The sequence below is a fragment of the Lemur catta genome, chromosome 4 (assembly GCF_020740605.2).
Source record: "Lemur catta isolate mLemCat1 chromosome 4, mLemCat1.pri, whole genome shotgun sequence".
NCBI classification, from domain to species: domain Eukaryota; kingdom Metazoa; phylum Chordata; class Mammalia; order Primates; family Lemuridae; genus Lemur; species Lemur catta.
In genome coordinates this window covers 34,442,429-34,586,607 of record NC_059131.1, presented here as the reverse complement: position 1 = coordinate 34,586,607, position 144,179 = coordinate 34,442,429, and the positions used below count along the sequence as shown (strand labels likewise).

Here is a 144,179-nt window from a genome sequence, read left to right as displayed (position 1 = left end):
GCCCATCGTTGGTTTGGGGAATGCTCTGTTTTGCAACCCTGAGCAGGAGGCCTTGCTGTTTTTTGGATATAGTTGTATACACAGTAGCTGCCTACATCATTTTCTCTTTGGAGTGGTTGTAAAAAGGCAGCTTTAGTTCACACATCAGTTCCATGTTAGCCCTTAGCGACCTAGATCAGTAAAACTTATCAAACAAACCAAAACAAAACTCTAGCTTTAGCCAAAAACTAGTTGTGACTTGAATTGGATTAGCAACATTCTTTTCATAGCACTATGAGTGCCAGTGTTTTGCCTCCCCAGTTTTTAAGCAGCCCGTGCTGCTCTATGTCACCATCTTCACTTCTGCACCTAGGAAGAGTTTCAAAGCTGAGGATGAGGTTCTAGTAGTATGTGGGGTGGTTTCCCCAGAATCTTGAATGACTTGAATTTAGGACATCACAGTCTGTCCCAATTTAATTGGTAGAGAATAGGTTTAAGGCTCTCCTCAGCTCTAGACAGTCACTGGCTGGAAACCAGAGGGAAGCTGAACAAGTTCTTACCTCTCATTGCTCAGAAATGTGCAAACAGGAAAACAAGGCCATGATTGAAGGAAGACACGCAAAAGAAGACTCAAGGGGACACTGGCTGTTAGAGAAGCAGGACTGGTGACATTGGAGTGAGATGGGGAGACAGGAGAGTGGCCTTCAGGAACTCTGTGTCTTGGATTGGGTGGGCTCAGCCCACAGTAGGTGTTCTGGAGCTGTGGGTGCCCAGAAGGCAGGGAGGGCAGAGGCAGGGCCAACGATGCCTTCATGTTTTCTGAAACACATGATCCTTAAGAGTTCCTGTTACTTGAACTTTCAACGTTCCTCTGTGGTTAGAGGACTTGTACTGTGTTTCAGATATGTATGCATAGAAGATCTGGCCAAGGGAAATGTGCCTACCTCCACATTCCAGAAGCCAATACCTGGAAGACTCTATGTGACAAATCACTTGAATCAGCTATTATAGATGAGCTCATGGGTGACATTTGTATTGGATTATTAAGGGCTACTCAGGGTGTTTAGCAATGTCTTTGTTCCATGTAGTTCCACAAGTGCTTTGTGAGCACATGCTATGTACCCCCCAAGCAGTGGGGATTCTCTGGGTCTTAACTCAGGTCCCCCCAGAAGGGGAGCTTTCAGTTCAATGAAGGGGAGACAGGGCTAACTGGAGAAAAGTCAGAGACATGACTGCCCCTGAAGAAGCACTCTGACATGTACAGAGGCAGGGCCAGAGTGGGCTGGAGTTTGGGAAGGGACCAATCTTAGGGTAGAGCTAGGACAGATATCAGAGGGCAAGTATTAGTCTGGATGGTCTGTTGGGCCAACACAGGGTGACCTTTTCTGCATTATGAAATGTTCAACAACTCCATTAAAATTGATATGATTTATAAACCCAGTTGAATGAAAGTTGTTTAGGATTTAAGGGACTAGAAAGGCCAGTGCTGCTCCATCTGCAAAGAGCCTTTGGGATCACAGTGCAGAAGTGGCTTTGGACCCTGTGGGGAATGTGAGTAGCCTAGAGCCCCTGCACGTGTATTTCTAGCTCTGCTTTCTCCAGGGAGGTGGGGAGAGGCAGCGTGCTTGGCTTTCATCTGCAATATTGAGGTTATCGGTAAAAGTTCTTCAGCTTTCCTGAAAGGTGGGAAGGATCCCTCCAGCTGTCAGATTGTGGGACAAGTTAGGGTAACAACTCAGGAACATTGTGGGGGAGGGGCCCAATTTGAAGGCCACCTATGGCCATGTGCTTGTTTGTAGGAATCGTAAGCATGCCTGACACTCTAACCAGGAGGACTCAGCAGAGCATGTGGCAGTTATGAGTCCCATCCTGGAGGCTGAACTGGGGAACAGGGTCCGTTGGATGTCAAGCTTTGAATAAAGAAACACCAGTAGCGACTTCCTAAAGGAAGACTAGGCTCAGGGCACTGAAAGAGGCAGAGTACCAGCATTTTTTTTGGTGGATGTTGATATTAGCGTTAAGTACCCTGGCTGGCATGCCTCTTCCTGTTGTGAGGGGTTTAGAACCTTTCGGGCTAAGAAAAGGAGGCATTGGTGCTTATTGCCATTTTCTGTGGGGTTTCTCCCATGCATGTGACCTTCAGAGTGAACAGGCTATGGCAGCTTCAGAGAAACATCAGCTCAACCAAACCAGCTCCAGTTTACATGTCTTGGAGGAAAGGAACTGGCCTCAAAAATGTAATGCTGGAAAAAAACCCTATTCCTGAAATGATCAAATATTTGTTTAAATTATTATTTGCCATGCAAACAATTTTGTGAAATTAATGGAAATTTTAAATAGCAGTCTATGGGGAGAGAGGGAAGAGGGGGACCTTGTCTTTCAAATGTTTCCCTCAATATCATTTCAACTGTTTGTCTTTCAAAAAAATTTTTTTGCATCATTGTACATATGCATATATATTTTATAGGTAATGACCCTACAATATGTACAGTTGTTTTTCCACATTGTCTTGGCATTTTTATGTAGTTGCTTCATGGATTTAATTTTTCAAATCATAAATTGATGATTTATAATTGTATAAATTTCTGGGGTACAAAGTGATGTTATGATTTATAAATACAATGTGGGATAATCAAATCAAGCTAGTTAACATACCCATCACCTCAAATACTTAACATTTTTGTGGTGAGAACATTAGAAGCTTTACAGATTTTAAATGATTTTTGCTTATGGCTGCATAATAATGCAACATGTTCGAGCAGTTCTGAGTTTAATGAAATATTCTTCTTAGGTTGAAGAGCTAGGTTGTGTCTGTTCATTTCCTATTAGAAACAGTATTGCTGCATCAAATTTAATGATTTCTTGAAGAGGAATGTTTTGGGTACAAATTAAGGAACAATTTAAGGAATGAAAGCTAAGCCAAAGTCTCAAAGTAGTCAAAGCAACTTGAAACCACCACAACAGAAGGCCTTTGTCAGTTGTCCCCCGCCTCCCTGGATGTCACCTAAGGTTGTATGTACTACTGGATGCTTTGGAGTTTGTTCTGCATTCCCTCCACTGTCCTGTGTTAGGTCCACCCAGATGCTGTGTAAAAGTGACTGTATTTTATGCTCCTCTGTACAGCAAGAGAAGTGTGGGTTCCTCTTTTTAATACTCTGATCAGAAACATCCAAAGTTACAACATTTTCCACTTTGCAAAGGGGGTAGTTGGCTGTACAAAATCTTTATTTTTTAATTTTTAAATTTTTATTTCAGAATACTGCGGAGGTACAAATGTTTTGGTTACATGTATTGCTTTTGTGTAGTTTGAGTCCATGTTGTAAGTGTGCCCATCACCCAGATAGTGTGCATCGTGTCCATTAGGTGTGAATTTACCCATCCACTCCTCCCCCTTCCACCTACTTGATTTCCATTGAGTTTACTTCCATATGTGCCTATAAGTGTTGATTGATTAGTTCCCGTTTAATAGTGAGTACATGTGGTGTTTGTTTTTCCATTCTTGCAATACTTCACTTAGAAGAATGGTCTCCAGTTCTCCAGTTCCATCCAGGTTGTTACAAAAGGTATTAGTTCCCCATTTTTTTACGACTAAGTAATACTTCACGGTATACATATACCACATTTTATGAATCCACTCATGTATTAATGGGCACTTAGGTTGATTCCACATCTTTGTGATTATGAATTGTGCTGCAATAAACATTTGAGTGCAAATGACTTTTTGGTAAAATGACTTTTTTTCCTTTGGGTAAATGCCCAATAGTAGGATTGCTAGATCAAATGTTAGGTCTATGTTTAGTTCTTTGAGGTATTCCATACTGCTTTCCATAGAGGTTTTACTAGTTTGCAGTCCCACCAACAGTGTATAAGTGTTCCTTCCTCTCTGCATCCATACCAGCATCTGTTGTTTTGGGACTTTTTGATAAAGGCCATTCTCATTAGAGTTAGGTGATATCTCTTTGTGGTTTTGATTTGCATTTCCCTGATGATTAGATATGCTGAGCATTTTTTCATGTTTATTGGTCATTAGTCTTTCTTCTTTTGAAAAGCTTCTGTTCATGTCTTTTGCCCACTTTTTAATGGGGTTGTTTGATTTTTTTCTTGCTGTTTTGCTTGAGTTCTGTGTAGATTCTGGTTATTAGCCCCTTATCAGATGTATAACATACAAATATTTTCTTCCATTCTGTAGGTTATCTATTCACTCTGTTGATTATTTCCTTGGCTGTGCAGAAACTTTCTAATTTGATCAGGTCCTATTTATTTATTTTTGCTGTTGCTGTGATGGCCTTTGGGGTCTTCTTCATAAATTCTTTGCCTAGGCCAACATAACAATCCTAAATATTTATGCACCTAACACAGGTGTGCCCAGAGTCATAAGGCAAGCTTTACTTGATCTAGCCAAATTGATAAGCAGCAGCATTGTAATAGCCAGGGACTTCAACACCCCACTGACAGAATAGGACAGATACTCCAAGCAGAAAATAAGCATAGAAACAAAGGACTTAAATGGAACTCTAGAACAAATGGGCCTAACAGACATTTACAGAACATTTTACCCCAAAACTACTGAATATACATTCTTCTCATGAGCTCACATTCTCTAAGATTGATCACATCCTAGGATACAAAACCTGTCTCAACAAACTTTAAAAAATAGAAATTATACCACATTATCATCTCAGACCACAGTGGAATAAAATTAGAAATCAATTCCAACAGAAACACTCAACCATACACAAGGACATGGAAACTAAATAACCTAGTGCTGTATGATTCATGAGTCAAGGGGTAAATTAAGATGGATGTCAAAAGATTCTTTGAACTAAATGACAAAGCAGACACAAGTTATCAAAATCTGTGGGATTCAGCAAGAGCAGTCCAAGAGGAAAATTCATAGTTGTAAATGCCTACATCCAAAAGATACAAAGATCACAAATTAACAATCTAATGAATCATCTCAAGGAATTGGAAAAGGAAGAACAAACCAATCCCAAACCCAGCAGAAGAAAAGAAATAACTAAAGTCGGAGCAGAACTAAATGAAATTGACAATAAAAGAATTATACAGAAGATTAATGAAACAAGAAGTTGGTTCTTTGAAAAGATAAAATCAACAGGCCTCTCATTAGATTAACCAGAAGCAGAAAAGAAAGGACCTTAATGAGCTCAATCAGAAATGGAAAAGGAGACATTACAACTGATACCATGGAAATACAGAATATCATCTCTGTATACTATAAAAATTGCTATACACATAAACTTGAACACATGGAGGAAATGGACAAATTCTTGGAAACACACAACCTCCCTAGGCTCAATCAGGAGGAAATAGAGCTCCTAAACAGACCAATATCAAGTAATGAAATTGAGGCAGCAATAAAAAACCTTCCAGCAAAAGAAAGACCAGATGTTTTCACAGTCAAATTTTACCATACCTACAAAGAAGAACTGGTACCTATACTGTAGAATTTATTTCTTAACATCAAGAAGGAAGGAAGCCTCCCCAACTCATTCTATGAAGTCAATATCACCTTGATCCCAAAGCCAGGAAAGAACACAAGAAAAAAAAATTACAGACCAATATCCCTTATGAATATAAATGCAAAAATTCTCAATAAAATCCTAGCAAACCGAATTCATCTGCACATCAAAAAAATAAGCTACCATGACCAGGTGGGCTTCATTCCAGCGATGCAAGGATGGTTCAACATATGCAAATCTATAAATGTGATTCGCCACACAAATAGAAGCAAAACCAAAGACCATATAATCCACTCAATAGATGCAGAAAAAGCATTTGACAAAATATAAAACCCTTAAATAATGATCTCTGTTATATCTGGAATGTTTTATTCCTGATCATATGGGTGGGACTTCTGCTTGGGAGAAGAGACAGAAACCAGGGGAACTTTAAGCCAAAGACTTGGATGTCTCTGCCCCCTTGCAGATCTATGGAAAAGCCGCAACATACAGTCACACATCATGGGATTCAGTTTACCAAAATTCAGGCAGGTCAAACCAAAACAGCTAGAACATTTTTGCCAAGCTTCAGAGTCCACTCTGCAGTAGAATCATAGAATCTCAGTCTCAGAAAGAACTCTTTGGCCACTTGTCCTGCTGACTGAGGTCTCCTGGCAAATGGGCATGGAGCCTGTTGGACTAGAACCTTTCCTGGGACAGGGAGGTCACTACTCCCATGAGCTACCTGTGGATGCACTAATTGTGGGCAAGTTTTTCTAGTGGCGATGTCATCTGCCTTCCTGGACCTTCTTCTGGTAGCCTTTGGTTCTGCCCTGTGGGGTAACACCAAATAAACCCATCTTCTCTGTCCATCCTTTAGCTGCTTTTGGCCATCACTCGGCTTCTCTTGGGCCTGCTGCTGTCCAGCCTGAACACCCTCATTCCTGCTTGTTCTTCAGCAGACCCTTGCCATTCTGCTCAGTCTCCTCTGGGGAAAGTCCAGTTGGTCAATATCTGATGTAAAGTGTGGTACCCATCAAGATGTTTCTGGGATCAGAACTTGATGAGAAATCCCATATAAAGCCTCAATGGGTAGAGGAAACCCCCTCCAGTGACTTCTTCTTCTTTATGGGGTAGTGAAAGTAACAAACAGAAAAAGTAGACCTACTGATTCAACCCAACTTTAGTTATCTATTGGCTCTCTAATGATAGGTCCAGTTACTTCCCAGGATTATTAGGGAGTGGAAAAGGGAGAATGGATAAAGGAGAACCAGAGAAGAGGAGCTGGACTTGACTTGCCTCTTCCCAGCACAGAAAATGGGACCTCTTTTATTTGCAGTCCTAGAATGCAAGAGCTGCAACATTCTTAGAGGTCACTTCCATCAACTTCCTGATGTACGTATGACAATACTGATGACATGAGAGATTTACTAATAGGCCCTAAGCCAGAGCCCAAATATCTAGGGTTCTTTCCATCAATTTCTGCTGCCTCCCACCCTTCTCCTATGCCTGCTGTCATCCTCCACCTCTGCCTCTCCCCTGAGACCCCTAAGCCTTGGTCCCTCTGACCATTATTCTTACCTGAAAGCTTTATTTTGAAAACACAAGCATCAAAGTCATAAGATACCTTGGCACCCCTTTTTCCCATGAGAATCTTTTGTACTGTGGTTTGTGAAGGAAGCTGACTCTAGCAATCTAGGTGATAAGGTGGTTTTCAAGAGAGAACTGTGGCTGTTAAGATAACATATGTATCTAAATACGTCAGCAGGTGCAAGAGCTATTTTGTCCCATTGGGGCTACAGGAAATGTATTCACCCAAATGTTCAGGTCACAGATAGGTCAGAGAGATAGCACTGTACCAGGGGTCAAACAAGCCACAGTGTGGTTTCTATAGACATTTGCTCTCTTTGAAGCCAGGAGAACAGAAATGCCCATCTCTAGAAAATGCCTTAGTGTTCACATGGGCACTCATAGGGAGGAAACTAATTGAAACAAAATTTCTGCAGTGTCAAGGGCTATCTTTAATTTTAGACTCTGGTCTACTCGCTGGTTCTAGAGTATTTCTTGGACATTCCAATTTGTTTTATTTCTCTATGCTTTCACTCATTTATTCAATAACTATTTTTGAGTGCTTCCTTTATGTCAGTGAATTCTTCTCTGAATCCTTTAGGATTCAACTGGCATCCTATGTCTTTTGAGATGCCTTGGTTGCCCACTCCAGCCCACATATTTCCTCCACTGTTTTTATCTCCTGTACCTCTCATCTGCTTTGAGCACTTAATGCTCTTATGTGTAAGCTTTGATAATTGGCCTTAACAATTGAATAGACAACAAACTGAGCATTTGTTTAGCCATTTGCAGCCAACCAAGTTCATATGCATCATCTCATTATGTCCTCATAACATTCAGGTTGCCTTATTATCATTCTCATTGCAAAAGTGAGAAAGCTGAGGGCTCAGAGACATAAGAAACTTGCTTGTCACATGACTGTAAGTAACGATGCAGGACTCAAAACTCAGGTTGGTTCATCTGACTCTAAATCTTCTACCTTTTCTCTTTCACATCACTATACTTGTCTGAACTTCCTTTTATTCTCTGCTGGGTCTTAACACATTGTTGACACTCAACTATATTCTCATTGATTGAATTGTTCTGAAATTTTCTGCTCTAGTTTGGTAGCTATAGAAGGACATATTGACTTAGAAACCATCTGGAAATGTTGGATTGTATTATGGCCATTTTTGTTTCTAGTGTTATCCAAGTTGTTTGGTCTGAACCTGGCAGAAGACAAGGAAGAAGATGAAATAAATACATTGTCATTATAAAGTAGCTTATTAGTACACAGTTTCAGCTATCATATCATGTTCTGCCCCCAGAACAGAAATCAATATTTGAGGTGGGTAGAGTGAAGAGAGTGCAATTGAATTGGTCTAAACAGAACAGGTGGATTGATACTTGACATCTACTGAAATTCTGTACTTTCCATCTAAGTGCTTTAGCATCCATATCAACTCAGTTCAAGTTTGCTAATTAAATTGAGAGTGTGGCTTTGTTTGCTTGTTTGTTTTTTCTTTTTTGTGTGTGATCTCTGGAAGGTCTCTAGTATGAGTTTAAGAAATTAGTTCTGTTTTCTTGGTTCAAAATTATGTGACCAAATTAGTTAAGGGTGCCTCCTACACTGGGTGCCAGATTGATCTATTTACGTAGGTAATCATGTCATCTGTAAATAAGGACAATCTCATTTCTTCCTTTCATATTTGTATACCTCTTGTTTTATTTTCTCATGTTATTGCAGTAGCTAGGGCTTCCAATATGATGTTGAAGAGGAGTGATGAGATTGAGCATCTTTGCCTTGTTCCTGATGTTGGGGGAAAAACATCCAGTTTTTCACCATTAAAAATGATGTTAGCAATACGGTTTTTATAGATATTTTTTATCAAGTTGAAGTTTCCCTCTATTCCTAGTTTGCTGAGAGTTTTTGCCATGAATAGGTGCTAAATTTTGTAAATTGCCTTTTCTAAATCAATGTATATGATCGTATGGCTTTTTTCTTTAACTAATTGATATTGTAGATTATATTGATTGATTTTCAAATCTGAACCAACCTTACATACCTTGGATAAATTCCACTTGGTCATGGTATATAATTCTTTTTATACATTGTTGGATTCTATTTGTTAATATTTTTCTGAGGATTCAGATTGGTCTATTTAAGCCACAGCTACAAACAAATCACTTACTTACTAAAAAGCCTCAATAATTTCCAAGTGTAATCAACTAAAATCCAGATCTTTCAGTCATTCAAAGCCCTCTAAAACCTGGCCTCAATTTACCTTGCAGTACTTTTCTTCCACTGCTTTCTACGAAGTACTTCTATTCCCCTAAATTTTTTCTATACTTTCTCACCTTCCTAGGTTTGAATGCCCATTCTGTTCATTTGGTACGAGGCATAGCAGTCAACTCTTTTCTATCCTCATTCTCAGAAATCTTATTTTTCTTCAATATCTGGCTCAAATAATAACACTTCTTCTGTATTGGTAATTGTGTCTTTTTTTCCATCTTTGTATCTTCTGAAATACAGTCTTTCATATATATAAGGTGCTTAATGTGCACTTTCTGAAATGAAAGGAACCTGGAATTTAACTGTGGCCTCATTTCTCAGAATATGACTCTCAGTCTGTGCTGTTATGTTTCAGATATTGTGATCATCTAGTCCAGGGTTGCAACCAGAGTAGCAATCCCCTCTATATCATCTCACGCAGAAAGTTGTTTCTGTGATGAAATGTTCACTACCTCAGGATCTATATTATTGCTGGACTTTGTAACTGGGGGGTGGTTTACGTGATATAAATTGAGCCAAAGCTTGTTGCCTGTGATTTCCATCATTGGTACAACAGTCATTGGAGGAACTTGCAGCTGTCGTGAAGTGTAGGGAGATAGCCTGGTGGAGTAGAGTTTCGGCTTTACCATCGGGTAGTCTTAGGATCAAAGCTCACTCTGCTACTTACTATTCATAGCTGTGTTGTCTTAGATGAGTCGATGCATTTGCCAGAGCCTCTGTTTCCCCATCTTAAAAATGAGAGTTTTTAAGTGGACAATAATACCTTTCTAAGAGAGTTTTTAGAGCTAATGACAAAATATGTGCATAAAGTAATTTATTTAAAGCTTCAAGTACAGCTCCTGGAATAAAGTGTTTCCCAAAGAGCAGCAATTATTACTAATCTCCTGCAGTGCATGCTGTACTCTACTAGGTGTCATGGGGGAATCAGGAATGTATAAACTTCCTTTCTACTTAAGGCTAATTTGAATTGCGTGCCAAACTCATTGCTTCAGATGAATAAGAAGAGAAACTTTGTTCTTTCACTTGCCTAGAGGATGAGTCCAGCTTGTCAGGGGAAGGTTGTGACTTCCAGTGGGGACAATGTCATAGTTTCTTAGGATCAGAGCTGGCCTCCTCGAATTAACTGATAATTGATCAGTTCCACTGAGGTTGCCAGTGGTGGTTTGGGAAGTCCAGACTGTTAGTGTGATGTTTGTGTGGAAGGGAAAAAGTGAAACAGACCCTCAGGGTTTATTGGTGAGCTGTAGACAGTGGGGAAAACAAATGAGAGTTCCTTAGAACTTTCTTTTCACATCATCGGAAGACTTTGTGGGAACAAGTAACTATTTTCAGTGACAACAATTCATAGTGATATCTAAACCTTTTTAAAAAAAGATTGGTATACTCTTCCTTCTTTCTCATGCTAGCACTCTGATTTTATGACTTGTGAAGATAACTGTGTGTGGCCCATTTTGGCTAGGTAGGCCATGCAGTATTTTTCAGCTGTGAACTGGTAATAGGATTCTAATGTTCTGGGTGGTTTATTAAATGTTTTGTGGCCTTAGCAGGCGATTCGTAATAGCTGCTTTGAACACATCCTAGGCTAACGTGCTAGTGGCTGTTCTCTATGAGATACAGCTTTTGGAACTTCGCCACATGTAGACACAGAACTAATTCCTATGGGAAACTGTGCTGCTCTGGTTGGCCTGCTTCTGGGTGGAGGTTCAGTGGATTTTCTTGCTGTCTTCAGTCCCAGTTAGACTCCTTAACTTGGCAAAAGAGGACATTGGTCCCATCCTCCACTTGCCAAAGTATATCCAGTCTTCCTTTAATAGAAACAATAGACTATGTGAATCTCAAGCTTTTGCCTGATAGTATAACTTCCAACACTGCAGCTCTATTCTTATCCAGAAGCTCATTTTTAAGAAATAATATTCATGGGGGATTGCTTGAAAGATAAGCCATTCATCTCTTTCTCTATATTAGAAGTATTATCCTTGGATAAAAGGAAACCATCAGATGGCTGCAGACTTAGAATGAATTGTCTTGGTCTTTCAAAGAATTCATTTGATGAATTGAACTTTGATTCGTGTCGTTAGTCTACATTGAGGAATTGAAACTTGTTCTTGTATTCATTGTGTGTCGTTATTGAAGGTGAAATTCATTCCAAACCAGTACCTTCGGGTAGGGGAAAATTCTACCTGGTTTCAGTACTAGGACAACCTGTGTTTCATTTGGCACCTGTTGTTATCTTTTAGAAATGAGGAAACTTACAACCAATATTTCCCTCTGTGAATTTGCCAGGGGAAGCACAGTGTGACATTTGTGGTCCTCTCTTTACTTAGCATTGTGTCTTATCCCCTTGCTTTATCTTTTTTTTGCCTACTTTATTTTTCTTTCTGTCCAAATTTCTCATTGAGACAAAACTTAAATTGTACTGCATGAGTATCTCTAGCTGCCAAAAATCCCTTCATGAGCATGTTAGGGCAAGTCTAAATTTTTGAGAGCCTACTATCCCGTGGTGGAGGTCAGCACAGTATGTGGGAAATTCCAGAGGAGAAAGCAAGTGGGGGGAGTGTTTGTCTTAGAGAACAAAGGTCAGCAACTGTTTGCATCTCAGTTCTGCAAAACCCTCTTCTAGCCTTCGCTGGTTACATGCAATATGCTCAGACAGTGTGGTTCTTCTTTCTCAGGGAATCATGGAGGTGTTCCAGAAATGGAAAGTCCGGGCTTGTTCACCAGAAATCCCATCATACTTTGTGGGTGCTTGGGGTCATAATCGAAGCCAAACACACCCTTTGTCAAGACCCGGTACCCCCAGTCGGCCTCACATCTGGGAGAACCAGCAGCTGCTCTGAGTACCCCTCCCCCTGCATGGTAGAGCCTCACGCATCCCTGTGGGTCTCCTTACAATTGCAGGTTTTCTGACTGATTAATTTTATTTCACCCATCAAAGAGCCAGGTGGGCCTGGGAGCTGGATAGAATCCTGATGAAGAGGTAGAGTGTCCTGGGATGACTCTCAGGAGAAGTCATGCAGTCTTCAAGCTGACAATGTCTTCCTTGGCCATGGCCTCTCCCCTTGGGCTCCCCCAACCCCATGTTCTGTGCCCTTTGCTCAGCCTACAGTGGCCTCCCCTCTTCTTAAACACTCAAGTGCTGTGCAGGCTTTGACACGCAGCTGAAGTCCTTTGGGTTCTCTCTGTACCTCTGACAGTTTCCCTCCACAGCAGGAGCTCCTGCAGCATTTGGTCGGGAGTGTGCTTGGCCCTTAAATTCTGCCACCTCTGTGACTAGGCCAGGTTATTTGTCTATGGCTCCACTCCAACTAGATTTTAATCTTCTAGAGGACAATGTGTATATCCTAACCTTTTCATTTCTCACATGAACATGATTCTGAGCAAGAATAGGTACTAAAAATATTCCTCCTCCTCTTCCTCTTGGTGTCATCCTCTTCCTATTCCTCCTCCTTTTCCTTGTTACTTGTATATGGGACTCTGTATCAGTCAGCTTTGCTGTGGTGACAAGTAGCCCTGTACTTCAGTGGATTATAGGACTTAGATTTATTTTCATGAATACTGTGGGTTTGCTGTGGCCCTGCTCCCTGTGTCTTCTCATCTGAGCCCCAGCTGAAGGAGAAGCCCTGACTTGAGACATGGCCAAGGGAAAGTGCACGAGAGCTGGAAGAAACTTTCATTGTCCCTCATGCTTTTCACTGTCATTTCCCTTCACATCCCGTTGGCCCAACCAAGTCCTATACGGCTCAGCCTGCCTTGGGCAAGGAAGCACATCTACAGGAAAGCACTCAAGTCATGTGACAATGGGTGGGATGTGTGATCATTTTTCAAGGAAGGGAGTCAAGAGTTGGGAACAATGAAATATTTTACCACAGACTCTTAGATGACTGGCTCTGCTTGGTGCATTACATAAGACAATGTATGTTCAGCTCCAGGTACAGTAATTTATGACTATTTTATAACAAGGAAATAGAAGCTCAGATAATTTAAGCGGGTTTTGAATGAATGAATGAATGGATACATTTCTGTCAGTTTCTTTCGCCAACTGCTAATGCCCAGGTCCCACCCCCCAGTATTTTCCCTCTCAAGATAGTGACTCCAGTACCATATTACAGTTTTCCACTGTGATTCGATAGACAGTGCCTTCAGTAGGTCCAAATAGATTATTTGTTATCTCTCAGATTAAGATATTTACATATTAAAGAAACTTCTGGAGATACCTCAATCTCTGATGGTGAATCTGATGGTGGAAACTTCAAGCACCACAAACATGAAGGACTAAGAGAGCCTTGGACACTCTCTTCCTAAATGTTCCAAATCATTGGTCTCAAACCATTAGTGGGTCTTGACTTGAAATTCATTTAATGAGTCATATATTTTAAAAAATGAAATAGAGTACAAAGTATCAGACTGTATCACAAGTAAGGATAAGCATTGTTTCATCAAATTTATGTGTTAGTTATGTGTGTATGTGTGGTATGTATACAGAATTACAATGTACAATGTGTTTCTTGTTGAGTTGACATCAAAAAGGTTTTAAAAGCCATAACACCTCCTTCAGCTTGTTCTCTGGGTCCATCTTTTCTGAGGTCCGGTGCAATAAATAGTCTTGAAAGCCAAAGTTCATCTTTGTGTCCCATCCTGCCATGGAGAGCTGACCTGGAGGAGAAGGGCCCCCCTCTCTTCCAGGTAGCCAGTGCATAGCCTAGGACTAGACATGTTGTAGGCTTCCAAACAAGGTATGCTTGTTATGTTACTTTTTGTTTACAAAAACAAGATGGTTAATCAAGATACTCTTTAAGCCCACTTCCAGTTCTATGATTTAGTGATTCTATCTCTTTTGTTGCAGAAAAAAAGAAGTCTACCGAAATACCTTATTATTTGCTTGATAACATGAACCCTAAAACACATTTTGCATATTTTGGGTTCTGTCCTTCCTCACTCTTACGTCTGCATCACTAGATGTTTTTACATACTTGAATGTTTGCCAGTGAGTGAGTACAGTGGACATTTGTTGCTTTGGTCTGCCTCGCCCTCTGCCCTGCCAGTTCTGCTCCTATTTTCTATTAATAGTCTCAGCCATAGCGGTTGGACCAATGGATAAATGTGTGGCTCAAGCAGGGCCAATCAGAAGTTTTCCTTGACGATCTTCTGTAAGGAAGCTGAGATGGAGTTTTCTCTTCTTCTGGACTCATAGCTGGATACTTAAAATGATGTTAAGCCTGGAGTCATTTGTGTCCTTCTGCTCCCTCTCTGCATGAGGAGGCTGTATGCGATAGAGGATGAGGGCCATACTCAGAGAATGCATATGTGGTGGGTAGTTTGAGAGTGAAAGAGAGAAAGCACACAGCATGCTAAGGGACAGATAGCATTGTTTCCGCTCCTGGTCCATCTGACTTGATGCCAGATCCACACCTTTTTTCCGAGTCACGTGAACCAATGTATGTCTTTTCTTGTGTAAGATAGTTCCAGTTTGATTTGTGTCCCTTGCATCAGGAGTCTGATCAACACAATGGATATGACACTTGTATAGATTTTTAAAAACACCACTTTTGATCCAGATGTATTCACATAACTTCCATAAAAACAACAACAAACAGAAAAACAATTCCTTCTTTCCTTCCAGAAGTATTTACTGAGCACAAAAAATGTGCCATGCACAATGTTTGATCTGGACAATAACAACTCATATCTATAGCAAGTCGTGCTACAATTTTTTCTAATATTTGCTTAATGTAAAAAAGTAATATAACATTATTAAAGAAAACTTTTCAAAGACTAAGATTTAGCTCTATTTCCATCAATGTATTTTTTTTGTCATTTCTCCGTGTTTTCATCTAGTGTTTCTCCATCTGCAAGATACATTATAGTTTTTCATGGTTGTAATCATGGTGTTCCCCAGATTTGGAACTCTGCTTTTTCTCATAAAGTCTTCATATTAATCACATGTAACTTCTGTGTAACAGAGTTTCTCAACCTCAGCATGATTGACACTTTGGGAGACTGTCGTATGCATTGCAGGATGTTTAGCCGCATCCCTGGCCACTCCCCATTAGACGTCAATGGAACTCACCCTTCCCCAGTTGGAACAAATAAAAATATCTTTAGACATTGTCAATGTCTTTCGGGGGCAAAATCCTCACCAGCTGAGAACCATTACTGTATACTATTCCTTCGATTGGACACCATAATTTCTTAACCAGTCCCCTATTGTTGGACATTTAAGTTACTTCCAATTCATTGCTGTCATAAATAATTCAGAAATGAAAATTTTATGCATGTGCCTTTTTATATCATAAAATTGATTCCCTGAGAAATTCATTAAGGTCAAAGGGTAGGAACACATTTAGGGGTTTTTATACTCATTGTCAATTTGCTTTTCAAAAGAATTCAGTCTCAGTACTAGGAACCATGAATGAATGTATAGCTTCTAGTTTCCTTTCCATCTTGCCAGTGTATCATCTAATATGTTGCAATTTCAATGTAATTTAAGCATGGTGTGGTAAAAGAAATCTAGAATTTGGAGTCAGACTGGTTTGGACCAAAACCCCAAATAAGCACTGATAGCAGGTTGACCTCAGGTAGTTATTAATACCTTACCTCTCAGCCCCTATGTCCTCGTTTATAAAACTGGTATAACAAATTTCTACCTTGCAGGGTTGTTGTACTTAAAAATAGCTATTATTAACTGCCATTATCCGTTATTGCCCTGGATACTCAAAATACCCATGTCTGTGAGGTAGGCAGTAGAAAATATTACTTCTGTTTCATAAAGGCCAGAGAGAGGCAGCAATTTATCACGATCACACAGGAGACCTGAGTTTCCACAGAGTTGGAGGTTTTTTGCACCAGAGAGATTGCTGCATTCCAGCCATCTATATGTGCTTCTACCCGGTGCCTGTCCTGCTGGAGGCTGTGGGGGCTGCCAGAGAAAGGGGTGGCAGAGATGACTGTCTGGCACCATGCCTTGTACTGCTAAAGATTCCTGCACTGCAGGGATTCAGTTCTGTCCTTCATTCCCAACACCTCCCCCATCAGCAAACGGTAGGGGGTGGGGCAGCCCCATCCTGACATATGTCCCAGTTGCCTTTACTTTCTCCTAATTTGTGCCTTGTTTCTGCGCTTACCCCACCACAGTCCACTGTTCACAAGGTCTCAGCCATTAGAGGAAAATCAGATCTCATCATGCCTCTCTCTGGGTGCTAAGAACAGCCTCCCATTGCACTTCGAATAAATGCCAACTGGCTACCGGAGTCAGCCACTTACCTTCGTGTGGCTGTCAACCCTACCCTTTAGAATCACCTTTCTAAAAATACTGATACCTGGGCTGCCCACAGACCAATTAAACCAGAGTCCCAGGAAAGGGGGAAAGTTGGGCATGAGTACTTTCTAGAAGCTGTCCAGCTGATTCTATGTTGTGACAAGGGTTGAAAGTGACAGCCTGCATGTGGTAGCTGCCTGCCTCTCTGAACTCTCCTTGACCTCTGTCCTGTTCATTGCCCGCAGCCCTGCCCCACTGGCCTTCTCTCTGCTCCAGCCCAGACAAGCACAGCGGCCCCGCAGCCTGTGTGCAGCCTGGAATGCCTCATCTCGAGATCTTCACTTGCTTGCTTTTCACGTGGTGCTCAAAGCTCAACTTCTCAGAGAATCTCTCTGACCCTGATCATTTTATCTAAAATTGCTTCCACCCTCTCTCTCCAAGTTCTTTCTATCAAGTTACCCTGTTTTCCCTTCTTCATAGCCCTTGTCAACATCTGAAATAAACCTTAAAAATCTGCTTATGTCCTGTCTCATAGAAGGATGTCAATTCCATGAGAAAAGGGATCTTTTTAGCTTTAGTCACACTTTCTCCCCAGAATCTAGAACAGTGCCTGGCATTTAAATACAACTAAAGCCTTGCATCTCAATTCCACATCAAACTTTTACACCTTCTCAAAGATCTAAAGCATTAAAAAAAAGTACTCAAATGCAATAGACATGTTCAAAGACATGAAAGTTGAATATAGTTTCACTGAAAATTCCGGCTAATACAAAAAATTAAAAATTCTTTCATACAAGTGTTTCAAAAACATTTTTATTTCTTCTATGCAAAATTATTTACTAAAGTAAAAGGCTAAATACAAATTATAATTGAACTATTAAAATTCTGAAAAATTATTTAAATAAACCTGAAACATTTGAATATTTTTACTATGTATTTCAAACACATTAAATATTTTATAAAGATAAAATGATTCACCATTCTAGCATTCAGTGTTTATCAAGTTGCCAACATGAAGAATCAGAATTACATTTCATGCATATTACAACTAGATCCACATATATACAAATTTGAGAATAATATGAATGAATTAAGTTTACTAAATGCCTATCATGAACAAATATTGTGAAACTGACAGTAACTTGTGAGTACTCCAGAATCATTCATTGGAACATAAAAGGAGCAAGGAAATGGACACCGAACACTGCTGGGAAATAATTTTTTAATGAAAGGATCTCTTGAATTCATGCTGAAACTTAGGATTTGGCAAGTTAATTAATTTGTCTTTTACGAAAGTGCTTTGCTACTTAAATCCTCCCTACATTCTAAGAAAGTGTCCATCTCTGATGTTGGCAGTAGTAAAACCCATAAATCTTCCTGGCCTTCGAAGGGTAGAAGAGATTCTCGGGGATTCTGAATGGTGTTGGTCATCAGAATAGCTGTTTAGATTATGAATTGTGTCAGGGAAGAAGTAATGGACAGAAGTTACCATGTGTTCTTTAATTTAGTGTATGTATGTGTGCACATGTGTGTGTGGTGCAAGGTTTAGATGGAGATTCACTTTTTCTGCACATGGATATCCAATTGTTCCGGCACCATTTGTTGAAAAGACTATCTTTTTTTCCATTGAATTACCTTAGCATTTTTGTAAAAAATCAATTGACCGTATCTCTGTGTTCATTTATAGACTCTATTTTATTCCATTGGTCTATTTTTCTATTCTTACACTGTGTTTTTTATAATGTCGTTATTACTGTAGTTTAATTATGTCTTGAAATTGGATTGTGTAAGTCCTCCAACTTTGTTTCCAATTTTCAAGGTCATTTGTGTTATCATTTGAATTTAGAATCACCTTACCAATTTCTACCAAAAAAAAAACCCCAGCAAGCTGGAATATTAATTAGGATTGCATTGAATCTATGGATCAGTTTGGGAGAATTGACGTCTAACCAATATCAAATCTTCTGGTTTATGAACACAATATATCTCTTTATTTAAGTTTTATTTTTTTTTCAGAATGTCAACATGTTATTAGTTTTTAATGTATAGGTCATAAACATCTTTTGTCAGATTGCTCCCTATTTCATATTTTTGATGCTATTAAGAATGATATTTTTAAAACTTTATATTCATGGTTAGTATACAAAAATACATCAGACTCTTCTTTTGGTATATTGACCTTCTACAATCTTCCTAAATTTGCTTATTAGTACTAGTTTACTTTTTTGTAGATTCTGTAGAATTGTCTACAAAGGTTATCATGTCATCTGAGAATAAAGATAGTTTACTTCTTCCTTTCCCATCTGGATACCTTTTATTTCTCTTTGTTGACTTATTACAATGGCTAAAAACTCTAGTACCATGTTAACTAGAAGTGGTAGGAACAGTCATCCCTGCATTATTCATAATCTTGAGGGAAAAGAGCATTCAGTCTTTTGTCATTAAGTAAGATGTTAGCTGTAGGTTTCTTATAGATGCTCTTTATCCATTTAAAGAAGTTTTCTTCTACTATCAGTTTGTTGAGAGTTTTTTAAAATCAGGAATGGATGTTTAATTTTATCAAATGCTTTTTCTGTATCTATTGATATGATCATATGATTTTTCTTTTTTAGTTTGTTAAAATGAATCACATTGATTTTCAAATGTTAAACTAACCTTGCATTCTTAGGATAAACACCACTTGGTCATCATCTATTATCCTTTATATATAGTATTGGATTCAATTTGATGAAAGGTTTTAAAAAGGATTTTTGTACCTGTGTTTATGAGAAATATTGATTTTTTTTTTTTTTTTACTTAGATGTCTTTGTTTGGTTTTGGTATTAGGAAAATGCTAGATTCCAGTAATGAATTGGGAAGATTTCTCTTCTCCAATTTTTGAGAAGAGTTTGTGTAGAACTAATGTAATTTATTCTTGAAATGTTTGGTAGAATTCATCAATGAAGCCATTCAGGTTATTTCTTCTTGAACAAGCTCTGGTATTTTGTCTTTCAAGGAATTTGTCCATTTTATCTAAGTTTTTAAACTTATTGGCATAAAATTGTTCATAATGTTCACCAATTACCTTCTTAGTATCTGAAATATGTAATAATGTCACCTCTCTCATTCTGAATTTTGGCAACCTGTGTTTTCTCTCTTTTATTCTTGGTTAGTCTGGCTAAAGATTTATAAATGATATTGATCTCTAAGAGCTAGGTTTGGTTTCATTGATTTTTCTCTATTTTTCTTTTTTCATTGGTTTCTTATTTCTTTTATTGTACTTTAATTTTCTTTTTCATAATTTTTAAAAATTTTAAATTGACAGTTTGTGGGGTTCAGTGTGATATTTTGACATATGTGTATACCTTGTAGAGAGATTAAATCAAGTTAGTTATTTATCATGTTACCTACTCACCTTTCTTTAGTGGTAAGAATGTTTAAAACTTTTTTTTTAAGCAATTTTGAAATATATATTATTATTAACTATGGTCACCAGGCTGCACAATACATCATTAAAATTTATTCCTCCTGTCTGACTCAAATTTTGTACCCTTGGGCCAACATCTCCCCTTTCCCCATCCCTTTGCCCCCCACTCTCTGGTAACCACCATTCTACTCTCTACTTCTATGAATTTGACTTTTTTAGATTTCACATATAAGTGAGATCATACAGTATTTGTTTTTCTGGGCCTAGCTTATTTCACTTAGCATAACACTTTCCAGGTTCATTTATATTATCCCAAATGACAGAATTTCCTTCTTGTTTAAGGTTGTATAGTATTCCATTGTATACATATACCACATTTTCTTTATACATTCATCCATTGAGTAGACCCTTAGGTTGATTACATATCTTGGCTACTGTGAATAATGCTGAAATGAATATGGAAGTGCAGATATCTTCTTGACATACTGATTTCAATTACTTTGGATATATAGCCAGAAATGGGATTGCTGGATCTTATGGTAGATCTATTTTTCGTTTTTTGAGGAACCTTTATACTGTTTTCAAAATAGCCTTACTAATTTACATTCCCACCAACAGTGTACCAGGGTTCCTTTTTTCCCACATCTTCACCAACACTTTTTATCTTTTATATTTTTGATAATAACCATTCTAACAGTATGAGGCTCATTGTGGTTTTAATTTGTATTTCCCTGATGATTAGAGATGTTGAACATTTTTTATATATCTATTCATTTGCATATCTTTTGAGAAATGCCTATTCAGGTCTTTTGCCATTTATAAACTGGATTGTTTTGTTGCTATTGCATTGTTTGATTTCCTTATAATTTTGGATAGTAGTTTCTTATCAGATGTTTGGTTTGCAAATATTTTCTCCCAATCTGTGGTTTGTCTCTTTACTCTGTTAATTGTTTTTTTTTTTTTTTTTTTTGAGACAGAGTTTTGCTCTGTTGCCTGGGCTAGAGTGCCGTGGGATCAGCCTAGCTCACAGCAACCTCAAACTCCTGGGCTCAAGTGATCCTCCTGTCTCATCCTCCCGAGTAGCTGGGACTCCAGGCTCACCACTATGCTCAGCTAACTTGTTAATCGTTTCCTTTGCTGTATAGAAGCTATTTAGTTTGATACAATCTCATTTGTCTGTTTTTGCTTTTGTTGTCTGTGCTTTTGGAGACCTAGCCAGGAAATCATCGCCCAGACCAATGCCATGGAGCTTTTTCCCTATGGTTTCTTCTAGTAGTTTTATAGTTTCAGATCTTACAGTCTTTAATTCATCTTGAGCTGATTTTTGTATCTATCTGCTGTGAGATGAGGGTCCAATTTCATTCTTCTGCTTGTGGATATCCAGTTTGTTCAACATCACTTATTGGAGAGACTGACCTTTTCATCTTGTGTGTTCTTGGCACCATTGTAAAAAATCAATTGGCTGTAAAAGTGTAGGTTTATTTTTGGGCTTTCTATTCTGCTCCATTGGTTGAAGTGGTGTGTTTTTATGCTGGTACCATGCTGTTTTGATTATATAGTTTTATAATATACTTTGAAATCAGGGAGTGTGATGCCTCCAGCTTAGTTCTTTTTGCTCAAGATTGCTTTGGCTACTTGGGATCCTTTGTGGTTCCATAAAAATTTTAGGATTGTTTTTTCTATTTCTGTGAAAAATGACACTGAAATTTTGATAGGAATTGCATAGAATCTGTAAATTGCTTTGGGTAGTAACGGCATTTTAACAATATTCTTTCAATTCATGAGCGTGGAATATTTTTCCATTTGTGCCAGCATCAATTTCTTTCATCAGTGTTATATAGTTTTCAGTGTATAGATTTTTCACTTCCTTGGTCAAATTTACTCCCAATTATTTTATGTTATAAATAGGATTGTTTTCTTAATTTCTTTTTCAGATAGTTTGTTGTTAGTATACAGAAACACTACTGATTTTTATATGTTGATTTTGTATCCTGAAACTTTAATGAATTTGTTTATTTGTTCTAACAGATTTTTAGTGGAGTCTTTAGGCTTGTCTATGTATACAATCATGTCATCATGAAACAAACAATTTCACTTCTTCCTTTTTTATTTAGATGCCTTTTATTTCTTTTTCTTGCCTGATTGCTTTGGCTAGGACTTCCAGTACTATGTTGACTAGAAGTGGTGAGAGTGGGCATCCTTATCTCATTCCAGATCTTAGAGGAAAAGCTTTCAATTTTTCACCTTTGAGTATGATGTCACCTGTGGGCTTGTCAAAATGGCCTTTGTCATATTGAGGTACATTCCTTCTATACCTAGTTTCTTGAAAGTTTTCTTAATGATAAGATGTTGAATTTTTTCAAATGCTTTTTCTGCATCTTTTGAGATGATTATGTCATCTTTGTCCTTCATTTTATTAATGTGGTGTATCACATTTATTGATTTACATATGTCAAACTATCCTTTCATTCCAGGGATAAATTCCACTTGGTCATGGTGAATGATCTTTTTAATGTGCTATTGAATTCAGTTTGCTGGTATTTTGTTGAGGATTTTTGCATATATGTTCATCAGAGTTTTTATTTTTCTAATTTTTAATGTGGATGCTTAAATCACTGAATTGAGACATTTCCTCTTTTCTAATAAAAGAATTTCAGTACTGTGAATTTTCCTTAAAGCACTGCTTTCACTGCATCTCACAAATTTTGATATATTATATTTTCATTTCTCTTCAGTTAAAATTCCTTCCTAATTTTTAAATTTCTTCTTTGACTCATGGTTCTGAATATTTGGGGATTTTCTAAATATTTTTCTGTTACTGCTTTCTAATATAATTCCATTGTGGTCAGAGAACTTAAAGTCAGACTGGTTTTTAGCACAGAATGTAGTCAATCTTGGTAAATATTCTATGCATATATTATAATAATGCATATTCTGCTATTGGGTAAACTCTTCTATAAATATCAATTAGGTCAAGTTGGTTGAAATGTTTTTCAAGTATTCCATGTCCTTACTGATAATCTGTCCACTTGTTGTATCAATTATTGAGCAAAGAGTATTGACATTTCTTAGTATAATTTGAATTTTGCAATTTCTTTTTATGATTTCATAAATTTTCACTTTATGTATTTTGAGACTCTGTTATTAGGCTCATATAAATTTAGGATTATGTTCTCTTGATGAATTCACTGCTTTTTAATGTCCCTGTTTATCCCTGGGTTGCTTTGATTAGTGTTAAATGGGGTATATCTATCTATTTTAGTCTATAAAGTACATTTTTTACAGGCCACATGTAGTTAGGTCTTGCTTCGTTATCCAATCTGACATTCTCTTTCATTTAGATGGAAGTATTTAGACCATTTACATTAATATTATTAATAATATGGTTTGGTTTAATCTCTCATTATTTATTTTCTATTTGTCTCACTTGTTCTTTGTTCCCCTTTTCCTCTTTTTCTGCCTTCTTTAGAATTTATTATCTGTTGTTTTTCATTCTATCTTATTTCTTTTGTTAGATTATAGTTATAACTCTTCGTTTTGTTTATTTAGTGGCTGCTTTGAGGTTTACAATATACATATTTAACTTATCACAGTCTGTTATCTTCAAGTAATACTATATTTCTTTATGTAGAATATAAAAACTTACAAAAGTTAACTTGCATTTCTCTTCTTCTGGCCTTTGCAGTTGTTGTCATTCATTTCAGTGCTGTGTGTGTTATGAGCCTCACAATGCATTGCTATTACTTTTGCTTTCAACAGTCAATTATGTTTTCAAGACTCTAAAAATTAGAAAAAAAATTTTTTATATACTCACATATTAATCTTTTCCAGTACTCTTTATTTATGTATTAATAGCTGATATTTTCCTTCCACCTAAAAAGCTTCCTTTAACATTTTTTTGTAATACAGATCTGCTGCTCATGAATTCTTTCAGCTTTTATATTTCTAAAAAAGTCTTTATTTTGTCTTTGTTTTTGAAAGATATTTTCATTGAGTCTACGTTGCTAGGTTGACAGGTTTTTTTTTTTCTTCAATATTTTAGAGATTTTATACTACTGATTTCTAGTTGGCATTTTTTCCAATGAAAATTCTGATATAATTTCTATCTTTGTTACACTGTATGTAGTGTATATTTTTTCTCTGCCTGATTTTAAGATTTTTCTCTTTATTACTGGTTTTAAGTAATTTAATTATGTTCTGTGGTATATTGTCCTTCATGTTTCTTATGCTTGGGGTTTAAACTTTTTGTATCTGTAGATTTATAGTTTTCATCATTTTTGGAAACTTTTGGTCATTATTTTTTCAAATAGTATTTTTGGTATCCTTCTCTCTCCAATGACATGTATTTTGTTCACTTAGTTCACTGATGTTCTGTCCCCTCTCACCCTCCAAGTCTTTTTTTTGGTTTCATTTCAGATACTTTCTATGGCTGTGTTGTCAAATTCACAAATATTTTCTTTGGTACTGTCTAATTTCCTATTTATCCTATCCATTGTTTATGTTAGACATTGAGGTTTTTATTTTTTGAGTTTGATTTGGGTTTTTAAAATATATTCTATGCATCTATTTAATATTTAATTTTTCCTCTACCTTGTACATATGGAATATAGTTATACGAATTATTTTAATGGCCTTTTCTACTAATTTTATCATTTGTGTCATTTTCATATATGTTTCTACTGATTTTTGATTGATTTTTCCCCCCCTTGTATGGCTCATATTTTCCTGTTTCTTTTCATGTCTGGTATTCTTTTTTAATTGAATGCTAGACATTATGATTTTTACCTTTTTGGGTGCTGGATATCTTTGTATTCCTACAAATATTCTGGAATTTTGTTCTGGGGTGCAATGAAGTTTTTTGGAAGCAGTTTGATACTATTGAGCCTTCCTTTTAAGTTAGGTGGGAACATCACAACCTCTAGTCTAGGGCTAAATTTCTCTACACTACTGAGGCAATACCTTTCTGACTACTTTATCTGATATATCATGAATTATGAGGTTTTCTATTCTGGCTGATGGGAATGCAAACCACACCTGTCCCTGTGTGAGCTCCAGTGACTGATTTGTTTTCTCTGTCTTTTTCGGTGGTCCTTTCATAGCCTCAGGTAATTTCTTCAGATGAATGCATTGATTTCTCTCTAGCTGAAACTGACGGGAAGGCTCTGCAGATCTTTGAGTCTCTATTCTATGGATAAACCAGCTATATGGTAGGCACTATTGTTATGTCCATTTTACAAAGGAAAATTGAGGTAAATTACATGGCCAGGGTGGGGCGGGGCACAGTTAGTAGCAGACAGAGCTGAGGTTCAAATCCCCACTGTCTGTTCCAGCATCTAACCTAACCACTTTGTATTCTGCCTCTCTATATATGGTAATTCAGATGGTTTCCAGCACATTGACTGCCATGTTAGGAAAAAAACATTTTTCCTTGGGACCACAGTGTTTTATCATGAGAATAGAATAAAAACTTTGAAAACAAAATAATCCTTTCTAATTTAATGAAAAATTTGTTATTTTTTATTGTTTTCTATGTGTGAGTTATATGCACCTTGAAAAATAGTTCTCGCAGCTCCCAAGGTGAAGAGACATGAGTTAGATATGCTTCACGAGGCCCCGGGCTCAAATTAGCATGAGTTAAATACAGCTCACGTGGCAGTTAATGTGCTATAGTTGACTTACCTCAGGTATGCTTTTTGTGGCTGAGCTCCTAAAAGCTCCGATCCTCATTAACACACCACTTTGCAAATCAAGGTCAACCAACTGCTCCAAATTATGCTGAACCCAGACCATTCTCTAATTGGTCTCCATTTTCTTGCTAGTAAATGCAATTTCACCTTGAGAAAATGTCTTGCCCCCAAACCATTTAAGCTGCTCAGAATGTTGGGATCCACTTCTTCCTTTCCTTTATCACCCCTACAGGCAGGGTCCTACCTGGTGCCGCCTTGTCCTTTCTTGAAAAGGCAGCTCTATACCCCCTCAAATATCAACAAGTTAGCTGACCAAACATGGCTTCTAAAATGGATGTTGGCTTTTGCACAATGACTAGCAAGCTGGGGTTTCTCAGTCCAATCTTTTACAAGAGGTGCGGGCAGCCTCCAGCCCAGCGTCTCCCTTCAGACTGCATTGCTATACCTGCGGGGAAAGCCGGGGCAGGGGCTTTGGCATTTGATTCAAGACAGGAATCAGTTACGGCCTGAGCTGATAGAGCACCATGGCCGTGATTGAAGAAGGAGAACATTTGCATGACTTAGCTAAGGACTTTAAAACTGTGGGTCCTGTGCTGCAGTAGCTTGTATTTCTCTTGGTTTGCTGGGATTCAGACCACAAGCTTCCTGGGAGATGAATCTAACCAACCTTCAGGAGAATTCCAGGAAAAGGTGCCTTATGTATTATTTGCCAAATGCGTGATTAAAACCATTCCCTTCTTGTCTGTTTATACTGGCTGTTTAAAAATCCTAAATATAAATAAATATTTATTTATAGTAATTATAAAGCATATAATTAGAAATCAATAAAAATAAAATGATAAATAAATACTAAAAATAGTAAAACTATTTTGGACACTATTGTCAACATACTGTGGTGATGTGCTGATTGGATGATTTATTTTATGAAATGTCAAAATAACTTTTGGGCTCCGAAAGGCACTCCTAAATCCGGAACTTTTGTTTGAAAAATCATCATTTTAATGGCTGTATATGACTTAGAACCTGCTTTTGGCCAATAACCACAAGTCTCTCCTTACCCAAGTGTGGATATTTTAGTCCAAAATTTAAAGGAAATATCAATATTTGGCTGGGGAGTAAGGGTTGGTCTATTTGTTATTTGCACAGTGGGCCTATTTCTCTTATTTTTATGTTTTACACCAGGAGCATGAACACTCTTGGCTTTCTTTCTTTCTGCCCTCTTTGGGCTGTTCACATCTGTGCTTGACAGAGAAAAGTACTTGGAGAAATTGGCTGCCTGAATGTGTGACTTCCTGGTCTACCAGGGCAGCTGCTCCTGGGACATTCACGGGTTGTCAGGTGTTTATAAGGGGATAGGAAGGTGCCTGCCTTGTCTACACAGCACAGTAGCATCATTTCCCAGTGTCCCGCTGGCTCCAGCGACCTGGGCCAGTCTAGGTCTTTGCAGTTCCCAGAGACAGACGCTGGCAGCTGGTGATATGTGGGGCGGACAGTTACCCCTAAACCTTGGGGATGAGGTGAGTGAGGACACAGGCAGTGACATGCAGCCTGAAGAGCCCCGAGGAGGAGGCTGGGGTGTGTGCTCTGGGGTCTCTCCAGTAGCAGATGCGTAAGGAAAGGCCTGCACTCACTTCGATGCCCCAAGGTGAGACAGGAAATGTCATTTAGGTCCAATTGTTAGAGCTCAGGACTGTGCCATCTGTGTGGATGGGGGCACATGAGATAGAGGGAAGTGGGGGTCAGAGGAACAAATCTGGTGGGGGGGGGTACCCAACAGGTCTACCCAGATCTATCCAGGGTAAGGGGAGAAACAAGTCTGGGGAATGAGGGGAATCTGGTTTTCTTCCCCAAGAGCATTGTGAACATGTCTTTGGTTAACGGTCACCCACCCATAAGGACGTGTCCATTGTCTGGCTTCTCAGCTAAGACCGTACACTTGGTGAGGGCCCAGGCAGGTCTGGATCTCAGCTGGTTCTGCTCAGCGCCAGCTCTAGAGGGCCATGACCAGAGAGGTGAGCTGTGCCCTGAGGGGAGAGACTGCCTCTGCAGGAGGAGACCTGCCCTTCCTATGCCCGGCTCCTGCACCCCAATTTCATACCTGCCTTGTAGTCGCCAGAGCATCCTCCTGCCTCCCACTTCTGTGTTGGTGCCCCTGGGCAGGGGTGCACATTCTGGTCACTATTACACAGACACCCACCCAAAGTAAATGAATGCATTTATATGGGTTTTATAAATCTCTTGCATTTGGTCAGCATCAGTTGGCTACTAATAAGTATTTTCATCTCTGCATGAATGACAAGATCCTCTTGGTGGGCCATTAAGGCCAGACTCTGAACATTAGTAAATTTGCCAAGAAATGCCAAAGTAAATCATCCCACAAGACCCCCTGGTCTGACCACCCTGTTGTCACCCCTCGTGTGACCCCATTTGATTCAGTTCAAAGCCTTAATGCAGCTGGGAGCCTCTGGAGGGAACTGTGAAACCTGCAGGCCAAACATCTGGGCACCAGGGCCCTGCTGCCTGGTTCAAGTTCTCGCTTGCTGCTTCCCGGCTGTGTGACCTTGGCAAGTTAGGCAACCTTTCTGGGCTCAGTTTCCTCACAGGGATGACGACAGTTAATGAAGTCAGCATGGGTAAGGGATTAAGTGAGTAAAGACATGTAAGGACTCCACACAGGGCCTGGCACACAGGAAATGCTCAGCGTGTGTTTGTGGCGAATTTTCGAATATTCCTGAGCATTGCTGTCCCCTGAATTACTTCTCAGTAGTCATCTTTTTTCAGCAAGGTCCTGAACCTGCCCTCTTCACTAGTCCGTCCATCCATCCATCTCTCCGTCCATCTCTATCTAATAGGACCAACACGACTAGATCAGTACAACCATACCCACGTTTCTGGGACAGTGAGAAGGATTCTGAGCCCTGTATGGGCAGGACCAGACCTATGTTCCTTCATGTCTGTATCCTCAGGGCCTAGCTCACACCTGGTCCTGAAGAGGCGCTCAGGAATCTTTGGTAAAGAAACAATGCTCAGCATTTGTCACCCCAGCTGGCCAGGAAGGTGTCCCTTCTGGGCACAGCATGGACTGTTGGCCAACACCTGCTCAGCTGTGCCAAAGGCAGAGGGTGGCAGGACACATGCCCTCGTCAGCTTTGGTAGCTGCATTAAGAACCCTTCGTTTGCTGGGCGGGTGTTGGTCGGGGGCGCTGAGCATGGCATTCACACCACCAGGGCTAGCTGGGCAGCTCTGGTCCCTGCCACCCCTACGCCCTGCTTCCTGGGCACCAGCTGGGGGTCGGGGGGAGAGAGAGAAGTTCAGGTATGCCGCAAGGGGAACTTGGCCTAAATACATGGTTTGTCAAGAACTCTTAGCCAGAAAAATTTTAGTCAGGGTAGTGAAGCGACATATGAATTAAAAAAAATAGATCAAAGCTTGTTTTAAATTTCTCATGGCTTCCACAAAAGTGGGCACCATAAACCCATGTGGGAGACACTGGTGCTCCATTAGATTAACTCGTGCAACGTTTACTGAGAAGCCACCATGCCCCAGGCAGTGGAGACACCACAGTGAACCAGTCTGACCCATCGGGCCATGCTGCGCCACCAGACGACCCTGAGGAGGAGGCACGTGCTTTGCGGCACCTCCAGCAGGTGTAGGGTCGTGTGCGTGGTAGCCTCTTCCAGCCCTCCTTGTCCGGGTCTGTGTGATGTAGGATTAAAGCACCGTGTGGACATTGAAGGCCCCGGATTCTGTCCCTAGTGTGTCATTTACACACTGAGTAAATGAACAAATAGTTTCTTCATCTGTCAATGAGAGAGTCAGACTAATTAATGGTCTGCGAGGGCCCTTGAGGACACACATTCTCTGCTCTCTGATTCACACGCTCTGTATTTGCTCTTTCTTCTCTGTTATCACTTTGAGGCCCAACGTCGGGGCTGTATGTGACTGAACCCGGAGTGACGGAGGGGACAGGTGGAGCTTGGGGAGGTGCTCCCTCTGCCTCCTCCTTAGCCTCTCCTGTCCCCCAGGTGAAAGTGCTGCGGGAATGTCGGCACTGGGGACCCTGCTCAGGAATGCCTGCCGCTCCCTGTGTGGGTGACGAGCCAGCTAAGCCTCCTCCCGCTGGCGGCCCAGCGCCATGACCCGCCGGGTGTTGAGAGAAGGGCCAGGCGCTTCAGGTGGATTGGGCTGGATGGGGTGACTCAGGGAGCTGGCTCCTGAGTGTGTGTCTTCATGGGAGCTCACCCGAGCCAATGACACACCCGAGTGGGACCCGGGCCAGTGGGTCTGAGGTAAACACCTGAGTGGCTTTTGTCAACAGAGCCTAAGCCCTGTCCACATGTGGACTGGGGACATGGCTGGGCCTCGCCATAGCCCAGCGAGAGTTGGCCTGCTTCCACTTGCAGTGTGTTTTGCCTGCCAAAGCTGAGCCTAAGCCCTTCAGCCCTCCCCTCCGGACCCCTCTGGGGAGGAAGGTAATGCTATCCTTGCCTCACCGGCTGGAGCGGTTACGCAACTGGCTCCAGGCACCGGGAGAGGGCCCGCCCGTGTTCCCTCTGTGGGTGCGGGCAGGGCAGGCAGGCAAGAGGCCCAGTCCTGGGGCTGGACCCCTGCCCTGTGGGCAGGTTCCTGGCTGGCTGGACCTCTTGCCCTCCCCATCCCCACTATGACAGGGCCCCTCTTTCCACATTCAGGCCCTGCCTTCTCTTCCCCATTCTCATCCACTCTCCGCCACCGCCCACCCAGGCTCTGACTCCACCTGCTGCCAGCCCCGCCTCAGGTGTCTCCAGGTCAACTGCGGCAGGAGGGTCAGGAATGTGGGCTCTGAAAACTACATCCAGGCTCTCATGCTCACAGGGTTTTCAATCACTGTGTTTCAGTTTTCTCGTCTATAAATGGGGATAACAACTGTGCCCCTCTCAAAGGGGCAATGTGAGATTTATACGAAATAGTTCACGTTAAGCTCTGAGATCTGTGCCTAGCACCCCTTATTTTATCATCCTCTCCTCCCTGGCCCCAGACCCGTTGCTGTCCTGGGCTCCCCAGCCCTGATTGGTGGCTCCGTGGCTCCCCCAGGCCACCCTGCATTCTGCCTGTTCCCATCCCCACAGCCAGTGGTCTCCAGGCCGTGGGACTCACCCCCCACCTCCATTCCTGCAGCCGCGGGGTCAGTTTCGGGCTGCTTCGCCTCTCTCTTTCCTACCACAGCGAGCTCCTGGTTCCTCACCTCCAATCCCCTCCTCCTGCCCAGCGCCTTGGGGTGCGATCACTGCATCTGATCGCGGTGAAAACCACCAGGAGCTCCTTGTCCACTCCAGGATCAAGTCTCTGAGGTGGGAGCAGCCTGGCAAGATCTGGCCTTTGCCCACCTTTCTGGCTTCATTATTTTACCACCTGCTCCCTGTAGCGGCCTCGCCAAACCCCAGCCCGTGCCTCCACCTCCTGCCTTTGTTCACGATGTCCCTGCTTCCCGGAGCCCATTCCCTGTGTGCTTCTTCACCTGCCAAATGCCTGCTTTTTCCTCAAGACGATAATCTTAATAAATACATGTGCAGATACCACTCTAACAGTGCTTTCCATGTATTAATTCATGTGATCTTTTCAACAACCTCACGAAGTAGGTACCATTTACAGATGAGGAAACTGGGGCACAGAGGGGTTAGTAGGTTGACCAAGCTCATAGAACTAGTAACTCCAGTAACTGGCAGAACCTGAGTGCAAACCCGTGCAGCCAACTCTAGAACCCGCACTTGGCCACTACGCTACGCCTCAAGCCCCTCCCGGGCTCTGCCCTCCCACCGAAGCCCGCCTGGCCTCTCCGGGCACTGTTTGATGCTTCCCCTTTGGTGCTGGATGACTGTTCCTTTGTCACAGCGTTTGTTTGGCACATTGCTCCTTCCTGTGAGCCTCTGGAGGGCAAAGACCATGTTCTGGTCATTTTCACATTCCCACCTCCCCTGCTGCTTGGCACGTGGTAGGTGCCCCGTACTTAGTTACTAAAACACAAGAGCCGGTGAGGCAAGTGTCATCTGCAGGATTTGGCAGAACGTCATCTCATTGCCACCAACCTTTGGCCTTCCATTGCTGAGACACATCTGGGACTTGCCTCCCGCCGAAGCTTCTCCTGCCCTCACTCTCTTCTTTTGCTGGAAGCATTCCTCTCTCGCGCACAGGACTCGTGTACGGGCAGCTTGTGGGTAGGTCTGCTGGTGGCAGAGGAGCCACACGTTGCCAGCAGACAAGGCGACAGCTCTGGCTCTCTTTTGCTTGGGAGAAGGAGGCTTAGTGGACCTGGGTTAGACCATGCTGTGATGCTCTTGCCCGGCCGGGGGAGGGTGGCGTGCGGAAGGGTGTGGGTGAGGGCAGGAGACACAGCAGCAGTGGGGCCTGTGGGGGTGTCCCTCTGCCACAGCCCCTTTCTCCCCAGTTCAGATGCCAAAAAGAGTAACAAGGAATCCAAGTGCAGAGCTAGTGGCCATCCTGCCCCACCTGGCTGTAACGGAGGGATCCATACGCAGGACGAAGGCACTGGATCCAGGCAGGGCGTTTTGAGGCTGATACAAAGTTCCCACAGCACCCGGAGGACTCCTCTCACTCTAGCAGCCTGGCTGTCAGGGGTGTTGGCGCGAGTGGCAGTGGGGCAAGAGGGAGCCACCGCCAAGGTGCTCCTTCTAAGTGCCAGGTGCCAGGCTGGGCTAAGCACCCTGCACACCTGGTCCTGAAACTTTAGGAGCTGGGGTATCATGCCCATTGTGCAGAGGAGGAAACTGAGCCAGGAATCGCTTTGCCCACCAAGTGTTTATCCCCCAGGAAGTCTGGTAACTCTAACGCCCATCACTGAAGATTCAGGACACCTCTGTTCAGTTGTTTGTCCCACCAAGTGGTATGTGCCCCCAGCCTCTGTCTCTCCCTCAGCTCCCTGAAGGAACGAAGGCCTGGGATATATTTTGTTCCCAGATGCTTCCTGCATACTTCCTGTGGAAGCTGAAGCTCAGAGAGCGCTTTGGAACATTCTCTCAGCCATCTACGGGGAGCCATTTTGGTGTGGATGTGCCAGTATGACCTTGTCCAGATGTAAAACCACTGGCTGTCCTTTTCTTTTTACATTCCCGAGTAGAAGGTCCCACAAATCTCTGCAGGTCATGTCACCCCACCTCCTCTCTCCCTTATCCCCTTTCTCAAGCCCACCCTGTCCCTGGTATGGCTTGCTTGGCCCCCAGATGAGGAAGGGGTCAGAGAAAAAGTAAAGCATTTGCATGTTACCTGGTAACTTTTCAGAAGCTGCATGTAGGACGTGTGTTCTGTTGTTATTTTGGTTTTAGGTGGCATTAAAGTGTCCCCAACGTGGGCCCTGTTCCGGAGTGATGTAGTGTGGGGATTTCCTAGGGAGAAAGGCAGGGGCTCCCTGGTCTTGGCCTCAGATTGGGCTGGGCTACGGGGGCAGGTGGAAAGTCAGTGTTCTTGGCCCGTGGGCCTGGCTGGTTCCCTTGCAGACAAGGAGTGGGGTGCCAGGAACCCCACAGAGCACAGAGCTAGCCTCAGTGTGCACTGGGCAGGCCACCTGGGCCCAGGTGGGACCCTCTAGGACCTGGAGGGAAAGTGCTTAGCTGAGCCAGTGAGGGCTTTGGACCTGGACTGAGATCCAGCTTTGCCACTTACTGCCTGTGCAACCTTGGGCCAGCTCCTTAACCTCTCTGAGGCTCAGTAGCCTTGTTCATAAAAGGAGAATAATGATACCTTTCTCTTAAGTTTGCCGTGCGGGTTAAATACCTGTATATTGCTAAAGCTGTTTGCCCTTTAATCCTGATCCAGCCGTGGGCCTGTGGCTTCTCCACGCTTACCCTCATTTCCTGACATTTCTTTAGCCTCCCTCACTCCTGCCCTGCAAGGATTGGCCTGAGAAGGCAGCAAAGTAATAAGTCCGCCTTATTTCCAAGAAGGCTGCCCATAGCGCAGTGGTGGCCTGGGGATGAGCATGGAAGGAGGGATCGATTACAAAAGGACATGAGGAAACTTTTGGGGGCGATGAAAACGTTCTCTATCTTGATTGTGGTGATGGTTTTGTAGGTGTAAATGAAGGTCAAAAACAGTTTTATACTTTAAGTATGTGCAGTTTATTCAACCTCACTTATACCACAGTAAATTTGGAGAGAAAATTAGAAAGATATATTTCAAATGAGTGAAAAGGATGAAAATGCACTTTCATACTACAATCACATTTTATTAAACTACAATGGAACATTGCCAAAGGAGCGGGGAGCTTTGTCAGGAGTCATCTCAACAGACGACCAGTTATCTGTGTGCTGGGCTAGTGTGTGCAGCATGAACTCATGAGCTGTGCAGGGACTGTTTGTGCTTATATTCTTCACGCCCAGCCCGGGTGCTAGTGCAGAGTGGGCATGCAAAAAGATTGATGAATGAATGAATGATTGATTGAATAAATGGACACAGAACCTTAAGAGAAGCTACTGGACTTTGAAAGCAGGTGCTCTATCCCAAGTCTACTTTCAGGCAGGAGAACTTTGTTAATAATTTCCTCCTGTTTCCCCATCTGGGCTGTTCTGTCCAGTATGCCACTGGGACCCTGTGTGATTTGCCTCCCCTGCTCTGTGCTTGTCACTGGCAACCCTACCTTCTACTCTTTCAGAAAACCTGCTTTTCCTGTGCATATCTCCTGGGGCCTTAGCTGCTATCTGATAGCTTCATCTGCACTCAGGTGGAGGGGTGACAGGGTCTGGGTGTGTTTACCTCCCAGGTAGTGTGTGTTCCATTCTGAAGGAATGCAAACCATGGGTCCTCAGTCTCCTCATCTGATGGCCTCCGAAGCCCTGCCCTTCTCTGGCATCCTATGGTGCTGTCAGTCCCAGACTCCACTGTAAGGCCAGGACTGCGTTTCTGTTTTGATGAATGAGTTCATAGCCTGACATGGTACAAAATTCACAGGGCACAATGGGGTAATCCTTCTTCCACCCTGAGGCCCTGTTCCTTAGTGCCTGCCACAGAGGCGACCACCACTGCTGGTTCCTTGTGTGCCCTTCCAGAGATGTTCTAGCATGTGTAAACCTAGAAATGTGACTTCATGGACTTGGGCCAGATTTGGCTGACACCCGTTTGTGTGTTTTAAACACTGGTATTTTATTGTTTAAATGCACCATGATTTACTCAAACAGTCTCCCTGATCTTTAGGCTTAAAATGATGCAGCTGTGAATATCGTACGTGTATCTTTGTGCACATGTGGAAGTATAACTGTAAAAATCTTAGAAGTACAATTGCTGGATCAAAGGATATATATGGCATTTCAATTTGTATAGATATGACCAAATTGCCTTGAAATATAGTTACAATTTATACTTCCACCAACAATATAGAGTGCCTGTCTCCCTACATAATTTCAATATTTTATTAAAGTTATTTTCCAGTTGATACAATTTTACTGAGGCATAAAATTCATGCAGAAAAGCACACAAATTTTAAGTTTTTGGTCAGACGAATTTTCCCAAAGTGAAACATATCTGTGTAACTACCTTCTAGGTCAGAAATAAGAGTATTAACAGTATCCCAGAAACCCCCTGCCTGTCCCTCTTTGTCACCACCCTCCCTTTTGGCAAAGGTGACCAATAGTGACTTTTAATACCATAGGTTAGGTTTGCCTGTACTAAACTTTTACGTAGAATTTAAATAATTTGTAATCTATTGTTTCTAATCTCCAACACTTAGCATTTATGAAATTCATCCACATTGTTGCATGTGGCAGTAGTTCATTCATTCTCCTTGCTATAGCACATTCCATTTTATGAGCACACCACAACTTGTTTGTCCATTCTACTAGTAATGGACATTTGGGTTGTTTTCAGTCTGGGGCCATTGGAAATAATACTGCTATGTATGTTCTTAACCCTATTTTTTTTCAGGACAAGTACACTCATTTCTCTGGGGTATAGGTAAGAGTAGAATCGCTGGGTCAGAGAGTGTAGCTTATGTTCAGCTTCCCAAAGTGGTTGTACCAATTTTCACTTCTACCAGCTGGGGACCTGAGAGCTCCAGCTGCTTCATGTTCTCTCTAGAAGTTGGTGTTTGGGACAGACTTTTACAACTTTAGCCATTCTGGTGGGTATGTAAGTGGTTTCTCACTGGGGCTTCAGTTTTCAGTCTCCTAATGATCACTGAGTTTGAACACCATTTTATACTTTTGTTGCCCCTTAAAAATTGTGAAGTCTCTATTCCAGTCTTGTGCTCATTTTGCTATTGGATTGTCTCTTTTTTTTTCTGGTTTTGTTTTTTGGGTGGATTCGAGGACTTCTTTATATATCCTGGATATGAGTCTTGTGTTAGATGTAAATATTTCAGATACTATCTCCCATTCTGTGGATTGTCTTTTCATATTTAAAAAGTCTTGCCTACTTTGAGGGCATGAAGATATATTCCTATGTTATATTTTAGAAGCCTTATTTATCTTTCACATTTAGATCTCTGGAAATTTTATATTTAGTGTAAAGTGGGAGCCAAGAATAATTTTTTTCTAACATGGATATCTTATTAAATCAGTACATTTATTGAAAAAACTATCCTTTCCTCATTGCTCTGCAATATTACCTTTGTCATATAGAAAGTGTCCATGTATGAGTGGGTCAATTTCTAGACTGTTTTTTTTATGTTCTATTGATCTGTTGGTGTATTCTTATACAATACCACTCTGTGAGAATTTTTTAAAATATTTTTTTCAGACTACAAACCCACATGTACATATAAACTTATATTACTAGTATTCTGATTAGGATTATGCTTAATATATATAGCTAAATTTGAGGAGAACTGACATCTTAGACATACTGACTTTTCTAATCCATGAACATGGGATAGCTCTTCATTATTTTGGTATTTTATTTTTCTCAATATTTTCTAAAGTTCTATAGTTAGCATTCTTGGACATATTTTAGATCTATTCTTATCTTTTTTATCAATTTAGCACATGCTATTTAAAATTATAACTTAATTGTTTCTTGTTGGTATATAAAAATACAGTTGATTTTTGTGTATTATCTTTGAGTTCAGCAAAATTGCTGAATTCTCTAATAAACCATAATGGTGTATCTGAAGATTGTTTTGCATGTTCCCTATACACAACCACATAGACTGTAAATAATGAAAGTTTTTTCCCCTTTTAAATCCTCATACCTTTATTTTCATTATTTTAGTACAGTCATTGCTTAGTCTTTCTAGTATAATGTAATATTTGAAATATTAGGTCATTAAATATGAAATGTCTGATTTTGAATCAAAAGTTTAGTTTTTTTATATCTCAAACAATAAGCAATACAATTAATCAAAGTATGCCTCTAAACTATTGACACAGTTTTGCCATCTTAATGGTAACTTGTTTATACCAGCAGCAAAGAAGCCTGGAGACTGAGTGGTGATGAAATCGCCAAAGGTATTTTCCATAGCTTGTTTGAGAACTGAATATTTTTCCCTGCAAGAAGTGGTCCAAAGCCTGGAAGAAGTGGTAGTCAGTTGCTGCAAGGTCTGGTGAATACTGTGGATGACAGAGAGTTTCCAAGTCCGGCTGCTATAGTTCGAGCAGCATTGTTTGTGCAACATGTGGTCGAGGGTTGTCTTGCAAGAGGATTGGCCTGTCTCTAGTGACCAATCTCGGGTGCTTCATCACAAGCATCCTCATCATTTCATCCAGTTGGTTGCAGTAGACAGACATCCGCTATAATGGATTGACCCAGGTTTCATGAAGCTGTAGTAGACAATACCAGCGCTGGACCACCAAACAGATACCATTAGCTTTTTTCTAATGAATATTTGGTTTTGAACTGTGTTTCTGCACTTCATCTTTATCCAAACATTGTGCCAAACGCTTGTGATTGTCAAAAAGAATCCATTTTTCATCACCTGTAACAATACAGTGTAGAAATGGTTCGCCTTTATGTCGTGAAAGCAAAGAAAGGCAAGCTTCGAGACGATTTCTCTTCTGATTCTCATTTAATTCATGTGGAACCCATCTATCCAGCTTCTTTGTTGATTTGTTTCAAATAGTCCAATATTGTTGGAATGGTAACGTCAAACCTTGCTGGTAATTCACGCATAGGTTGAGATGGATTTGCTTCCTCTGCAGCTTTCAGCTCATCATCATCCACCTTGATCTCAGGTTGCCTGCGAGGCTCATTTTCAAGATGAAAATCACTAGAATGAAACTTCTCAAGCCATTGACGTACCGTGTGTTCATTAGCCACATCCTTCGCAAACACTTCCTTGATGTTTAGAGCTGCCTATGCTGCGTTGGTTTGACGATGAACTCATTCGAAAATAATGTGAATTTTTGATGTATCCATGGTTTCACAAAAATTGCTCTAAAAAAATAATTTGAAAGATAATCACAAGCCAATCCATGCGTTTGAAAGACTGAGGATGTATCTTCACAATAAACATAAAACAAGAAGTGTCAAAGTGAAATGTCAGAGATATCAACTGTCAAACTTAGTACTTAAGGAAATTGGACATTTCATACTTAATAACCTAAATAGTCTTCCTCCTCTTTTCCTGAGGGCTCCTAAAACCCTTGGAATCTCCAGAGTAATGAGTGTCTTTTGTATGGCAATGAGATGACTGGTGGCTGGGGCCCCCTAGACAGCATCAGGAGGGGGCTAGTCGCCAGAAAGACCCAGGCATGATTAGAGGACTAGGATTTTCAGCCCTGCCCCCCCACCTCTAGGGAGGGAAGAGGAGCAGATGATTGAGCTGATCACCAGTGAACAACGATTTAATCAGTCATGCCTAAGTAGTGAAACCTCCGTAAAAACCCAGGACTGGGTTCTGGGAGCTTTCAGATAGCTGAACACATGGGAGCTTCTGGAGGGTGGTGCACCCAGAGAGGGCACGGAAGCTCCATGCCCCCTCTCCCATACCTCACTCTATGCATCTCTTCCATATGCCTATTCATCCATATCCTTCATAGCCTTTATAATAAATGGGTAAACATAACTTAAGTGTTGCCTTGAGTTCTCCAAGCCATTCTAGCAAATTAATTGAACCTAGCGAGGGGATTGTGGAAACCCCCGATTTATAGCTGGTCGGTCGGAAGTACAGGTGACAACCTTTTGCTTGTGACTGGCATCTGAAGTGGGGAGCAGTCTTGGGGGACTGAGCCCTCAACCTGTGAGATTTGATGCTATCTCCAAGTACATAGTGTCAGAATTGTATTGGATTAGCGTCAGAAGTGTTGAGTGAGTGTGAGAGTGGAGAGTAGGAAAAACAGATTTAGTTTTTCCTATTGTACTTAATGTTGAATAAAAGTGATGATAGTTGGCATCCTAATCTCGTTTCTCTCAGAGGGAAAGCTTTTAGTATATCACCATTAAGTATGATGTTTGATGTAAGTTTTAATAAACATTCCTTATCAGATTAAGAAAATTACCCGTTTCTAGTATACTAAGAGTTTTTGGTTTTCTTTTTAAATGCATTTCAAGTTTTACCAAATGTCTTTTTTATATCTATTGAGATTTTTTTCCCTTTATTCTGTCAGTATGGTAAATTACATTGATCAATTGTTCTGTTAAACTAACTTTGTATTTTTGTAAAAAACCCCATTAGCTCACAATGTCCTTTTCATGTATTATTGGATTTGATTTGATGTTTTGCTGAAGATATTTGAACTGATGTTTGTGAAAGAGATTGGCCTCTTATAAGTTTCCTTTTTTGTAAGTTTGCTTGTCAAACTTTGCCATCAAGGGTACCCTGGCCTTTTAAATGAGTTCAAAGTGTTCCCTCTTTTCTTATTCTCTAAATATATTTGAGACAGATGATATTCCTTAAATATTTGGGAGAATTTAATGGTGAAACCATCTGGGACTGAAGTTTTCTTAGTGGGAAAATTTTATTTAAGGTTTTAATTTCTTTAATAAATATAGAACTGTTCATACATTCTCTTTCTTCTTGTGTCAGTCTTTGTAAGTTTGTTTTTTTCAAGGAGTTAAACACCTATCTTAATGACATAAAATTGTTTCTAATATTCTTTTAGAATCTTTAATTTTAATTCCTGATATTAGTAATTTGTACTCTCTCTTTTCCTGATAAATCTTGCTAGGTTTTAATCAATTTTATTAGTATATTCAAAGAACTAACTTTGGCTTTGTTGGTTTTTCTCTATTTTGCATGTGTTTTCTATTTTATTAAGTTTTCCTTTTATATTTCTTTTTTCTATTATGTTTAATTGCTATCTGCTCTCTAACTTCTTGATACAAGTACTTATATCACCGGTTTTAATCCTTTCTTCATTTGTAATATATCCATTTAAGACTATAAATTTTCCCTTAAGCATGGCTTTAACTGAATCCCAGAAGCTTTGATACATTGTTTTCCTTAATACTCAAAATATATTCTAATATCCAACGTAATAATTTTTGATTCATGGGTTATTTAGAAGTGTATTGCTTAAATTTAACACTTGGTGATTTTCACACTACATTTGGTTATGTCTAGTTTAATTTCACTATGGTCAGGCAATATACTTTGAATCATTTTAAACCTTTGAAATATGTATGGCTTGCTTAGTATTAGTACTGTAGCCTAATACATGGCCAATTTTAGTAAATTCCTCCAAGTGCACTTAAAAGAATGTCTATTTCGTAGTTATTTTGCACAGAATCTGTCAATTAAGCCTTGTTTCTTAATTGTGTGCTTCAATATTTTATATCCTTCTGTATTTTCTTTATTTTTAATAGAGGTATAATTCACATGCCAAAATATTCATCCTTTTACATTATAAAATTCAGTGGTTTTTAGTATATCAACAAAATTATGCAAACATCACCACTATCTAATTCTAGAACATTTTCACCACCCAAAGTGAAGCCTTCCTCATTTCGCCTTTCTCCAGACCTTAGCAACCACTAATTTACTTTTCATATCTATGGATTTATTTATTCTGGGCATTTCATATAAATAGAATCATGTAATATGTGGCCTTATGTGTCTGGCATCTTTCACTTAGCATAATATTTTCAAGGTTCATGCCTATTGTTTGTATCAACACTTCATTACTTTATATGGCCGAATAATATTCCACTATGTGGATATGCCACATCCTGTTTGTTCATTCATCCATTGATGGGTGTTTGGGTTATTTCTACTTTTTGCCTATTATGAATACTACTGTGTGTGAGTTTTTGTGTGAACATATTCTCTCAGGTATATACCTAGGAATAGAATTGCAGAGTCATAGGGTAATTCTATGTATAACTTTTTGAGGAACTGCCAGACTGTTTTTCAAAGGATTGCACCATTTTACATTATCACCAGCCACGTATGAGGGTTTTGGCTTCTCCACACCTTTACCAACACTTGATATTGCCCATCTTTTCAATTTTAGTCATCATAGTGGTGTGCAAAGTAGTACCTCATGGTGGTTTTGATTTGCATTTCCCTAGTGAGTGAGGACATTGAGCATCTTTTTTTGTTTATTGGTCTTTTGTATATCTTCTTTGGAGAAATGTCTATTCAAATCTTTTCTCCATTTTTAATGGAGTTATTTTTTCTTTTAATTGTTGATCTGTGAGTGTCCTTTATACATTCTGGAAATTAGTCCAATATCAGATATGTGATTTGTGAATATTTCCCCCCATTTTATGGCTTGTCTTTTCATTTTATTGACCCTCATTTACTTTTTTCCACACTCAGTTTTTCCTGCTTGTTCTATCAGTCACTGAGCAAAGTGTGTTAAAATATTCCTATTATGATTGTAGATTTTCTAGCTTTCCTTGTATCAATTTCTGAGGCTTATTAGGTACATACAAATTTAGAATTATAATACCTTCCTATTGTATTAACCCTTTTATTATTATTATGAAATGTCACTCTATGTTAGTTAATGCTTCTTCCTTAAAGTTTACCTGTTTTATATCAATATGCTACACCAGCTTTCTTGGGTTGGTGTTTGCAAGTTATCTTTTTTTTGTCCTTTTGCTATTTCCTGTCTGTATCCATATCTCCTATATTTATTTTTTTAACCCGGTCTGGTAATATTTCTCACTTAATGGAAATATTTGACCTATTTATATTTTATGTAATTACTGATATATTTAGATTTAAAACTAGCATCTTACTAATTTGTTTCTATTTGTCCCACCTATTCTGTGTTCCTTTTTCTCTCCTCTTATGCCTTCTTCTGGAATAATCAAGTATTTTTTAAAGATTCCATTTCTCTGCTCTATTAGCTTCTTAGTTATAAGTTATTTGAGAGTTCTTCTAGTGGTCACCCTGTGACTATGACATGCATCCTTGGCTTATTAACGTCTAATACAAACGAGTACATTTACCACTTTCTAGGCAATGCCAAGACTGAAAGCCACATACTCCTTCCCACCTTTTGTGCTATTGTTTTTGTGTATATTAATGCCACATTTAAACCCCACAATTATTAATCATGTTCACTTAGACCTCATTTTTCTTCCCTTTTCTTTGCTCTGCATTCCCTACTGCATTTCCTTATTTTCATCAGGCATCATTTTTTTAGTATAGTTTTAGATTTACAGAAAAATTGCAAAAATATTACAAAGAATCGCCATATACGTCACACTCAGTTTTCCTTATTATTAACATCTTACATTAGTATAATACATTTCTTATAAGTGATGAACCAATATTGGTGCATCGTTATTAACTAAAGCCCATACTTTATTCAGATGTCCTTGGTTCTGTTACGGGACCCCATCTAAGACATCACACTATATTTAGTCGTCGTATCTCTTTGGGCTCCTCTTGACTGCGACAGTTTCTCAAGCTGCCTTGTTTTTGATGACCTTGACAGTTTTAAGCTCTGGTGAGGTTATTTAGTAGAACGTTCCTCAGCTGGGATTTGTCTGATGCTTTTCTCATGATGAGACTGGGGTTATACGTTTTGGGAGGAAGAACCACAGAGGTAACGCGTAATCTTTATCACATCATGTCAAGGGTATGTACTATTAGGGGCCCTTCAAAATCCGGATCCCCACGACCCACCCACCCCTGCCGAGTGTGGGTAACTCTGATAACAGATCATTCTAGGAAACGACCACATGTCCCTGAGAAAAGATGAGAAAGGAATCGTAGATCAGATATTTCCTTGGGGAATTTCAGTCACCACATCCCCCTTGAGATGTGAGCATCTTGCTGTGCAGTAGTGTTTAAAGACATGCGTTTTCCGTACAACATGGTCTCTAGATATAAGCCAACTATTTCACGCGGTGCCGGTCCAGAGAAACCACAATTGTTCCGACACTGGAGGAAAAGCTGACTATGCTCGAGGGGTGGAGGCGGCAGTTTCCAGCACGCTCGCACCTCCCTTGGGGGTTCGTTCTCAAGAGTTACCCTGGCTCAAGTGGTTTTGATGCTTTGCTCAACTGGCCTTAGATGTAACTCCACAGCATCTCCCAAAGAGAACAGTAATTCTTAGAGATCATGCAGTCTAAATCCATATTAAGGAAGAAAAACATTTTAAAATCTAAATTTACCATAATTTGCGCTATTCTTCTGCCCTAGTTCTCCTCTGTTCATCCTGGGTTCCATGGGGACATCTGTCTCTAACGGCCAGGCCTTATCTACACAAAGCCCTGAGCAAAGTTTTGAAATTATAGTTTTTCTTTGCCTTTGCCAGATATCTTTAGACAGGGCATCATGCTCTAAATAGCTTTCTTTGGTGATCAGAGTAAAGATACTATTTCCCTGTGACACAGAGAGCAAACACTGAAACATCGGGGGAAGGTGCGGTTTGCTCTTGAGTACACTGGTGTGAGCTGAACTCACTTTCCTGCACCTAGTGGCTGAATTCGATCCTGTGGAGCCACCCAGAAAGTTCTACACCCTATACTTCTCCAGATACTTGAAGGTGCGCTTTTGAGCCCCACAAATCTCATTTTCTCCAGGACAAACTCCCTCAGCTTCTCCAGTCAATTTTTGTGACATAGTTGAGAGTCCCTGCCCTGTTTTAGTCACCCTTCTTTGAATAAATTCTTGTGTATCTATCCCTCTATTAAAACCTGGTGCCCAGAGAGGATGTCATAAATTGGGGTGGCTGTCTATTATGGGATTATCAGTTCCTTTTTTCTCAGTATTCTTTTATTAATGTATTTTAGGGTCACATTCTTACTATTATTTTAGGACATAAATGAGTACCAGCCTATAAGATATGTTTCAGAAACTCCAAACTCTTTACAAAGGCACTTCCTCAGCAAACTGAATGTATTTCTACTAATATGTTGCTTTCTTCATCTCCAAATGGGAATAATTTTGATCCCATGAGCTCATAGGACTATTGTGATGCATAGGTGAGTTACTCTGTAAAGCTTAGCACAGGAAGTAATAAAGTCAGCGGTGACTTCGTGGCTGTGAGTACTGCCCCGAGTATTCCTAGTCCCACCTCGGCCAGTCGGTGGTGCGCACCTATCTGGCAGAGATCCGAAGGGCAGGTTTCTGTGAGGGGACAGGTCTTCCTGGAATGATTTGAGAAGGGCCCCTTTCTTCTCCTTCATGCTTAGAAATACACCCTCCTCGAGCCTGATATAATGTCCAGAGTCTACCTGTCACCGGCGAGTCATCATTGGACCACAGGAACTTAGAGATAATTGGTCTCATTCCCTGACCACCCCCCCCCACCCCGAGGCTGCAGATGCTGCAGACACCGACACACAGCTGGCCACCACAGTCTTCCTGTCACTTTCAGAAGTTCTCCCATGAGGGTGTGAGCGACCAGGGAGGGGTCCTGAAAGGGGATGTTGGGCTTGGAGTGGCTCAAAGAGCAATTTCCCACCAGTTGTGCGGTTTCTTTCAGAAACTGAATGACCCATGACCAGTCCCAGGGCCTGAGCACAGGCCGGCGAGGCTCCGAGTTGGTCCTTGGCAGGTGGGTGCTGGGAGTGACCGGCCCTCACAGCAGAGCCATCCACCCCGGCCGGCACCGCTGGCGCGATGCGTCTCAAGCCAAGTGGCGGCAGGAGTGGACACACACGCACTGGGCTTCCCGACCTCACGCAGGCCCACCTGCCCTCGTCTGAGTCATCTTTCTCATCCAGATTTGAAGCTTAGTCGGAGCGCTGCTGTGGCCTTTTAGCGAGGCCCCCGAAACGATGTCAATGTTCACGCTCAGCTGCCCTCGCCTCAACCAAGCTAATGAGGATGGGGAAAACGTTCTTTGTTTTAGGCCAAGTGGGTCCTCCAGCTGCAGCTGTCTTCCTTTTTTGTTCCTGTAAATGCTGGGCCCACCCACACAGTTGAAAGCCAAGGTCGGAACAGAGAGGAAGGGAGTTGTCCCCAGGCCACCCTGATACCTGCCGTTAGAAAGCAACAAACAAACACAAACCCACTTTATGTTCAATGAGTACACACATGTATGATGGCCCCTAGGTGCTGTAGGAGAGGTCAAGCCCCTCAGCCTTCCTGCTCGTGCCCCTAGGAGCCCTCTGGAATAATATGCCATCTCTGTACGTCTCTTACCCCAGCCACCAGTGCAGACCAGGCCTTCCAGGTTATTGGTCACCAGTCACCACGTGGCCCATGTCCTGGGACAGTTCTACACATCTACTTATTGTCTCTCACCGTCCACCCCTCCCTGCCCTCCCGATCCTTCCACTGCACTCTCGAGAACCCTGTCTGGTGTCAGCCGCCTCCCAGAACCTCCCCTCTCCTCTGAATGTGCCTTGTCCCAGGTCCCCGCTCACTGCAGCCGCTCACGGTGAGGCTCGGTTCTCCCTCCTGCAGGCGGGTGTCAGGCCTGGGGGTGGAGGGAGGGCCTCTGCTGCTGCTTCCAGATCGCTTCTTCTCAACTCACTGCCTCTAACCTGACCCGGGCAACCCTGCCAGCATGCTGGCTCCCTCGCCTCCACAAACTCCCTCCTCCATGGGGTTTCAGCCACCTCCGAAATCTCAGAATGGGCTTTCATTTTTAAAATGTTTTAAATTTACATACAGTAACATTCTCTTTCTGCTGTCCAGGGCTATGACATTTTTTACACATGCATAGATTCTCACAGCCACCACCACAGACAGTAAATGTGTCGAACAATTCTCATATTCCAAAGAACTCCCTCACGCGGCTCCTTTATGTTCAAACCTCTTCCACCCCTACCCTCTGGGAAGCAATGATCTGTTCCCTGTTCCTGTATTTTTGCCCTTTCCAGAATGTTGCATAAATGAATTATACAGAACGTACCCTCTTGGTACTGGCTTCTCTCGCTTGACACGATACTTTGAGATTCATCCATGCTGTTGCTTGAATCGAGTGTGTTAATAGAGTACATTCCCTCATGTAAATATACCATCTTTTTTCTTTTTTTATTCATACCCCTGTTGAAGGACATTTGGGTTGTCTTCAGTTCTTGGTGATGATGAATAATGATGCTATAAACATCTGTGTGCAGATTTTGTGTGAACGTAAAATTTTCCCTTCTTTAGGATAAGTACCTAGAAGTGGGATTGCTGTGTCCTCTGGTAGGTGTATGTGGGATCTCAATTTTCAGTTTCCTCTTCTCTGACAGCTGTGTCCTGTCCACGTGGATCCCTTCTCTAATCTGTCACGCTGACCCCACTCTCTGACCTCGCTAAAACCTCCAATCCAGTGAGCCTACCAGTTTTCCTTTCTTTTCTTTCCTTCTGACCCAACATAGTGTTTCTGGTCCATGTCCTTCTCCTGGAAATGTTCCTATCTCCCTCAAACATACACTCCTGGCTGAAACACAGCCTGGTAAACTCAACTATCCACCCATTCAGCCTCCATTAGAGTAGAGCAATGTGGCTGGAGAAAAACACACAACTGTGCCAATGGGTTGATTCATGACAACACCTGTCACTTGAGCTCCCAGTACTGACTATCAATCTGACCTTCTAATGTGACTATTTTATATTTGCATCTTTTCAAACCTCTGCCAGCTTCATACGTCACTGAGGAAATAGAAATGATTAGATTAGATGCTGCTGGGCATCTGATGGACTATGCCCCAACCCCACTCTCTGGGTGCCCCACTTTAAATCATGAGCTACCCATGCTTCTACCCAAGCTGCCTCCCCACGGTGCACTGAATTCTATCCACACCCACCCTATTTTTTTTTAACAACTTCACTCCTGCAATTATCCCTTTTCTTTCCTCCTTTACCAATTTCTCCCTCTGTTATCACCATACAAACATTTCTTACTATAGTTTGTTTTAAAAAATGACATCCTGTTGGGTGTGGTGGCTCACACCTGTAATCCTAGCACTTTGGGAGGCTGAGGCATGAGGATTGCTTGAGGCCAGGAGTTCAAAACCAGCCTGAGCAAGAGAGAGACCCTGTCTCTGCAAAAAATAGAAAAAATGAGCCGGGCATGGTGGCATGTGCCTGTAGTCCCAGCTACTTGGAAGGCTGAAGCAAGAGGATCGCTTGAGACCAGGAGTTTGAGGTTGTAGTAAGCTTGGCTGACACCACTGCATTTTAGCCCAAGTGACAGAGTGAGAGTCTCTCTCAAAAAATAAAAAAATAAAATCCCTGAAAAAAACAGTAACTTTACAGAAGAGAAACTTGACAAACACTACCTTGGCTAAGCGATCAAGGTTAAAATCAACAGTGATAAGTCACGTTGATAGCATGTACCCTTGATGGGGGGGGATGTGATGAGAATGGCACTTTGCCTCTGTGGTCTTCCTCCCCCAAACCCACAGCCCCGTCTAACCAGAAAAACATCAGAGAAATCCAAATTGAAGGATGCTCTACAAAGTACTTGACGAGCACTCCTCAAAACTGTCAAGGTCATCAAAACCAAGGTGACATGATGACTAAATGTAATGTGTCCTGGGTAGGATCCTGGAACAGAAAAAAAGTAAAAACTAAGGAAACCTGAATAAAGTGCAGATATTAGATAATAATGTACCAATATTGGTTATTAATTGTGACATGTGTACCACAGTAATGTTAATAATAGAGTAAACTGGGTACAGGGAACTCTCTTAGTCTTGCAACTTTTCTGTAAATCTAAAACTATTCTAAAATAAAAGTTTATTAAATATTAAGCCCCCCTTTCCATACACAAATCCCCCGACCCATGCCTTCTTCCAGCTCCACTCCATTCCACCTCTTTCCCTCTCAGAGAACCTTCTCGAAAGAGCTGTGTATTGCTATGGTGTTTATGCCCCCACTCCAACCAAGCTCTGTCCTTAACCCCAACCAAAACTTCTCTTGTGAAGGTTGACGATGGCCTCCACGTTGGCAAATCCCAGAGTCAATTTTTCCCCCCATCTTACCTTTCAGTCCAGCGTGTGGCCCAGTTCTCTATTCCCTCCTTCCTGCAGCACCCTCTTCTCTTGGCTTTTGGGATACTATATTCCTGAATTTTCTTCTACTCCTTGGCTGTTCCTCCTCTGACTTCTACCAAGGGCCCAGGCTCTGTCTTAGGACCTTTGTTCTTTGTTGTCTATGCTCTTATCTTGTAGGTATATTTCATTCCATCTCATGGATTTAAGTACTACTTACCTACCATTGATTCCCCCATTGACACCTCCAGCCTTAACCCTATGAGGTAGGGACTCCTGTCATGCCCATGTGATGGAACAGCAGACATAGGCTCTCTGATGTTAAGGAGCATCCTTGAGGTTACACAGCAGGGCTGGGATTTGAACCCAGGTCTGTCTGACTCTAGGCCTTTGCTGTAAGCTGCCAGGTACCCTGCTGTCCCCTCCATCCATCCCAGCCCCTGTCCCTACTGGTCCTGGAGCCTCTTGCATTTGCTGCTCATTCTGGATTCAGGCTTTTGTCCCCGTGGTCCACTGCTGGAATGACCTCTTTTCTTGCCCCTGCCTCTCTAATCTTCTATCCAAGCTGCAGTGGGGAGTTTCTGTACTCCTGAGACCCAGGCTGGTCTTGCCCAGCCTACTCTGAACTCTACAGGAGCTGGATCTACCCTAAAGCAGCCAAGGACTCATTTGTGTCTACCATTATCATGCTTTCCAGCTCAAGTGCAGCCGCACACTTGGGGACAGGCAAGCACAGTAACACTGGCACCATCTGGGCAAATGCGGGCCATGGGCTGCCACCGTCACACACCATCTGGTACAGTGGTCTGAGTTACCCAGGGTGGCTTTTGTTTGCTTTGCTACCTGGTAAGTTTTTAGAGAGAGGGATCATGACTTCACTGAGTATCATTTTAAAAAACTGTGTGTGTGTATTAGATGGGATTCGGGGAGTACTTCAAAACCCCTTTCTCCTGGGTCATGAGGGGCCAAGGAAGGTTCAGTCTAGGGATGAAGGAATTGATTCAGACTTCACTGAGGTCACAGAGAGGCCAAGCAGTTCCCACAGGGGTTGCTACATTTAAAGGAACATTTGGAAGAAATGGGGGTGACTTGTGATCATGATCATTTTAGAAGAACTGAAAGTGCCCAAGGGATGTGACAAGGAAGAGGCCAGGGACTTGCCAGGCTGTGGTGGGAAGGGCGGTGTGGCAGGCCCACCTGCTGGCTGAGAAGGCGAGAACTGACCTCAGGGCAGAGGACGAGGTCCCTCTCATTTGCATGGGTTCAGTCTCAGTCCCCACAATGCTGGCCTTGGGCTCTGCCTTCCACCCTGCCCTCAACTCACTCTGTGTTTACCTGGGCCTCGGTTTCCTCATCTCTAGAAAGAGGAGGTTGAAAATATAAGTGAGGGGCTTGGGTGACATCATTTCTCGGCCCCTCTCAGCATCCTAGGTCAGTCTGAGATGACACATCCAGGGCTGCCTCACTGGCCCTGGGCCACCCGTGCCTCGAAAGAGAAAGAGCTAGGTTAACCTGACCACTGTTACGTAGGCTTCCTGGTGAAAGTTCTTTTCCACAAAAAGTAGGGGATGGGCAGGGGTCCAGGAGAGAAAGGCTGTAGGTGGTTGAGTCTTGCGTGTTGTAAAGGAAGTGAGTCTGCATTTCCTTGATCTCCAGATAAACCACAGTTCATCCCCATCCGCAGTGGAAATGTGCACCATGGACCATGCTGCAGAACAGGATCAGTTTTGCCCTGCATGGGTCAGAGGGGACAGGCTTGGCCTCTACCAGGTGGGGCCTCCTGGTGTTCTCCTGGTGTCTGGAGTCTGAGTCCCCCTCCTAGGGAGATTTCTCACCTGGAGGCTGCCAACCAAGGCAAATGCTGAGATGCTACACCCCACCGAGGGTTGCTTGCCTAGAGGGAACCTATCGACAGTGAGGAGGAACCCCAGTGGCTGAACGAGTGCCCACTGTATGCAGAAGTAAGTGTGTGCCTGCATGGCTACTCTGCCTTTGCACATCCAGCCGTGCAGGCACATACCTACTCCAAAGCCACCTGCATGTTGAAAATAAAATATAAAATCAGGAGCATTTAAGTCAGTCTTCACTGGATTGCTTGAGACAAAACATGCAGCAGTGACAGCTTGTATGGGTCCTGTGTCTTCTACTTGAGTGCTGTAGGGAGGCTGAGCCCCTCTAAGCCATCAGGAACCATGGTTTCATCGTGCTCCCTCTTGCTTGCTTGCTGGACTTGGAAGCAAGAGGAGCTTGGAGCTGCCCTGCACCCCCAGGGGCAGCAGGGCACACTCACAGCCTTCGGTATGGCTAAGGCCAGAGGTTTTGCCCAGGGACAACATTGTGGACCCCGTGGACCCACTGAAGTAGTTGGGGTCTGGGATGGTGCCCTTCCAGGACTGAATCTTGAAATTGCCAATGCTCAGAGGCAACTCTGCTCCCGAAGGATGCGCTGAGATGTGTCATTCACAGAAGAGCTTCAGAAAAGAGCAGGGGGCTGGGAGCCTGGCAGAGCCCAGAAACCCCAATCTGAAGGTCCAGGCCCCAAGTTTGGGGAGCGAAGAGTGAGCAAAAGAATGAGGAGGCGGTCTAAAGGTTAAAGTAATAAAGATATGAATTCTCTATTTGAAAATGAAAACAGGGTCTTATCATAGACTCTATCTCCCAGCCAGTGGTGTAGGATGAGAGGAGAGAAGTTGGCCAAGAACTTATTTTTCCCATCCACAGCTATGACTTCTGTAAATCACTTAGTAAGATTCTCAATTTCTTCTGCAAAATGGGTGCTCACAGCATGGCCAAGACGGGATCAAGTGGGCTATAACAAGGTAATGTGTGAAACCACACTGCACAGACTGAAGTGCTAGGCACGATGCATGCTGCTGGAATGGCTGGTTCTAGGACTGACAACGTGAGCAGAGGGCAGCAGGGTCTGCAGGTCACAATTTGGCAAAATGAAATTTAGGGAACACATTGCGCTCCTGTCTAATTCTGGGCTTCCACTGTGCCGTCTATGGCCAAGATTATCTTTGCTCTTCCCACCACATTCTACCTGGGAAGGCCCCCCCAGCCACCTCCATGCTGAAGGCCTTTCTGAACACTAGAGCCCAGGCTGCCCCCATCCCAAAGTGCTGTGTGTGACACACATGGACCAGCATGGCTCTCAAACTGCTTCGTGCCATTTTCTGAAAGCAGGGACTATGACTTCTTTGCTTGGGTTCCTCACAGGGTACAAAAAAGTGGCCCTGAAGCAGATGGAAAAATACCTGCAGAAATATGGAAAATACAATACAGCTTCTCAGTCTTAGATAACTGCCAGGTATTAATAATAGCCTGTCCTCCCTTCCCCAGCTTCCTGGAAGCTCAACTCAATTGGCTCATATGTAAAGGTCAGTGCCAATGTTCATTTTCTATAACCTGTTTAATATATACTCGACATCGGTGTAGCCCATGGTAAATCCACAGGAAATAAGAGCCACCAGCAGCAGTAGGATCAGAATACTTTAATAAGATATCAGTGTCAAAATACATTTCCTTATAAAGTTAAGCTCCCATATAGTTATAATGTTGTCAGTAGGAATTCGACAATATAATAATGTTCATGAAAACGTTACATTGACAGGTAAGGTTAATATGAAGCCTGGAATATTTCTCAGAGTGTTTTAGTAAAACTGCAAGGGTAAAATGCCCTAAACGCCGGGGCAACACACACAGGAAATCAAATACCAGCGTTTGCATGTCAGTAACCCTTCAAGTCCTGCTGCCGTGTGTTGGGCAACGCTGTGCCGCTAAAATATGATTGAGGCAACATTGCCACTAATTTTTCTCATATAACTTAAATTTGTTTTGAAAGTTCATTTTTGTTTTTGGCAATAAGTCCATCCGGGCTTACCAAATTCTTGGCCTGATGTGCTTTGTGTGTGTTTAGAATCTTCCTTGTACCCATGACAGAAAATTCCACATAATTGGTATTTAAAAAACCAAAGGGGTCGTCCCTCTTACCCAGTGAGTTACAGAGTGCTCTGGGAACACTGTTTTCAGTGCTTTCTACCTATACATGTCACCTCCTGTGACCCGGAGACCTCGGCGAGGGCCGGAGGCCGGGGGTCTGCCCGCTGCTCGCCAACAGGGGGCGCTGCCCCTCGGCCCCGCCGTCCTCCCCGTGCGCGCCCGCCCCCATCCAGCGCCACGTGCTCCCAGGTCGTGAGCTAGGAGGACGTGGACAGGACCCCTGCGCCGTTGCTGAATCCTTCGCTTGCTTTCTTGAATTCCCATCTCAACCATTTCATGGTAGTGTGGAAATACTCAAATGTGCCGCGTGAAAGACCATCAGGGTCACAGAGCTCAGTGCACTTGAAGGGCTAGCAACAAAACCTTAAGAAAAGTTAAAGCACTTCCCCTCCCTTAGCCTTCTCCCCACCCCCGCCCCGCGCCATCAGACCTCGTGGCCGCGCTGATAGTGATACATAGCACAGAGAGCGCGAGGAGACGGCGCGCAATCACCCCACACCATGACTCCACGTCTCGGATTGTTTGTCACACCTATGGCGTATCGCAAAAGCAAAAAGCCACTAGAGAGACCTTGAGCAGTGTTAGTATAGGCCCGCGGGAGTACTGTACAGTTCTGCAGTGTCGGCAACACCAAGAAAAATAAAATTAACAGCTTAAGAAAAAGATCTCAAAGTGATTTTGTGAGCAAGATTCCATTTCCGTTTCTAAGTTTTTAGATATTACAAAGTACCCATATATATCATAAACACTTAACCCAGATATAAATTTTCTTTTTTTAAAAAAAAAACTCAGTTATGTTTTTGAATAATAATGATAAATCCACCGAATGGGGCTGGGGGGTAGGGAAAACGCCAAACAGTTTAGGAAAAGCCACACTGTGCAACTTTCACAGATAACCACAGACGTTGGAGTTCACCCTTCACATTTCTTTTTGTCCAAAAGTCTTATCAAAATTAGAGCAAAGAGTCGGCTTTAAAAAAAAAAAGAGATTGAAATTTACAATATGGTGATTAGTTTTACAAAAGAAAGAAGGGCTTTGAGAGGGAGAAGCCACAAATCAAGTTTGGAAAGCAAAATTGTTTTGTTTCTCTTTGGCAACAACAATAACAAAAAATCTTTTTGATTAAATGAAGCCAAAGCTTTCCCTACAGAGAACAAACATACACCAAACGTGTTAGTATCAATATTTGTGTGTGTTGGGGGAGAGGGAGGGAGAAGAAAAAAAAAACCTATGGATAATATAAATTAGAAGTAATTAAAGGTCGGGAGAAAAAAAATCTTATAAAATTTAAGAACATTTTCATTGACAGAGCAAAACGGAACAGGTAAAACAACTGTGTATTTTAAAAATATAGATAAAGTGAGCATCTCAGAAAAAAGGCCACTGCTTGGTGACCTGGGCAAGTCTGCCAGGTTAAGTCCATCCTGTAAAAAGTGTGCTGGCGTTAGAAATACCTAGTTGCAAATACAGACGGAGAGTGAAGCTGGTGGGACGGCATCGGCAGGGGTGCTGCCGGGCGGGAGGGCCTGGCTCAGGTGGCCTGGTCCAGGGCTCTGAGGAGGTCCCCTCCTTGCAGGAGTGTGGAGCTTCCCGGCACGGGCACGTTCACCTCACAGTCATATCTGGTCAGTTCGGGCAGCAGGTAGGGCTCAAATGAGGGCCCCAGCAGCCGGCTTGCTATGCCTGCAAGAATGGTTGGTATCGTGTCATATTTTAAAAGGCCTGGACCACACATTTGGAAGAGTGTCTGTTCCATAAGAGGCTGGTGGGGATGAGACGGGCACGTGTAGAAAGAGGCGTGTCCAGTTTTTGTGACTGGTGGGGTAGGGATGGGGCAGCCCTCATTTCACTCTGCTCCCTCAGTGTCGTCTTTCCTGTGACCTGCTCCATGCTCAGTGATGGACCCTGCAGAAAATGCATCTGCCTCCAGACCCGTCCCCCAGGTAGGGTGCTGAGACCCAAGGAAGAGAGAAGCTCCAGTTGCAGAGCAGCACAGGTGTGTTTGGGAGGCTGGGTAGAAGGAGCGCTCATGAAGGTCTTCCTGGGCACAAAGGAGGAGGCTGGGTTGCCCACCCTGTGCCTGCCGTGCACTGGCAGCGGGGAGGGAAGGCTGGGCAGAGGAGGAATTCTGAACCATCTGGCACCAGCACACATATACACATATGCACATGCACACAGAACATACACATGGCTGCTTCTGAGATTCAAGGGCCTGAAAACCCAGTTTCTGTTTACCACCCAGCATCCTTGGCAGCCCCTCCTGGCCCCTGGGCCATTCTCTGAGTAGGTGGATGGGAAGGACAGAAGGGAGACTCCCAGCACTCGGGAAGGGAAGGCTCAGGCAGCAGCAAACGGCCTGGAAGTGGTGCATTCTGCTCTGCCAACGTGAGGGGCCTGTTTTCTCTTTCTTCCCCGTGAAACCTCCTAGCCCAGACCCTTCCTGGGGTCTGCACCTGCCTCCCCAACAGCCTCTGTGGGCAGAGGCTGGGACAGCAGCAATGGATCCGTGCTCCCCATCCCTTGCTAAGTTCCCTCCTCTTTCTATTCATGGTCAGAAATAACCCTAGCTGAAAAGAATATGATTTTCCCTTGATTTCAATATTCAAGGTACCTGTGGGCTTCATAACAGGAAGAATAACACTGGCTACCTTTTGCTGAACACAAATATATAGCAGTCACTGAGCTCAACACTTGACATGCAAATCTCTCATCTAAACTTACATGGTCAACAGCAGAGCTGGAATTTGAGCCCTGGTGATGCCACAGCCTGGACTCTGAAGCACAGAACTATGATTTGGCCCAAAGTATGTTGCTGAGGAAATTGCCATCCTTTAGGATAGGGGTCTGGTATGTTTTTACAAAACCACAAATTATGTTTGTGCCAAACATTCTCATGAAGAGATCTATGTTTTGCAAGATGTTATCAGACTAAGGCAGCCCAGGGTTGCAGGCAGGCAGGTATGCTGCAGCTGAACCTTCCAGAAAACAAATCCCATGAGGCAGGCCTACCAGAGCTCTCAGCCCAGCTCATGCCTGAACTCAGTGAGGGCCCCTGAGGTGTCAAAGGGGCTTTCCGCTGTAGGGTGACCTGAAGACCTGAGTAAAGGACTCGGGCTCTGGGACTCTCAGGGCGAGGAGAGGCCCTTCTAAAGCACTGAGGACAGATGGCCTTCCAGCCTCTGCTGCCTTGTGCAGTCTACACCTGGCCGCCACCCCTTCTTTCTTCTCCCATCAGCCAGTAACCTTCAATGCCCTAGCGGTGGCCAAACCGGTGTCTGGCCTTCTTATCTGCCTTCTCTCTTTTGGTTGCTCTAGCCTGAGTTTGTATTAGTTTTTTGCCATTTTAGTCATGTCTTAGACCCACCCCCAAGGAGGCCTGTCACCAATGTGTCAGAAGGAACCTAAACATGAGGGGCCCTGAAGCCTGGGAATCCGGCGGCTCTTTTGGTAAGTCATTGCCTCCCTGCACACTCTGGAAGAAAGGTGAGGCGGGCCGGGCCCTAGGGGACCCAGCACTGGCAGGCTGAGGAATCCTGTGCACGGTACTCAGCATGGCACCTGGGAGCGGGCACGCAGCAGAGGCAGTCATCTTAAGTCTCTGATGCTTCTCCCAGTGCTGAACTCCTGTCCTGGGAGGGCGCTGGCCTCTCACACACAGCAGGCCCCAGGACAGGGGCACCAGTGCCTACGTGCACCCACCTGACACCTTGTGAGCCGATGGCAGGCCATAGTCCTGGTACTGGGTGGCATAGCACGGCAGGGGGAACCCACTCTTGGCATTCTCCCCAGGACTCATGGTAGACGGTGGCTGTGGCGGCGGCAGGTGTCTCAGGGGCTGGTCCAGGCCCCGCATGGGGTTTTGGGGGAACTCATCTGAAAGACCAAAGCCAGAGAGTGAGGGTAGCAATGGCCCCCAGCATCCGCTTCCCTTCGCAAAGGTGCCCAGAGCCACCAGGACTGCGGCCGGCCCCGGGGCCTCCGAGCCTGGAGATTTCTGACAGCCTCGTCCATGGCAGAGCGGAACCGGGAGGCTGGGCGTGTGGAAGGCAGGGTGGAGGATGCCATCCATTCTGACGAGGCCCAGAGAGGCAGGTGAGGCCAGCAGTGAGCGAGCAGAGGAACGAGGATGGGCCCCTGAGCCGCAGCCCTTCCGACAGAACCCCCAGAGCCCCCGGCCTGCTGCTCACCATTGGGGATGTTCGCGTTCAGGGGCTTGTCGGGCATCAAAGGGCAGCTCCCACCCCTGAGGTTTTTCATCCGTTTCCACATCACGTGTGAAGTGCTGCTGCCCGGCGGATCCCCCTGGGTGTGGGAAGGGCAGATGTAGAGGGGAGAAGGCCAGGGAACCAGTCCCCAGGCTGAGTCAGGGTGGCTGGGTGCGGAACCGCTCCACACCCCACCCCTCCCTGCGGCCCTCACAGCCAGCCTCCCGCCCAGCCTGCCCTTGTGGCCAGTCAGGGGATGGCTCACCCCACTCATGTCCTGGAAGGCTTGCTCCTCATACTCCAGCTGTCGCTTCAGCTTCAGCTTGTTGGAGAGGGCTACCATGGCCGGGCTCATCACATCTGGGCCCCGAGACCCATAGCCCTTTGCAGACCTGCCAAGCCCAAGAGAGCGGGCCGTGAGGGAGTCTGGAGCCCCGTGCCACCCCGGCCTTCGCCTGGTCTTGAGGCCTTTCCGGACCCAACACTCGTGACTGTGGTGACTCGGAGACCCTGAGGGCAGAGTCTGTGGGCTGAGCCCCTGCCCCGCCTCCCTCCTCAGATATGAATGGCTCGAGCCACCTGCACCTCCCTGCACATGTGCCCATCTCGGCAGTCCTGGCCTCACGTGTGGTGCCCCGCTGAGCAACGTTCGTCCTGAGGAGGGTTTTTTCCTGCCCCTGTCTCTCCCTTGCCATACCCAAACCACTCCCCTCCCTTTTGTTCCCACTGAAGACCAGCCAGGTGCCCCAGACAAGCATTCCCAGCGGACCCTGGGAGCTGCGAGCCATGGACCAACCACTGTGGTTCGGCCCAGCGAGCTCTCAGCTGGGTGAAATGGGGCACAAGGGGGAGATCTGGAGGAGCGGAGGGAAGGTAGGATGGGGAAGGCAACACTGGCACCTGGGCACAGCCCCGAGAGGCTGTGCAGTGGGGGCCCAAGCAGTCAGGGAGGAGGCATGGGCATCTTTTCACTTTTCTCAACCAGGGTTTCAGGAGAGAATTGAGAATAGTCACTCCAATAATTTTCTGTGTTCTGGGGCTCAGATGATGAGCCCTGAGTGAGAAAGGCACTCTCGGCTGGTCTGAAGGGAGACGGTCATACAGTTTCTCAGAGCTCTCCATAAGCCCTTTCTCTCCTTGTCCTATCCTCATCCCTGATAGGAACCTGTCCCACTCTGGGCCTCACTTACCTCGAGGTGATGCCCTCAAAGCACAAGAAGGGCTAAATGGAGTGTCAGCTGTCCCCCCAGCCCAGTGGTACCTCTCTGCCCCCTCCCCGCTCAGCACAGCCACACTGAGTGCCTCTGCCACTCACCTTGTCTTGAACATGGAGACATGGGGTGAGGAGATGGGGGGCCCCACTGGAGGTGATCCCAAGGACTCTGTGTGCTGATCCCCAACGGGCCACTTCGTGGGCCCGAAATGTAATGGTGGATCCGGGGGCCACTGTGTGTTGGATCTGCCCCCCATGGAAGAGAGAGGGGTGCTGGCCTGGCCACAGCATGGTGGCAGGGATGCCTTGCTTCCAGCATCAAAGAAGATAGAGGACATGGGCCGGTGCTCGGGCTCTGTCTTCTTGCTTCCCAGCTGCTGCTGATACTTGTCCAGGAGGAAGGGACTGTGCGATGCCGCAGGGGCCAGTGGCTGGAAGATGTTTGTCATGGTACTGAAGCAGTGCTGGGGGGTGGGCTGCGGGCTCTCCGGCAAGAGCTGCTCCTCCGGGCAGATGGGGCTCAGCTGGAAGTCTTCCCCATCCATGGGGATATAAGGCGCCAGTGTCTCCAAGTCCAGCTCGTTGAAGTCCGTCTGGGGGAAGCAAAGCACGGCCAGGAGGCTCAGGGTTTGGCACAGTCTCACGAGTGCTATTCCAGCTCAGCCCCTCATCCTTCCCAGGCCCCTGCCAGAGCCATTTATCCCAAGCACAGTTTCACAGGGTTACTCCCCTGCTCCAACACCTCCACCCGCTCCCTAGGGCCTACCAGGAAGCCTCAGATTTGGCCATCCAGTGTGCAAGGCCTATCTTGTGACACTAGCCTTTTACCACATTTGTCCCCTCTTCACCCTGTGACTCTTCATGTTCCACACTGGTGCCACCTCCCCAACTGACCAGAACCTCTCCTCTCTGGCAGCCAGGGCAGCCCACCTCTTCCACAAAGCCACCCTAGGTCTCCCTTTCCCTGTGTCCCATGACACTTAGGCCTGTAGGGCATTGAGGATGGCTTGTCCTCATCTCCCTTCTATGCCCTAGCACAGACCTGAGCAAGCAGGAAGTGCCCAGGGGCAGAGGGACTTTTCCAACCAGCAGATAGATAGCCTCCCTTAGGTTCACAGTGGCATGATGGACACTACAGGGAATACTCAAAGGAGATGGAGAACACAGTTTCTGCCTCCAGAGACTGACACCCTCCCCGGGGAGATACTAATGAGTACAACTCTAGGAAGTGTTGAAGGAACAGCAGCAGACAGCTAAGTGATAAATCCCACAGGACTTCTGAGGAGAGAGAGGGCACCAGAAAGGCTGAAATGGGAAGTTTTGCTAAAGAGCTGAAACTAGTGCCAGGCAGGGTAAAGATACAAACTGAGGAGCAAAGTGGACAGCTGGACAGACAGCTCAGACTAAGACAAATGGGGGATTCGTGGTCCTCCCTGAGGTTTTGTGAACATGCATCCACCCGTTCCTGTCTGGGTGCATAGTTTTTGTAAGAACATTAGGCCTTATGTAATGAATGTGTTCCTAAAAAGTTGTAGGTAAATGAAAAGTTATCAAACAGATGTCATTTTAAACTATATTTCAAATAAAATGATTACTGAAAAAAGAAAATCCCAAGATGAATGTCTTTGTGAAGAGATGAATTGTCCCCTATGTTTACAAATGTTTTATAAATCTGGATATGCTTTTTAAATATAGAGCCTCCTTAAAGAAATATTAAGTGGTGTAGTTTTTTCATGTGCACTAAGAACGTTATCCAAGCAGGAGGCAGATAGGGGGTGACCAGAGGCTCCATTTCCCTGTACCCACATCCATTTAGGGGACCTGAGCCTTTGTCCTGCCAGACGGTGGGCACGGACCTGCCTGATCTTCTCCATGCCACCTACCTGGGTGCTGCACGGGTCCTTTGCTTCTGTATCCATGGCAAAGAGCTTCTCAATCACTTCAATCTTCAGGTTATCATCCAGAGCTGAGTAGTAGTCTCCAGGGCTGCTGGGCTGGGGGCCAGGAAGGAGGGGGATGGAGTCAAGGACATGGCCCCGTTCTCAGAAGTCCAGCATGGAAGGAGAACTACATCCTCAGTCCCACAGATTCAACTCTATTCCACCAAATAAGTGTTTGTAGAGGGGCCACTAATGAGCCATGTGAATTGGGTCAGTGCATCAACCTCTCTGAACCTCAGTCTCCTCAGCATAAAATGAGGCTGGTATCGCTTCACAGGTTGTCTTGAGCAAACAGGATAAAGGCTGTGACCGTCAGGGCTCTGTAAACTGCGGCTCTGCGCCCTGTACAGGATGGTCACTGCCCTGCACTGCGGCTGACCTTGAAGCTCAAAGCCCTTCAAGGAACTTACTTCAGTGGGGGTGGGGGATGGACACTAAAAGCGAGGAAACACCTCTAATACCTGGCAGCTAAGTGTTCCAGCCACTCTCCGGGGCTCTGTGATAACTCGAGGAGGAGGACAGCACTTCTATCCCAAATATTGCTTTAGCCATCTGGCAGGAGCCCACCCTCTCCACATCTTCACCCAAAGGGTGGGGGGGCAGCTCACCGTGGAACAGCTGCTGTTGCTGGTGGCACTGGGGGTGGTGCTGCCTGGGGCGGCTGCCTGGGGCACGGTGAAGGCAGGCAGGCTCCCAGCCTCACTCTGGGTGCTGTGGCTCCTCACCTCTGCCCCCCACGGCTGGCTTGGGGGCAGGATGGCCTTGCCATAGGCTGAAGACTCCTCAAAGTTCTGGCACCCTGTGGAGACAAGGGCCTGGTGGTGAGTACACAATCCCCGGGCTCACCCCAAGGCAGAGGAAGCCCAAATGTAGCACAAAACATCCTAAAAGGGTCTGGAAGGGCTGAGAGCCCTGCTGGGGACCACAGTGACTTGCATTCCAAGGAAAGGCAAGCATTTTAATGAAGTCGTGCATTTGAAGGCTTAATCCTGGGCCTCAATCTATTCTCCGTCCATGTTTCTAGAATTATCCCTCTCAGCATCATTCCAATTCAGCCCCCGGCCTATACAAGCAATCTGTCTTTTGAGACCCAGGTAGGGATCTGTCCTCTCTCTGTGGTAACTCCCCTCCCTCTCATCTCGGACCCTCACTGCCTGTGGTTCACAATTGACCTCTCAGGGGGTGTCCTCTATTAACCTCTCCTCGCTCAGCACTCCATGGGGTCAGACCTGGGAGGGGATTGCTCAGTGGCAGGTGTATATATTGCCCTTATGTGCCCAGCAGTGCCTGACCTCTAACAGGTGATTAGCAAGAGCCGGGGAAGGGACAGGGTAGTTTTGGTTAAGGAAAGGCTATAGCTGGGCAGGCCCGGTAAGGTAAGAACTTCCCCCCCACCCTCCAAGAGGGCTCCACGGGCCCAGCTCAGCTAAGAAGCACCCACCAAAATCCAGAGAAATGATGGCATCTCCGGGGGTGGGGGCCAGCTGGGCCAGTTCCTCAGGCTCCTCCTTCAGCTTGGTGAACAGGAAGTTACTCTTGTCAGACACGGCTACGTCACCACTGCTGTCAAAGATGCTGTTCATGGCCATCAGGTGGGGCTTGAACAGGGACTCCGTCTGGTCCATGGAGAACACCACATCGTTCTTCTCAATCTCGCTGATGGACAAGAGAGCGGTCAGGCCTCCCACATTTTCTAGCAAGATCCTTCTGCTGCCCCAGACATGGAAACCCTGATAGCTAAGCTCTCAGACAAAAAGACAGGTGGGGACCCTGTGTGCTGGCATTTTGTAAAGAACTACACAATGGACGTGTGACTTGTGGGGGTAGTGACCATGAGAGCGGCCCCTGAACATAGCTGTTTCTACGCTGTTTACTCTCCGGTCTGTTTACTCTGCAGACCGGGTGGTGTGCAGAGGCCGGAATGCTTTTGCTTGTTTGTTTCACCCTAGCCATGACTTCCTCTAGCTTTCTTCCCAGATGTTACAGGGAGGAGGCGTTACATCTTTTTTTCCCAAAAAGCAAGAGCAATTCTTTTCCCTTTTCCCTCATTCAGAAAATACTTAAGTGACAACTGTGTGTCATCTGCCTCCCCCTTCCCTTGTCAGAGGCATGGCATAAATGACAGGGTTAGGGGGAAGGGCAGAACAAAATCCCAAGTGTCCCACTGTTCCCAAGTGTCCCGGGGAGGCTGAGGCTCAGCACTGTGAAGAGCTCCGGGACGTGGTGCCCTGGGCCTGTCGCCCTCCGTGGTCGGGAAGCTCAGGCGCCGCCAGCCGGCCGCGAGGCCCTGCGCTCTCCCGCTCACCTCAGGACGTAGTTGACGCACATGACGCACTGCGGCTGCAGGTTGCGAGGGTTGTAGATGACCGTCCCCTGGGTCTCCAGCCACACGTAGCCCCCGTGCTTGGCGAGCATGCGGTACTGGCCGCTCACCACCTGACCCTTGGTGCACACTGCGGGAGAAACGGAACCGAGCTCAGGAGGGGGAGACCCCGCGGGAGGGCAGTCTGCAGGGGCGCGGACAGGACCGGGCGCCAGGATAGGAGGACCAGGGAAAGTGACCTGGACGAGAGCCCGGAGATCATCCCAGCCAGCTCTCCATTTTAAATACGGGAAAAGGAGGTTAAGAGAGGTTAAGTGACTTGCCCAAGGCTGTCTAGTGGGGGAGTGGCCCATCACCCATCCCTTAGATGAGGCGGCTCACAGACCAGCTCAGCAGTAAGCAGAACCTGCCCTGTTTTCCTCAGGGGGGTTCAAGGAGAGGAAGCCCCTCCACGCCGCCGGGTGAGGAGCAGCCTCCTCTGCCAAACTCCCCAGGCCGTGGGGACTTGCAGGCAGGCTGCTTGGAGAAAGCCTCGACCATGTTGCAGGCCCACCACCAATGCCCTCCTTGTGAATAGAAGCCTTTTTTTTTTTTTAATTAATATACTTGATTTTTCCAGGTCATCTGTCAGGCCTTGCCACCTTTTGGGCCTAGAAGGTTTGTGACCCACAGCAAGGCGGAAGCAAACCACCCCACCCTTTCTTAGCCGAGGGGAGAAAGGGATGGGACTCCAGCAGCCTACACGGTTTCTTCCTAAGCCGTGATAAATCCTTTACACTCCTCCCAACTGCCCAGTGAGGCTTCCAGATTGTTCTACGTGGTCGTTTAAAACGTGTTTTTACCATCTAAAAACATTGGGGAAGGAGTTCCACATCCCAGACTGTCTTCCTCCCCCGTCTGGACTATTCTATCCACTCCCATTAAAAAGGAATCAATATATTCCTTCCCATTGAGGTCTACTAATGTTAGAATTTCTGGTATTTTTCTGGACTGCCCATTGACTTTCATTCTTTGGGAATTCAATCTTCAGAACTTTAGCCTAGAAGTCTCCAACTCACAGAGAATTGGGATGAGGCATGGTGGAAGGATCAGGAAATCTTGCTAGCATGGAGACTTTGGGAAAGGAACAATTCTTTTTGGTTTTGGTTTTTCTCCTCTGCAAAATGGGACATTGATGATAATAGTGGCAATGATAATAATTGTCATTATTAGCTACCCACAATACCACTGCTAGTTGTACCGAGCATCAAATGTACCTGCCTGGCTTATCAGGCACACAAGTTGACTGAATGCCATGGACAAATGTTGTATAGGAAAAGCCACCTCCTTCCCAAAGCTACTAATATGTATGGTGTCCAGACCCTGTCACTAACAGTTTGTAGATGATGTCCTGAGCATCCCCCCATGGGAAAATATCCAGGTTCTCTGTAAATACAAACAATCTCCTCAGTTCTTTTGATAGGCTTGTGGGCCACCTCCCCATTCACCAGCCCCCCACAGCCGAGGAATGCAATTTGGTTTGTACTAATGCTGCCTATAATCCTTCACACTTACGTTTTGCTTGGTACATTTTACCCTCTTGGAAAATTTAACAAGCACTTGTAAGGTGCAGCAATGACTGTGATTTACACTGTGTAGTGCTCTGCAGTATCCAAAACTGTCTCAGAAGATGAATTCATTTCTGCAAAGCACTTAAAACAATGTCTGGCACATAAAGCACTCCAGAAGGGCCAGTTGCTGTTACCTCATTTAATAAGCAACATTGTCAGGTATCTATTATTATTCCTATTTCAAGTGAAGAAATCGAGGCTGAAAATTATTGAGTGATTTGCTGCAAATTCCCCTCAGTGGAAACAGCAGACAGAATTATAGTCCCAATTAAAGACACTTTGTCTAGGCTTTTTTCATTTTTCATTTTTCAACTTTATTGAGGTTTAATTTACCTTCAATCAAAAATGCACCCATTTTAAGCACACAGTTCAATGAGTTTTGACAAATGTATGCACCTATGTAACTATCACCACAGTGAAGGAACAGAACTTTTCCATCACCCCCAAAATTCCTCATGCCTCTTGGCAGCTAATCCTCATTCCCACCCCTGGTTCCAGGCAACCATTGACCTGCTTTTTGTCAGTATATATTGGAATTGTCTTTTCTAGATTTTCATATAAGTAGAATCATACAGGAGTATTTACTCTTTTTGTCTGGCTTCTTTATACTCAACATGTTTCTGAGATTCAACACGTTGTAGGTATTTGTGGTTCGTTGTTTTTCATTGCTGAGTAGTATTCCATTGCATGGATGTACCATAATTAGTTTATTCAATCGCCTGTTGATGGGTGTTTGAGTTGTTTTCAGTTTTTGGTTATTATGAACAAAGTTGCTATACACATTTGTGTATAAATCTTTGTATGGACAAATATTTTCATTTCTTGTGGGTGCAGCTAGGAGTGTAACTGCTGGGTTATATGCTAAATATAAGTTTACTTTATAAGAAGCTGCCAAATTATTTTCCAAAGTGGTTGTACCATCTTAGTCAAGTCTTTTTAACAAAATGCTGTGCTGTAGAGAGGATAGATATCTTTTTTTAACATGAGGAAACAGGCCACAGGATTGTGACTTGCTTAACATCACACAGGATGAGTAACAGAGTCTAGGCTAGACAACAGGTCTTATGGTTCCTAGGACAATGTTCTCTTACTACAATACCTTGAACCACAACTCACTGAGAAGACTAAATTTGCTGTTGTTACCGTCCTAAGCCATCGTGGGCTCCTTGACCCAGGAAATAACTTTTGTCCTCTTAGCTCTCCCTCTATCTGTGCTAGTGAGGCTTCCCTGCTGCAGTAAAATGACTCTTGCACAATTTCAAGCGCCTGGAGATAACTTATTTAGACGGTTCTTAATGCAAACTCAATTCAGGCTCTTATTCTTTTTGATCAAACAGTGCAGCAAGCAAAGGTTTTAACTGCATTTCTAGCAACTGCAGGCGAGGGCCTGCTCTGTCAGGAGAATATAATTAATGCCAGCTTTCTAATCATCTGCTCATTAATGCCAGCCATGGTGAGGGGCCTGCTACTTGGTAGATAGGCTTTTTATGGTCTTTAATCTTGTTTTCCCTAGAGCACATAATATCCTCAATACAACAAAGAGACGCCGGCCCCCAACTCCCACCCTCTGAGAATAACAATGTATAAATTATTAATCCATTTGGAAATTATGGCTTTCAATGATCTAAATCTGGTTTTGGACTGAGCTTCCCCAGTCACTTCAACCGTACACCTTCACAGGCTAAGACATGCACATGCACAAATTTGGGACCCCAGCCTGTGAACCTGGACCAGCCTGAAACCTGAGCCTCCACTTATTCCACAGCATGAACATGAGTCTGAAGTGCAACTTTATTTGCAAAAACCCAAAGATAAATGGGAGAGAGAGAGAAAGAGAGGCTCTTGTTACAACTGACATTAAACCAATTCCAGACCATGTAGATTTCCCTTTGCTGGATGTGGGCTTGCTGGCTTGGTACAGGGCTCAGAGCTCAGGACAACTGTACTTGGCTCCATCAGGGGAAGACGAGAGCCTGTGATTTCTGTGTGGGCTGTGAATTACCTTTAAGTGTACCTAACGCTTAAATACACGGATTCACAGTAAAAAGCACTATAGTTTCCCTGGAGTCAGCAGAAAACCTATAAGAAAAATTTTTATCCTAGCTCTTTTTATGGATCAAGGATGTTCTAAGAAGAAGAAGGGGGAAAAGCCCTTTTTATATGCCAAGTGAGAAGTCATAATTTTTGTTCCCTTTGACAGTAGCTTCTTCCGCTTTCCCATCCCAGAAGATAAAGCACAATGATGCTGTCCTCCAAGAATTCCCATAAACTTTTTACGTTTCTCCCCTGCTTTGGCTTCACCCTTGGCTTGGAAGGACGGCTAGTCTTTTCCCCAATTTTACATCTAAAAGCAGGAAGGCCCAGACAGCCAGGCCCTGGGGAATCAGTGCGTCAGCTGGGCCAGAGCCAGGGCCCCTGCGTCCCAGTGCCTGGATGATTCTGTCAACCTGCCTTTGGGAGCAAGAACCCCTGAGGGACCAGAAAAGTAGGGGGGAATCCCAAAGGGAAGGCTGGAACCAGATCCTACAGTCTCAAAGCTGGGGCACATTCATGGGCATACAAGAGTACCTCCACTTCCCTCTCCCAACCCATGGTCCCTGAATGGGGCTGAATCTAGTTTATTTGTTTTTTGTTTTGTTTTGCCAGAGAACACAGGGAGAAACTTCTCTGAGATATCATAACAAGCCCTGTTGTCAGATAAAACTCATAAGCCATGGGGAAGCAGTGGAACCAATCGGAAGGAGATCTTGCTGCTTAAGAAAGCATTAACTGTGCTCAAGGACAGCTTACAGGATTGCTGATCTGTCCTAATGTTGTAATAGGTAGATGGATATAGGAACAATGTTAAAATAGTTGCACATCCATTTTCTTCATTGCCAGCAGAGCCATTGGGAATCTCTTCAGACTTAATTTACCCATTTTTAATCCCTCTATAACCCCCTCGGCACCACCACTGTGGGCACTTGTTTTGAAGCATTCTTTTCCAAATGTAAGTTTTGCCCATGGGTTTATGCTTGTACTGTACCAGACACTATGTGAGATACTGAGGATAAATATATGAAGATAGGAGCCACCCTGCTCCCAAGGAGCCCACAGTCCTCTTTTTTCCCCAGGAATAAGATCCAACAGGGCAATTCTACCAATTTCTATTGCCCCCAGTGGGCCAAGTATAGGGTTATAGGCCCAGAGTCCTTGCACACGGATGACTTGTATGGATTTGAGGAAACTGTCCTGGATTACCTGCACATGGGAAGCCTAAATTGGGAACACTCTAGAACTGGCTGGGCGTGGTGGCTCATGCCTATCATCCTAGCAGTCTGGGAGGCTGAGGCGGGAGGATAGCTCGAGGTCAGGAGTTTGAGACCGGCCTGAGAAAGAGTGAGACCCCGTCTCTACTAAAAATAGAAAGAAATTAGCTGGACAACTAAAATTATATAGAAAAAATTAGCCGGGCATGGTGGCGCATGCCTATAGTCCCAGCTACTCGGGAGGCTGGGGCAGAAGGATTGCTTGAGCCCAGGAGTTTGAGGTTGCTGTGAGCTAGGCTGATGCCACGGCACTCTAGCCTGGGCAACAGAGCGAGACTCTGTTTCCCAAAAACAAAAACAAAAACCAAAAACAACACTCTAGAACTGCTCTGTCTGATATGGTAGCTGCAAGCCAAGTGTGACTATTTAAATTTAAGTTAATCAAAATTAAATTTAAAAAGTTCTGTTCCTCAGTTCTACTAGTCATATTTCAAATCCAGCAGAGGCCATAGGTGGACGATGTAGACACACAACATTTCCAAAGCAGAAGTTGGGCAACCCCATTCTAGAATCCTTGCATAGTTCAAGTTTCTTTCAAGCTGCAGAGTTTCCATATGCCATCACTGGATTGCCTGGACAGCCTTTTCTTGAGCCTATAAGCAAGCTGTCAGAGACCCATGGCCTGCCTCTGCACATGCAGTAAGTTGGTCCCATACTACCTTCCTATGTTCAGCCCGATCCTTCCCCATCCTTCCAGTCCAACTCAAGGGCCTTTTCCTCACCTTTCCTTAACTCCCCCAGCCCTCCTCTTCTATGAACGTGCATATGTGTACCTATAGTGCATACCCAGGTTGATCACATGCTGCCTAATAGTGCTCTCTATGGGGCTGTTCCATAGGGTGTACACACTGTTGACCACACAGGGGCACTCGGTGGAGGTGGTACATGGGACTGAGATTCAGCCCACTCTCCCCTCTGCAAGATGTGTGCCTTGGTGTGAGTCTGTCCCCCTGGAAGACAGGTCCTTTTTCTAACGTGCATGAAGGTGTCATATAGGAAGCCTTGTTCTCTAACTGTCTTGAGGGCATGAGTCTGGTCTGCCACACAGGATGGTGTCTCTATGAAGAACGTGACCTGGTCATCGTCTCACCAATCACATCCCACTCAAGGCCAGATTCCACAGACACAAGGAAGCTGCAGGGGCACTCCTGGAACTTACGGTTCTGGTGACTTTTGGTCATGTGCTCTGAGTCCAGCGCATGGTAGAATTCGTAGGCTGAGCGGCCGAGCAGCTCCTCAGGATGGTAACCAATCAGTTCTGTGATTCTGAATTTAAAAAAAAAAGTAGCATGTGGGGAAGGAGGACCACGTGAACTTGGCACAGCTTGTGGGCAAGGGCTTGAGGAGCTAAATCCAGAAGATAAATCAAATGCACACATTCAGATGAACACAATCCAGACTTTCTGGTTGTGCCATTTATTGGAGCAAAACAACATTGTGCTCAACTTACAATTATGGGTTTGCCCAAACACTATCTTCCCTCCCCTTCCTGAAGTCAAGTCTGGGAGGAAGGAAAAGCACCTATTCAGAAGACTCCCTTCCTGCCACCCCCACTGCACATACAGGCTGTTCTCCATGGACCCCTGGAAGGACTCACACACCCTCACCCCCCCCCCCCGTTTTTACAGATGAGGGAGCAGAGATCCAGGGAAGGCAGATGATATGCTAGATGTTCACACAGGTGTCCAGGAGCAGAGCAAGAATGAAAACTGGGGCCTCCAGTTGCTAGGTCAAGCTCATTCTAGTAGAAGGGGGATATAAATGAAAAGTGAAAATTATGTGGCCCCGGGTGGAGAAGCAGCATAGAGCCACCATTGTCTCTGCATTAACCACAGCGTGAGAAGCTTGGGCAAGGAGAATGCGTCTGTGCCTAAACACTCCTTTGGATGCTGTCCCAAAGGTGCTACCTGGGACCTCAGGTACCCCTGGACATCATGGCTTCTTCTATCTGTCCCTCCCTATTTTAAGGAAAGAAGGGAGGGTGGGAGATGCTGAGAGGATGAAATATTAAGTCATAGTCATAGAAACGTGCGCCTCATTACACTCTCTGATAAATAGGCAGTTCTGAAACGACAGGGCGTGGCTGTCCCAAATGTCCCTGTCTTCATTCTGTGAGGTGTCTGGCTTTGATGGGAAGTGTGCAGGGAAAAGGCAAGTGTGGAGAACCATGAAGAATTACTTAACACTCTTAGGACCCTTTGCTCTGTGCTGAAATCATTAAAACAAACAAAGCCCTGCCCAAGAACCACCAGAGTGGCTGCTTTACCTAATATAATACCTAAATATTATTTCCCAAAATCTTGGTTATCTTACCAATTTTTATTAATGGGTTCACTGTCTTGTTTACTCGGCCTATCACAAGTTAGAAGCGATGCTATAGTTTCATTATTACAATTCTATTTCAGAATGTATGGGTACAGTCCTGTCCTTCTGGGTACAGTCCTGTCATTTATCCACGTTGGCGATTAATAACAGAAAGGAAAGCAGACAGCAGAAGCACTGCTTCCTTGGTTCCCCCTCTACTTTCAGTAACCCCTCCAAACAGGCTGGCTTGCGTACATCCGTCAGATTAAATCGTCCTAAAATACCATGTCCACCCTGCCACTCCCCTACTTAAGCATCTACTGCTTTCCCTTATTGCCAACCACATCAAGAGTAAATGCTGCTTAACTTCCAAGTCGCCCTAGAATCTAGTCCCTGTCTTTTGAGCAATTTGATTTTCAAATCATCCATGGCATGTCACGCACCCTCTGCCCTGGCAGACCCCCCTCCTCGCAGTCCCCCACCCCTGGCACACCCATTTTTGCTGCAGAACCTTTATGCCTTCTCTCCTCCTTTCTCCCCAAGCTCCGACTCTCGCAGGGCCAGCTCAAGGCCTCACCTTCTCCACAGAGCCCTCTCCAGTTCCTCCAGCCCTCACTGATGTCTCTCATGAAGTCCTAAGGGATGTACACAGTGTCACACAGAAATACATTTGTCTCTTCACATTAGGCTGTCAACTCCCGAACTCAGGGAGGGTTTTCTCCTTTTGCCTCTCCTACACGAGCTCTTAGTAAATACCTGAGCAGCTGAGCAGCAGAGCCCTGTCTATCCTAGTACTGCTAAGGAACCTGGGCACTGAGGATCTACTTAGCTTCTTTGTGCAACACAATTAACTGTCTCAGTGCACACCGTGTGCTCAGTCGTACACACACACACACACACACACACACAGCCTTCCACGGAGCCCCTCATGACATTCAGTCCATCCTTTCTTCATTCTATAAGGCATCTGGTTTTGAAGTGGGCAGAGAAGAGGCAAGTTCTCTGTCTGGGTGACTCTGGGGGTTAAAGCCTTTGTCAAACCAGGCAGCTCAATGGGGCTGAGAGGCTTAGGGCTCAGCTGATTCAGCCCAGTGGAGATTTCTCCAGTGAGATCCCAGCAGCTCACTTGTGCCAGCCAGCTGGTCTCAGAGAAGAAGGATCTGTCCCCTCGGTTGGCTGTGAGCAGAGAGGTCTCTGAACTCATTGGCAATGGATATATTCTCTGGCACCCTGAACCTGCTACTGGCACCCAAGGGTAGATATTGGGGGGAACAAGAAGAAAGAATAGTGCTGGTCCTACAACCAGCCAGCTTTGCTGTTGGGTCAGGTGCCTTTCAAGCTTAGCCTGGGAACCAGAACTAAACTGGTGAGCCCTACTGACAATAGGCTGAGCATTTACAGGCTCACTGATTTGCCAGATAAACTGCTTCTATTCCTGGGCAAGTCTAGAAGTTTCTAGAGACCCTCCAAAATGAGTCTATGGGCATTCTGGGAAAGATACGATTCTACTCCCTGAAGAAATTAAATTTCCTTTCACGATTAGAATCTTTAAATTAAAATGTTCAAAGTAAATATTTGTTATAACCAGCCTCGTAATAACGTGTTTTTTTTTATTATCTAATTAATGTATCATCCATTCAAAGGCACACAATGGGCATGTTTTGGAAGTGGAAAAACAAACCTAGATTTCGGAATTGCCAGATATCTTCCCAGTAGCAGCTTTCATTTATCTTGTCAACTAAAATAAATATTTGATGTCTCTTTCTTCATTCCTCTAAACAGACTACTATAAAAACTGGGAAATACACATATCCCAAACACAATTGAAGAACATTTGAGTTGTCAAACTTCACAAAGCCAGGAAACCCCAACTTAAAGCTCATGGTCATTCGCCCCCATGTGCAGGCACGTAGACGCCAGTGGGGAGGTTAATGAACCGGGCTTGTTTATAAGGTCACTCTGACAGCACAGAAGGGCCTTCCATGCTCATTTCCCTGGGCTCCTGACAAGCCTCCCTAGCCAGCCGTGATAACAGTTCCATCTGCGCTCTCCATCAGGGGCAGGGGAACTGTTTTTTTCTTTCTTTCTAATTAAGGGGCCCTAACTCACTGGAAAAAAAAAATCAGCTTGGCATCACCGATAAATTTAAAAGTCAACTCAGTAGGGCTGTTCTAACAGGGCAGAGAAACGTAAAAGGACTTAATTCACCCGATTTCAAAAATGAGAAGATACTGTTTAACAATAAAGTGGAAAAAGCAGCAGACCAAGGATGAAGTGAGGAAAGAGATGCAGACACAAGGCAGCCACAGGAGGCAGATGAAGAAGAAAATAGAAAATACAGAGAAAAAAGGGTTATTAAATTCTGAAGTTAGTGTTGCCCAAGCAAACACGTGGGTCAGAGCTTTGGGCTTTGGACTTCAGAGTGGGATATGCTTTCAAGATTTTACATTTTACATTTCAGCAAGGTTCTGCTGGAATGTAAAATGAATTATTCATTGCTCTTCAGTTGTTTTTTATCCTAAGAAAGGTTCAGAAGCTCTGTTCAAAATGAAGAACCTGTAGCTGAGTGCTAGGAAGAAAAGTATTCTCTTGGCTACAGTGTCAGTTGCTGTCGCCTCAAAAGGCAGAAGAAATCCAGCCAGAGCCCTAAGATGGCTCGCTCTTCTCGTCCACGTGGGGCACCACAGCCATGCTCCTTGCCACTGCCACTGCCTGGAGTCACGCAAGGACTGGCTGCGTCTCTTACCCCTGCTCCCTACACGGGTAAAGGATTTGCTAGGTAAATTAATCAGCTGAACAAGATGGCTAGAAAGTATTTAAACTATTTAAGAGGATAAAGTTTTAAGTACTTCATAACCACCTATTTGTTTTCCAAAGAATGTGTTTGCTAATAAATGCCTATATTAAGGTCTGCTCTCTTTCCGTCCACCCTGCTGGCAATGGCCTTCCCTAGGCTCCCCTTGAGTCACACCTCATTTTCTCTATATGTGGTTATAAACTTTGACACTGCAGTTCCTTAATAATGTCTTGACTCTTCACTGCCTCGGATTTCAATGCCATCTGTTAGTTTTCATATATTTTCATCCAGATTTCATTTGCTTTAAACAACAGTACTTCAGTCTTAGTTTTCATCAAATATTACACGATTATATGAAATGTATACAACTAGCTCTGTAATTAATGGGAAATCAATTTCCATTCTGTCTGTGGAGTATTCCAGGCTCCCTGTGGGGTGAATTTATACCTAGGAAGGTAGAGTGTGTGGGGGTTACAACTCATGGCTCTTTGTGATTGTCTTTATTGACATTCTTTCTATGATCGTCCACTTTTTCCTCACTTTACCATCTTTGCTGTTCCCAACTCCCTTGTACAAAAACAATTCATCATGAGTCTATCCACAGAATGTTGGATGCAGGCATCTTAACTTATTCAACTGTCAGTCCTGATATGATTATGTCCTCTGTTGCCTTAATCCAATGACAAAACAGGGTTGCCCTTAAATTCTTTATCTGTAAAGATTATATGACCCTCTTTCTTAATTTGAAATGTTTACTGTAATTTTGAAACATTTTTCCCCAGTGATACTGCTCCTATCCACATAATTTACTTTTATAATTTATTTGTAAGATACAGAAAGAGTCATAAAACTGACAAAACTGCAGCTGGATTACGTGTGAATTAGACTTTGCCCAGCCTCCTTGACGGCCGGGCTTCCTTCACAGTTATTCTCTTTTGCCACTAGATGGCACCTCCCATGAATTTAAGAACCACCCCATTTTAAAGTTAAACTACTTGGGAACCACTTTCGTCTTCCTTTTGGATGAATGGAATGTTCTATTTTGTACCATTCACTGTGGTTTCATTAAGTTGCTTATATCTCAAGCTCTAAACCCTTGAAGATCAGGAATCATCTTTTATTTCTTTGATATAATAGTCCCCAGCACAGGGTCAGGCACACAGCAGATGCTCAATAAATTATGGTTCATTACTGGTTGAGTACTGTTATACTCGAACAGTACAATGCCTATGTTTGAGTCATAAATGGAGAAGACATCATTAATGACATTGTTCTTCTTTAACCTTGCTACTCAACATGCTCCCCTCTCTAGTGCAGTCGACCATACACACATAAATGTGATTGACATACAAATTGTTACAGAGTTTGCTTTTAAAAATATTTACTATGTTTCAAATAATTAATATAGGACATAATATGTTCCTCTGATCCTTTGTTAAGGGGAGGACAAATGCATTTTAAACCATCCGTACTCCTTTATTCAATTTCAGATGTTTCAGAGCAGGTTGTTTAGGTTCAATTGATTTTAGAAATCTGGGAGTTCAACACAAGATTAGAGTCATCTTTTCACTCTTCTTATTTCTCTCCCCCCTTTCCTCTCTGTTCTCCCTTCTCTCTTTCTCTCTGAACCTTTTGTTTGATTGTGTCTGTGGTCTCAATACATCTAAGGAAAGTCTCAAACTGCTTCAAAAGTGATTCTGTGGATTCTAATTGCCTTACATTTTCTTCACATTCTTTCTAACTTTCCTTATGGGAAAACAGTCCCCTTTGTGGGAAATCATAGCCCCTCATGTGTGTCAGATGTCATTAAACTTAGTGAATTTCCTGATTAACATGGACATCCCCACCCACCGTTTGCATCATATGTAGGTGTTGGTTTTAGAAACATTTATCTCTGAAGGGTATTAAGGAGAGAGAGTGTGTGCGTGTGTGCACTTCTCCCCATCCCAACACCAAGAGTGAAAACAAAACAAGCTACCAAAACCAAAAAAGTCTCAGTCCTCATCAAAGCAATTGAGAAATAACACTTAGGGATTAAGGACTTAAAATAGTCATTTCATAAACTGTCTAAGCCATGTCTGTGCCCTTGTTAACTAATCTGCTAATCGGTTAAACACAACTTCTGTGTGGCACAGCATTCTATGTCTTTAAATGCCTCTGCATTCAGCTCTGCAGCACCACTGAATGCAGACTTGGGGCCATGTAATTAGGTTTCTTGAAAGGCAAAATTCTGCTGAAAATGCAATGTGTCCTGCACAATTTATAAGCAGTATCACCCTCCATGCCATGACTCACAAAGCCCTAAATCATAGGTTCCTTTAAGCCAGTATCTGCTCTGCCCACCAATCCTGAACCAAAGGAAAATGTCAGCACAGTGTCTCTCCCCTTTCTGTGTATACTTCCTCTCCCACCACATTTAGGCACCCAATTCTTTGCAGTTTCCCCCCCTTCTTCTTTTATCCAAAGGTTAGTGCTTTCAGAAAATTACCTGAAATGCATTCAAAGCAAGATAATAAATAAAAGATAACTCTTTCCAAGGGATTTTTTCCCTCACATTAACAAGGATCAGAGTTCTAAGCTCTTTATAAAAATTCCTCTTTTCTGTTAGCTGGAGGGGGGGAATTATTTTCTAGGACAGAGGGTTTTCTCAGTGCTTACAGAGTCACACTGGGGATGTGCTTCGCTCACCAAGGGCTACATCGACGCTCCTGATCCTCAGCACTGGAGACACTCCCAGGCCATGTGGCTGAGGCATCCTGAGCCACTTCACCTCAAAGCCAGTGGCATGTGGGCTCTGATAGAGATTTTGTACATCATCTCAGAAAACTACTGAGGTGCATGGAACAAGACTATGTCTTTTGCCCAGAATGTTTATTTGACTACAAAGACTGCATCTGATAAATAACCTTACCTATAACATGGATTCCTCTGGTATCTGTTTTGGGAACAATCTGTCTAATCATCATCATCATCATCATCACCACCATCAACCATACTCACAACTATAACAAATGCTGACTGGGTCAAAGTTCCAGGACAAAAGGCTTCACTTGTGCCATCTTTTCTCTCTGAGGTGAGAGCACTTCTTTCTACTTATGTAACTACCCACAACCTCCAAAACCCTTGAGTCTCGACCCCACTGTGGTCAGAACTGGGGCACAGGAATGACTCAAGGAAACTTCTACAAAAGTTCTGAAACTGGGCCACAAGTGGTGGTCAATTCTAACAAGGGGCCAACCACCAACACCAGGTCAATCTGGAGTCACAGGGGAGAAACAGCCTAATCCAGAGAGCAGGGAAGAAACAGGCACCCACAGCATGCCCCCCTGATGGGAGAAAGGTGTGTGGGCCTGGGGGGCGGCTGAGTAGGAGCTCTCTCCCTGGGGTCTGGTGGTTTCCTGCTGCCTGGGGAAGACAAGGCAGATTCCAGCTGGTGGTCTCTCCGTCTTCTTCCAGGCCCTCAGCCACCAAATGCCTTCAGAAGTGATCTTGGCTCCTTGAGTTTAGTGGGAGAATTTGCTTTGGGGGAGGCCAAGGACAGGAAGTAAGATATAAGCAATAACAAGAAGCCTCCATGTGTTACGGTGTTTGTACTTTGAAAAGTGTTCATAGCTATCATCTCATTCTACAATGACCCTAGAAGATGAGAGGGGAGTGGCAAAGAACTGCCACAGGAACTGTGACCCTGGCAAACAATGATGACTCTAGATACCACAGAAAGCTGAGGTCAGGCTGGGCGATCTCTGCCCTGAGGGTGCATCCGGGGATGTGAGTCAGCAGCCATAGTGCGCTTACTCCAGCCAGGCCCTCCTCCTGGCTTTCCCTCCCTCCCTGGGCCCAGCCATTGCCCATGGCATCTGTTTTCCCTACCTGCCTCCTCCTCCCATCCCTGGTCATCAGGCCCCATGTTCCCAGAGGCAGGGCCAGTGGGCAGGTAGGAGCTGCAGGGCGGTTTAAACATACCCTTCCACGACACCTCAGCCTCTTCCCCACCCATTCCTACCCTCACTTTGAGCGGAGAACTAGGGATGAGACGGTTTGCATGTACAGCCTTTAGGTGCCCTTTCAACAACTTTAATAAAGATGAGAGTAAGAGCTGACAGTGAAAATTTATTGCTGGATTTGAACCTAGGCTGTCCATGCTCTTAACCACCACCACTACTATGTCCCCTAAGAGAACTTCCAGCTGGGCCTGGCATTGGGGGTTTGAATCTGGCTTATCTCCCTCTACCTAAAAGCCTTTAAAACCAGGCTAGACAAAGGTCAGAATGGAGCCACACACAGGAGGGGCAGAGGCGGAGGGAAGGCTTAGTCAGTAATGGCAGCCATGCAGCTGTGGGTCAGTTTCCAGGCCAGAAGCCGATGCTCCCACTGGCTTCCCTGCTGTGAATACTGATGGAAATCTCCAGGCTCTTCTCTCCTGGGGCAGGAGTCAGGAGCCTGATACATACATGGAGAAATATGTACACACCACAATGATGACAACAGAGTCGAGTCCCAGGCCAGCTCTGCAGACAGACCCTGAAGCTGCGTCAATCGCAGACCACCCAATACAGTACTGGGAACCTCTGAGATGCACTGATGGACTGAAACAGTGACACAGGCCCACAAACATGCACCTGGCAATACCATGTTTACATCTCAGCCCCATACCTTTAACACAGGCACAAGCACACACGCCTGCAGGTAAGACCCGGCCCTGCCTTCAGCACACACTATTGGGCCCTCACCTGTCGTCACAGTAGGTGAACTTCATGTCCATGCTGTGGCGGCTCAGGAAGGTCTTGCTGTCCAGGGGGATGTCCATGTGGGACGGGTGCTGGATCGGTTCACACATGATGATGAGGCAGGAGAGCAGGGGCTCCTTGTAGCCGCACAGGCTACTGTGAGGAGGGCAGTTGTCATAGACTTTCACCTGGCCAGTGCAGTGCAAGACCTGGGGACCAGCAACAGAGGGTCAGACGTGGGGCTGAGAGTGCTGGGGTAGGGGCAGGGCTTTAGGGATTCCACCCCCACCCCGGCGGCCCACACCTGGAACCCCAGGCCAGGCTCATTGCCCCACCTTCCAGGTGGCTGACTTGAGGTTGACAGTTCGGCCTCTGTTGGTGACTGTGCACTTCATCCTCATGAAGAAGTCCCTCTCTGTGGACATGTCTTTGCTTTTCTTCCCAAAACCAGAGCCTGGATGGGGAAGGGTGTGGCGGGGGTGGAATCAGTTGAACTTAGCTTTATGTTTCTGTTCACAGGAGGGGCCCAGCTGCAGTTTTTCTGGGAAGCTTATCGTTTGTGTTTCCCAAGCATCTGCTCTCTTAGCTCCTGTGGCCTGCCGTGGGCACTGAGCTCCACCTTGGCTTGTGGACTGACGGTTTCTCATCTCCAGCTTGTCTCCTCCACCAAAGCATAAACTCCTGAAAGGCAGGAGCTGTTCTGTCATTTGATTTCCCATTGCACCTGGCACACGGTTAGCAGTCACTTCAGAGCAGCAAGGCAATGAGGGACTACTGGCCACTGTCTCAGCAAGCCTCTCCTGGGGCAGACCCAGGGTCTGTAGAGGGAATTTCAAGGGACAGTCTGGGTGAGGCCACTCCAAGGGTATAACCTCACAGGTTAGAATGTCCCTCAGACACTGCTATCTTCTTTATAACCTGTCTCCCAGGAACCTAAACCCTGTTGCAGCCTATTTGTGACCTGCAATAGCTGCATTTGGGATAACATGCCATTAGCTTCCTCCCTAAAGTGACAGATATGTCAAGGCTCTAGAGAGACCTCTGGTCCAAATTTCCCGGGGATTTAGTAAGCAAGTCCACTTTGAGGATTAACTCAACATGGACCATATCTTCTCTCAGCCAGAATTAAATAAATCACCAACAGTATAGCTTTCTTCCTTGGAGTCTCCAAACTGCCTACTCACTCAGCACATTGCCCACTTTTTGTAAAACAAAGCAATAAATGCAATGCCATCTGAGTCCCTCTTGTCCCTGTTTAAATTCTGCCTACCCACCATCCCTGTCCTGGGCTTGCCAAGGTACACTCCTGCCCACTTCCAGCATTACAGAATAATCTAGAACCTTGTTTCAAATAGTCACACTCCTCCCTCCAGGCAAAGCCACTGCCTCTGCACTTAAACTTTCAGAGACCCCTTGATTTATTTGACTGATGTATTCCTGAAGAGCAACATGTCAAAGGAATTGTGGCACCTACACTGAACTTAAACATCCTTAGGAGAGCCCACTAAGTAATAGACTGAATGGTGAATCTTTTTTTTTTTTTTTTCAAGAGAGAGTATTCCTCCATCATGGTAATAAAGCCATCTCTCCCATTCTTAGTTATGTTTCTTACAACTTTAATTCTCACAGGTGGGGTTTGCATATGGTGCAATATGCCTATATCCCGGGGCCTGGCCCACTGCCAGGACCAGCCCAGGTGTTGGGGACGCGGGCGCTGGAGGGATCCACTTGTGCTGTTTGTGTTATTATTGAGGCTCCCTAACTAGATTCTCCCCATTCTGACATTTGATCATGATTCCTAAGCATAGCTCCAAGCAGATCACCCCATCCTTGCCCAAAAACTTTCAATAGCTCCCCACTGTCTACCGGATAAAGTTCAAAGCCCTCCACCTGGCCTTCAAAGTCTCCCGCAATCTGCCCCATGGCCTTATCTTCCTCTCAGAACTCACACCAGCCCTTTACTTCCAGATCATGAGTCCACGACAGGCCAGCACCTTCAATGAGGATTTGCTGATTCAGTGTTTGACTAGTCCCAAGGCCCCGATACACAGACCAAGAGATCTAAAGGTCTACTCAGATCAATAGAGGCCACTTGGCTGTGAATCATGCACTTCAGAGGGGGAAGGTCCTAGACTTTGCCTGGTCCAATACCATAAAAATGAAAAGACTGACTCCAAGGAACAAAGAAGTGAGGAAGTTGGTTTAGGTCATAGAGTCAAGCTGAGACTATAGTCAGTGGTTGAACTAAGAACCCAAAGGTCAAAGGGTTTCTGGAGTAGCGAAGACATAAGAGACTTTTTGGTGTTCTCAGGCTTCAAGCATCTGCTCTAGAAAGTGATTCAGAAGTCTGGTACCAAATGTTCCTCGCAGCAAAGACTTTCTCAGCAGCCCAGACAAGGCAGTGAACCACCAAGGGTGCTTTCCAGCCTTGCACTCTAGGAGCCAGGTGGCCCAAGGCCTTCGAGGGGCATAGCAGAGGGGGTGGGTGGCAGGGCAGTGGCGGTGGGGGAAGGGAGGTGGTTGTAACTCTGTGTTTTGCAGGCCCGAACGTGGATTGTAGGTTCTGTCTGCAACAAGGGTGGAGGTGAGCCAATGAAACATCTGCTTTTGCAGCATGGATACTAACAGGAGCAAAACCTTGTAGGCTTAGTACCACTGCCTCTGTTACTCAGCTTGGACAAGCACAAGCCCCATGGCAGTGACAGGTAAGGGAAGTTAAAGAGGACATCTAGACGTGGGCAGAATCTGCCCAGGCCAGTGACAGAATCTCAGGTTCAGAAGGGACCTTGACAGCCATTGAGCCCCACTGCTGCCCAAAGATTCAGTCCTCTGGACAATATCCCCATTCATGCCTTTGCCTGAATGGCCCCAGTTATGAGAGATGAAACTGTCATTGCAAAGTGCTTTCTGCCTCTGTAGATCATTTCATCCACTGGCACCTGCTGGGTACCCCCATACAGGACTTTAGAAATCTCTTCTCCATCAAACCTACCTGTCCTGTGTCTCCAAAGGTGGCCCCAATAAGCCACACCTTCTGCCACTCACAGCCTTGTATAGTTCCCTCCCACGCTGGCCTGTAAAGTGCTCTAACCAATAAAATAGGGCAGAAGTGATACTGTGCCAACCTCAGGACTAAGTCTTGGGAAGGCATGGCAGCTTCCACTGTTGTACTTCTGGGAGCCCTGAGTTGCCAGGTAACATGTCTGACTACCCTGGAGATAGCATGTGAAGAGGGAGAGGCTCTAGACTCCACAACGTGAGAAAGCAGTCCAGATCTCCCAACTTTCCAGCTGAGCCCAGGGTTCCAGCCACCTCCCACAAGGTCCCAGATATACGGGTGAACCATCTTGATCACCTCTGCCTGGTCCAGCCCCTGGATGACCACAGCCCAGCCGGACATCACTTAGAGCACAAGACCTACCCACAGAACCTACAAAAGCCTGAGAGCTAATAAATGATTGTTTAAGTCCTATGTTTTGGGAGGTGTGTTACACAGCAATAGACAACTACAGTGGTTCCTACAGGAACTTTGGCCCACAGAGGAGTTTATTGGTTTGAGTGGCATCATTTGGCAGAGATGCTTGACTCCCAGGTGATGAAACCTCCTAGAGACAGTGTCCTCACCCAAAGGAGTCCCCTAAGTAGTGTGGTATCAGCAGGAGATATTTCTGAGTAATGCATCCTTTCCATGCCCCCCAATCTCACTTCACAGGCGACATGCTTACACAGAGGGCCAGCCTAGCGGATTCTTTATGGTTGCCAGTTTTTCCTACATCATCGTGGTCTTGAGCCATCTCTCCTATAGTCTAGACAAAGCGAAGGCAGATTCCCTCCCAGGTGGGGCAAGAAGGAAGTAAACATACAATTAAGGATACCATTTTTGAGACTCAGGTTTTCACGGATCTCCTCGTGGTCACAGGGATGAGTGAAGTCAAAGATACTATGTCCCGTTAGCTCCACCTGTTTCAAAAACAAGGTTAGGCTTCATGATTCCTAACATCAAAGTAAAAGACCCAGAGAGGAAGCTGAACCACCGTCCAGATTTAGAGACATGGAGGAGACTGAACCAGGTCTTCTCATAATCCCAGTCCAGCATTAGGTACACAGACGTAGGGACATAATAGGGGACTACTGATGAGGACAGACTTGACTCACGAAGGCTGGCCTGTTAAATCCAGTCAGCAGAGGTCTGTCCACCAGGACAGCCACAAGCAACGCCAAACCCAATGCCAGAGAGGGGGAGTGTGTTACTGAGGCTGTGACCTGAGGTCAGTGAGGGTCAGGGCGGGCATGGGCAGGGGGCGGTCAAGGGTCATTGTTACCAGCACCTTCCACTAACTTCTACCCCCAAATGGAAACATTTCCCTTTTTTGAAAGACACAGAGGAGGGTGTCACCTGTGTGAGTCCCATGAACTTGCTGATGTTTTCTGACAGGAAGATCATGTCACCATCCTGGGTCACCACAGCAATGAACCCCTCCAAGGCTTTCAGGTACAAGTTATCCACCTGCTGGTCAGCTTCAGCTTCAGACTCATTTTCAGAGCAAACTGGAGAGAGACGGGGGTTAGACGGCTTGTGTGAATGTGATGTAAAACCAGCGGTGACTGGCATGGGTAGGTGTCTGCTAGGGATGGCTCAGAGGCATCAAGTGAGCTTTTCTGGAAACACACACTACCACCCATCTGTATGCCTGCCACGTGCTCAAGCAGCACAGATGAGCACTGCCACTCAGAGGACACCCCGGCAGGGGCTTGGAGGACAGTGTGCTTGTAGTCACAACAGTGCTTGTGGTACTAGTGGTCCCAGTGGCAGTAGCAGTCATAGATATAACAGTCATAGTAGTAGTAGGAACAAAGATTTTAGCTGCTAATATGTACTGAGCAGTTACTACATGAAAGGTATTGCACTAAGCGTGCTATACCATCTTCACAATGACCTACGAGGTAGTTACTACTCTTAGGTGTGTTTTACACATCAGGCTTAGAGAGGTTAAGCAATTTGCTCAAGGTTTGGAAGGCTGGAGAGCTAGCAAGCCCCAGGGGCTAAATCCAGAAGCCACACTCAACCATTTATAGGCTTTGGAGTTAAACACAAATTCTGTTCCTAGATCAGCCTCTTATCTGGCTATGACTTTGGGTAAGTGACAACCTCTATGAACGTTGGTTTCCTCATCAGCTAAATGGAGATAATAATTTCTATCTCTTTGAATGGTAAGAATTAAATAAGTATGGAAAATGCCTAAAATGGTATCAACAATAGTGAATTCTTTCCCCCTCTGCTCCCTCCAAGACACTGTTACTACCCTCAAATTACTTAAAGCGTAGATGAGAAATATGTTGTGCACAGAGATTTAAAGCTAAATAGAAGTTCAAGGGTGTCATAGCGGGGTGCCCAAGGAGGGTTATAGACAGCAAGTGCTATGAGGATCAGAGGAGGAGGGGGTCCCTGTGGGGTGCTCAGAGACAACTGTACCAAAGAAGTATTTGAGGAAATGAAAAGTAGAGATTTCACTCTGTAGAATAAAAGAAGGGCCTTCTGGGCTAGATAGGGTTGGGTGAACGTGGAAAACATATGGAGCAAGCTCCCTCCTAGGACTAAGGAGAGGCCCACCTGGCTGAAGAGGAGGATACATTTCCTAGTCTCAGAGATTGGACTGGTTAGATAGGTCCAGTGTCCTGAAGGGGCCTCACATTTCAGGCACAGGAGCAGAGAAGTGGCATCTCAAAGCATTGTTTTGGGGATATTAATCTGGCAATGGCATGGAGAACAGTTTGGAGAGAGTGAAGCCCAGAGGTGCCAGCCAGAGTGAGGAGGCAACTGCATCACGGGAAGGCTAGAGAGATCCTAGAAGCAGCCTGAGAAAACATCACCCCAAACCATCCACTTTGAGTACCCTGGCCTATCTAGTATACCTATGCTGTCTGCAGAATGTAGACTCAGCTCTGGTCCCAGACAAAAAAACCTGACCCTTGGTTCTTACACTCAGGCTACAGACTTTACACTTCAGCCCCTCTTTTTTAAGTTCATTATTTAACTGCAAAGATACATTTACTTATGAAAATTTGTATTCATCCAGTGTAAACATCAATCCAAGTATGCCTCACTTGATTTCTAGAACAAGGTGATTAGAGAGTAATTTGTCACTCTCTTAACTAAAAGGAGTCTTTCAAATGGAGACTATGCTAGGGAATGTAAAATGCAATTCAATTTATGGGCCACTTGGCAAGGGACACATCAGTGCTGTGAAATGTGGTTCAAGGCCCTTGCCACAAGGGCACTGGACTTAGTTCTCTTTTCTGTTTTTCCCCAAGCCCCTTACATTTAAGCTCTGGGCTATCTGCTATTATTCCTCAAGGAGAACAAATCCGAATTAGGAGATGTTCCTACCCAGGGGCTTCCATGGCACCAGTCATCTTTCAGGACATAGGATCAGAGAATGTGCTGGAGTCACAGATGCTGCTGTTTCTGCAGAGGAACAGAACAGGGCCCGTCCCTGCCTTCGGAGCCAAGAGTTGGGTTGTACAGAGTAGCGTCCTGCTGCCTTTCCCTCCGTTTTATGAAAATGGTGGAACAAAATGAGGGAAATTCTTTCCTCTTCACACTCTGGTTCAGGCAGCTAGTCATTGGTGGTGAGGACCACAAGCCATGGGAAGGGTCTTATACCCGCCCCCCCACACACCTGATCCCTGCTAGGGTCTGCAGATAGATCTGCTCTTTGCCATCTAGCTAGTCAGCTGAACCGATGATGAGCCCAAGGCACAGGTGCTGCCACTACTACTGTTAGCTTTCCCAGTTAACATCTTCATTAAAATGGGGCTTCAGGAGAGACAATTACTTAACACTTCCAAGTGTGAGTACGCAGCAGAATCACCGCAGGGCTGGCTAACACAAAGACTATCTATCGAGACCCAGGATTGTTATAGAATTTGCGTGGCGCAGTGCAAAGTAAAAACACTGGATTTCTTATTGAAAACGTAAACTTGCCTGGGACCCTTCTAGGTATGGAGCCCTCTGAGACTGTACAGGTGCACACCCACACGCTGGCCCCACCCCAGAGTGCCTGACTCAGTAGGTCTCCGGTGGGGGCTGAGAATCTGCTTTTCTAACAAGTTCCCAGGTGATGTTGGTGCTGCTACTCGTAGGACCACAGGGGAGCACCGCTGCCTCAACTCAAGGTCCTAGAGTGACCCTCATGCTGGGGAGATCAGCCTGTTTTGTCAGTGGTGACTTATTTGGGGGATGGGTGAGAAGAGGTTTTCAGCACCATCTAAATCACACCAGATAGGTGACCACCTTCTACAGGCAAGCACAGGCCTGCCCTGTGGTTTCTGGCCTATTGAGAAGATATTTTCTCTCTTCAATTTCTTTGATCTCAGTGGTAACACTGACTTCAAGATCTGGAGGAATCCCAAAACAACCCTATTTGGGTTAACTAGGCCCAGAGGAAATAGTCCTGCTTAAAATTTCCTGTTTTTAACAGTTCCAGCACAGCCAAACGGGTTTCCACCCATGCCCAGCGCGCTTGCTTCCAGGAGGTGGCGAAATTGGCTACAGCAGCATCGGGTCAGCAGGCCTCTGGGAGGGAGGGACAAGGGCACTCTAGGGCCATGAAGGGAAACAGAACGTCTTGAAACTGAAGGCACAATGGCTGGAGGACCAGGAAGCCAGCAGGCAGCCCCCAGGGACCCTGGGACAGAGGGCTGGGGAGGCCTTCCGTCTGCAGAACTCTTTGCTCTCACAGCACCTGCCCATTCTTCTGGGAGCTTCTGTAGGGACCTGGCCGGGTCGCTTGCACCTTGGGAGCTGAGAGTGAACTAGGTCCAGGAGGCAGACCCTCACCCAGGACTCCAGGAGGCTCATGTCACAAATCTGCTGAAGACTCCTCTGCCTTTTTTCCTGTAAACATCGTGTCTTCCCTGATGTATCATTAATAGCAACTCAGTGTTAGGTATGTGGAGAAATGCACTCATGTCCTACACAGTTATTAGGTCTCTACTATGTACCTGTCTGCCTTATGCTAGGCACAAAGTAATCTGTCCCCAGGTGTCACTTACTGTGTGCTCAGTCCTGTCCTAGGGAGACTCGGGGATTCTGAGAGGTGTAAGAGCAATCCTTTCCCTCAAGAAATCTACAGACTGGCGGGGGAGAGAAAGATAAACCGCTGTAAGGCCACACAACAATGGAGCAGAAACCCTCGGTGGAAGATAAAGAGAGGAGCCCACAGTAAGTGCTCAATTAGCCACCAAGGGGACCTTAAATCCCCTTGGCCACTGGGTCTCAGTTACATGCTTCCCGGGACCCTTCAGGGTCTGACCCCGAAGAAGAAGGACGGGTTGTTAAATCCAGAAGCGCTTGCAGAGACGGCACATGCGCGGCCTGGGGAACACAAGATTCTTTAATGCTAAAAATAACCACAGTAAACAGGCTTTGATGACTCCCCACAGCCAGGATATGTGCGGGCTGAGGTTCTGGAGCACTTTTTCCGGAGCACCACTCATTTCCTTCAGGCAGCACTGCCCCTGTGGGGCGGGGCCTCCCGGGCAACAGGAGCTGAGCACTGGGCTGAGTGGGCAAGACGGCAGGGCAGAAGCCTCCTGGCGGTCTCCAAGGCCAGGCTGCCCTGTGGACCTGCTGGTCAGAATGCTGGCTACATTTTATTCCTGCAAAGTCACTTTCTTTCTTTGTTTCCTACTCTGAGAAGTTCCAGGACTGCTTTGACCGTACTTAAAGCCACTCTGATGGAGTCTTCTCAGTTCAGATGTGCTTGGCAGTCACCACTTGGTTATCATCACACAAGCTTTCCTGCTAAGGGCTTTGCCTAAACTGATTCGTCCCCTCTACCTCTGCCAGGGCCTGGCCCCCAACACCCACCGTCCTGGGTGTGCTGATTGCAAAACCACTTACTGGATCATTAGCCACAACGTTAACCCCCACCACGAGCAGGCTTGGGGTACACTCACACCTTTGGCAGATGACACTATGTCCTACCTGATCTTGCTGGGCTCCCAGAGAGCCCCCAGAGTCCACCAGCAGAGAGGCATCCCTGTGCTCTTCACATAGCTTATTATCCTCTCTAACCCTCTGTATTACCCTTCAAAAGATGTAGCACAGGGCTGGGCTCAGCAAACACCTACTGATTGAACAGACTTTTTATTTTTAGCTAAGGGAAGATCTGCACAAGGTCAGTGTCTCTGGAAGAGATTGTACATTAGCTGCTCTCAGCCATTAGCATCCTTGCATGAATCAGTGTATTGGCTTCTTTCCAAACAGGATGAACAAGGCCTTGATTGGAGAGTGGGTGGGAAAGGGGGTGGAGCAGTGAAAATGTGGGGGTGAAAGCCTGGGAAAAGAAGTCTCAAAGTAGGGCGTAAGAGGGCACCAGAAAACATATCTGCCTCCACAATTCTGCATTCTTTGCCCCACTTTTCCTGCATGGAAAGATTATGGTAAACCTTAAAATCCCTTGTCCCACATCTGAATGTCTTTCCCTTAGTAGTCTAAAGATCAGGAAATCAAATCTCTCCTTAAGACGGATGCCTTCACTACACAAATGCCAATGAATTGATAATAAGCCTCTCGTTTCTCCTCAGAAACCTCACTGCATGCTGATCTCCAGCTCCATGTAAAATGAATTTGATTTCACCATCATGACTTTGGAGAAGGCTGAAATCAATTTTATAGTGAAAATCAAATTTTGTGTATTTACTGCTGTTTAATGCCCTCAGAATGCAGAACTGACCCCCGTCGGGTCATGGTTCGTGGGGCCCATCCTGAAAGGGGATTTGAGACAATCCAGTGGTATTTCCACTGATGTTCCTGTGAGAGTGTGTTCTGTCCTCGCCCAGCGTGGAAGCTCGTATCATAAAGCTATTGTTTCAGTTTGCTTCCTGTGATATGAATCTCAATTCGGCAGCCCAGACCCACAGCCTGAATTTCTCAGCGTTGAGGTTTCCTCTCCAACATTCCCACACAGAACAGCCTACTGTGAAAATCAAAGGGAAGCGTGTTACTAAGTAAAGAAGAAATTTTCTAAAGCAAAACTTGGTATTTTTTAGCCTTTTGAACTCTGAGGTATGCAACCAGTTATTTCCTATTATAAAGTGAGCCAAAATTGGTACTCACCTTTGTTAGAAATGCTTAAATAATGAATTTGTGGTTTGTTTTGACTTGGAAAAGCATGGCAACTCTGCGTTTTGATAGAAATTGCTAAAAGGTGGGTAAGAGGATAGTAAGGGCTTACACTGGGTTTCTGTTTACATCATTTCTCCAGAAGCCTATACTTACTATAAATCAACATACTTGCTTATAATAATTTCTATTTCTAAGCTATAACTTAAGAGCTTAATATGCGGCACACTAGAGGATAAAGGGCCTTTTATATCTATTATTTCAATCATAAAACAACATGGCAGAGTGAATACCACTATCACCTTTGTGCTGATGAGGAAACTAAAGCTCAAAAAGAGAAAGAAATTTGTACAAGGTTGCAGAGAAAGAAGGCAGCCAATTGAGATTCCAGCGCAGGTCTATCTGCCCATGAATCCTGTACTCCCTTTCATTATCCTACATGTGTGGGGAAAAGTAAAATATGATTAAAAAAGAAAAAGAGCCTGCCTTATAATTTCTGAAAATAATTCAACAGTTGGTCCAGAGCAAGGGTTCCCAACCTATGGTGAGTTGTATAATTATTTCAGTATGTATTACAATGTAATAATAACAGCAATAAAGTATACAATAAATGTAATGTGCTTAAATCATCCCCAAACTATCCCCCCCCCCGGTCTGTGTAAAAATTGTCTTCCATGAAAATGGTCTCTGGTGCTAAAAAGGTTGGGGACCACTGGTCTAGAGAATGTATGGCAGGACCCTGGGAGAGAAGTCAGAGGAAAGGAGACGTTGAGAAGCCATCTCCTCCTCCCCTGGCTGTGCATGTTTTATGAGAACTTCTCCTTCAAGGACACCAGGAGCAGATGGCCAAAAGTGGAAACTTTTTATCCTTTTCCATCATTTCTTTCCTTGGGACAGAGAAGACCACAGCTGACATGCTGAGGGCTGTGGTCTATCTGGGGCCGAGCCAGAGGGCAGGCAGTCTGTGTCCACAACTTTCAACAGCTCCTGAGTTGGGACGTGTGATGTCCTGCCGTGTCCACTCTGGTCCCATCTCTGTGAGTGTGTCTAGCACACAGGGGTTCACACCAGCACACATGCAGGCAGATGTGCTCAGAGGGCCCGGCCCCCACATCGTGGGTCTTTCCAGGCCAACCTGTGAACCACTGAGAAGGACGGCAGGCTCACCTATGGGCAAACATGGAAAGCAAGGCCCTGCACCACACAAAAAGATAGGAACAATGCTCTGAACACGTGGGGACCTCCTCCTCACCCCACGGCTTGCAGCTAGCCCTCAGGTGCCTCCGTTTTACTTTGGTTCCCTGCTTTCTCCCTCTCCCCCCAGCCCCCCGCACCTGGTTAACATCTGTGCTGACCAGGTTTGCAGAATGCTCCCACCACCCCATGTCTGTCTTTCCGATGGACCAAGATTCAAAAGGACTTGAATTCCACATGCAGGTTCACCATGTGCTAAATGTTTGACTTTGAGCAACCTTAATTTTTTTGTGCCTCGCTTATCTGTGAAACAAGGAGAAACACCCTGAAAGTCCAAATTCAGGCAGAGGGGTGCCTTAGGATTGATATACGGGTTGGGCATGCCGAATCTGAAAATCCAAAATCTGAAACGCTCCCAAATCGGACATGATACTCAAAGGAAATGCTCACTGGAGCATTTAGGATTTTGGATTCTCAGATTAGGGATGCTCAAACAGTAAGTCTAATGCAAATACTCCAAAATTTGAAAAACTCCACAATCTGAAACATTTCTGGCCCCACGCATTTCAGATAAGGGATAGGCAACCTGTATCACTCCTTCTGGAGCTCTCTGTTGGTGAGGAATGGGGGTGGTGATGAAGGAAGCAATAGTTAACCCAAAGGAAGTAATATCTAAGAGTAGAATTTCAGGTACCATAGCAGGGAAGTAGAGAAGACAGTGCTGGGTGCAGGGAAGGGGTCTCCATCTAATCATTAAATCCTCCACTGTCTACTCTGTATATATGTAAAGATAATTCCAACATTACCAGACATTGCCCTCTGCTGTCCAGGAGGACAAGCCTCTTTAAAAGAAGGAGGTACACAAGTGCCCTGTGATGGAGTCTTTAAGCCTTTCTTACATCTAGCGATGCAAGCCTTGCCAGGGTTTTAGCTCAGGGTTCTCCTTCTGCAGTATCCATGACTATGACTCTGCTGCTGCCTTGCACTGTTTTCTTGAAAGTATTCAGAGAGCATGTCTTTGCCCTTGGTTCTCCCCCGCCTGCCTGCACAAATGGCCTCGTTAGGCTCATAGTTACAGGCTTAGCCCTCTAACCCTTAGGCCCACTGAGCCGTCCTATTTTCTGAGAGTCTTCCCCCCATATCCTTCCTGCGCCGCAGGGCCCAGAATAGCACATGCTGGTCTGGCCTCCCCGCCTCACGCTGGATTCCCTCTGCTCAGGGTTTCTTTCCCAGAATAGCCACTTCATAACAGGATGGCAGAATCAACCCGTCTCCAAGGCACCAGCTCACTCAGGAAAACCAACCACAAAAGAACCTTCCTCCCTGACGGTCTCCCTCGCGCTCACCCCCTCACTGCCCACCTGTAGCACCAGAGCAGCGTGGGGAGGGCACTTCGTGCTGCCCGGTTTCCTTACAGAACTGGCACACTAGATGATATTTTCACGTGGGATCTGAGGGCTGGAAGACTCCTCAGGACACCTCTTTCTGGTCAGGACTAACAGGAAATGGTTTTTTGAAGTATGTAACTCTCCGAGAAAAAAAATGTTTTGTGAGCTTGCAAGTTGCAGAGATACTAGGGAGGGTGAGAATTGGTTGGTTCCCAGAGAGGGTGACGCTTCAGGCTGTCATTCATCAAGGACTCCCCAGGGTGAATGAGTGAAGCTGGGCCAGGTGCTTTACAGTCATCATCTCGGTCAATACTTACAGATACCCTGAGCAATAAGTATTTTGAACCCCACTTTACAGATAAGGAAACCAACATTCAAAGAGACCAAATGATCAGCCTGGCCTAACTGGCTAGCAGGAGGGCAAAAATCGTATGGGCACACCTCCTCGCCACTCTGGAGAAGGCAGCTGGAAGATAAGGATTAAAATGCTTCCTATGGATTCAATCTAGTGTGGGGTACGGTCTACGGCCAGAGGACAACAAGCTGGCAAGTCAATAAAAGCTGTTCTTGGTTCTCCCAGCTCCTGTGTTCTCCCAGCCTCCAGGTGCCTATGCTCTTCCTTGGTCCTGCCTGCCCTGGCCCTTGCCTGTGGCTGGATTCATTGCGAGGGTCATTGCTGGAGAGCAGATGTTTGGTGTGAAAGAGTAAAGCACTAATGATGGCATTTCTGAAAGTTCTGCAGAGTGGACATTCCTGGGAAGGAAAACTTTCCAACTCTTGCACAACAGGGACCCCCTGTGTGTAGGGACATGCTGTTAACGCTGCCCTCCACCCAGCCTGGGGGGCCTGCCAGCCTCACCTGAGGACAGGAGCTTTTGTGTTCGCAGGAAGCTGATAGCCAGCCGCATGATGGAGGCCTTGTCCAGGTGGGAGCTCACGCTGTGAGGCAGAGGCAGCTCGTGGGCCAGCTCGTAGAACACCTCTGTCTCCTTGCTCCGCCGGCACCTCGCAGCATCTCGGGACTTCTCCTTCCTCCTCTCCGAGCTACTCCTAAATTGAGAGAGAGGGGGTTAAGCCCTAAAAGGTCACTGTCATCCTATCACATCCCTGGCCAAGACATCCCCCTGGCCCCCCAACCTCAGTGCAGCCAGACTCTTCCACTGCACTGATCTGGGCCCACACCAGTCCTCTGAGCCACATGCAAGCCACAAGAAACCTGCTTTATATCATTAGCTCTGCCTTTGTGTGTACTGGTGTCTTCTCAACCACCTTCCTCCTCTTGCATTCCCCATGGTGTCCAGAGCAGGGCTTCACATGGGTGGGGGTTGGGCAAAGACTTGCTGATTAAATGACTTAACTAGCAATGCCTTGGACCTGACCTTGTCCTCGGTTATCTGGGGACAGGGGTGTGTATCCAGGGATGGAAAGAGAAGGGCGAGGAAGCCATGACCTGGGGCCCAGGTGGCTCTGTCAAAGGTTCTGGAGAACAAGATAAAAAATTATTCTCTTCTCCTGGATAAGACACATTGAGGAAAAATGAAGCCCAGTACTGGATCTTAGATGCCATTTCATATCAGAAAGTGATTTCCACAGTAAAAATTGAAAATGCTGTTACAGCCCAAGAAGAACACTGAGTCAGACATTCATCAGTCTGCAGTACCAAAGCGTACACCTGTCAAGGGTTAAAAAGGAGTGGGCAGAAATATGTTTTCTTCCTAAACCCTGCCAGCCTGTCTCATGCTCATTGCCCCTTTTGTTGCAGGATGGAAAGAAAGGTGACACACACCAAAGCATGCCTCTTTCAGGAAGTCCTCAAGAAACCCTGGATCTTCTTATAAAGCTCGTGTCCCGTTCTAACACGGGCAAGTTTAAAAGCCAGAATGTCTGGGTTGGAATTGTAACTTTTCTGCTTGCTGGCTCTGTAAATAAATTATTTAAAATACTTAGCCTCAGTTTCCTAATTTGGAAAATGATAATATTAGTATTTACCCTTCAGAGTAACAGTGAGAACCAAATGTAGGAATTTAGGTAAAATCTTTAGCACCAGGCCTATCCCAACTATAAGCAATCAATGTTAGTTAATACTAATTTAAAAATCTGTCCATGAAAAGATGATTATGAGAGGTAAGAAGTTACAAAATAGTACAGCACAATCCTATTTTCTAGAAATTTATGTATTATACATACTACTTCCTATAAACTACATAGGAAAAAGCCTAGAATAAAATAATAACATTATTATAGGTATCATATAGTACTTACAATAGTCCAGGTACTATTTTAAGCAGTACATTAGCATCTTTAACTTACAACTACCTTCAGAAGCAAGTATTATTATTATTCCTAATTTACAGATGAGGAAGCTGGCCCTTAGAGGCTGAGTAATCTACCCCTGGCCTCTAGCAGGTGAATGCCCACTGCCCAGGCTCTGCACTGGGCCCAGGCTTTGCACTGGGCAGGTGGGCTCCAGAATCCAGGCACTTAACCACCAATGACCACCCTGTCTCTACGCAAAACTGTTAGCAGTCAAAGGGAACTGAGGTTGGGGGGAAAGTGTTTTTGTTTTGTTTTTTGCTTTGTTTTGTAGTGCTTATCAGTATTTTCTTATGTTTCTAAAAATAACCTATATTGCTTGTTTAATAAAGAAACAAGCTTGTTTTTTATTTTTTAAAAAAGTTTCCAATGCAGTTGATGGCTCTCAAGGCCTCAGTCCAGCCAGCTCCAGCGGGCTCACTCTGCCCTGCCTTCCAAGATTTCCAAATCCAGGGGCTGCTTCTCCTTTTGTTTGGCTTTGCAGCCTGTTATCTGGACAAAAAAATCAGTATTTTGGGATTTATGTTATGTTGACATGCCTCTCAAACCCCTCAAGACTTGGGGCAGAAGCACTGTTTTGACTTTACGACATGCTTCACTTAAAAAGAATGTCCAGCTCCATAGATGGGTGAAGCATCATGTACTCAGACTACAGGAAGAATTGACCAATAGCTATTGATGGCTGGGAAGAACCTTCAGAAAAATTGTGCAATGAGTGAAACTGTTTTTCTTGTCCCATGTCCCTTTTCTGTTTCCTTTATCTAACCCATTTCCTTCTGTCCCTGACTTCCAACTCTCAAGACTCCTACCCCTGCACTCCACCCTTTCCCATCCTCAGAACTTGCCCCAACTAAACCTTTAGTAGGAGTTTGCGTATTAGTTCCTCCTGTTTGCATTTTAATCCTGACTTGCAATTGTGGAGAAAAAGCCATTAAAGGTTTGCAGGCATTCTGGCACAGGAGAGGAAGGTGGGAAGGGGACAGGCCACCGAAACTGCACACATCATGCCCTGGGTCATGAAGGCCAGGTAAAAGGTGCTGAATTCCATTCCCCAGCATTAACCCCACACTCTCCAACAAAAGCATCATCAACATGTAACGCAGTCATTGGGGGCACCTAGAGAAGCCATCTGGGGTGGAAGAGATCCCAGCACAGGCTGTGGCATTCACACCAACATCTGCATGCACAAGCCTCCCTTTCCCATTGCTCCTTCTTATGAGTAGAAGAGCTGACAAGACAGAGAGGAAGAGCTAGGTAGGGAATAGGCAGAGTCAGTGCTCTGTCTGACGATGGCATTTGACATTTGAGTCCTGCCATGTTCTTCCAACCATGCAAACGTTTATTGACACCAACTTTTGTGCCTAGTGCTACACCAAGAACTTTACATGTATTATTTCACTGTAATCTTCCTAACAGTGCAATATGTTAGGTATTGTTTGCACAATTGACAGATGTGGAAACTGAGGCTCAGATATAATATGTCATTTGCCTAAGGTCACAAAGCCAATGCCAATATAAGCCCTTGGAGGGTCTATAGTCAGTGAGCAGACACACTCAGAAGCCCTGAGACACACGGAGGCTCCCTATCTAATTCCATCCTTGCAACCAAGGTGAGCAAGATAGGCATTACCATCGTCCCCCTTTCACAGATCTGGAAACTGAGACCAGACCAGGCCAAGTTACATGCTTAGGGCAAGCCAGCTAATCAGTGGCAGAGATAGGGCTAGAACCCTACTCTTCCTGGGCCAATACTCTTTTCACTGCTTAACTGTAGGAGATAGTGGCTTTAGCAAGAAATAAAGCAACAGCAACATCTTAACTTTTAGGGAAAAAAAGATTGAGAATCTTAGGCAGTTTCTTGGTTTAAAAGCCAGGGAGGCAGAATTTCAGCTGAACCTAGAAGGACAAATTACAAAGTCCTTACAATGTTTTAGGGGTTCAGAAAGCACTTTTTTTTTACATGTGTTACCTCATTTGATTCTCACAACAACCCTGAGAGACAGGAACTATTATTCCCATTTAATAGAAGAGGATGTGGAGATTTAGAGAGATTAAATAATTTGCTAAAAAACATTGTCTCAGACCTAGTTCTTCGGGGTCCAAGATCAAAAGTTCTTCCATTGGCAGCAAGGAAACTATTATTTATTATACAATTTTGACATTCCCAGTGCTGTGTTAGATAATTTTCCACAAATTGGATGTTCATACATACTATGGGGAGAAGAAGATGGCTGAGATTAGAAAAAGATATAGTGATAAAAGTTCTGTGGGGGAAGACTGTTCCTTAAGCGAGTACCCATTCACCCTGGGAAAAGACCTGGAACCTTAGGAGTAGGATTAAGAACCAGTGTCTGAGTTCCAATGGCGTGTTGTGGGGAGGAAGAGGAATCAGTGTTGTGGGCCTTAGCAGATGCAGGCCCCCGGCTGTAGGGCTGGGTGTGTGGTGGGGTGTTACCAGATGCAATTCCACAGCGCTCCGTAAAAGCAGCAAGTCCGCCTGTGCTGCAGTACCTATCCACAAAGCAGGTGGAGAACAAGCAGTTTCTGGTTTTTTTCTTTCTTGACATTTTAATATGCACAAACATACTCTCCCCAAGTTGGAAACTCACATTCTGAGACATTTGATCCCAACTAAAGGAAGCGACCACGTAAGAACCCAGCAGCCAGTCAAAAGATAAAACAAAACTGTGCAGAAAAACGTCAGCAGGTATGTGCTACAGCTTGACCAGGAAAAACCTCTTTGCCCAGAGCTTCATGATCTTAAAAACATCTTCTTAACTTTTGGGTCATTGCTCCAAGCGTGGCTTAGGGATCCCTACTTAAGTCATTAATCTAAAGATGATCTGCTTTTGGTCGAGATGATCCTAGCTTCTGACTTCCACATGAACACAGCCTCAAGCGGAGCCCTAAGATGTCACTGGCTGCACCAAGGGGGTGGTTGCTTAATTAGCTAGATTCCTGACATTTAGAGTGATTAGGACTCACGTGCCTAATGCCTGAGGCCATCCAGGTATCGAAACAATATGCCTATTACCCTATAAGGTTAAATGGCTTAGAAGCAGAATGGATTTCAGCACGTCACTGAAGCTAATTAAGCCCGCTTGGATCAGTCTATTGGTTGGTGGTGAAACTCTGAGCTGGTGCCAATTCACAAGAGGCTGTGAATGGAGGAGGTGAAGGTCAAATGCAATTGGGAGGGATCTAGTGACCCTTCAATAGGGCTGTGTGGCTGCTGCACAGGGGCTGCCTGACGGGAGAAACACACCCAGCTCAGGTCTCAGAGGCCACAAGGAGTCGCTGGCCCCCACCTTAGCAGCTGATTGCTTCATAGATTGAATTAGAGCAGAACCAAAGCCGGTGGTTCTCAGTCTTGGCTGCTCACTGGAATCACCAGAGGACCCTTGAAAATCTGATGCCTAGGTCCTGCCCCTGGAGATTGTGATTTAACCGGTCTGAGGTGCAGGCTGGGCATTGGTGTTTAAAAGCTCCCCATGTAGAGCCAGGGTTGAGGACCACTGTTCAAAGCAGTCTGTTTCAGAAGGGCTTTTTTGGGGTGTAAGGGGTGGAATTTGGAGTTAAATGTTTTTTGGAGATGCAAACAGCTGTGTTACCTTCTTAAAGAGTAGGCGGAAACAGATTTGGGGCCAGGTGCGTTTCATAAACAATCTCTTTTGATCCTCCCTTAAATTACACAGTCTTCTTGGTCCCATTATGCAGAGCAGTGGTTCTCAACTTTGGTTTGCATCAGAATCACCTGGAAAACTTATTAACACAGATTCCCAGGCCTGTGATCACATATCTGCAGAAGACTGAAAACCCAGTTTACTTCTAAAACCTAGCCACGGTCTTTCCCTCTATTGTGAACTGCACTCACGTTCACTGTGTCCAGCAAATTTGGAGCCACCTTTATGAGCCAAACAGTTATTTATCTAGGAGTGGGTGTGACTATCAGTGGACCAGATGCTGTGGCTGATAGAAAGAGGGAGGTGAAAATAATGAGACAGAGATTTGAAATAGAGGCCATAAAATAGGCAGCTACTTCCTAAAACTACCATCTTGGAAGAAGCCTATAACGTAGTCCCAGCAGGTGGCCATGGCTCTAAGTTTCTAGAGAAGTAGAGTTATTTCAGAGCCACGTAAGAAAATCAGTCACGACTCTTCACAGGACACACCTCACTTGAAACTCCAAACAATATCATCCAGCCTACCCAGCCCTTTAGTCACCAGACTTGGCTGTGGATGGGTCATGGTTGTTTGAAAGAATACAATGTGCCCTCAAAAGATAAGGCTTATGCCACAATTGAAGGTATTCAAAAGAATGGTCCTGGCTCTGAGAGCAATTGCAAAGGAGTGGCAAGAATGTTTTAGATGAAGGCAATGTTCCAGTGGCCAACTTTCTGGGTACATTCTAATGTTCAAAGCCTGTAGTGATTAGTAGGGGAATCTATTATTTAGTGGAGGGAAAGGCATCAGTGTTAGCCAGCCAAAATAGAAGATACCAAGTTGGCAAATTCAGGAGGAACCGGGCAGATCAGACAGACCTTGACAAGGGTAAAATGGCATCAATACACTTTAATATACACATATACCTCTTGTGAGGGCATGGGCTCTGTCCTGAAGGAGACCACAGCCCAGCGGGGAGATTAATAATACAGACTAGTATATCAAAAGTCCTACGATGGGGGACAAAGAAGAGGGAAGACATGAGGGCTGGAGTGGCTAAAATAGGAATGGATGCTTTCACTTGCCCCTTCCCTGAAGGAGGAATCCTGGAAAGTCTCCCATATCTCAACCTCCCCAGGCCCCTCCTCCTCTGGGGCTGAGCCGCAGCTCCCTGACCTGCTCGGATGGTCTGTGTCCCTGGAGCAGAGGGCCTGGACTGCATTCAGAGTTGACAGTAATGTCTGGGGCCCACCCAACATGGCCCGCTAATGGTCAATTCTGCTTGGGGCTGGCTGGAAATGCTTATCTGCTGGCCTCCCTGCCCCAGGCAGCCTCAGAGAAGAGAGCTGCAGATTCAATTACCAAGTAGCCCATCTGGGGCTCCAGATAACACAGCTCCTTGCAAAACCTGAGGACATGCGGTGTCCCCAGCCCAGCTGGGAAAGCCGTGCATGCACTGTACAGGAGAAGCTGTGATGAACTGTCCCTGTGCTTGGCTTCACCAAGCCTCAGCCTTAGTGATGTTATGGTCAAAATGTTTGTATCACCCCAAAATTCATATGTTGAAATCTTCACTCCCAGTGTTATGGTATTTGAAGACTGGGCCTTTGGGAGGTGATTAGGTCATGAGGGTGGAGCCCTCGTGTATGGGATTAGTGTCCCTTTAAAAGTGGCCCAAGTAAGACCCTTTGCCCCTTCCACCATGTAGAGACACAGTGAGAAAGCACCATCTATGAACCAGAAAGTGGGCCCTCGCTAGACGTTGACTCTTCTGGCACCTTGACCTTGGACTTCCCAGGCTCCAGAACCATGAGAAATAAATCTCTGTTGTTTCTAAGCCACTTGGTTTATGGTATTTTGCTGTAGCAGAGCAAATAAAGACAGTGGGGCACTCTTTATTCTACACATTAGTGAATAATACCATTTTACCTATCACACGTTACAGTTTATAAAGCATGTTATAAGTGAATCTGTAAATCTATAAGTAAATCTATAAATTTTACACAGTAGGATAGCAACAGCAGCTACCATTATCCCCATTTTAGAGATGAGAAAATTGAGGCTTAGAAAAATGAGAATAGGTGAAATTGGAAAGCCCCTGAGTTCTGATTTTCCTAAGGCCCCACGAACAGAGAGCAGGCTGCCAAGCAGCATTAAACACGTCGCACAATTACAAACAGACCTTCATTATCTGTCCATCTGGTAACTTAGCTTTTTCTGATACACGATTCTCTTTTAAAAAATGCTTTGGTGGAGATAAGGGTAATCCATATTTAGTATAGGCAGCTTAAAAAACACAGAAAGGTATGAAGAAAACAAATGGAGATCTCCTTGGATTTATGGATTTTTACTTTGCTCTTTTTACTCAACATTATGTCACATTATCAAGAATTCTTTCAAAATGTTCCTAATAGCCAGCAATATCATGCTGTATGGATGGATCACAATGCATTTTACTCTTCTTTTACTGTTGTTCAGTTACGGCTTCTAATTTTTAGCTGTTATAAATAACACTATGATGACTACCTTTGTATCAGGTATTGCTTTTTAAATTATTTTTTATAATAAAAGATGATACATATCCAGCTTGCTACCAGCTTCCCGCAGCGACCTCACAGTGACATCCCCCTGCCCTGCCCCTCTGAAAGCTAAGTACACAGATTTGGCAGCATCAGCATCCTCGGGACCACAGCCAGCACCACTGAGCCCGGGAAGAGGTGCTTCAGAGGGAGAGATCAGAGGGAAGGAAAACTGAATGTGCAGCTGTCTCAGCCTTGGACAGGGGCTCAGCCTCCTTTCTCTATCTAGTCACGGGCTCTCTTTGGCTTCCTCTTTTCCTCGTGCCCTATGCAGGTTAGAACATCCAAAGAGAGATGACCCACTATGCCGAACTGGAGTTCTCCTTTGATTCCATCCAGCTCTAGCTGGAAGATGGCCACTCTTCTTGGTCGGCAAGATCTCTTCCCCCAATGCAAAAATAAAGTGTTCTTTCCATCTTCCCCGCCCCTCACCATATCCAGTGCAGTGACGTGTACAGAAGACTTGGTGGCACCCTCACCCATGAAAAGGGGGAGGAAGCTAGCAGCTGCAGGGCCACGTGCCTGGCTCTCCATTGCTCTCTGTGGCCTCTGATGTTCGCTACCACCCGACCCCTGACACTGTGCAGACTCCAGCTAAGGGACTAATTAATTTCAGCAAGCTGAGATACTGCTGCTGCTACTATACAACTAGGAAACAACCACGTATAATACTCTCCAGGAATAAAGAACTCTCATCATACTGCCTCTAGTTTAATCCGGGAACAATCTTGTGATGTAGCTATAACACCATTCCTATTTTACACATGAGGAAACAGACCCCAAGGATGGGAGTGGCATGCCCTGCACCCTCACCAGTGAGGGAGCCAGCACTCAAACCTGCATCATCTGGCCCTAAATCCCACACTCTTGATTGTAATTGGACAACCTTTCCCCAAATGCCAACAAGCAGGTCCCTCTTACAGATTCCAAATATTTAGCTGAGCTGGGTATATTGGGGGTGAAGCTCCTAGGATACTTAATTTGATGAGCTTTTGGATATATACACTCAGTCTGGGAAGCAGCAAAGAGGGGCATCCTAGCCACCCCCTTGCCCTAGGTCAGCCCATCAACTGGCAAACTAGCCCCTGTGAGACAGTTTTCCTTTCTTGGTTTGGAGATATCTGTCTTTAAAAAAAGCAAAAAGCAAACTCTTACTTTTACTTTGCTAGCAGAGCCTACGGATGTCACAGGCTAAGTGTTCCATTCTCACTAGACTGTTTTCTTTGGTGCCACTTCTCTGGGCTTGAGGGTATTTCCCTACACCCAAGCTGCTACCAGATCTGATTTAGATTTTTTTCCTTGGGGCTTCTACCCATCAGCAGCCTTCTTCCTTTGGATCTTTCAGGCTTCTAACAGCATCATCTGTGGTTTGGCTCAAACCCTTCTGTGTGTGTAGCCATCCTGTTCCTACAACACTGCCTTCAGCTGAGTAAGCTGACAAACAAATCACATGGCAGCAGGATAAAGGAAAAGGTGGCTGAGGGGGTTGGGGACAGCAGCTCTAAACCATAAGTAGAGGCCCCACTCTCCAGCCTCACCTGTCGGGGCAGGTGTGGGTGGCCTGGCGCTCCCGGGTGCTGCTCAGCCCTAGTGGCTCGGCCACTGGTGGTGTGTTGGGCCTGCAGGGAGCTTGCCCACTGGAGACTACACCTGTAAGGGATGCTGGGATTTGACAGGAAAGCGACTGCTAACCTGTGAAGATGCACTTACAGCGTGAGCCCTGGCCAGAACGACTAGGCCAGCATGGCCTTGGCCAGATCAAGATCTGGAGGCCGAGAAGGACATTGGAATGGAGGTGCAGCTGTGGGCTTTACCCCTCTGGGACCACATGACCCAGAGTGTTTGTAGCCTCACAGCCGGGCTTGCCACCAAGGGCTGCTGAGCCCCAAGGCCATGCAGCTGCAGTTCGTGCTTGATTTTTATTCCTAGGATAGGTAGGCTGACATGGGTCTGCCCAGCTGCCTGTGACCTTGACCTCTTCACCTAGATGGGGCTGTGTGCTCCAGCTACCCAGCTGTACCACTGCTGGCTGGGGGCACCTGCCGGGACCACTTCACACAGACTTCATATTACTTTAATCACCTCTTTTAAAATCCTACCTTAAGGATCACCTGAGGTCAGGAGTTTGAGACCAGCCTGAGCAACATAGCAAGACCCCATCTCTACATAAAATTTAAAAGTTACCAGGCATGGTGGCATGCCTGTAGTCCCAGCTACTGAGGAGGGTGAGGCAGGAGGATCGCTTGAGCCCAGGAGTTTGAGGTCAAAGTGAGCTGTGATGATGCCACTGCACTCTAGCCCAGGCAAAAGAGTGAGACCCTGTCTCAAAAAATAATAATAAAATACAATAAAATACAGGAAAAGGTTAAGAATTAGTATCCATAGGAACACGGGCATTACAGTTGAAATTTTAAGCAAGAGGTGTTAAAGTGATTTGAAAGATTTAATGCACTTCAAGGAAATTATTTTTGTGTTGACAAAACTTGAGAATAAATTGGTCCTGAAGTGAAAAAAAATAAAGCATAAGTAGTACAAATGGGTTCAAATTGGAGACATTGGATTAAAACCACTTCTGTGACTTAGGTTCTGCAAATTCTTCAAAGCCGTTCACTGTTGTAGATGTTTCATAAAAATTCTAATCCAACTCTTAATTGGAATAAAAGGTTTCCATCTGGAAAGAGTCATGGTGTATACACACTCAAAGGGATGTGTGTGCGCGTGTGTCAGTGTTTTGTCAACTCTGAATCAAATCTGGGATCTGAACTGGTGCTACTGACAGCTGCCTGTGGAGTCACACACAGTAGCACTTCCCAACCTCATCACCCGGGGATCTTGTTACAGGGCAGTTTCTGATCCGGCAGGGTCTGGCTGGAACCTGAGAGTCTGCATTTCTAACCACCTCCCAGATGATGCTGATGCTACTGGTCTGTGACCTCACACTTTGAATAGAGAGAGACCCAAGGACACGTGAGATCTTGACACCAAAGACACAACGAAGATGCCATATGGCAGGGTGTTACCTGATGCCATCTTTATACAGCCTTGGACAGGGACCTGAAGTCTAACAAGTCAGGTCTTCTCTTCTGCCAGGAAGAATCCTGTTCTCTTCACACCTTTCTTGATGGGATTTCACTAAGCCCTACTTTGGCATCCCTCCCCACCTCTATCACCTCATCCCTCCCTATTTCTTAAAAATCCATCCCTCAGGGCCAGCTCAAGCCCCACGTCATGCAGGAGTGTCCCTGGCCCCCTAGCAGCCTTCCCCGTGGCACTTCCTGTCCACATCACTTACTCACTGGCCCTTCCCCCTCTCTTGCTGGCTTTTCCATGCAAACATCCTGCCCCTATAACTGGACTGTAAGTAGAAGACACAACATCTTCTACTTTTGTGTACCCTTCATAGGACCTTGGGCCAGGACAGAAAAACTGTGTAAATATTTGCTAATTGCCTGTAGGGACACAATTCAAGTGTGCCCTTTACTCTTTTCCTTTCCCTCTCAGGAAAGAAAAAGTGATCCCAGCTGCCTTGGCCTCCATCCCCAGCCCAGGGCCATCGCTCCTCTCCCAGGAGCTGCAGCTGGGCCAGCTTAGATTTCATTTTGCTCTCTGCAGCTCCTCTTCCCTTCAGTGAAGAGTTAAAGCATTGGGAAGGCTTCTTCCCGCTTGGAAATCTCCATTTCCTCCTGCAGCATGAACAAGAGAACTCTATGGACAGAGGCTGTGCGAGCCAACTGTGCAGGGAGTGAACTCATTCTGAATGGGGCTCTTCTAACAGCCGCCAAGTCAAGTCATTAAGATGCCATCCCCGAGGTGCAGCCCCCAGCGTCACCTCTGGGTACCCATATCCTCATGGCCTGCCTGCAAAAAGGATGAATGGTGAGCACAGAGCTAGTGAAAACCAGCTCTTTCATGAGCAGGCATGAGAGGACCCCATCGTCCCTGCTACGGTGGGGGTGGGGTACTGCAGAGGAGCAGAAGTAGAAGTCAGTCCTCCTCCCTCCCACCCACCCCCTTTACCACGCTGAACTAAAATGAACCCTCTGATTTACATGAGGTTGCTAAACGATTGCTCCCCAAAAGGCAACCAAGGAGGTGGGGGAGGCTAATAACATTAGAGAAAATATCTGCAATGCCAAAAATAATCCCTGTGTCATGAGAAAACAGAGCTGGGCTGCCTCAGAGGCCAGCGCTGGGTATACTCAGGAAGGAGGGGGCAGAAATTCCCCTGGCAGTGTCGTCAGACATTCTGGGTGGAAAAAAAAAAAAGGCCATAACTGGAATGGACAGTTGTCGGAGAGAACTCTTTTCAAGTACAGAATATGATTTTAAGGGGTCAGGCACTTTAATTTCAAAGAAAATAACATTTGTTTAGTCTTTTAATTTATTTCAGACACTTAAATTTCAAAGAAAATAACATTTGTAGTCTTTTAATCAGGACTGATTCTTGATCACATGCTAATAGTGAAATATCCTAGGATCTGCCTTACTAATTCCAATCTGATGCCAGAACTTCTGGTGCCTGGAATTTACAGTATTTCAACACAGCCAGAGAGGGGGGAAAAAGCACAGGATCCCTCACTCTTCTGCCCCCATCCTATAGCCCCTTCTCCCCACCCTATTAAAGAAAGAAAAAGAAAAAAAAGAAAGCAAAGTAAAATGAAAAAGGAGAATGAGAGAAAGGAGCCCGTGGATAATCTCTCCTGGACTTTATAAAGGACCCGATTCAGGGCCCATTTAAATAGTTACATGTCCAGCCCTGTGGGATCTGGTTCACCGCCAAAGGGCAAGCACTCACTTTCTCCCAACTCTTCCCCCTTCTACTCTGATGAGAAGTGAGATGTCTGGTCATTTGGGAGGCTATATTCCATTCCTTTGCAAAGAAGTCATCAAAAGCCACAGGAAATGCTAAAAGTCTTTCCCAAATTGCCATCATGCTGTCAAATGATAACATTGAGCAATTTGGGAAATGAGATTGTATTTTTTTTCCCCCAGCAATGGCTTATTCCCTCCACTCATTCAACAAATATTTATGGTTCCCATTTCATGTGCTGGGGCTGTGAGCACTAGAATGAACCGTGGAACAATGATTCCTGACCTGAGGGAGCTTGCAGAGAAGTGAAGAGTTACATCCTGAAGGGACTGGCTTAGTAGTCAGTCGATGCCATAGGAGGAGTCTGAGAAAGCCCGCACGCCTAGAGCAGACAGGTAGAGCTCTGTGCTGGGGGTGGGATTTGAAGGAGGGAGGCAGTCAGGAGGGCAGAGGGATGACAAAGGCCAAGATACCACTGCAGGCATGAGCTGGTGGGGGGCCGGTGTGCTACTGGTCAGGAGACAGGCTACAGCAGCGTGCAAGGCTGTGGAAATCAGGTTGGGGAGAATCCATTCATTAAATAAACCCTGTTGAGTATCCACAAGGTGCCAAGCACAACGGAAGGATTTAAACAACAAAAGGACAGGTAAATAAAGTCAGATGATCAGATAACAGCCTATCCTGCTGATGAATTAGTGGCCGAGGTGCCAGGTGGTGGGCAGTGCAAGCACCCAGCCTCCTTGCCCCTTCTGCTGGTCATATTTTTGCCATGCAGTATGAGAAACCCTCTTTTTTGGCACCAAAGCCAGGGAAAATGAATCCCTTTGTTAGAAGCTCTAAATATGGCAGCAACCCTTGGGCTGCCACAGACTATAGCTTTGGCACAGTCCACAGAGACCTCTGCGAGGCATTTGTGCTGAGCAGTTACTCATAAATGTTACCCATGGGATGGAAAACAAACTGCATCCAGGGCACATGCCTCCTCTGGCTCCAGTGGTGTTTCATTTATGTCCAGACTTTAGCCGCCATCTTCCAGCTGTTTCCCCTTGTTCTCACTCTCTTTATTGCTGATCAAGAGTAAGATTTGAATCAGACTTTGGAGAGAGGAACAGCTTACAAGCCCACCACCCTTTCCCCCAAACCTCTTTCAGCATGGAAATGGCTCCCTACTGCCCTCATGACAAAGTCCAAGCTCAACATGCCCCACGGGTCCCCCAGCTCCAACCTTGCTTTCCAAACTTATTAATAGCTCCCACTGGCCGGTGGCTGCGTGTCTGCTCCAGCCAGACCACACCGTGCACAAACACCCCTAAACTCAGCACCCCTTTCTGCTGCCCAGCCATGTCCCCGGTGGACTTGTTCCACCAGAAATGTTCTCCTTCCTTTCCGACCTTCCAAACCCTATACTTTGAGAGCCAACATAGGCTTCCACCTCCACCCAGCCTACACTGGTCTCCTCCACACCCCTGCCCCGAACACCTAGAGAATCAATCTGTGCCACTTAACTGCAAGGCACCATCACCTTATTATTCCTCATCTTAAGGGTTTCCTCCGAGGGCACAGGGAAATGTCAAACTTCGTAAGTATCACAGTACCTTACCCCAACAATAAAGTGTCATGTAGCTCCTTCCGACATGGTATGCTGAGCTGGAGTGAAGATAAACCGGCCACCCCATCCCCAGCTGTAGGATCAGCCTGGCAGAGTTTTAACATTTGGGTGCTTTCCAGTAGACAGTGGATGAATAAAGAGGAGTGAGGGTGGCTGTATCCATCACCAGGTTACTTAACACCCCATGACTCCTCACTGTCCCCAGGAAATAGATCTGCATATCCTCAGGGTGTTTTCACACAGAGGTGGCTGGCGGTGCCTGCCGTCCACATCACAGGTGTGTTCAGCGAGCCAGCTGCCAGTCAGCTCTTACTGACACAGGTGAACAAGCCCTGACAAGGGCAGACCCCTCCCGTCCCCAAGAGGCCAGGGAAGTTTTTGCCTCAGATCCCACCTCCTTGACACAACAGAACAATCTGTTGCCCAATACCACCGACTGCCCAGAGCCCTCACATGTGTGGGTACCCTGCTTGGAGTCAGATTGCTGGCAGATGGATGCCAGGATGCCAGAGCTTGGCCAGGGTTCCACCCTTTGGGTGATATGACATGGAGGTGAGCAAATGGGCCAAGCCTCAGGACAAACACACATACACACATCATAAACACACACACACACACACACACACACACACACACACGCTACTAAACACAAAGATCCTATGAAACAAAACGAACAAATTAAAAATCCAATGGCAACCCTAAAGACCAGCAACTGAGGTTAAAGAATGACCTACACTTTGGAATAAACACTCTCCATTAGCCCAAACTTCAATTTTAAAAATTCTACTCCCCCAACCCTCTGCCTCCCCTCACCTCAACACACACACACCAGACCAGGAGGGGTTAACAGAACCCAGCTGCTCCTCTTATCGGGCTAACCTGCTAATGGCAAGTTTCTGCCACAGAGGTTCTGCCAGTGGCTTCTGCAAATCACTTTTATTAGAGATAATGTCATTTTTACTTCATTATCTAGCCCATCAGTCAAAGAGAAAACAAATTGAGTTTTTTCCTGTGAAACACCAGTTCTGTCCATTAATGCTGACAGGTGACAGGGCACTGAAACTCCTGGGCCACACTTCTCAAGAGCTTTTGGTTAAAAGACTTGGCACTTAGCACTCTGTTTCCTGGACTGAGCAGAGCACACCTGGCAGCCTCTTCGCAGTGGTTGGTTTCTGTGTCTGTGATGCTGGCTGCACTGACTGCTCAGGAAGGGACCGCTGGCGACACCATGGCCAGCCCGCCTGCATACTCAGCTCTGCCCCGCAGATAAGACATCTGTATAACATCCAGGCAGGCGAGTGCAGGAGTGCTGTTAATTCTACTTTGTGGAAAGCAATAATTAACATGTGAGTCAGCAGCAGAGAAAGACTTTAAGCCTGGGGAAAAAAAACCACCCCAAAGTCCTGAAGCCTCAGAGGCAGCGCCGTGTTCGATGAAATGATTTGCAAGATTAGCCCGAGTGTGGGGGGACCAGAGTGGAGGTGGCTGTGTAACCCCACTGGCTCTCCTAAGTTGCCTCTCAGCTGCAACTGGGACATCCCAAATCCTGCTCCCAGTGGATAGAAAGAAAATAGGTTCATTTTTCCAGAATCAACTAAAAAATGGTCTTTTCTGTTTTCCTGCTTAGTTGTTTCCCTTAATTATTTTAAAAATGTTAGATTTAGCTTTGGTTTCATCGGAGTGATTTCTGATGGCCACAAAGATTCTGACAAGTGCATCTGTCCTTTCCCACAGCAGACTGCCACCCTATGCCACCCGGAAGAAAGTTCTGAAGCCACTCTCACTTAGCTTAAAAAAAGAAAAAAAAAAAAAAAAAGCAAGTACTCCACTGCACTTTAGCATTTTTGTAAAAAGTGTGGCTCTTTGGGATTTAAACCCCATCTGGTATTTATGTTTGGTGAGCTTTAGCCTTCATTAACTTAACATTTAGTGAGTGCCTACCATGCTTCAGGCACTGAGGACACAGAAGGGGACAGGTCCCTGCCCTCCAGGAGCTGACAGCCTAGTGAGGGAGATGGACAAGCAGACCAGGCCAAGGGGCACACGCCGGGCGGATGTAGCTGGACTGCCTGGGCTTTAAGGCCCAGATACTTACTCTGTGCCCTGGAGCAAGTGACTTAAGTTTCTCTAAACTTCAGTGTCCTGTGAAACAGTTACTCTACAAGTACCTGCCCTCATAGAGCTCTTGTGAGAAACAAAGAGTACATACATGTAACATGCTTAGAATCGTGCCTAACACATACCATGCACTCAACAGTGTGGAAGCTACTGGTGCAGAAGTCAGTCGCAAGTGCTTTGGGAGCAAAAAGATGCCATAACCCAAAGTGGGGAAAAAAGGCGGCTCCTGGAGGGATTTCGCAGTTGAGATTTTAAGGACAAAAGGGAGTCAGTCAGAACAAGGAGGTGGTGAAGGAGTCCCAACAAGATGGGGCAGAATCAGGGCTGGTGAGGCCCAGGTTGTAGGTGCACAGGCCTTACTGATTGGGAGTGACCTCCAGAACGATGACTGGGACCATCCTTCCTGAGGTGTCCCAAGGTGCCCTCAGCCGGAAACAGAATCCTGGGTCAGCTGAACCATAGGGCAAACTTATTGTGGTATTTCTTCTTTTTTTGCATTCCTTTTGCTTTGACAATGAGATGATTGTGTGGATATTATAAGAGGTGATTATCTCCATGGGCACTGAGCCTGTTTTAGCGCAAAGATCTTGCCATGCCAGAGCAAAGACTTCTGAGGTCACAGCTAAGTTGCCAATTGTAGAGAATCTCTGACAAACCTCAAGGCCACCAGGGAATCTGCTCTTTGCAGGATGGCTTATTTTATTAACATAAGCTACACTACACAGGTGCTGGGCAGAAGATAGCCTGTGCGTGGGATAGCTTCAATTCAGGAACTGTGCACTAGACATCTATGTGTGCCTAGCTTTGTGTGCAGGGATTTGAGGGAAGAGAAAGGCAGCCTGTGCTGTGAAGCGATAACAGCTCAGAAAGGGAGCTGCATTCTGGATTCTGTAAAGCCTTTTATCCCAGATCTCTGTGGGAATGAGAGAGCCTGGTGAAGCTCGTGCCCTCACAGGGGGCGGGGGCGGAGGGGTTCAGAGCTTGTTTGCTTCTGTCATGATTAAAACCATTAAGATAGAAACATGGAGTAAAAGTTTCAAGAAAAGGTAAACAAAATATTACTGATACTTCTACGTGTTACAACAAACACAGGGCATCATAAATGTTCTAGGACCTCAATCAGAATATTTTGAGCAGTTACACATTCTTAGTTGTTTTCAAGTCATTCTGTGATTGATTCATCTCCATGCCTGCAGGTGAACTTCATGGCTGTGGGGCAAGAGCTAGGGAAATTAAAATGCGTAATATTCCATAGAGGCAGGCAGAGGTTATACAGACGTCAGTGGTGTTTTTGCCTTTAAGAAATATTTTCGGTTTCTTTTAAAAATAGAAAGGCTACAGAGATGAGCACAGGCTAAGGAACAGGCAAGGTCTCCAGGAAAAAAAAAAAACTTGTCTTGGAGAACTTGGTCCACTTGCCTTTTAGCTGCAGCTTCCCTCGATCATCTTCCTGTTCTTTCCTGGATATTCCCTTACCTGAAACTAGGATAGCCTACATGTTCCCCTCCTGCCTTGTCAGGACCATCTGAGTAGGGGCTGAGTCCTAGGAAGGAAAGAGCATTCTAGAAATGGTGGCTCCTACCCTGTGGTTGCCTAGCACCTACACGACAATCCCGGAACCAGAGTCAGTAACCAACCCCAGCTCTCCACTTTCAGACGTGGCCTAACCATCCAGGAAGGATTTCTGGAACTGCCCTTACTAAGGAAAAAAAATGTAATACGTAAATCCACTTAAAAAACCCAGGAAGCTCTAACACTCTATCAAGTTCTTAAGACTTTTTCTTTTCTCCATAATCTTTGGCCAAGTTCAAAGGTGAGCACTTTCCCAGAGGCTCATTAGGAATAATGTTTATTTCATACATTTCGAGGTTGCAAAGTTTGATTCCATCTTGCTTATTTGGGGAAAAAAAAAAGAAAAAACAACTTTTTTTATGAACGAAAAGGAGGAGGGAACAGGGAATGAGGCAAGGGTAAAATTTGGGAGGGCAGAAAAAGGTGCTTGGAAGACTAGCCTGGAAGACAGACTTGTGTTCCGAGTTTGTTCACCTCTGATTTGCTCTGAAGAGTTACAACGGGAAGTCATTGTGCCTTTTGCCTTTCTGAACCTCCATGACCCCATCTGTCCTCTCTATTGTGGTAGGTGCTTGTGTGAAGGTATATTTTGATGCAAATATGATATGTGCTTGTGCCTTCACACAGGGTACCATATACATAAAAAGTAGTGACATGTCATCACCAGGATTTCTGGGTTCTGTACTGGGAAGGAAATTCAGCAGGGAGCTCTGCGAGGGGTTGTAATCTGATCTGAAGCCAGGAGGTCACACATTGGGCCATCAAGCCAGGCTATAGTTGCTGACTGCTTAGGCGATGGGCAGGAATTGTCAGCCCATCAGGGAGTTCATGCTTGCACCTCACCTGTCATTTCCATCTCATTTCCTCCCCCAGAATAAAGCACTAGCTCTAAATGAACTGCTACCTCCCATGTTTGGTTAGTGAGGAGTGGGATGGGGATACAGATGGGGAGACAGGAAGTATTTGATGCCTCCACCCATCTTACCTGCCAATGTGGCTTCTGTTCATTCAAGGTCCACGCAAGCCCCTAGCTCATGTCTTCCAGAAGGGGCCCCTACTCCCTGCAAGTGACCTCACTCACACCACTCTTGGCACTTAGCAGTCTCTGCCAAGCATGAAGTCTCTCGTCACCTGTGTAAGCCAGGGTCACTAACAGCCCAATCTGCATATAAACCCTGATGAACCAGAGGACAGTCTGCAGGAGAAACTTGAGGTTGTTGCCACGTTTTCTCAGAACCTAAGTTCAGACACTGCTGGGGAGGGAGTGTCTGTAGCTCCCACCACCCGCTAAGAGGGGGAAAGCTTAGGGCACAGAAGAATTCATCTTTGATAAAGAGGGCTGGCTCAGGCTCTTCACAGAGCTGTGGCCAGGGGCTGTGCAGAGCCTCCTCCGTGCTGCCCTCCAGAGGTGGGGCTGAGAACTCCCGTGTGCACAGCTGTTCCAAGCTGAACAGTGCAGAGCACTGGGTTTTCCCACAAGTCATTCAACAGACGAATTTTTTTTTTCTGCCTACTTTGTGCCAGGCACTATATTCTAATGCAGTTATCATCCAAGAATATATGGAAAACTAATTTAAACTTCTTTATAGTTTCAATCCATCCTATTGTTTTAGGCAATGAGTTTTATAAACTTTGTCCCACCTTAAATCCCACATAGGAAACTTGTTTTTCTGCAGTTCAATTTTAACTTAAATATCAATGCCTATGTTCCAAGCCTCAGAATTCAGGGATTTGGTAAACAAGTCTGAGCTCCTGTCTAAAGTCTTTGTGGATCTAAATATTAGATAGGTTGCTATGAAATCTTCTAACTACCCTGGTCTACTCTAAACTCTCTATTCCTATTTTCCTACCGTCCCTGTCACCAAGTTTTGAATTTCTACTATCCTCCTATATTCTCCTATAAATTAATGTTCTTTCCTCACTTAGATTATAGCTCCTTGAGAGCAGGAACCACATATTCTACTTCTTCTCTTTTCCATTATGTCTAGCACAGTGCTGGGCACACAGCAGGCACTTACTATATACTCAACCATGAATCATGGCATTTTAGAATAAACAAGTTAGCATTTGCCCAGTATAATCCCTTTATTGGACAGATGAGGAAACAGAGACTTAGAGGTTGTAAGTCACTAACTCAAGGTCAGTGCAGCCTCTCCTTTCTGGTCTTGGAGCTAAGACCAACCTTTATGAGCATTAAGCCATTACCTTCTGACGTAGGGACTACAGTGACCCCCATTTTATGGTCAAGGAAACAGAAGTACAGAGTGTTTAAGTAACTTATCCCAGATACCACAGCTAATAAGAGGAATATGCAGGACTTGAACTTAGGCAATCTGGCTCCAGAGCCTGTATACTTAGCCCCCTTAAAACAGCTAGAACCATTCCCACATCATGGTACAGTACTTACCATCTCCTGCCTTGACTGTGCTTACCTGTATGCCTATCTTACCCCTACCTGGCTCCCACTAAACTATAGCTCCTATGACAGGAACAAAGGTGTGTCCTTTAATTCTCTGACGTCTTTAGCCTAGTGCCCTCCCTACAGTAGGTACTTAGTGAATAAAACTCTAAGACAGTACAAAGGAAGTATGCTAGGCTAGTAAGACAATCAATTTCTTCCTCCTGAAATGTTGTGCAGAACTTTAAATACTTGTTTTTCCCCATGGAGGAGATAGGAATCTATTAGGAGTGCAAACGCCTTTGCCAAGACCTCTCCACCCTGGCCAAATGTTGCCCAATTCTTGCACAACCATGAAGTCACATGGGAGGCTCATCCCCCAGGTGATCCAGCCACTCCTTTCTGTACCCATTCACGGTTTTTACCCCCATATTCTTTCACTCTGCACAGAGGACTTCATCCTGGACCCCATACTTGACTTAAGCCACGTCAGGAAGTCTTAGTTCCCTTGCTATTGCGCAGCTGGGACTGGAAGCTTAAAGGGAAAAGCAGATTGTGCACTCCCCCAGCTTCTCCCAGGAGTATAAGTTGATCCCCTGCTGGGGGAAGAGTCAGCAACAACTACACAATTTGAGTGTTTCCCAAATCCACACAGGAGGGGAAACTAGGCTATCCCCAGGAGAAACTGACGCCTAGAGGGAACTGCTCCAATCCCAGAAGCAGAGAATCATTTCCATTTCAGACTGAATGTCACTCTTTTCTCAAATATTCAAAATAGCAGCCATGCTATTCCAAGGCTGCCCCTTATGAAGAATAACTGGGCCCTATAATTACAGTTTTCTTTGCAGGAAGTAATCACTACAGCTTAGCTATTTTCTCTCTTCGGAATTTAAACACAGTAAAGGTGAGGGGCTTTCACTAACCTTGTATATAACAGTTTTCTGTTTATTGTGTATTTTATGTCCTTGTTTTAAAAACAAAAAGTCTTGGCCAGGTGTGGTGGCTCATGCCTGTTATCTTAGCACTTTGGAAGACTGAGGCAAGAGTATCACTTGAGGCCAGGAGGTCCAGACCAGCCTGAGCAACATAGTGAGAGGATCCACCCACCCCCACACCGTCTCAAAAAAAAAATTGTGGGTTCAATGGCATGGCCTATAGTCCCAGCTACTCAAGAGGCTGAGGCAAGAGGATTGCTTGCGTCTAGGAGTTCAAGGATGCAGTGAACTATGATCACGCCACTACCCTCCAGCCTGGGCAACAGAATAAGACTCTGTCTCAATTCAAAAACAAAACAAGAACAGAAAAGAAAGCCCTAAGGTGAATTCTGAAAATCATCATAGTAGCAGAATGTCAAGTTTTTTGCCAGATTTATCCACGTAGTAGTAATGGATGAATATAAAACACACTGGAAGTGAGGGTATATATCCCAATGGAGTTTTCCTGTAACAACTGGCAAGAACAAAGGAAATGGTTATGGAATCCATCCTCTGACACCTGCCTGACACCACCAGCACAGAGGCCAGAATTCTCCTGCTGAGCAATGGAAAGGCTGACAAATCACCATTCCCTCTACTGATCCTACCTGCCTGGATTCTCAGCTGAGCTCCTAGGAGGTCATCACCAGAGTGAGTCATGCCATCCTTCACCTGCCTACAGGACATTCTTACACTGAGGTTATTAGGGCTTTTACCACGAATGAAGCACACCCTTGGTGCCTCTCCCAGTCCCTCAGCCCCAAGCAAACACCCACATCAGCAGAATTTTTCTTTATGCTGTCTTGCATGCTCTCATTCCCATCTCCAATGGACAGGGCAAAACAGATTTCCCCCCAAAAGGAACTAAAAAATTCCAAAGGATATTAATATTCTAATGCAATGCAATAATGGTTTTTAGAATCCCTTCTTATGTAAGGCTCTAATCTAGAATGTCCAAAAACCACTGCCCCCTGGAGAGCACTGGTTCAAGCAGGTTGGAGGGGCCTTCCTTGCAGTGCTATTACACGGAAGAGTGGGCTCCTCCCAGGGGCCTGTCCGTAGGAGATTGTCCTGCTCCATCTAGAAAAGTCAGCCCACCCTGAAGATAATGTTAGAAGAGCTACAGAACATACCTACATATTAAACAACCTCTCTGTCAATGGGGAGCTGCCTGATCCAACAGTACAGCGAAAAGCCTGTACCCGAGCTGGGTGGGACAGAAGACAGACTTAGGCAGGCTGTGAGACTGGCTCCAGCCCAATGTGTCTCCAGTACAGAGCAGAAACATCAACCAGTTTGGATTTCTCTATCCTTGACATTTAACAAAATAGCTCCAAATGGAGGACTCTCCCTCTCCTGTTAAGCCTTTTATAAGGTGCAGTTACTTTCCCCACTTACGTAACTGCTTTTAATACATGCCTTTAAAACTTACTGCGGAAAAAGTCTGGCATATGGGAGCTGCCCGAGGATGACCATTTTTCATTCTAACCAGCCCGCCCCAGTCTTGCCCACCATGTCACAGCCAAAGTGGGACATAAATGCTCCCTGTAATTGTGTCCTGGTTTGGCCAGAGACAGCCCTGGGCCAATCTGTTCTCATGGTTACTTTGCTTTTCCCCACCTCCAACATACATCTATGCGTTGTATTTGCATATGTAAGATTTGTATTTTCAGATAATGAATATTTATTGGTCATCTACTGCACACAGGCCTTGCTAAACACTGTAGGGAGCTCGAGACATAAAAACAATTCATCCTGCCCTTGCTTATAAGCTGCTTACCAACAGCAAATGAGACAAGAGGTCACCCTGTATATATAATAGCCATAGACTAAATATTTGTTGTTTGTAGTGATGAAGGCCAGACATCGTGTGGGCTGGCAGAAACATGCGAAAGATAGTGGTAGGTTATTTCAGAAAACAGGAGACTCACACCCAGTACAGTCTGGTTTGATCACTCACGTACATCTTTGCAAAATTCTGCTTTGCTTTCCCTTTGGAAAACATATAAGCAAGTGCCCTAGGGACATAACAGTGGCAATACCTAATACAATTCACACCTTTTGGGGGCGGGGGGAGAATTATTCTCTTGATGAGTTTGATCAGTTTTCTAACAAACTCTAATTTCATAAGAACACAGAAAAAATGTAAATCTATGGATGACTTGGGACTCAGATATTATGGAAATTCAAAGTGTTATTCCCCTGTTCAATCTTGTTTATTGCTCCTGTCCATTTGTTAGAAGCCCTCATTGAGTGTGGACACAGCTGCCTCTGGCACCTACTTTATCTTTCTTTACCACGTATTTATCGAGTACTATTTTATATCTGTCACTGAACTTAGCCACAACTAATGGAAAAACTAATTTTTAGAACAAAATGTAACATATGAATTAGACAAAATATGGCAGCTTTAAAAAGATATCTTTATTACCTTCATCTAGATTTTAAACTTTTTAACTCTAGTTATGACCCATGAGGTCCTAGCACAATTTGGGAATATTGAGCTTCTCATAGCTCCTGATCCACCAATCACTTCCCTCCTAAGCAGACTAGACTAGAGCTCAGGCAAGGTCCCTTTTCAGCTGTTAGCAGATTGATTTCCTGGTAACATCTCCATTTGAGAGAGGCTGTGTAGGTTGGTACAGGGCTAACAAACTTCAGCTCCCACGGATGGGTATATCCAGCTGTCCAGAACAGCATGTGAGGGATTCTAAGGCCACCTCTGGGCTCAGAGGTGCTGTGATCAATTAATACTGCCTGTCCCGGGGTGGAGCAGATGAAGGAGCCTCCAATGCCCTTCCTGATACAATGCAAAGAGCAGCAGCTTTGAAGTGAGGGCCCCAGCTTCAAATCTGAGCTCTGGTACCCACTGTCTGTCTATAAGACCTGAGGCAAGTCATTTGGCCACTCTACATGTCAGCTCCTTGTCTATAAATGGAATAATACCTATTTCACAGGGTTGATAGAAAGCAGTGGTTCTCAAAGTGTGGTCTAGGGACCAGCAACATCAGCATCACCTGGGAACTTGTCAGAAACACAAATTCTCAGGCCCCATCCCAGACCTACTGAATAAGAAACTCTGCGGATGATATCCGGTAATCTGAGTTTTAATAAGCCCCCCAGGTGGTCCTGATGCATGCTAAAGTTTGGAACCTCTAATGTAGAAAGTCATGTACCAAACTATAAGTCCTGCAGTACCTGCAAGGATAGAAGTCATGTTTTTCATTAGCTACACAGTGACTAGCAAAGTGCCAGGCTTTTACAACAGGTGCTCAACAAATTCTAACTTCTTTTCCTTTCTTGTCAAAATATATGCTGCCAAAATAAGAACCTATGGTGTGGGGAAGAGAAGGGGTTTGTATATTGCTTCAGGCAGAGAAATTAGCTAGTGGGGCAGTTCAAAGACCTAAGCAAACGCTTGACAAGATTGTCTGGGTGATTTCCTCCCCAAGAAGAGGGAAGAAAATGGACTCAGGCTGCTGAAGCAGATGACAACAGTGATTATTCTCAGGGAAGATTGTCAGGGAAAGGTACCGAAACATCACCCTAAGCCAGGAAGGATTATGCAGGGTACCTCCAGCCCAGAGCAGGCTTGCCTTAATCTCATTCAGAGAGGTTTGGTTATTTAAATCCCAAAGGCCTCTATTTAAAATAGTTTCACTGCTGCACAGTAGAAACTTCGAAAACAAGTCTACGAGGTGCCTATACTATAAATGATAATAATATGGTGACTTCCTTCCTCCTGACACCTTTCATTCACAACAAATTTCATTACTTTGATAATCTCTCTTGCCTCACAGGTATGAACAGTAGGGCAGTGATTTCCTGTCCCACACAGGCCATCGTGTGTGTGTGTGTGTGTGTGTGTGTGTGTGTGCGCGCGTGTGTGCGCGTGCGCGCACCCCTGGGGTGGTGGTGGGGACAATATGTTTACAAAGACAAATAAATCACTAATCATTAGGAAAACGCAAATCAGAACCACAGTGAGATGGAACTTCACACCCACTAGGATGGCTGTTATGTAAAAAACAAAATGACAAGTGTTGGCAAGGAAGTGGAGAAACAGGAACCCATGTGCATTGCTGGTGGGAAGTAAAATGGCATGGCTGCTGTGGAGAACAGCAAGCACCGCAGTTCCTCAAAAAGTTAAACAGAATTACCATATGACCCAGCAGTTTCCCCTGTAGGTATATACACAAAAGAGCTGGAAGCAGGGACTCAAACAGATACTTGTACACCCATGTTCACCATTATTCATGACAGCCAAAAGTGGAAACAACCCAAATGTCCATTGACAGAAGAATGGATGAACAAAAACATGGTATATACATGTAATGGAATATTATTCAGCCTTAAAAAAGAATGAAATTTTGATACATGTCATCACTTGGATAAACTTGGAAAACATTATGCTAAGTGAAATAAGCCAGATACAAAAGGACAAATATTTTATATTTCCAAATATACAAGCTACTTAGAATAATCAAATTCATAGGGAAAGTAAAACAGTGGCTACCAAGGGCTGGGGGGCAGGGGAAGAAGAATGAAGACTTATTGTTCAATAAGTACAGTGTTTCTATTTTGGATGATGAAAATTCCAAATGGAAGCACAACAATGTAAACGTACTTAATACCACACAATTGTACACTTAAAAATGGTTTAAATGGTAAATTTTATGTTATGTATATTTTACCACAGTAAAAAAAAGAGTAGTTAACCACCTTAACCCCATCACCACCACCAAAGGAAAAAGACAACCCAATGCAAACCTACAGTACTCTTAAATTAAACTCACACACATTAAAGTCAATGTCTTGAATAGAAAGGGCTCTGAAACCTCTCCATGCTTTATGAAATACAAAATGATAACAGTAGATACATCCTTTCAAGGCAAATAGTTTTCCTAATTTATTTTGGCTTGCCACACTCCAAACATATCTGCTGAAAATGGAGATCTGGCTGTGGCTTTCCGGTGTGTTCACCCAGTGGCTTCAACATCCCATCCTTTCCATTAATGAAGGTTTGCTTCGACCTTTCCATTAGCCCACAAACTACTATTAAAAAAGCCATTTATCACATTAACACTGGGTACTGCAAAAGTCATCTGCAAGCAGCGTGCACTTTTCCACGTAGGAGTTGCCATGCCAACAGCTGCTCCATGTTTATTGTACAGAAGTATCAATTTCAACAAAGTCTTGTTTCATACTTCTGAGGACCAATTCAGTTTTGTTGTCCCTCTCCACTCCCCAAATGTGCACGCATGGGAAGGACGCCACCAAAATCAGGTAATGACAAAGTAAAGGAGCAATTACAAAATCAGCTTGCTAAATTTCTACACATTGAAAACTTTGAAAAGCAGGCAAAGATTATTATTTCCTCTCTTTAACTCTTATTTCCATCCCATTTTTTAAGAGTACAGAGTCAAGGAATTTGATGCAATAACACTTTGGCCAGTAATTCTACAAAAAGGAGTCCGGGGTGAATAAACTAAAGGAGAGACGATAATTATGCAAATTGTTGAAACAGATCATTTGCCTGGAGAGTGGACAACTATAAACAAAATGGGGTAAAATCCTTGGATTTTACTGCTGGCAAATTTTGTTGCAAATTTTTCTTTAAAAGATGCCTGTGAGCTTTTAAATGTTTAAACTGAGGGGCATTAATTATCATGCTTTTTGATTTAGACAAAAAATCTGAAACAGAGTTTTAGGAATCAATTTGTCTTAACTAAAAAGTGAACCTAACAAGCAATTCCCAACCGTAAGCAATTACCCCAGCCTCATACTAAAATTTCTGATTCAATTGAAGAAATATTCAATCCAGTTAAAAAAATGAATCACAGAAAGCAAGCAAATGCTAACTTCAATATGTTGAAGTTTACTGTAAAACTCTGCCACACTTCCCACTACGACCAGTAATGGAAGAGAAAAAGCTAATCACTACCCTTAAAAATATACAATTTTCAGGGATGAGATAGAAACATTGTGTTGACAGCATCTTTTTCAGGTAAACTGTTGGATTTTTAAAATAATCTCTCAACTGTAGGCAAATTGGAATGATACTATACATTCTTGAAAGGTTTCAATATCATGAAAACATTACTGTATAAAGAAGAAAGATGCCTTTTTAGAGATCTGGATTGTGTCACAAAATTTCAGGAGGGCAATAACCCATCAGAATTTAAAATGGAGCTTATTTGAAATCTTGGTCACAGGAACACCACTTCAGAAAAACTTGTTCTACCAGGTAGTGGCTCCTTGCTCAAAGCACACACACTGGGCACGTTGGGAGATCATTTTACCCAGAGTGAGACCTAGCCCAGCCCTGGAAGCTGTCATCATTGCATCCTCTTCCTATGTAATCAAGTGAATTATTCTAAGCCTACAGAAAGGCCTACATGGCACATAACCTTTTATTTTGTAGTTATTTCTGGGACACCAGAGCTAACACATCGATCAAAAATATAGGAGAGGTGCTGCTTTTCAGGTTTGAAAATAATCTTTGAGCTGGTTATAGCTTGTTTTCTGAGCCTGGACATGTCAATAAATAGGGGTTTCATTATGATACTTCTGCAACTGGAACTTAATACAGCTATTTATTAAATCTTTGCATCTTGATAGCAAGAGATAGTTCTGACATATTGCTGTATAGAAAATGCATTTTCACAATAGCATATAACATATGCACACCTTATTTTATTGCACTTTGCTTTACTGTGCTTTGAAGATAATGCATTTTTTACACATTGAAGCTTTGTGGCAACCCTGTATCAAGCAACTCTACTGGCACCATTTTGCCAACAGCATGTGTCTCTGTGTCACATATTGGTAATTCTAATATTTCAAACTTTTTCATTATGATTATCTGTGATCAGTGATCTTTGATGTTACTATTGTAATTGTTTGGGGGCACCACAAACCACTCCCATGTAAGACACAGAACTTAATAAATGTTGTGTGTGTTCTGACTGCTTCACTGATTAGCCATTCCCCCATCTCTCTCCCTCTCCTGGGGCCTCCCTATTACCTGAGACACAACAATATTGAAGTTAGAGCAATTAATAACCCTACAATGACCTCTAAGTGTTCAAGTGAAAGAAAGAGTCTCAACGTCTCTCCCTTTAAATCAAAAGCTAGAAACGGTGATGCTCAGTGAGGAGTGCATGTCGAAAGCCGAGATAAGCTGAATGCCAGGTCTCTCGTGCCAAACACCCAAGTTGTGAATGCAAAGGAAAAGTTCTCGAAGGAAATTGAAAGTGCTACTCCAGTGAGCACCAAATGATAAGAAAGCAAACTGGCCATATTATTGATAGACAGAAAGTATTAGTGGTCTGGATAGAAGACCAAACCAGCTACAACATTCCTTTAAGTCAAAACACAATTCAGAGCAAGGCCCTGACTCTCCTCAATTCTGTGAAGGCTGACAGAGGTGAGGTAGCTGCGAAGAAAAGTTTGAAGCTAGCAGAGGTTGGTTCATGAGGTTTAAGGAAAAAGCTGTCTCCATAACATAAAAGCACAAGATGAAGCAACAAGCACTGATGTAGAAGCTATGGCAAGGTATCCAGATCTAGCTAAGATCATTGATGAAGGTGGCTACACTAAACAACAGATTTCCAATGTAGAAGAAACAGCCTTCTATTGGAAGAAGATGCCATTGAGGACTTTCATAGCTAGAGAAGAAAAGTCAATGCCTGGCTTCAAAGCTTCAAAGGACAAGACAGACTCTCTTATTAGAGGCTAATATAGCTGGGGCCTTTAAGTTGAAGCCAAGGCTTAGTTACCATTCTGAAAATCCTAGGGCCCTTAAGAATTATGGTAAATCTACTCTTTCGATGCTCCATCAGTGTAACAACAAAGCCTGGATGACAGCACATCTGTTTACAACATGGTTTACTGACTATTTTAAGCTCACCGTTGAGACCTACTGCTCAGAAAAAAAGATTCCTCTCTAAATATTACTGCTCATTGACAATGTACCTAGTCACCCAAGAGTTCTAATGGAGATGTACAAGAAGATTAATGTTGTTTTCATGCCTGCTAACAACAACATCCATTCTGGAGCCCATGGATCAAGGAGGCATTTTGACTTTCAAGTCTTATTTAAGAAATAATACTTCGCTCCCATAAATAATGATTTCTCTGATCTGGGCAAATTCAACTGAAAACCTTCTAGGAAGGATCCACCATTCTAGATACCATTAAGAACATTTGTGATTCATGGGAAGAGGTCAAAATATCAACATTAACTGGAGTTTGGAACTCTAAACCTCATGGATGACTTTGAGAGATCCAAGTCTTCAGTGGAGGAAATAATTATAGACAGGATAGAAATAGCAAGAGAACTAGAATTAGAAGTGAAGCCTGAAGATGAGACTGAATTGCTACAATCTCATAATAAAAGAATGATGAGGAGTTGCTTCTTAGAGGTGAACAAAGAAAGCGGTATCTTGAGATGGAATCTACTCCTGGTCAAGATACTATGAACACTATGGAAATGACAACAAAGGATTTAGAATATGATATAAACTTAGTCGATAAAGCAGTGGCAGGGTTTGAGAGGATTGACTCCAATTTTGAAAGAAGTTCTTCTGCAGATGAAATGCCATCAAACAGCATCACATGGTACAGAGAAACCTTTCGTGAAAGGAAGAGTCAACGGATGCGGCAAACTTCATTGCTGTCTTATTTTAAGAAATTGCCACAGCCACCCCAACCTTCTGCAACCACCAGCCCGATCAGTCAGCAGCCATCAACCTCCAGGCAAGACCCGCCACCAGCAAAAAGATTACAACTCACTGAAGGCTCAGGTGAACATTAGCATTTTTTAACAATAAAGTATTTTTAAATTAGTGTATGTATATTGTTTTATAAGACATAATGCTATTGTACACTTAGCCTACAGTATAGAGTGAATATAACTTTTATATGCACTGAGAAACCAAAAAACTCATGTGACTGACTTTATTGTGATATTTGCTTTATTGCAGTGGTCTGGAACCAAACCCACAGTATCTCTGAGGTATACCAGTATTCTGTAATTGTATATCAATATTTATTATATAAAAGAAAGTATGTTCACTAAAGTGTTAACAGTAGTTATCTCTGGGTGGTGGAATTTTGGTGAATTTTATTTTTATCTCCAGGCCTTCCTTTACTGTGACTTTTTACAGGGAACACGTATATTTTTTATACTCAGAAGAAAACAACTTAGCTACTTTAAAAATAATTTTACAGGAGGCGACTCATGGAGATGGGAGTGTGATTATGTGTGCATATGCTCGCAGGGTCTCCCTGACTCCCTCTGTGCTAAAATCTTGCACCAAACAATTTGGAGAGCCCTGCCCCTCCTGTCCTCAACCCTCTGGGCCCAGAACACCTCTGGGTGATGTTCACACTCCCCGTCCTCCCTCCACATCCTGCCCTCCCCATCCAGCTACGTCAGGGAGCTGCTCCTGCACTAGGGCCAGCCATTCAAGAAGCAAGGAAATATTATGCAAGAGCACAGGAAGTCAGAGGAGACAGGATTCTGGGCAGGCCTGGCAAGGAGTCTGTGTGAACTCCAGCGAACAAGCAGACTTTGCTCAGCGGGGCCGAAGCCAGCAGAAAGCCTTCCCAGGGCAGCAAAGGAGAGCCGTCTGCCTCTTGTTTCTGGACAGCGGGCAGCTATCCAGAACTTCATGTACCTGATGTAAGGCAGATAAACCCAAGTCCCAATATTTCTACTTTTTTGGCCCAAGTTCAAGGTGACTCCCCAACACTTATGTGCTGTGACTCACCCTGTCCCACAGTACGTTCCCCCCTCCCCCAGCACAATATGACTTCATTCAGTAATTTTCAAACCTGTTGCTCTCACGGCCACCAGCTCTCTAGATCGGTCCTCTCTCTCACTGCCTCAGATTGCTCGTGACAGTCGTTTCACGTCAGATAGGTTTGCGTGTCTATATGTGTGATATTGTTTTATATTGATATATATGAATCATAATAATGACCCTTTCTTTTGAAGTAATTTACATTTTCAAAGGCCCAATCCAATCGGCAGGGCAGAGCTCACAGCAGCCATCTGCCAGACGTGGAAACTGAGGCCCAGAGGGAGGCTGTGACAGCTGCAGCATGGTGGTGTCAGAGTCGGGAGCCAAGTCTCCTAGTTCAGGGTGCTCCCACTCACCCCAGCACCTGCCTGCTTCTCCCTGGCATCAGGGGACAGAGACACTGCCCCTCCTGACACAGCTGTCCCTTCTTGTAGAAACCACTGGGCAGCCCACCTTCTGTCACACCTCAGCCCACTTCCTTCTTGAGGGTGGTGGTCCTGCTGCTGTCATGGAAGTGGGTCAGGGCATGCCCAATAGTGATTTCCAAGTCTCTGCCCCTCCACTCTAACAGAACGGGGAGTTCCTTCCTCCACCCCCTGCCAATCATCTTTACTCTCCCACCTTCCCTCCAAGAAAGCAAACAGAACAGGAGTCAGGAACAGGTGCCACTAAAATCCACCTAACAGTGGGGTTGGAACCCTAGAAGGGATCTTTGAGCCCATCTTGTCTGGTTCCCACCTACTGTCCATTCTGAAGATGGAGAAACTGAGGCCCAGAGAGGTCATCCAGCTGGTTATCACTGCCTTTCCTGTCCAGCAGGCCGCAGGAAGTCTACCAGACACATTTTCCCAAGCAGAAAGTGCCTAGGTGTGAGTGGAGTGAGAGCTAGGGCTGGGCAGAAATGGGGCTGTGGTCCTAGGACGCCCCCACCAACTCAGCCTCTGTGGAGGAACAGGCAGCGGAGTTTCCAAACGCAGGACCGGCCACGTAGGGAGCAGCACCCTCCCAATCACTGTCCCTCTCCTGACAATTGCTAATTGTGGTGAGAACGACAGCAGCGTTCTCCTGGGACCCTGCTGTGTATTTCCAGACACCACCAACACACAATGGCCTTTACTCCTCCGGTACAAACATTGCCAAATAAGACAAACAATAACATCACCACGGCAGAAAAATAAGGTGCCAAGAGAGGTAGCACGGGTCCATGGAAGGAGTCTAGGGCTGGGAGCTATTCATGCAGGTGCTGCCACTCTCTGGTTCTGTGATCACACTGTTGTGCCTCGATTGTTTCATCTATATGATGAAAACAACTGCTTTAATCTCTATCAAGAGCTTTGGGAAAAAAATAAGCACTGAGCAAATACAAGAAATGATAGCATTGAGGACAAAGACTCAGCAACCCTGGATTAACTATTTCACTTAACAAAATATTTAAGAAGCAGCTCATATGTGCCAGGTGCTGCCCCAAACACTAAAAATATGGTGGCAAGCATGTAATGTGTGGTCCTCACCTTCCCTGATCTCACAAACAGGGGGAGGGTGTGTGTGTGTGAGTGAGAGAGAGAGAGAGAGAGATAATAAGCAAACAAATAAATTACAACTTGTGGGAAGTGCTGTTAAAGAAAAAAAAGAGAGCAGGGATGGAGATTAAATGAGGGAGGACAGAAAAGGCTTCCCTGATGAGGTCCCAAAGCTGGGACCCAAACTCAACCGGCCAGCCTTGTGGGTGGGGCTGAGGGACAAACTTAGGCACAAGAGGCATGGAGATGTTACGGATGATGCATCTGGGGTGAGAGCTGAGTGACCCACCAGGTCTGTATGCAGCAAAGCCAGGCTTCTGCACCCAAAACCCCTTTCCTACTTCTAGTAATACCAGGAAGCCAAAGTATCTTCTAGGTGTCAGTATTCACTGTTTCTAGATCTTCCAATAGGTTGTCTGACCTCTTGAAGACCTTGGGCAAGTCCCTTACTCTCTTTGGGAGCCCACAATTAGGTCTTGCTCATAAGACACAAAGTAACAGGCAGGACCTCAGAGGACACAGTGCAGAGAGAGCCCTTTAGGTCTAGAGATTTGCGTGTGCTACATGCAAGGCAAATTCCCATTCTTAACAGGGTCCCAGCTGGCAGGACCCTCTCCCTCTCCACAGGTGAGAGGGGAACTGACCAGACATGGAAAGGGGCATATCTGAGGCCAGACCACTTAACAGGAGTCCTGGGAGTTTCCTCGATCTCTTGGTGTTATCAGGTTTCCTCACCTCTCAGGATATGAGCAAAAATATAACTCATACCCTGAAATCATTATTGGCAAAACCCCATAATCCTGAAAAGCCCAGCCAGGAGGGATATTTAAGGGCCTGAGAGCAAGAGTCTCCTTCTAGATTCTCCTAAGGCTCCCTGCCACCTGCAATCAAATCACTTCAGTAGGTAATAATGTCCCTAATGATTATATTGCTATGCTTGTTAATAATAATGCCTTGAAGTTCTGCACTTTATACTTTTCAAAGGTCTTTCGATTGAGATAATGGTTGCAAAAGTGACTTTAGAAATACACTTTAAAAATGTATAGTTTTATTGAAACTCTAGCTCATTTCAATCTCATAACAGTACTCCAAGAATGAAGAGCGTACATCAAACTCCCATTTAGAAATGTGCAGAGAGGTCACATACATTAGAGAAAGATCTAGAATAGTCTTTTAGACTCCTCTGAACCTCAAGTAGAGGCAGGCTTTGCCAGGGACATGAAAAAACAGAAGGTGACTTGGGAGCAATTACAATCTGGCAAGACAAAGGCCAAGAAACACAGAATCCTTGTGGTCATCCCGACACTAATTTTGGAGGCAAAGAAATTCAAGTGGGTGAAAGTTTGTCCCTCTCCAAAATAAACATGTACTCTGCCTTGGCCCTGAAGATCTAACTCAAGAAGAATCAAGCTGTCGTCATTACCCTGGTAATATTTGGACCCATACAAGGAGCGCCAGGTGGCCCAGAATCACAGGCTTATGTTTGGTTTCAAATGTGCTCAAAAGGGTGGCTCCGGAAAGAAAGAATCAATGCTCGCGGCCGTCTCAGACTCCTTTCTTCCTGGGTGCTCTGGTCACCAGCTTTCCCAAGGCCTTGCGCTGGCTGGCGGTCACAGTGACCACACCCCCTTCAGGTGTGCCCAGGTCCCACCACCTCACTAACCGGGTGGGGAAAGGAGCTTGCAAAGAGTTCAGCAGAGGCAAGGTGGCAAAGTTGGAATTTTTCTAAAGGACTTTTTACTTTGGAAAGGAAGAGAAAAGAAAATAAACACAAATGAGCAGATGTGGATATGTTCACAGGCTTCACACCTTAATAGATACCTGGTCACAGATTAGCTTGGTTAGAACACCTTCCTTTTTCTTCCTGAGGCCTACCTGGAGCTGTGAGAAGGTAGGTAGTAGAATCAAATTTCTAGCCGTGGCAATATTTGGATAAACACCACTTTCTGGCCTAGACAGTGCCTTTGGGCATCCCTCAGGCAACTTCCCAAGGAATGCCCAAGGCCCCAGACAGCCCCCTGGGCTGGGCTGGGCTGGGCTATACTCTTCTCCAGTGCTCTCTGGTGTCCCTTGCTGGTCCTGACAGTCTGGGTTTCTTTCCACCTGGCTCCAGAGGACCCTTCCCTGGACTCAGGCCCGGCATTCAGCAGCCTGCACATAGTAGGCCCTGTGGAGCAAATGGCTGCAGAGCCAACCACTGAGCCAACCAATCCTGCCTGGATGGGGCAGCAGTTTCCCAGTTTACCAATTACCAGACAGATAGAAAAGGAATAAGAGACCAGACATGTAGTTGTCATTATGAGGTTAAATTCCAAGCCAAGAGATTTCAGGAGCTATAGCCTCCCTCAAAGTGCCACTGGGCAGAGTGAGCTAAAGTGACTTGGATGAGACTTGCTGGCCTCAGCTGGTCCCTAGAGTGGGATCTTCTCCAGTGATTTGGGATCTCTGGCCAAGGCCTGGCCCACAAGTGTTCAGCTGTGACCTTAAGTGCTTCTAAATTCCCCCAGGGGAAAGGTTACACCTGCTGGGGGAGGGGAAACACCCCAGTTGCCCTACCCAGGTGACTCCAAAGAGATAGCTCTTTTTTTCTCTCCCTCTTCTGGCAATACTGGCTCAAGAACATCAGAGCCAGGGCTTTAGGAAAATGGTGTGGTCAAACACCAGGAGAGGAGAAGGTCAAGGAACAGCTTGGCCACAGCACCCTGTAGAGGGCATGCAATGAACAGTTACTGGTAGAGAATGACAAAAGGGGTGGTCTGACTTGGATTTGGCTGTCTCATTCCCTACAAATAGTGGGGTGTTAGAGGGACTGCCCCAACGTTCTATAATGATCAGACTCAAAAACCTAGAATCTGGATGAGAAAGGGCAAGAAGGGATAAAATGAAGGCCTTATCAAATTATCGAGGGGACAAAGGCTTTACCAACAGAACGACAACATGGGGATGAGCATCACCACTATTTCAGGTGTGGCTGTCCTATTCCAGCTCCCACTCTGCACACTGGGAGACTCACACATGGCATTTAATACCTTGAGGGGTGGTATGGTCCAAAAAGAAATATACACCAGAGTGATTTGGCACATTCACAGATGACTGATGTCCTAAGGGCTATGTTGGGGCTTTGAGGTCAACATTATGCAGGATGACCACAGCCCCTCCAGCCACCCCTGGGTGCTCACACTAGAGCACCTGGGTGGAGGGAGAGTGGGGGTTCCCTGAGCAGCTCCTCATGTCCCAGAAGAGGCATGCACTGCTCCTGCAGCCCCAAGGAAGCCAAAGATTCCACCGTGGCATGACTCAGGGAAGCCTGTCCCTAAACTTCCCAGCACCAGCCCAGGCCTGGTCTTCATCTCCCGTCTGTTAACAGAGCTCCAGATTCAGCTCCAGAAGGAGCCGGCTCACCAGCCCCGGCCTGCACACCCTGTTTATTCCTGCCTCCTCATTTTATTCATGCTGCTCACCTCAACTGGAACGCCCCATACCCATCTGCCTACCCAAGTTCTACCCTAATCTTCAAGACCTAGATTTTAATGCCCCTCCATTAAACCTCCCTCTAATCTATGCTAATCACTTCTCTTTCTAACCTTCCCCAACACACAAGATCTATTTACCCTTATTCACTCTCACCTAATTACTGTCAATCTTCCACACTGTGCTCAATATTTTATCTGAGCTAGTTTTGACTTCCTAATAAGATGGAAACATCATGAAGACAGGGCTGGGACACCCATTAACATAAAACATCTTACATTGTTTTGAACAAATCATTCTAGGAGACTGAGCGCAGGGTCCATCTAATGCCTCTTTGTAACCTCACTGTAAAGTACAGATCCTGAATTTGGTAGGTAACCTACAAACATTTACACACAGTGATGATGCCACAAACCTCACTACTGCATGGTGCATATCCAATAAGTATATGTTATGCTGCTCTGAGCAAAGGTGTCCGCCTGTGCTTCCAGTCCTCCATACTAAGATCCCAAGGTTCCTGACATAGATAGAATTACTCAATCTACAAATAATCGCTGAGTACCTAAACAGATCTCTGTTCTCAATGCTGTGGGAAGAAAGAACAGAATAAGATGACTGGGTCCCTGCTCTCGAAGGACTTACAATCTAAGTGGTGATCAGGGACAGATACACACAAACACACTCTCTCTCACACACTCAAAAGTAAGTTGTAAAAGCATCATACAAATAATGAAATACTGACTGGAGACTATATAAACACAAGGGTAACCAATGTGCGGCTAATCAGGGAAGGCTTCCCAGGGAAGATGATCTCTGAACCGAGAGCCGGTCCCCTTGTGTACAACTTCTCCACTTGGCTTTTTAACCTTGGGATTAAGCTGGAGTGTTTCTGTTTGGTTGGTACTTGCCTTAGTGTATAGGGCATTCTTGCAGAGAAGTGCTGACATAGTACTAGCCTGATGTTTGCATTGATGTAAAGTTATGTATTAACAAGACCTGCCTGTGATCCTCCCAATTTTTTCTTTTCCTTTCTTTTTAAAGAGAAATGAGTAAAGGGCTCAAATCCACATGAACAGAGAAAGCAGAGCCGAAGGGACAGGCTTTCCAAGGGATATCAACAAAGCAATTCTATGACTTTTTTAAAAAACTAAGCATCATTTCAGAGCCCCCAAAATGCAAGGTATTACACGACACATCAAAAAATTAGACATCCCTGCCCTTTGGCAACATGCTATATTGTTAGAAAGGCAAGAACAAATAAAATGTCATTAGATAAAAAGGAAATATAATCAGGCTCTTTGGCAAACATAACTGAAAGCTCGTAACACATGGAAGGGGAGTTGCCAGTGTGGGAATTATTATACTATGGAAGGTTCTGTGTAAGCTGTGGAGCTTGGGCTCAAAAGAGGAAAGTGGGAGTTATCTGAGTAGGAAGAGAGGGAACAGGGATGGGAATGAGCGCTGCAACACTGCCTCTGGGGCAGAGGGAGGAGGTCTGCCCATTAGGAACTCAGGAGCACACTGGATGGTGGGGAAGGGGCAGAGAGCAGAGGTGAGGTCCCTCATTGACAGCGAGGTGAACCCCCACTGCCATGTAGCCTGCCTTGGGAAGAAAATTAGGCCAAGGACCCATGTCTTCATTCAGGCTCTGAGTGTCTGGCTAAGTCTTAGAGATCCTGAAGAGAAACACCCAAATCCACAAAAGATATCCATCTAACACTCTGAAGACTTTCTGTGCTCCCAGGACAGGGCAATCCTGCCAAGGAGGCCTAAAATAGGGGCAGGATCGGCACCATGGAGAACTCTGCTGAGGGTCTGGGAAAGCCACTGTGGGAGCTGGGATGTCTCCCAGTCGGTCAGACAGCAGGGAAATGCATGGGGGCACCGATTTCCACGGAATGCCAGGAGACTCAGGGGAAAGGGGCACATGGTGGCCTAGCCACACAGACCAGGATCTGCCCTGAATTCCTGACCACTACACAGGGCCTCCCCAAAAGGGAGGGGCATGTCAGCTGAGTAAGATAGGCAGAGTGGAGGCAAGAAAGCCAAAAGGCCAGAGAAGAGCCTTGGCTCCCATGCCCCACCCATCATTAATACCCCTAAGTCCTGGGCATAGAATAAAAGACAGATTCCTGTTGCACTCGATATGGTTACATTTATAGAAGCTCCCTTGTCACCAGCAAAATGTGACCTTCATACTATCCTTATCTTAATATCTGGGTAAACATTTGTTGTGCAAGCACACAAATAAAGGTTCTAAAGGTGAAATGTGGTGTGTCCGGTAACACCATGCTGCTCCAAACCCAGGCACCAGAAAGCCCTCTTGGCTCTGCAGATGCCTTCCCTCTGCCTTTACCCTGGGCACCAAAATTAGCTTTGTCAACCTCAGCCAGTGCTGGAGTAAATGCTGCCATTCCAAAATAGCATCTGAGAACTCTTGGAAACACAGGAGAAAAATACAAGGGTATAGTGGCTTACAGAAACTTACTGAGAAGGCAATTCCACTGGAGTCCTTTTTTAACTAAATATACAGGAAAGGAGCATTATGAGGACTTATCCTGGGAATCTTTTATAAGGTGAATGATACTCTTCTAGCTCACTGAATTCCCACATTTGGCATATGTTATATATCCTGATTTACTCTAGCAAGCACAATTGTTTTCGTTCAGAAAAAATATTGTCAGCGTAATAGGTTCATAAAAGAACATTTATCAAATGACCTGCGCTTTGACCCAAAATTTTACTTTCCTAACTTTCCAGAGTCCTATTTATTTCTGGAACACTCTCTAAAATCACAGTTTGTCCCATTTCCCCATACATATGATAGTCCATAAGTGATTTTCAAAATTTTGTATTGAAATTCAGAAGAAAGGATTCTCAAACAGCCCCTCCATAAGCATAATTTTCTGTTGTTTCTACGTGGAATTCACAAACAAAGCCAAGTAAGCTGATTTTTCTGTGTGCTCAAAGGCATTCTTTCCTGCAACTGTGTATGACGTATTTTTCCAGGACAATCTTTCTCGATACTCCAAAGTGCTTTGTCAACAGGAAGTCGTAAAGGAGGCCTGTAAATATTTGCCGTAATTACTCATTTAGTAATGAGAAGAGTCGACATGGAAGTTGGCGTCACCCTTCTATGCTCGTGGCTCATTACCTGCAACAAGGGCCCGAGGTAGTACACAGGGGTCCAGCCTCACCGCCACACCTGGGTCCACTCCAGACAGTGTGGTTTGCTTCTTTCAGCAGCTCCATTTCCCAAATATAAAATGAGGAAAATGTGTTGCTCTTCTTTCTCCCTGCCTCCTACCCGGAGGCAATTAGGACAAATCTTACACAAAGTGGTGACAGTATGAAAATGTATTATCAAGAGTAAAATATGTCTGTTTGTTAATACTGTATTAATACCATATCAAAGGACAGAAAGACAAACACCATCTGGCTAGCCACACAGCACAGTGATTTAAATGATTATTATCAAAAAAATAATCACATACTTTTTTTTTTTTAAGAGAGAGTCTCACTCTGTCACCCAGGCTGGAGTGCAGTGGTATAATCATAGCTCACTGCAGCCTCAAACTCCTGGGCTCAAGCAATCTTCCTGCTTCAGCCTCCCAAATAGTGGGAACTACAGGCCTGACCTAGTACCTCAACTAATTTTTCTTCTTCTTCTTTTTTTTTTTTTAGAGATGGGGTCTTGCTATGTTGCCCAGGCTGGTCTTGAACTCCTGGGCTTAAGCAATCCTTCCTCCCATGTCGCTGGTAATCATATACTTTAATTGATATATTTTAAAGGATTTATAAAATGCTTCTGAAGTTTCTCAGACTGAGCCCAGGTGTCCTCTTATTCATAGCAAACTACTGACTCCATGCAGTCATAGGCTAACATCAGGGTACTATGGACTAAAAATGAGACCAAAAAACACAACTAAAACTGTTACAGAGTTGATTAACTTCTAAGAATACTATTGAGCCATACCCTCAGCATCTGGGACAGCCAACACGGCAGTGGGGGATTAAACTCCAGCATCACAACCATGGGTATAGCATAATGGATTCATTTTCCTGCCTAGGTGTTTGATTGCACAGCCTAACCAAATAAAATCACTAATCTGTTATGATTCCTAGCACTTACCTCTTAGGTTTGATTATTTTTTTTGTTTTGGAGGGCTCCACTGGAGAAGGGGTGTTCAAGAAGTCACTGAGAGTATATAAGAGACTTCTAACAATCCACTTCCATGGCTTTATAGAATTGAGAAAATGCCAGATGGGCACATGGCAAATAAATACATTTTTAAAATGAGGTCATTTACCTTTTTGACAAGCCACCTTTCTGAAATATTTTTCCACATGAGAAAAGGATCTACTTCTCAGAGTCATTACCTGGCACAGAAATTACTTGTAACTTTAAAACTGAAGAATCTTTCCAAGTTAAGAGGGAGGGAAATGTGCCTCCTGGGAGCATGGGAAGCTTCTGGTGGTGACACCATGTAATAAGAGTTTTGCTGACGTACAAGAGGCCCCTGTAAACAGCCTAAGGCAGTTAAGCAAACCAGTATTTCTTGAGAAATTAGAAAAAACAAAGCCACTTAGAAGTAGATAACATTCTTGTCCATTCCACACCTGTCTCTTCAGCTCCAGGGATCTCAAAGGGCCCCTCCGCTCTTCTTGACTTTGTGCTTTCAGATCAGTTCTGTGGCTTCCAACCGTGAGATCAGACAACTGGCACCAAATTCTGCCCAACCTCTGCTTGAAAATCACAGATGCTGTTAGTGGCACGTACCCACGGATGGCCACCACACAGACTGTCACGTGCAACTGCCGACATGGCTTGCTTCTCTCTGTGTAATGACATGCATCAGCGTGATCTGTTTCACAGAACTGGGAAAACTCAAGAAGCCCTCCAGGTTCACGGTGTGGAGGCCAATGGTGTGATGACTGAAGGCTCAGGGCTCATGAGAGAAAGGGTTCTATGAAAATCCAACACATTATTATTGCAACAATCATAGCTATTCTTTATCCCCCCATCCATTCCTTCCTGTGCTTGCAATTTCAAAGGATCAAAAGAGCTAGAGGAAGTCCTGTGCATCTTGATTTGTAGATGGTTCTTCAGAAGCCACAGAGGAAAAGCTTCTAACAGGTTCTCCTGCACAATGGAATCCAAAGGCTGAAGGAATTATTGAAGTCTTGCCACCAGCAAAAGGTGGGAGGTGGAAAGCTTTGAACTTCTTGGGGTAGCCGAGAACCACCTCCTGTCAGAGTTGAGGAAAACCCACAAAAAATAAGAAATTTCAGGAGTTCTAAGTCCACCCTTCAGATCTTCAATCCCTATCTGCTTGTGAGGTTTGATACAAGTGATGAGTCATAAAAGAGAAAAGTAATTATGATAATTATAAATGCAACAAAAGCAGTTATCATTTACAGAGTACTTACACGAATCAGGCATGGTATTAAACACTTTATAGCTATCTTAGGTAAGGTAAGGAGGTATGAACACTGGTCGGGAGTTCAGACTCTGGAGATACCTGACCCACGTCGAATCCCAGCTCTGCCCAGGCTACCCAATGACCCTGCGCAGTTAACCTTTCTATACTTCAGCTTTCCCATCAGTAAAGTGGGGATAATAACAAGGCTTATCTCACAAGGTTGTTATGAGGATCAAAAGAATTAATCCATGTAAAGTTCTGAGAACAGTGCTGGCAAATAAGACTAAGTGTTCAGTTTTTTGTTGTATCCTACTACATATAGGATTTCTATTAAGGACACATACATTCTTGGTATAGGGAGGGCCTCCAAATAACTATTTGAGGATGATGGAAAATGTGAGGATAAATTTATTTTCACAGCCATTTTTTAGAAGCATTAACAAAATGAATCACATCATTCTTAACCTCGTGCAGGGCACTCGGCTTCCCCTCCTTCTAAGACTGGGGGAAGACGTTAGGTGGACAGGCTGCCAGGGACAAAAAATGTTGCACTGTACTGCAGAATCTCTACTAGATGCACACACCACCTTCCTCCGCCCTAAGACAGGTGAAGACACTGGCAGTGCAATGTCCTGGGACCTGAACAGAAAGATCCCGAAACATACATAAGACAGTCACCAAATCAGACATCCAAGAGCAAGGACTTGCCTTTTCCAGATCACAGAACCTCTGAAAGGCTATTGAGACTTGAACAGATTTCCTTCAGAAAAAGATGCTTATATACATAATACCTTGCACACAATTTCAGACGTTTCTACGTCCCCTGAACCCCGTTCACAAAGCCTAGTTAAGAAGCCCCCACTTCCCCTTCGTGGCCTTTCTGGAGTCACAGCTGTCTCCACTGTCATCCTCAGTGGGACAGACACCTCTGGCCTACTGTACATGGAGTCCTCCCGGATTCCCCCTCCACTCCCCTCACCCAAAGCAAGTGTGCAGTAAAGAACATTCAGTCTGGGGGGCCTTTCTGTCTGTGGCGTGGAAGTGCACGATAGGGACCCTCCGTGTTCTCTTCCCTCTCATTACTCCAACACTGACTTTCCCCCTTTGACCTTCTCTCAGAGCCAGTCTGTACCCTGCTGGTCAGCACCTGCCCCATTTGGTCCCAAGGACACTATGAACCAACTTCTCCATCCTCAGATACATACAATGCTCTTAAATAATTGTGTATGCTTGAGTATGTGGTTACTACGTGAAATGCTCCTCAGAGCTTCTTATCTTTAGCTTCAAAATATTTGATTCCTACAAAAAAGTCACATGCAAGCTGCCAGCTATGCATATTTTCAGTTAACTTCCTGTGTCTCCCTTTCCCCCCCTAGTCTAAGCAACTTGACAAGGACTATGTGCCCTATTTCTCAGTCTTCTCTTCAGCATTTTAGCTAGATTAGGTGGTGTTCAGCACACGTTTGCTGTCTCATGGATTTATATCTTGATATGAATATCAGAGCTGGTTTCCATCATGAGAATAGGCCTGGTCCTGGGGGAGGGGGGTGGGAGTAAAGGGCACTGGGCCCTGGGAGCAAACATTGCTAACTTGACAATAGTGGTAAAAGCTAGACCTGCTATGAACCACCAGTGACAGTCAGTACTGAAAGCCACCAGTGAACGAAAGAGTCATTTGGCTTCAGAAGGGAAGATTCATTTGGCTAAAATGAAAAGGGAAACTAGCATGTTGGTATAGGACAGAACTAGGGAAAATACAAAAAGCAAATACTACAAGATAGAATAGACTTCCTGAAAAGTAGAAAAGCCTAAATCTTGAAATAATTAATGACAGCAAGTATTTTCAAGTGTATTGAGCTAAAATCCTGGAGCACTGATAATTATCTAATTGATTTCTTCTATTTCTAAACACTTTATACGACAAATTCCTAGAAAGTTGAGAATCACCCCACATACACACACACACAGATTTACATTCTAAGTAAATTAAACTGTTATAGTCTCATAGTTTCCACTCCTAGTGAAAATGCCAACTTACCCACTGCAAGAATGAACAATCTAGGATAGGGGTGGGGAACCTATGGCCTTAAGGCCACATGTGCCCTTCTAGGTCCTTAAGTGCAGCCTTTTGACTGAATCCAAATTTTACAGAACAAATCCTTTTATTTTCCTTAATACATTTTTGTTCATCTTTTAATTTTTATTTTTAAAATGATTGTATTTAAAACACCAAAGAGTAAAATAAATTCCAATGAAATAATCCTCCCAGATTGACAGGCACACTTAGAACATTAGTAAGCCATTAGTGCTAAATTGATGGCTGCTATGCTCATGATTTAGTTCTAACTTCCCCCACCTGACTGGCGCCATTACACACCAGGCTGGTTGGTGAGAGTTTACAGGGCTGGAGTACACCAGTCTTTATCAGCTTTTGACAACAGTTCACTGTATTTCTGTTTGAAGTGGAATTTGTGAATAGTTGCACAGCTTTAACAGTATTTTTTAAGCCTGTCTGCTTGACAACCCATCATGTCAAAGAAGACCAAGAAAACGCTGAAGAAAACAGATTTTTTAATGAGGATCGGGAATTGAAATATTATCTTTTTTCTGCTAAAGATAAGATGATTTGCTTGCTTTGTGATACTACAATAACAACATTAAAGAAATTCAACGCTCATCAGTATTATAACACTCATAAGGACCACAAATATTTTAAATTAGAGACAGAGGTACAAAAGATTGTATTGCAGAAATTGAAAGATGAAAAGCAAAAGCAAAGACAATGCTTTCAAGCAGCAATAAGACCTGGAAATAATGCCACTGAAGCAACTTATATTTTTCCTTATGCTCAGGAAAAAAGGGAAGCCATTCAGTGATGTATAATTATGAAAGAATGCATTGTCGATGTTGTAGGATGCTTAGACTTTGATAACATTTCAAAGTATAAACAAACAACTGCCTCTTTCAAGGAGAACCATAATTGATCAGCAACATGAATTAGTCTTCAACTTAATAGAACAACTTCATGCAATACTTCAAAAGGAAAATACATATTATTTGATTGCTTTCGATGAATCAACTGATACTACTGACTCAGCACAGGTTTTATGCTTCATTCTGGTCATAATAGAAGATTTTCTTTGCTACAAGGAGTTACTCACTTCGGGCACTCTTGTGAACAGAACACAGTGAGTAGATATCTTCAACAAATTTCAAGATAAATGCCATGAAGTTGGACTTAATTTGGTAAATTTAGTCAGCATATGTACCAACGGTACACCTTCCATGACAAGAAAACATGAAGGTTTTATTGTACAGATAAAAAAAGGATTAACAGATCCAGATGCTCTTATTTCTTTTCACTGTATCTTGCGTTAACAAAATCTCTATGCTAAAGCTACTATTTTAAGTGACACTTTCCAACAAGTTATAAGTATTGTTAACTATATTCCTGCAAATGCAACACGGCATTATCAGTTTCCTAACATGCTAAAGTTGAAAGATGAGGTATTCAGTGTGATGTCCCATATCATTCTAAAGTAAGTTGGCTATTCACAGTGACAGGTGTTAGCCAAAATTTTCTCTGCAAGAACAGATAGTTAAATTTTATGAAGAATAGAATCAGCAATGTGAATTGTTAAAAGAAAATTTCTGTAGGAATGCAGCATTTCTGTGTGACATGTCAAATCAAAATGACTTGAATATTTCTTTGCAAAGTAAAACTAAGTCTATATACGATATGTGGCAAAAAAATCCAAGCATTTCAAAAAAAGCTATTTTTTTCCAAAACATTTTTTCTTCAAAAAGAAATTTTGGATGAATATCTTCCCCAGTTAGCAAAGGTCATGGATGAGCAAGATGATATATGTTAATCATATGAAGAATACACAGCTGTTATAGACCTATTAATTAGAGGATACAATGAAAGGTAATAAGGTTCACTGATTTTGAGAATCATGACATCACACTCAAATTAGCATTTCAGCCTCGCCTAGTTGATATCACCAAGGCACCTAAAGAACTACAGATGGAATTGATTGAACTCTCAGCAGGTGACATTTTAAAGTCATTGTTTGATGCTAGGAAAGATCAGATTGAAATATGAAAAATGCAGAATACCCATGCCTTTGGCAACATGCCCCAAAAATGCTTTCTTGCTTTTCAACCACTTATTGCTGTGAATCTACATTCTCCTACCTAACCCAAGTCAAGACGCCCTTAAGGTCACAAATGACTGATACCCATTACAGAGGATCAGCTGAAACTGCGGACCTCATATGTTGCAACCAAATATTCAAATGCTTTCCAACAAAAAGCAGACACAACAAAGTCATTAAACGGTTAGTTAACTTTAAAATTAACAAATAGTTTTCATGTTTTGAAATTATTAAGTACATAGTAGTTAGATTTTTACAAAATATTGTACATTTTTAAGCATATCTAATACAAGTTTCTTGAATGGGGCCTTATTTAATTACTGCTAAATTAATGCAGCCTTCCAACATGAAAAGGTTCCCCACCCCTGGTCTAGGAGCTGCTTGAATGTTCTCTACTTCACAAAGCAATCTGCTACATTGGGGAGCAGTCCTTGATTTTGTTTAATGAGTTCGATCTATGTAAGTATATATTTTTTTTCTAACTGAAATAAAGGGAGAGCACTATGACAGTGAATTCATACTTCCCAAAGTTTACAGACACTGGGACCAGCACCAACTCCGCTTCTTTTCTGTGCAAAAAGCAAAGAGAATCACTCCTGCTGCAGCCTGAAGGCTTTTATAATTATCTAGAAAAGCAAATCTCCTTTCTATCAGGTTCAGTGGTTTGGGGGGTGTGGTGAGGGAGGGTGCTCTAATCCTTTGGAAACCATCCTGTCTAGAGGCATTTCAGGGCTGGGACTACTCTTTTGTGAATAGCAAAATACATACTTAATGAAAGTAATAAACCAGGGTTCTGATTCTTACCAACACTGGAGAAGTCATTTAATCTCTCTGGGCCTCAGTTTTCCTATTCAGAAAGAGAAAAATTTGACTAGATGGTTTCCATGATCTCTTATAAAATAATTCTAGGTTTCCCTTAAACAACACTGAAAAATCTGAAGCCACAGCATTCTTTTGAACTTCATGAAACCTGTATGAATTAATATTTAAATATCTGAACCAATAATGTATTATATCAATTCTGCATTATTCTGTGTTTCTGGTAATGTAACAGAAACATATCAAGTGTTGAATGAATATTTATTAAGCAATGCTTAAATTGAGAAAACCCATCTAGCAATATTATTCCTTTCAGAGTTGAAAAATGATGGAATTTGATTTGATTTTAGCAAAGGAACAGCTAAGTCCAGCTGTCAGGGGTAGGGTGAGGTAACCTGAAAACTTCTGCTCCAGATGTCTCCAATTCCCGTTCCACAGCTCACACTGCACTAAGCAATACTAGATAAGCATTCCTGGAAGGTGCTTGGAACTCAGTCTGGCTTTGGGACTGGACTTTGAGCCCTGATTATCTAGGACCTAATTTACATTTACATGACCCATTCTCCAATCCTCACACATCTAAGAACTTCCACACTCTTTTCTCTCCCAGAGAAAGGACTCAGAAATTGTTTTATCAGGAGGCGAGTCACCCACTTTCTAGCTCCTCCTAGAATCAGGAACTCTGGCTGGTTAACGAGCCTTCCACTTCACTCCTGACAGATGGGTGAATAAAAAGATGAGTGAAAGTACAGTACCCTCACCAAGCCTCAGTTCTGACATCTTTGATGTCATTGCAAATGCCCACTGCCACCAAAAGTGGTACCTTTTATCGAGACCAGCTAACCAGCCAAAGTTTAGAAACCAAACTCTTTATTATTAAACACTAACATATCCATCCGCACATGAATGTTTTGGGACAAAATAATCTGCCCATTTCTTGAGGGGCTATTGTTATTATAGAAGGAACACTGAAAATATTCTGTGCATTTTACATTTTGGGGAAGAAATAGCTCAGCTGAAAGAAAGAAACACAAACATTTAAGAACTACCCGGGAGGCAGAATCATTGAGGGAGAGCTCCCTGGGTGTCACATCGCTCTTGTGAGGTACTCAGGAAAGCTACAGCCGGCCGCTTACATGACAACGCCAACGTTCACTGTATTGGTTCACATATTTCAATTACATCTTGGTCCCTAAAGAATCCCCCTGCAAACATAGCCAGGCGTAAAGAAAACGAATCCCAAAACAATTAGTCCAACAGGAACTGGACAACCTCACCGGACTCTGGATGGTGAGGGCCACGCTGTTTGTTCTGCCATTCGGCTACCCAAAACTCCAGGCAGGTCGCAGAGGGAGTACACGCTGGCACGGACACCAGCCAGGTGCCCCAGCTCACACAGTGGCCTCCTAGGCGTTTCACAGGCAGTACCCGCAGTGGTCCTTAAAGCGGCCAGTCTCGCCAATAATTTGGGGTCTAATTAAGCAACTTTCCTCCCGCTCCCACTCCGACTCCCTCTCTCTCTCCGTCAGCCCGCTAACGAAGGAGGTACTGTAGCCAGGTGTGTCGCAATCATTTCTTCCCTGTTCCCAAGTTTCTCGCGACGATTAATATACAGCGCAAAACTGCACAGAACCGGCGCTGAGGCGCGCAGGTGACGCTGACATTTCACACATTTGTCAAGATTACCATCAGGCCCCACCTTGATGATTGCGACATTCGCTGATCTGATCGGCATCACAGTTGTAAAATGTGCTGTTTAAGTTCCCTTGCCATCTCCGGAGCAGAGAGCGCTCGCAGAGGGGCTGTCTATAAATTTGTTTTTTGATTGTTTCATCAATATTTTTGCCATCATGATTGGTTTTACAAAATGCATTGGAATCGTAACGTCTTCCTTGCTTCGCTGCCCTCAAAAGACAGGACCCCCGGGCCGCTCCGAGAGCCCCGGGAACCGCCAGCGCAGTCTCAGGGCTGCCTCACTTGTCCCAGGCCTGGGGGCGCGATCTCGAGCCGGGGAACTGGGCCGGAAAGAGCGAACGGGGCCCAATCCCCTCCCCTAGTGATCCCGCAGTGAAGGGCCTGGGCGCCTGGCCAGAACGGGCGCGATTCGCTCCCGTTTATCAAATCCTTATCGGTGCCCGGAGGTGGGAACCGGAGGACACACGGTTTCTGGCTCTGGTCCCGCAGTGGCAGTCAGCACAAGAGCAAATCAACCCAGGCACTGAGCCCTCCGGGCCAGTCACCCCCTCCCTTCGGGGCTCGATCCTCCTCATCCCCGCACCACCTCACCGCCGCCCCGCCACGGGTCTGCAGCCGCAAGTTCGATTCCAGTCCCCAGCAGGCTAGACCTGACAATCCGCCGCCAAGTGCGGTGATGGAAGCTCCAGCCCACTGGGACAGCACGAATGGAGAGAGGAGGAGCGAGGGGCCAGGCGGCAAGCCGCGCACTTTCGCGCAAGGTGAGGCCGTGCCCACGTCTGGCGGCCGTGCTGTAAGCTCCCACCCTGGCTCAGAGGGAGCCCGGACTGGGAGCGGCCGGGAGGGGGCGGGAGGGCAGCGAGAGTTGGCCGGAGTTGCCTCTCACCCAGTGCCGGGCGGCTCGCGAGGGCAGGCAGGCAGACAGTGGCTGCCCTTCTCTGTCCTCTTAGGAGAAAGACACCCGGACCTGCCAGGGGGGCCCAGGGTCGCCATCCCCTCCCTGAACACCAAGACACCTGCCCCCGCAGGGCAATCCAGGTCACTACCCACTCTCCGGCGGAGTCAAGGTGCAGGGTGAGGGAAGGGGGTTCTACAAGCTTCGGTGGGGTGTGGAGCCCGGGAGCGGGGCCCACTGCGGCGTCCCGGCAACTCGGCTGGGGCGCGTACCTGCGTCGCGCTCCGCCTCCAGCCCCTGGCCAGTCTGGGGCTCGGTGCGGGCATAGGAGAGCATTTGGAAAGACCCGGGGGATCCAGAGTGAAAGATAAGAGTGGATGCTGCCCCAGCATGAGAGACCTGAAAAGGTCGAGGCCATCAACCGAGAGACGTTTCAAGCGCCGGCCACAGTTGTGTAGTACAAGGGCTGGGAGATTTTGAAAGGCACCGCGGGAGCACCTCCGACCTCCAGGGCCAGGTCCCTCGGCCTCTTGGCCTCGTTGCGCGCGCGGATTCTCCACTCCTTTGAGCCACAGAACTCTCCACCGCGAAGCCTAAGCTCTGCGTCCCAAGACGGGGCACCTGCTCTTTCCCTCAAAACCCTCCAAATTGATCCTCGGGCCTCGAAGACCTCTCCACACCCCTCTCCCAATCGCTCTCGGTTGCGCCAGCCCCGCGCAGCCCGGGCCATTGCTACAGAGCAGCTCCCTCATTTGCTCGGACGCCCGCTTACCTTTTCTTCTCCTTGTCAGCTGTCATTGTCGCTGTGGCCCTTTGAAAAGCCGAGCACCTGGGCTCCCCGGCGGGTGGTGGCTGCAGCCGCTTCCTTCGCTGTGGCCCTCGTCCGCTCCCCGCTGTCCGGGCGGGTGTTAAGGGTCCTAGCGCTCGCAGGTCCCGAGCGCCCCGCACAGTCAGGTGGAAGTTTGCGGGCGGCTGGCTAGGTGCGGGGGAGGGGGGTGAAGAAAGGTGACTGGGAGGAACCTGCGTGCGGAGGCGGGGTCGGGGAAAGGAGTGGGTGGAGGTTGTCAGACGCGAAAAGAGGACAGCGAGAAGGGAACCGAAGTTCCTTTTTCCCTCGAAAAGGAGTCACTTTTCTGGGTTTTCAAAAAAAGAAGTGGTTCGAATGACCGGAGTTGGAAGGAGTCCGAGGCCGGGCGGGCGAGGCTGCTGAGATGACCATACAGTCTCAGGACACTGCCGAGGATTGTACGGCCGCCTCAGGATCGCTGGGGCGGGAGGGCGGCGGGCGCCGGGGCTGTGCGGCGGGCCGCTCCCGAAAGTAAGGCTCCCGCGGCGGCCAGCCCACTTTAAAAACTCCGGCGGCCAGCGCAGGGGAGGGCGCAGGGGAGGGCGCGAGGGGCGCGGGCGCAGGGGAGGGCGCGGGGGGCGGGCGCGCGCCGGGAGGCCCCGCCCGCGCCGCGCGCCCGGGCAGCCCACTGCCTCCCGGCCAATGGCGAGGCGCGGCCGCAGCCTCTGCCCTGACCCCGGCCCGCCTCCTGCCCTGCGCCCGGCTCCGCCGCGGCCCGCCCGCCCGCCTCCGCAGTTCCAGGAGTTGTTTATGAGGTCCCCGGGGTGGCGGGTAGCCGGGTGGGACCCCGTGCTGCGGAGGTGCAGCTTGTGCGGGGCTAGGCAGCAGCGAGGAGCGGGGCTCCGCGAGTGCGCCACAGCGCGGGTGTCCTCCCACCCACGCCGTGCCCTTGGGACGAGGACAGACCCCGAGCGCCAAGCGTCCCGCGCTGGCCGGGCCTCACAGAGACACTACCATGCTGCCCTCCCGCCTCCCTTGCCACGCGCGTGGCCCCTCGGGCCGGTGGGGGTAATTACGCGAACCCCAGCCGCCGCGTTCCGGGCCCAGGCGTTGCGCCCCTTTTGGCGGACTTTGCTGTCTGGGAGGAGAGGCAGGGAGACCTGCGGGTCTGGCCTGGAAGAAACAGTGCACTAATACTGAGCCAGGGCTGTGCCTGCTCTTCCCTTCGCTCAACCAGCACACCTGTTGCTTGCGGGCTTGTGCAGGGCGGTCTGGTGTTGGCGGGATGCGGGAGAGGAGGGCCTTCGCGCCATCTGGCCTGCCGCCCCCTGCTCGCAACACCCCGCCACCACCGCGCGAGTCCTGGCGAGTTCAGAGTTGGAGAGATCAGCATGGCTTCCCAGTGTGATCGTGAGGTGACAGCAGCGTGTCCGCAAGTCACTGCATCTCGGGCCTCCCCTCAGCGACTCCGGGTTCGATTGAAGTCCTAGGAATGTGACGGCTACAGGTGTTGGGAGACTAGATTTAAGGGCTCACGCAGGCAGTTAGAGCTTAGGGATTTTTCAGCTGCGCTTTAAACGCTGCCTTCGACCCTCGCCGGCCCTGGTGCGGCTCTGCCCCGCGCCGAGCCCTGCCGTTCCCTACCTGCGCAGAAACATCTCAGCAAGGGACTTGGGAGGCCCTTGGGCTTCACAGGTGTGAGTTGAAAAGAAAGCATGAGCAAGAGAACTGGTGCGCCCTGGGACTGGTGCGCCATACTGCACCTCTCCCTTTAGCCTCTTGCCACATTTCCTACTAGAATAATCTGTTAATACATAAACCGATCTTCGGGGGAGGGTAGGTTTGTTTCAGTGCCATATTACACAATGAACTCGTATTTCCCCCTTGTATGCAGGAAGAGGGGTGGGGATACTTTTCAGGAACCTTGGGAAGGCAGAAGGGGAAAAATCCAAGGCGAACTGGGAATTATACACATTTTCTCATTTTCCTAGCTCAGAAAATTTCTCATTTTCTGAGCTCTATGTATACAGACTTCGAAATCAAACATCATCCTTGACAGTCAATGAATTCAAACGAAGATTGCAAATCTCTCTCTAAGGAGCTATTTCTTGGGGCTGGTGGTTTCGGGAATGAGATGATTTTGTACTGGGTTTTTCCAACCAGCCAATTCTAGTGGACACATTTAATTATCTAGTGAGGAATTCAAATTGGTAGACAGTTCTTCCTTAATCTGCCATACACTTATTTCCCTCACTTGTGACTGGAGTAGGGGAAGTCACGCTGGTGGCTTCCAGGTGCCCAAAGTCGTTTGCCACAAGAGCTTCTGAGTCCTGGGCTGTGCGTGGCAGGTCACAAAGCAACACCTGCAACCCATAGAGAACATTTTAGCAGGATTAAGTTTATGAAATTAGCTTTTTCGATTTTTTTTTTAAAGAGGATAGGTAAAAAGTCGCTCAATTGTATTAATACAGCTCCTTCCCCAGGGCCAACCTGCCTGTTTTCCTAATTGGGATTTTGCCCTATAAGTGAAAGGTCCCCAAGCTAAAATAAACAATTGGACAGATTTTGTGGAAATCCCAGACTTTGAAGAGTCTGAGATTTTGGCAGTGTTTAAGATTCACCAAAAGTCCTATGTGATTCCTGAAAGGACTGGACCCAGCCTTGCTTAGAGTGGAGCTGGGTGGCCCAATGACCTCTTAAGATTTCTTGCAGAATTCAGTTCAACAACCTTTGCAGGAAGGAGCTAAGAGTGTAAACCAGATGCAGGCTTGTGGCTAGAGTGCCTATTTTGCTTTTTAGAGCTCATAGAGGACTAAAGGGGAAAAACTTTTTGAAAGGTGGCGGTGGGAGTGGGGGTGAGGGAGCTGGGTTCCAGAGTTTAGAGGGGTGTCTCTAGAGACATTGATGTTTTGGCCACAGGGGGCAGCAGAGGACACCCATAAGCAAAGCTCCCCAGCTGCTTAAAATGGGAGCAAACTGCCTACCTCCCAGCAAATCTCCCCACCTGTCTCCCAACTCTGGATTGGACAACTTGGAGACAAAGGCTATGGTACCAGGGGAACACCTACTTGTTTTCACAAGGGATAAGCCTAGGTCTCTTGCTTCCTCTCTTCTTTGTAGAGTGCACCCTTGGAAAGACAGGGAGAAAGATGGCCTCAGTAGTCCCATCAAAGTAATAGTATGGTCCAGGATGTGGTTGGAAATTAGGTTGGAATGGATGGGATCTCACAGGGGAAGAGGTCTTGCAAGGCTGGGCTCTCCCATTAGCACTTTACAACTTCCCATGCGTTGTCACATACTGGGGCTGGGAGCAGGAAAGGCAAGAGAGGCCCCTAGGGCTCAGACTCTAAAGACCACTCTCAGGGTTGTTCCAGTATACCAGTCCCTGTCCTGCTACATGTGTGATCTCACGTAATACCCATCTGCCCCTTGTCTGGCCATTTAGCTGGTTTAGGAGTGGGGAGTATGGGAGGTAGAAAGGAAGGACAAGCTGGCAGAGGCCACAGTTCCTCCTCTATGAGAAGCTTTGGCTGAGTCATTCCTTCCCTCACACTTGCATGTTACTCCATCCAAATGAAACTAACCCCTTTTGTGACTTTAAGAAAAAAGTCTATCCTTACACTCCCTGTCACTGAACTCCAGGACCAGAAAACCATACCCCCTGTGTTTGGCTTCAGGCCAATCCCATGAGATATTTCGCACAGACATATGCTATATCTACTGTTAAACATTGTGACTTTTGACCCCACAAATCCAGAATTTGTCATCTTTCAAAAAGAGTTCAGTGATTTTTTTTTTTTTAAGGAAAGGGTCAAACTTTTTTTCTACTTGAATTCCTAAGTGCTTACTGATAAGAAGGATGCAGTTTTAAAGACCCCTCATCCCTCACACCTAGGTTGCCAATGACTTAGAGTCTAATGTCACCATTACTAGATCTAGGGATGAGATTTTTGACCACGAAAGGTCTTGTGTGTTTGTCACACTGTCATCTAAACAATCATGAAGGAGTCACTGGTCCAGGGCCACCATGCACTGCCTCGGGGAAAGCGTAAGATTTCAGTCTAGTGGAAGCACTAATGGTTTCCTTCCCTCCAGAAGGACACAGTCCATTTGATCACACTCCATTCACAATGTATATTCATAATCACTTCAGAAATCAACACACATCTGTTAATGCGGTAACAATTCCCTTTTTCTCCTCCAAACTATTTTTTAAATTAGCAAATATATACAATTGATAGACTCTTAAAATTTTTAAATATGAAAACCTACAGCAAAATCATATAGTCTAAATAACAGGTGTGCTAAGAATTTGGAGGCGGTGGGCGGGAGGGTAGAGAGTGAGTTAACAAGCAGAAAAATCTGGAGTCTTAGCCACGTCCACTGCTAGGACCCAGAGAAGCCTCGCTTGGACTGGCCCAGCTGCCAGGCTGATGGGTGTGACCTCTGAGGTGGCAAAATAACACCCATGTGGGAGGAATGGCCAATAAGAAGGACATGCCAGCCCCACCTTAGGAGAAGGCATGAGCAGAAATGGAGGTGCT

The 144,179-nt window shown here is 45.0% G+C and overlaps 1 protein-coding gene across 2 annotated transcripts; it reads right to left on the bottom strand.

The window, feature by feature from the left end:
* Positions 1-51,361: 51,361 nt before the first annotated feature.
* On the bottom strand, positions 51,362-140,181 carry EPAS1 (endothelial PAS domain protein 1). 2 transcript variants are annotated; one of them, XM_045549531.1, is made up of 16 exons: positions 139,621-140,181; positions 89,883-90,073; positions 80,709-80,860; positions 80,176-80,272; positions 76,648-76,766; positions 76,316-76,521; positions 67,644-67,750; positions 61,549-61,696; positions 60,685-60,899; positions 59,852-60,042; positions 59,187-59,297; positions 57,406-57,896; positions 56,356-56,482; positions 56,073-56,187; positions 55,585-55,758; positions 51,362-53,568 (listed from the first exon to the last, which is right to left on the bottom strand). In XM_045549531.1, exons 1-16 carry the CDS (start codon positions 139,644-139,646, stop codon positions 53,417-53,419), a joined length of 2,622 nt encoding a protein of 873 aa, XP_045405487.1. In that variant the 5' UTR covers positions 139,647-140,181; the 3' UTR covers positions 51,362-53,416. The 2 variants fall into 2 exon arrangements, with proteins under 2 accessions (XP_045405487.1, XP_045405488.1); XM_045549532.1 differs by having other exon boundaries at positions 80,188-80,272.
* Positions 140,182-144,179: the final 3,998 nt, after the last annotated feature.

Excerpts from the sequence above, each read along its gene's own strand:
- EPAS1 (XM_045549531.1), bottom strand. The coding sequence starts at position 139,646 with ATGACAGCTGACAAGGAGAAGAAAAG. Across the intron at positions 76,767-80,175 it reads CAAAAATGGTATCCTTAATT|GCTCTGGTTTTGGGAAGAAA; the intron begins GTATGTTTACTT and ends TTCCCCATCCAG. Across the intron at positions 57,897-59,186 it reads AGGACCCGTGCAGCACCCAG|ACGGACTTCAACGAGCTGGA; the intron begins GTAGGTGGCATG and ends TGCTTCCCCCAG.